Genomic DNA, 144,179 nt, shown 5'->3' on the forward strand with positions numbered 1-144,179 from the left:
TGCTCCTTGCTCCCCGATGAGGAGCTGCCGCTGATAGCGGGGCTCTGTCGGGCAGCCCCCGCCCCGCTCCGGGAGCTCTGCCCGGCGGAGGATGCGCTGCGCTCCCGGCGGCAGCATCAGCATCCCCCGGCATCAGCGGTTCTGTCCACAGCCCGACATCAGTGTCCCTTCTCTCACTCCGACATCAGTGTCCCTGCTCACAACCCTGGCATCAGTGCCCCTGCTCACACCCCTGGAATCAGTGTCCCTGCTCACACCCCTGGAATCAGTGTCCCTGCTCACACCCCTGGAATCAGTGTCCTTGCTCACACCTTCCGTCTGAACCCATCTTCCTCCTGCCTTCCAGACATCTGTAGTGTCCCCCCTCCTGCCCCTTGATTCCTCTCGCTGTTTCTTCTTATTGAGTTCTCCGAGTCTCTCTGCAACTTGTCAGAACCTGTAATAAAATGCCCTTTTCTCGGGAGTTAAAGTCCAGAGGGCATCAGATCCATTTCCAGCTGACAGCGGAGGAGCCGGGCAGGACAGCGGCGGGAGGATCGCTTTTGTGGGCCCCCAGGGCTTTAACTATTTCACAGCGAGGCACCCCGAGCGCAGCCGGTCCCCACCCTGCCCCCCGGGGTAGAACATTTCAGCCTGGTGTGGTCACCCAGCACCGCATTGGGACCAGACCTGGGGCTCCTGGGCAACCCCTGCCCTGGGGGAGCCTGCAGGTGCCTGCCAGGGAGGGCACAAAGCACCAGAACACCCTCACGGCCCAGCCCAGAGATGTGAATTATTCTTATTCTCATTGCCATTCTTTTTAATACTTACTCTTATTTTAATTATTTATTTTTACAGCTAATATCTCCAGAGTATATGGAAGAAGCATGACCACTATATGATACAGATATATATAGTATTATATTATATATATACTATTATATATTATTTAGAAGGCAGCATCAGACACATGCAATGAATATCTGTTCCTTTTATGTCCACATGCCTGTGCATTGAGAATAATGCACAACCATAAATATGAATATCTATAAGTTCTGTGCATTTATGCTTACATACATATGCACATTAATAAACATGCACTCTACATATGTGTTTGCACAGAGAGGTGCTGTATCTACACTGACACATAAATGCACGTTTTCCTTGTGCTGTACTGCACAGAAAAATGTCCATCCTGGCCAGTCAGCCCCCTCCTCTGCTCACAGAGTTGTGTGTAGGACCGGAAAAGCATGTCAGAGTATAAGGTGTGAGAGGCCAATAAGCCCTTAAGTGGTTACACGTGATTTATTTTCCTTTCAAGCCCAAGCAAACAAATCACAAAGAGGAGGTTGGTTAAAAAATACTCCCAGCAAGGTGCTCTGTAACCCCAGCACAGCCCAGCGTGTCCTGGCAAAGGGTCAGGCTGTGGGGCTGCTGCTGGGGCTGTGCCTCTGATCAAGTATTTATGGCCACTGCATCTTTGCATAACATTTACTTTGCTTTCTTTAATGGCTTTCTCCACTCCTTTCCCTGCTCCTGGCTGCAAACAGCCTCAGTCAGCCCCAGTGATGATATCAAGAAAGGTTTTTCTTTTTTTTTATGGTCCAGCCAAAGCGAGGTCATTCTAATAATACCCAAGGTCACTGGTGGGAGCCACCGAGTCTCCCAGTCATTTTTCATTTGCTTGCAACAGTTAATGACAGTCACAGGGATGGAGCTGGGAGCTGATGGCCATGTGATGTCACCAGCACATGCTAGGGGATTATAAGGGCAGGTACAGGGCAGGGTTGTGGATTAAAAATGATGGAAAAAAAGAAATCACTATTAACTGCTTCACTCCAGCAGCTTGGTGGAAAAAAAAATAAAAATGCTACAGACAAAGGAGGGGGATTTCTTCCTCCCACCCCCCTCCAAATCAGTCCTCTAAAATGCCAGCTCAACTGCTCCATTTTTTCCTGATTTAGTGACTCAGCTGGAAAAGATCTGTGCAGTGTGTGAAGGGAGGCGCTGCTTGCTGCACCAGCTGCTGGGCAAGAGGTTGCAAAAGCAACCTTGCAATTTCCTGGGGGCGTTCCTCTCCCTCCCACCCAAATCAGAGGCCTCATCCCTCTCCTCATTCTGCCAAGGGCAAAGCCTGTGGTGACACCAGCAGGAGTCAGACCTAGACAAGTTTTGGACCTCTGGAGGTGTTTTGGAGGAGTTTTTTGGTCGTTTTCACTCTTGTTTTTTATTCTAGCTGTCCACTTGGGAAGAAAAAAGAACAAAAAGGAAGCAGATCCCCTGGTTAGATCCCCCTGGTCAGGCTGCAGTGCTCTGTGGCTGGGGGAGCCCTGGGGAGGAGGGTATTGATTTAACCATGTGCACCAACTGTGAGGTTCATGCTGCAAAGTGCCCCTCACACAGCCGTGATCATCCTTGGAGCTGCCCTCGCCCCCAGGGAGTCACCCCAGGGCTCCCAGTCCTCATGTGTGGCCCAAGGTTCAAACCCATGGGCTGAAACATTACACCCTGGGAAGCCAGGAGAGTGCACCAGCCTGCAGGGGCCAGGGGAAGAAGCTCCACAAATCAGCTAGATACCAAATTTCTGAATAATTTAGTAAATATAATCATGTTCTGCTCCAAACAGTGCAGAAGTAAGAATTTTTTAACCTGTAAGATAGGGCAAACTGCTCTTTCTCACTGAGAAGCAAACCAAAAGGTAAATAACATAGTTATCTTCACTCAGCCTCTCATCATTGAACTATTTTGTCTTAGTTATCTCATCTTATTGTATTTATTTATAAAACATGACCTTCTCACAGCCTTTGTTTCTGCATTTTTATTCTTTTCTGACATATTAGCTGTATAGTGACCATCAGTTTAATAGTTTATTATTGTCAGCACATATATTTTTTTAAAAAATACAATGGAGAAAGTTGGATATCAGTTGAAATCTTCATCCAGTGATTTTTATTTATTCAATGTACGAGACAAAAACATGGCAAACCACAAGAAAACCATTATGACAGAAAACAAGTGACTGGTTTGTATGAACACCTAATTTCTAAAACTGTTTCACAGCCTCCAACCACTTATGAAAGTCTCACAGCTGAGGTCAGTGGGCTTTGGATGGACTCCTGTTTAAAGCAGGATGGATCAGGGGAGTGGAGAGATGAGTTCACACTGACGTCATTGTCCAAAATACCCCGAGATGCATAAACCCCACACTTTGTCTTTTCTGTGTTTGTTATCTCCTCTTAATGCTCATCCCTGCAAATAGCTTTTCCTTCAGATCCTGTGTCTCCTCTGGATGAGAAGGCAGAAACAGATGCAGCTGGAGGCTGAATCTTGGAGCCAGGCTCTGAGCAGTGGTGGCTGCAGTGAAGCCCTCTGAAGGATGCTGAGCCGTGGCAGTGCGATACCAGCTCGGGGATGTTTTGTTAAGGATCTCCAGGTGTTACCTGGTGCTTACTGTCAGAATCCAAGGCTGCTGCATTTATTTCTTTTCCCTGGGAGGACACACACCCGTGTGCTGCTCCTCAGATGAGAAGAACGTGGCAGATTCTTCCTCTCTGCCTGTTTTCCACAGAAATGCTCACGCCCCTGACTCGGTTTGTCGTGGTTAATAGGATTAGAGCATCAGCCTTTCTGGAGGAGATTGAAATGCAGGGGAACAGTGGCACCGAGTTGCTGGTGTCTTTCTTCTCCTCCTGTGATGGGCAGAAGGACACACCTCCAAGCAGAGGGGATTTGTCTGGTGGGAGCAGGCAGATTATCTGTATCGAGTGAAACAAGGTGTGCGTGGCAACCTTTGCCAAGGCTCAGAGCCAGAACCTACTCACTATAAAATAATTGTGTCACTACCTAACCAAGGCACTCTTCATGTTTCATTTATCTTTTGACTGTAATTGAATGGTTGAAAAGCAAAAAAAAATGTAGACAAATTCCAGCTGTATTGAGATCTGTTTCTTTCTCTGCTACCATGGCCCATCATTAGATAGTTTCACTCTCTGTACAGAAGGTCAGAGAGTATAAATATAAATTGCATTTTGCATTACTTCTAGATGAGTGAAGCTGTCAAAGCAATAATATAAGCTTTCAGTCCCACATTCTACCACTTCTTTCCCATTTTTTGGCCAGGAGGTCATGTGCAAATTGAACGTGACAGCCCAGACGACATGTCCAACAGACTTATATTGTTAGACATTTCTGCCATGGCACTCACCACAAATTAAACCCACGTCGGACTTGGAGCTCTTCAAGAGCTGCTAACAGCAGCTCAGGCTTCTTGCAAAAAAGTTTATGTCCACGTCAAGCCTGTGCAAGAATAACAGCAACTCTTTTGGAGGATCTTGTCAAAAAAGGGAAAACATGAGGGGAAAAAAAATCTGACAGGTAAATCTGAAAGAGCTGAGCACACTAATGCAGACTTTAACTTGTTTGAAAGGTGGGTAAATCTATGCTGTATATGTGTACTCTTCACTTCTGTCAAAACTCTCTCCTCCAATCTATCATTAAGAGGTAATATTTGATGTTTAGTGGATATTTTTGCAGTCATTATTCAAAAGAGAGGGAGCAAACTCCTAATTTTCCACCTCTTTATATACAAGCAAAGTTAACTCTGTGTCTGTTGGTAAAACACTGTGTAGAGCAGTTAAGACATTGCTGATGATTTGGAAATAACTGTATATTTATAGCATTGAAATCTGCATGGGCAGCTTCCACTAGCACCTATTTGAATGTTGTAGTCTAAATTAATTTGGGAAAATAGATGCTACTGAGTATTGTCTTTTATATTAACTCAGAGCACAGTTTTCTACAGAACACCAGAAGGATTAAAATTGAGGTTGTTGTCTTCAGCTGGAGTCAAATCAGGTGTCAAAGTAGCTTTAGAAAGTTCTTTGTGCTGTGTACAAAGATAATGCTGAATGACAGTGAAACAAGATCGCTCTGGGGACAGAAAACCAGATCTCCAGTCCTTCACCTTTAGGTGTCTCAAAATGCAGCACAGGCTCTGAACAAGTGAAAATTCTCAGCATCTGGCAGTGTCATGCTAAAGAGCTGGTGGTCTTGGTCCAAATCTTGGCAGAAAGGAGTTCACGTTATAAATTACATTATCTGGCAAATCTTTGCAGTAGTCTGAGCAGAGGGGCCAAGAACTCACTTGGCACAGAACCTCCTGCTTTCCTTCATGGCAGAAATGTTCTCCCTAGATAAGGGCTGAATATGGATCAAGAAAAGTCCCTGCCATTCTTGCTTTACCAGCTTCCCGTGAATGAACAAAGAACTTCATTTTCAAGGACTACCAGGGCTTTCTCTCTCAATTTTTTATTTTTTTCTCAGAAGGACTAAACTTAGAGTGAAGAGTTTGAGCCCCATCTGGTACAAATCGGTAGGGGCTTTGCAGGCTTCAGTGGAGCTACACTGATTTACACCAGATGATGCTATTAGAGGGCTGAACTATCCAACAATAATTATAAAAAATGTCTTTGATTATGCATGTGCAACAACTATTTATGTTTACATTGCAGAGATTTGCATGTAGCACAGTGGGGAGTATTTTATCTCTTGAAAACATTGCACCAGCATAAATAATCCACTGACATTCAAATGAGCAAAGAAATACCCGTGTTTTACCACAAGATGGACCAGAAAGGATGTTCTTCATGTGTCTTCTTCAAGCAGATTTGTCAATAATCCTCAACTGAGAAGTTTATTCTGAAGAAAGAAAGACGGAAGAAAAAGAAAAAGGTCAAAGTTATGTTCTGTTCCAGGTGGTTGCATTACAGATTGCTCTGAACTCTGGGTCTCGGTGCAACCAGGTGATCCTGCACTTGGGAAAGAGGATGGGGGAGCCAGGTGAAAGAAGGACATCAAAAATGCCCCACAAAAGTCAGTGCCATACCTTGTTTGGCAGCATTCAAAGCAGATTTTCAAAGAATGTCAACCAGTTCAAATCCAGAGTGAATTGGACACAAACCTCTCAAAGGCAGAGATGGAGACACCAATCATGTGAAAACTGGGAGATTCTGCTGAGGCACCAGCCTGGAACAGCACAACAGAAATTACCATTGGGGTAATTACACTGACATTTAAGCTTTCAAAACAGAAAATGCTTAAAATATGCAGTAGTATGTTGTATCTTTGACTCACAAGAGGAAAGGGAGATGAAAGCACAGGTAATATTCCTTTGATGTTTGAACTACATACTCAGGTCTCCTGCCTTGACTTCTGGGGTTTTTTTATTTGCTAATTGTGCTTTGGTAGTGCTTCCAAGGCATTAAATTTCTCAAATTAAGGCATGTTGCCCTACTCCAGATATAGCTTTCCTCTTGAGAGCCAGGGAGAAGAGCATTGCTGGCATTTTAAGTTCAAATGCCCAGCAGAGAATTGGAAGAGCCACAAGACATCATTTTCATGACCCTTTTTCACCTTTGCATCTTCCTGGTGAGGAAAACGAGGAGATTCTCCCTTTATACCCAGCAAAAGAAGATTTTGTCCCACATGGGAGACTGCAGAGCCCTGAACTCACCTGGGTGGTTTGGCAAAAACTCCACTCTGTTGTCCTAAAAACACCTTGCCTCAGTTTCCCTGTCAAAGGAGTGGTGATGTGATAATGATGATCTGCCTCTTGGGAGCACTGTGAACAGTAATTTCTGGTTTTATTAGCTCTTCCAGGATGAAATATGTCACACAAATGGTCAGAGTTATTAAACTGGGATTAATTAGCAAGGGCTTGACAAGAATTTCTATCATAAGAAGGTGTCTTGGAACACCTGAAGGAGTTGGTGGACTTGATGCTGCCCCAAGGCTTCCCTTTTGTGTGGCAGAGCAGCACAAGCTCAGGGTGGCAGAAGGGGAACCATCCCACCCATCCCACTTAAGATCTTAAATAAGAACCTAAGAGGAGAAAACAAGGTATATGCTCAGGATCAGGGTGAGACAGAAATCCCAATTAATTTCTGAAGTAAGCAGGGTGAAAATGAACTTCCCAAGAATCCTGGCTGCTCAGAACAGTGTGAGAACTAAAAAACCAGGTTCTAGCAGGGGAAGTGTGACAAGGGGAACACAGGCTTAGTTGGGAGCTTTGGAGCACCAGTCAGATGGGATAAATCTACTTTTGCATCTTTGTGGATTTGGTTTTCTCTAAAAGCAGAGCTCTATTTTCATGGCTGGTTTGAGGGAAAACTAAGCTACTGTCATTAAAACCCAAACTGTAATCCTAGCAAATTAGCCAAACCTCCAGGCTCTCTGCTCACCAGAATTTCCTTACCAGAGGAATCTGTCACTTTGTCACTACAAAATGAAGCCAAATTTTCAAAGATGTCTCTGCAATGAGACTCAGAGGTCTGGTACAGAGCCATCAGGAGGTTTGCATGCACAGTCTGGGTTTCCAACATGACAATAAGAAGTTTAACTCCAAACACAACTGTGTTGCACGAGTGCATTAAAAAAAAAAAAACAAAGTGAGAAAAAGCCTCTTTTCATTTTCTGGGACAAGCATGAGTAAACTAAAGTGACAACTGTGCTTTTGCTTTGCATTCAGGCTTCCTTTGATTTTTCGTGAGAGCTTGGACACCCAGAAGCTGCCTTCATAGCAGCTAATCAGGAAAATAAAAGAAGTTTTAAAAACTTCTCCTGTGTTGAAATCAATGGATGCTGAGCACTGAAGTCACCTAATGGTTATGAATACCACTCTCCTGATTTTTTTTCTGTTGATGACAGAACTGCCTCCAGATCCTTAGAGGGGATACAGATGTTCAAGATATTAGGGAGTACAGTGATGGTTTTAAACTGAAATAGGTTAGATTTAAATTAGATACTAGAAAGAAATTCTCTCCTGTGAGGGTGGTGAGGCCCTGGCACAGAGATGCTGTGGCTGCCCCATCCCTGGGAGTGTCCAAGGCCAGGTTGGATGGGGCTTGGATCTAGCTGGCCTGGTGAAAGGTGTCCCTGCCCGTGGCAAGGGGGTGCAAAGAGATGATCTTTATGGTCCCTCCCAACCCACACCACTCCAGGATTGTGTGGCTCCATGATTCTATGAGGATGAATCTGTTCTGAGGTCTGAGTGCAGTCCTCTCTGCCAGCAGGGACAGCAGGGGTGGAGCTGGGTCACTGCTCAGTCCCTGCTGGAGTGGAGGTGCTGAGACCCTGCAGGGCACCAATATCACATGTAGGTCTGAACAGGGCTGGGCAGTCTGGATGTGGTTACAGACATCTCTGCCTTAGTGGCACCAGCTCCTGCAGTCTGCCAGATATATCAAGTGTGCTTCTAAATCTGGTGTTTATTTTTCACTCCATTTTGCCCTCCATCAGGATTTAACCAGCTGGGCACGCAGTGCTTCTCTTTCCAATTTTATCACTAACAGGTTTTGCTATGGCTCAGTTTCCTCTGCATTTTATGCATGTTTAAATTGCTAGCTGCTTTAATGATATTTGCAGCTAATATGTCCCTCCCCTGAGCCACATCCACTGCACTTAGAGCATTCTATCAAATATCTGTGCCAGGGCTACAGTGTCACAGGGTTTCATCTCCTCACCCTGTCTGAAAGGGGAGTTTGGGCTGGGCCATCACAGGGGCTGCTGTCACACACTTCAGGTCACTCCTTTACATGTACTTCCCAAATTGTCACATCAGTGCAGCCCCAAGGCAGGGTGTGCAATCGGGCACTGACTGCTGTCCCAGTGTAAAGTGACACAGCTGGGCACTCCAGCCTGGTCTGGGATCAGTTTTTGAAACTGGGCTCTGCTTCCTACCAGTGCATTCTGTGTGTACACTTACCTGTGTGTTTAAAGATATTTCATATTTGTTTTTGTATTAATTCATTGCATATATTTTCATGTTATATTATAAAAATAAATTTAAAACACTTACAAATTTGTCAATCCAGAATCTTTTATATTCTTTTTTTTCTCCTCTTCTTTATTGAGTGACTAATAAATCAATGTTTAGGGAACCTGTTTATCATGCAGAGAAAACTTGTGTTCAAACCTTCTGTTTATTTTTCTGTTTCACTCTGCGGATATCTTCACTGTGGGTCAATTTGTTTTTCTTCTGGGAGGATTTCTGCCTCAAAGGTTTTGGCCAGAATGTCATCCCTAGGTTGGAGAAATCTTCTATAATTTAACAGAAATAGATGTCATTTTTAAAAGCATCTTTACTTTCCAGCAGAAGAAATACATGCACATATGGGATTAAAGCTAAAAGTCTCAGAGTCTCCTCTGCCAGAAGAGTTTGTTAGGGCTGAGGGTTGGAAGAGTCAACCACAACCTCTTCCCTCTCCCAGGAACAACAGCTGTGAGGAGGCAATGCCTGGGGTGACAGGAGGGACAGCCAGCCCTCCCCAGCCAGGGAGAACTGACCCTTTCACCAACCCACAGTCACCACTTGCTTCCCATGTCATCTCCTCTAATACAAAATTTTATACTGCCCTTATTACAAGTCTTGATTTTTGGCATGATTTTTGAATTGTTTATTTGTTTGTTTGTTGGGTTTGGTTTAGTCTGTTTTTTTCCTAGAAGAGCTGTGATCCTTGGCATTATTTTCTGCAGCTCTGAGTGAAAAAACACACATCACTTTCTTAGCCCAAAGCATTCACTCTGCAGATGCCCCTTACCAGATTTGCTGTAATAAACCAGTGCTGTTCTTGGGGAGGCTGAGGAATGAATAAAATAATCACTGAATAAAATAATATGTGAATAAAATAATCTCTGAATAAAATAATCTCTGAATAAAATAATCCCTGATGTACAGGTGAGCACGATCAGGAACAGCCAATACTTTCTCTTATCCAAACCCATTGCAAAAGCAACTCAAAACACCAGCCCAAATTTCAATTTCTGGGCAAAGGAAGTGCTGAGGAGATGGGGTTGAAGCCTCTGAGCACTGCTCAGAGTATCTGTTCCTTTGCAGACATTGTGCCAGCCAAGCTCTCACTCCCCTGCTTTGTCACCCATCTCGAGCGGCTGCTCTGGTGACAAAGCCTGACACAGCACAGCCAGCCAGAACCAAACGTGGCCATCCTGAATGTTCCCACCGTGGTTCCAAGGTGCTGAGGTGTCCCCTCCCAGGGCTGAGTGACAGGGCTGTGCCCAGGGCCAGGCTCACCTGGCTCTGCAGGGCTCCCCGAGCAGGGGACACCAGGTGGTGCAGAGGCACTGTGGTGGATCCGGTGCCATCTGCCCTCCTGGCCATGGGCACGGAGCCTCTTGGATGTGCCAGGGAGTCCTGGCTGCCAGAGCAATCCCTCGGTGCTGCTGACAGCTTGTAGGAGGGACAGGACTGTGTCCAGATGGCCCCAGATTTTGAGGAACTACACTGAGAGATGGAAGCTGAACTCACCCCTCCCGTGTCAGTGGTGGGGGATGAGAGTGCTTTCTTCTCCCATATTCCCCACTTCCTGCTCCTGTCATCTGCCATCCCTGACAGCACCAGCGCTGACAATGCCACCCCATCCCCAGGCAGGCTGGCAGCCATCCCCAGCTTCCCCAACCTGCACTGCCTGCCACCTTCCCCCACCTCCCTTCTGAGGGCCAGCCTGGTCTGCTGGGTGCCCCTTTCTGTGTCTCCTTCCTCACCACAGCCTCCTGTCTGTCTGCCCACCCCAAAAACCAAGTGACAAATCCCCTTTCCCACCATCCTGTGCCTATCCCCAGACAGCCTTTACACTGCTTTTTCTCCATCCTTCAGCAAGATCATACTTCTTACCCTCACTTCCCAGTGCCCATCTTCTTTCTTCTTTCACATATTTCATTCTTTCTTAATAGATCTCAGTTTCTTTTTCACCAGCTTGGATCATCTGTTTAGCCACAATTTGTACAACTGCCTCTTTTCCTCCATTCCCCCAATCCTCCCTTCATGGCATTAGAGTGGATAGTCCCTCTTTCCTGTCACTTAAGAAATGGTACTGAGGTGACAGCTTTTAAAAACATTGCCAAGGCCATTTTGACCTATGGATAGGTCAAATGTAGCAGAAAATCTGTCTCTTAAGTTGTCCCTTAATTTGAAATGGACACTGGGAGTTTTTCTTCATCTGAAATTCACCCTGTAAACATTTTTGGATCCAAGGAGCACTTGCAGTGATGAACATGGATACTGCTGAACAAGGCACATGTTTCCACTCAAAACAACCCCACAAAAGCAAACAAAACCCTCACTCAATTTACTCGGATTTGCTTTCATTTGTAATAGATTTACTTGTAGGACCAAGGAGATTGCATCCCTCTTCCCTCGCTAGCAAACAAGCCATGGATTCCCAAGAGGAAAACAGCACCCCCACCTCTGTAATGGTGCAGTTCAGGCCCATTTGTGAAGAAAACCTGCTCCTTGCTGCAAAACCAGCCCTCCTCTCCCAGTAACCTCTTTGCTCTGGAAAGTATTCTTTGTTTCTTCATGACTTTTCCCTTGTCTGCCTCTTACTTATCACCTCCTTCCTTTTCTCACCAGTCACTTTGTCACCAGTGACCACTGAGAATCACCCCAGGCAGCATCTTGAATTGTATGGCAAACTTCTGAGTCAACCTGGTGGGTTTTATTCCTAATTTATAATCCTATTATTTTACCTGGTGGAACCATGCAGCAGCTGATCATCAGCATGCCTTGATGCTCAAATTCCTTGAGCAGTGTTGGTTGGACCACAGAACTTTACCTGGTTTATTACTGGGAAGTTCATGAGAGCCCCTGTGATTGATACCCTGTGTCCATCACCTTTCTTGACCATAAATGCTGCTGAGCTGGGTAGGAGAGGAGAAATGCCCCCAAGGCAACACTGAGGCCACAGCCCTTCTCTGAGTGCTGGTTTTGCAGCAAAATCTACTCTGAAAAAGACAGAAAGAGGTCATAGAAATTTTCTAAATGCTGTAGAGGAAAGAGCTACCCTCCTTTTGCCAGCTTTGATTTCCAGAGAGGCACATACCTCCATTTTTCTGTGCACACACATGTATGCACACACACACCTATGCCCACGAGGAGAAATGTTCAGATCTCAAAGATTTAAAAACCAGACACAGTGATTTCTTACCAGGCTTTAAAGGTCTACAAAAATTTCAGAATCAATCAAATGACTGCTGAAGAAAACTTAAAAATGCTGGAGATAAGGGGCACCAAAGGAAATGTTAACACTTTAATATTTAAACCAACTCTTCTTATTGTATACAGGGCTCAATGCAAAGGAAAAATTTTAACAAGGTGAAACTGAGACTGCCAGGCAGAACAAAAATAAAATGCTGCTTGTGGCACATTGCTTGGTGTGTGTGTGAGCATCACACCAGGCCAGTGACCCTGAGAGAGGCTTGTTCTGCTCATTCACATTCCTCCAAGCAGCTGCTCTCAGCCTCTGGCTGGGGAAGACCTCGTGGTCCATGGGGCAACCTCCAAGTGACCGGGGGAGGCAGCACCAACTGGCAGCTCTGCAGTCAGCAGCAAGAGTGGCAGGGGCTGGAAAAGTGAAATGGATTGAAAAATCCTGCTGTATGGGGAGAAATTCATTTAACTCTTTAGTTCTAGTTCCATTGCCAGGCCAGGATAAAGCTATGGGACAAGCTGTTGAAATGACACCGAGAGAGAATTCTTCCAAAGGTATAAAAACACCCAGAGTGCAGCCTGAGTTTTAGAGATGAGGCATTCAGCTGGCAAATCTTTTATCAACTTAAATTTAATGCAATCAATCTGCCACAGTTAATAACTTGTGTGCTAGGCTTTGTGGGGCCCTCAGAGGAAAATCAGTTTGTGGGTCAGGAGTGGCTGCTTCAACCTCCTCCTCACTGGGAGCCTTGGGAAGATGGAGCCATTTGTGTGAGCTTGGATGTCTCTGTGTGGAGCAAAGAGAAAACAGTTCTGCAAAGGCACCTCCAAAGGAGGATCCCTTCTGCCCCATCCTCTTGGTCAGAAATGGGCTTAGAAAATGAAAGCAGAACTGATTTTGTTGCCGCAGGCTGGTTGGCTTGACAGTCCCTGATGAAACCAGTATGGACCAGAGTGATACCCAGGTGGGGTCTGCAAGTGACATCATTTAAACAGAATAGATGGGAAAGGGATTCATCTCTCCCTTTGCTTCAATTTCCACTTCCTTCTCTTTGTATGCACCTATTAAAAGTGAAAGATGTCTGATGGGGGTAAGTCTGGCATAAACCATCACAGGGTTTTTGAGAAACTTATGATAATCTCCAAGACCTGGCCATCCATCTCTTTGTGAAGCATTCAAGGCAATACCTCATACAAATCTTCTTTCTAATTTAATCCAGACTAGCTGAGGCTGGGCTGCATTCAGAGCAGTGCAAATCTGGTTGAATAGCCACCATCAAAGTCGAGCAACAAGGGGAGCAAATGACCAAATCAGCAAACCTGGGGCAGTGGTCCCCTGGAGAAAGGCTGGTGAGGTTCCCTTTAAAGGATTATTTTGTGCTCTCACCCTCCCAGAGTACCAGTTCTGTCACAGATTAATAGTCTCTTTCCATAGCAACACCTGACCCTTTCCTCCCCTTGCCTTGATTATATATACATATATACATATATATACATACAGACATATTCCCTGTCTAGGGAAAGAATGGACAGCTGACAATTTTCTGTGGCATCAGCACAATGTAATAAAAGGGAGGCTTAAAAAAAAACCAAACCAGAGAGAGCTGGAATGCTACTTCTAAAAAAAGAAATATGGGGAGTCACAGGATCTGCAGCCGTGTCAACAGCACAGCAAGGTGTTATCAGGAGCTTCAGACAGGATCCTGAAGCTTCCTGAAGAGCCTCTACTACATCAAGTATTGAATAAACGTGGGTGACAGCACTTTGGAAACTGGCCACTGCTGGGGCAGCTGCAAGGAGGTCCAGGAAAAGGCAGATGCCTACTTGGCCCCTCTCAGGCAATGCTGTAAAACTTGGTCTGCAAGTGCCTGGCTGAAATCCCAGCTGAGCTTGCATCATCTCTGGCCACAGCCCTTCAGATGAAAAGCACACACTTGGGGCTGGAAGCAGAGACATCTTTCATGGCTTCCTTCAGCCCGTGGTGTGCAGCATGGCTCGGGCAGGGCTTGGCCTCCTGCCACCTCTTCCAAAGAGGAAAGAGAAAATAAAAGCAAAAGCCCAGCACCTAGAATTACACAGTACATAGGAATGGAGTGAGCAGGAAATTCTTTCTGGAGGAGGCTCCATTACTAACATTGTATTTATAGGAAAATTAATTTTGCACAAAGAGCTGAAGGGTTCTGTTTGCAAAAACTGAATTTGTGCATGAAACCAGCACATGTCCAAAGAGGAAAAGGTGCTCAGGTCCAGGGATGTGCTGTAACACCATTCAGAGGCCACACAAAGCTGCTAATAAAAATCTCAAGGGGGTTTTATCAATCCCTTGATAAAGAAGCTGGCACAGGGAGTGTCCACCAGCACTGAGCTACGGACCAGTGCAGGGGGTGGGTGACACTGAGATGATCTCAGGGTGGCAAAGAACAGGTCCCTCGTGTCTCTTGACCACATTTAGAGGATATGGAAACACTTGGAGGAGGAAAAGGAAAAGGTTGGGGTAAAAGTAGATCCCCTGATCATGTTAACAGAGAAACAAAATGCTCTCGTAGAGCTGCTGAATAAAAAATAAAACTTGCACAGGAAGAGGAGATCATGTTTAAGAAATCCAGTATGGAATGGATCCACATCCCAGGGAGAAGGGAACGTGCAGGTAAATTGGAGGCTGGCAGTGACCCAAAACTGCGAAAGAGCACAATGCAAAGCATCGAGTGCCTGCTACTGATACTCCAGTGATCTGATGTGAAGAAAAGATATTGCCCAGGGGAAAAAAAAAAATCATTCCTAGAGGCCAATAGATTAGGTAGTGTTTGTTCCAGCTGTGAGGAGCAGGAGGCAGCCGATCAACATACCAAAATATCTTTGCATCTCTCATTAGAGCTGATGAATTTTTCCTTTTTTCCCCCTCTGATGAAACAGATGTCCAATTCCTCACATCTGAAACGTTTTGTTTCATCCCCAAAGATCTGGGCTCCTCACCCTGGGGCACTCCCCTGCTGAGGCTGTCCCTGTGAGCTCGGGGGCCTTGGGGCTGTGGGTCAGGAGGGATTCCTGGGTTCAAGGCCCCGCAGCAAAGCCAACAGGAGTGTTCCAGGGGAGGCTGAAACAAAGGGGGTTGAAATTCCCAATTTGTTAACCTTATGGACCCTCTGAGGCTGCTCACAGCCACAGGAGTTAAAAAGGATGGGGAGAGGTGAGGGAAAAAAGACAGTGCATTCCTTGCTTGATGTTATTATCCCAGGGCCATGGTGGGCTGGGGACCACTGGGACAGAACAAAGAGCTTCTGGAGACATCAGTGGGCTCAGATGGAGGGTCCCACCTGCTGAAGGAAGCACAGATTTTTGACTTTTTAATCCCAGGCTCAGTCAGAAGGTTATTAGACCCATGACCACTGGACCTAAACCAACAGCAGGCTCCTGACTGATAATTTCTAGAGATTATATTGATAAAATAGAGGATTTCTTTGGAGCCAATGCATGTTTCTGCTCTTGTCATACACAAACCATCCTGGAAAGCCACATCTGATGCATTCCCTGTGCATTCCTCTGGCATTCATGTGCATCTCCAATGAAATAAAGTCCACTAAAGTCAAAGCCAAGCTTTGTTCAGCTGTGTTGGAGAAATAAAAACACACTCACGTAATGTGTAAAAATCGATTCCAAATTAACTAAAACTAAAGAAGCTCACAGGTACCTTTGTACCTTCTATAAATATGATTGAAAGAGGTAAAACCTAGAAAGAAATTGTTAGCAGCAAAATCTGATGGAGTAAGACTCTGACCAAAGCATCCTTACTCTGTGTAAGCTCTCAGCCTTGCAGCTGAATTAAGGGTTTTCTTCTACAAAGATATCCAAACCTGATGTTCAAGACTGAAGTGAAAAATAAACTCACGGGCTCCTTCAAAATAACAGTTTGAAATATATTGTTCACCTTTAAAATCCTGATAATTATGACACTTTTAAGCCTGGGAACCCAGGAGAACAAATTATAGTCCTGATGTTGAGCTGCAATTCCAGTTCAGCATCTCCTCACTGTGAATCTCCTCACAGACACACCTACTCAGTCTCTGCTGGCCAGATATTTTAATTTTTTTTCTTCGTAGAAAGGTGGGAATCAGTAAATGTAGGCGTAAGTTATGATAATCACCTTAAAGGCTGAGTTGTTTTTTAATTTCTCGAAGGCTTTCTCCTTTTTATATCATTTATTGTGCCAAGAACAGGAAAGGTTTGCCCACCTGAGTGTCTGTAAACTTCCCTGGGGACTGTGTCAAGCTGATTTTTATATATTCCCTCTTGGAGAAGTCTCCTCTGCAGGGAACAGCAAGTTCAGGTTTACAGCAGGGAATACGAGTTCAAAATTAGAGTTCTCACGAGTGTAAAATAAGGATAAATCACCAGAATCGTCCTCGGCTCAGCCAAGCCAACAAAGTTTCAACCAGAAGGCAACTTTAATTTGGTTTATCAGTTCCCACCACACCCGTTGGGCAGAGTCATCCCAGTGCCCGACCCTGCAGGGAGGGAGGGAGGGATCGCTGCCCTGCAGCCCCTCCGCGCCCTCCCTCACCCCTTCCCCATCAGACCCGCGGGCTCAGCGCCGAGCGGGGCAGTCCCGGGGCTGGGAGGGCGCGGATGTTCCGCGGATGTTCCGCGGGTGCGGGACCCCCCAGCCGGGCGGTTGCGGCACGGCCTGAGAGTGCAATTAGCATTATCTTGCTGAATTTCTAGGCAGCGAGTCCTTGCTGTGCCTTTCAGAAGTCGCAGGGCACTCTGTCCCCATCTGTCCCTTTATGATTATTACTTTACTTTTTTCTTTTTTTTTCTTTTTTTTTTTTTTTTTAAATAGTAATCGTTGACCTGATATAGATGACTGGGGGAAAGGGGGGTGATGTGGCTCCTACAGCGTCAATCAAAAGTCTTTCTCCAACCCTCCCCACACGACCACTTTCTATCTCCCAGCTGTACTGGCAAGATGTTCTTAGCCAAATACATGATTCTATTAATGAGCACTTATATTTGCTAAGGAATGCAAATTCTTTCTCTCCATGTATTATTAGCTGTATCAGAATGTTTGTCCTTTCAGTCCTCTTTGAAGTTGAAGGAGGAAAGGCTGCTGTGTGGCACTGAGAAGGGAAAAAATATGAGAGAGAGGAAAAAACACTTCTAACTCCTCCGGGTTTTTATTTGTTCTCTTGCCAACACCGCCAAAGGTAGCAAAAGTTACAGAAATTATTTAAAATCTGTGGTCTTTTCCCTCCAAATTAGATAGATTTTTCCCAACTGATCATTCCCTTTTCATAATAATGGGATCTAATGAACAGCCTGGTTTGAATTTGCTTTATAAAATAATCTCTCAGATGCTCTAGAGAATCTATTACGTGTGGGATGGAAATAAATCCAATTGCCTCCCCGAACACGAGAACGGCTGTTTTCAGCGCTTTGGGCGATAAACGAGCACCCTCTCCCCCTGCTCTGCCAGTTTGCTGCTGATGGAGCCATCCACCCGGGCACCGCGGGGCTGAGCGCGGTGCCCGCTCCAGCCAGGAATTCCCGCAGGAGGGATGCTCAGGCCTGATTCCGGTGCCCGCTCCAGCCGGGAATTCCCGCGGGAGGGATGCGCAGGGCTGATTCCTGGGCCCGCTCTAGTCGGGAATTCCAGCGGGATGAGCAGTTTGCGCGGCCGAAGCGCCTCTGGCTGCGGGCGGGCAGCGGAGCGCGGCTGCGGGGGATCCGCAGAGGTTCTCACCCCCCCGAGGTCCTCACCCACCCGAGGTCCTCACCCCCCCCGAGGTCCTCACCCCCCCCGAGGTCCTCACCCCCCCGAGGTCCTCACCCACGAGTGGGGGCTCTCCGCAGTGAAGTTTTTGTTCCAGATAAGCCTGGGGGAGTTGGGGGGGGGGATGAAAGGGGGCCCCTGCGTCAGCTCAACTTTTGTCATGTATCACTTTTCCTCTTGAAAGGTGTTATAACAGCAATTCAATTACAATAAATAGTGTACATCATCCTCACAGCTGGAAAATTCTGTAACTAACTGTGACCAAACGTTGTAAAGGAATATAGCTTAACCAGTATTACTTTTTTTTTTTTTTTTTTTTTTGGTTGCTGACCACAGGTTAATTAATTTCAAGGAGCTTAGTATATCTAAACAGAAACACACTGTGATGCTGGCAAGAAATCATAAAATATAAAACGTGGAATTAGGAAGATCATGTGAAATCTCCACAGCAGTGTTTGGTGCTTGGGAATAATTCTGGCGGTGCCCCTCAGCCGGCCCCCTCCGTTCCCGGTCCCCCAGACCCAGCGGAGGCACGGAGCCCTCTGCAAACAGCTCGGGGCACACGCTGGCACCCTTCAGTGGCACATCCACCCGCGGCTGGGGCTGTGCGTGCCACCCGCTGGCACCTTCAGCCTGTCCGTGAGGAACACGCGCGGGGCATTATATACATTACAGGCCGTACCTATAGATTCTGGTTAAACACTCGCTGCCAGCCCGGGATTAACCCTGTGGAGGAGGCAATGAGCCTTTCGCCTCGGGGCTGCGAGGTGCTCACAGAAACAGGGGTGCGAGAGAAGCCCCAAATCCCCACCCGTGTAAAAAACCCCGCGAGCCGAGCGCAGCTCCGGTAACACCCGCTGCCATCTCCCGCCGCAATTGGGAAGATTTCAGGAGGATTTCTTCGACTCGAGGGTGTAGGAAAAGGTGTTGTGTGCCGTGGGAGGTGTGTGCAGCCCGACACGTGGAAGTGGGGTGGTTTCCACCTCGCCGTGCCCCGAGAGGGGGGACACGCGTGGGGGGCAACAAGCGGTACCCGCGGAGAGGAGCCGGGATGGGGCCCGGGAAGTCACAGCCAGCGCCCGGAGCCAGCTGGGAACTGATCCCGCTGCTCCCACCGGGCTGTCCTGCGTGGCCGTGGGGTAGCGGGAGGGGGAGGTTGGGTGGTGGAGGCGGAGCGGGGAGGAAGATGGGATGGGGCATCCTGGTTTGGGGAGTTCAAACTAACACACCTCCCATCCCCCAGCCCGAAATTACAGAGAGAGGATGAGAGGCAGGTGGATTTCCCTGAGGGAGGGAGACAGGATCGGGCCCGTCCGCCAGCTCCTGCCCCGATTTAGGGACGCTTTCACCAAGCTGGAGTCACCAGGAGAGTTCCCATTAATTTCTTAGAGAGCTGGTGGCCACGCTTCAAAACAAAAAGAAAAGCAGGGGGAAAAAAAATTTAAAAGAAAAAATAACCCCCCAAAATTCACTCTCGGTTTGTTAAAGGGGGAAAAAATTCCATCCACGGATCGTCCTGTTTTTCTTTAAAAAGGGAGAAAACACAAATCGCCACCTCCAAACTGCGATCGGCAGCCCAGAACAAAGGTCCGAAACCCCGCGTTTCGCAGTTGTCAGGACAATCTTGCCCATCTCTAGGGTGAAAGGAATACAAATTCCCCCCCTCCTCCCCCTCAGCCCGCAGGAGGAGGCATCACCACTTCAATCCTGCGCCCACCGCCCTCCCCGCAAGCCGGCTCGTTAATATTTCAGTTTTTCTCCTCTTCCCAAGTAAAACTTTGAGAGTTAAACTCCTGCCCCACGTCCTTGCCCAGAATGGCAACGATTTCCTCCTGCCAAGTTCGTTTGCTGCCTTTCCTCCCCTCCCTCCCCTCTGACCAGGTACGAACTCCCCGCAGCGGGACGGGACCTTTCCAGAGATTAAAAAATATCCAGGCGATGCGAGCACAAACGTGCTGGTTTACAGGGCAGCCCCATGGCAAAGTTAGGACTTCCGTAATATTTTTCGGCTTTTTTTTTTTTTTCCCTCCGAGAATTCAGTTTGTTCAGCTGAAAGAGGGAAATTCGGCAGAAGCTGGAATTTGTGTTGTACTTATGGAAAAATTCTCGGATTATTTTTCCCCAAGCAGGGAAATGATTCTTAAAAATTGGCTTTTTTCTGTTTCTCCACACTCCCCGTAGAATGCTTTTAATTTTGCGTCTTTCTAATTCTGTTTCTCTGATTTTTTTGTCTTTATTTCCCCATTTCTAAAGTTGCACCCAAAAGTCTGGATTGAAACACGTCACCATCCAGGTACAGGCAGAGGCGCACAAAAACCCCAATCCTCCTAATTGTAGTTTTTCTTTTCTGGGAGAAAAAACAAAAGCTCCCCCCAAAAGATATTTCTAATAATCCTTTGAAACAACTCATTTCTGTAGGTTCGAATTATTTTATTTTAAATTCTTTAGCCTTGTTTATTATCGTCAAAAAATTGCTTCCACTACCGCTTAAGTTTATTTTTGTGACATAACCCTGAAATATTCCCAGCAGAGGAAAATACACCCCAAACACATCCCTCAAAAGTTTGGGGTATTTTTTCTTCACACCTTCAAATTCGTTGTTAATTTTTCGTCTTAAAGTTCTCATCCTTCATTTAGAAAAAGTGGGGTCCACGAAAAATGAGGGGGTTATTTGTTAATTAACTGGTTGCTTCAGATGGCAAGGGGGAAAAAAAAAAAAAAAAAAAAAAGAATGTTTTGTTCATTATTAAGATGTCATTTGCCAGAGTTACCACTGTCACATTTGGGGAGGAGCGGGGAACGGGAAACTTTGGCGGCTTCAAACACAGACTTTCTTATCATAACTTTAACAATGTAAATATCATCATTTTAGGCATTTTGCAGAGGTTATTTTCTATTTCCCACCATGGCTAGGGCAGTTATGTTTCATTTCTGAAGTGGCTGTGAAACTTCGGTTACTCAGTGGAGTCCGAATCCTTTTTCATCCTTTCCAAGGACAAAAAAAAAAAAAAAAATTATCTTTCTTCTTAATTTTTTTTATTCATAAAGAAAAAAAAAAAAAATATATATATATATGTAAATGGTCAATTACCAAAAACACATTTTCGCTGCTTCCCTGTCCTCTCTTTACCTGAAGAACCACACACGGCACCACGGAAATTTATTTTAAAATATCAATCCCACAAAAATCCATGCAGGATGTGCAGTATCGGGCATTTTTTACTAATTCTTAGGACCTGTCTTGCAGAGCATCCAGGAGTAAAACTCAGAGAGGGAAACTTTCGGGCGGTTCGAGGTGCCAAGCACTCGCCTCGGAGCTAATTAGGAAAGAGCATCCCGGCAAGGTCCGATTTCCAAACCCAGCTCGTTTCCTTTGGAAAGTTACCCGCATCAGTTCTTTTAGAAACCACAATAATTAGACCTGAGCTAACTACTCTTCCTCCTGGTCAACAAATCAATAGCAATTAATTTGAAATAGCTGAGATGATAAAACACTTCCTATTGCACCTGACCTTGACAAAAGAGCTATAAATAGAATATACTGAATATATGTTTTAACTCAATTCCCGTTGCTCTAATCCTTCTTTTGCTACTCTTCGGCTCTTGAAACACTTCTATATTCTCTATTTCCTTCCTTTTTTATGACTTATTTTTTCAGACTTTAAACATATTTTGTTAGAACGATTTAATGTTTTTAATAAAACAGTAACGGTACGAGATGTTTGTAGCAAAAATCATGTAGTTACATTAAATTCAAGTAAAAAATGTATCTCGTGGAAGAATATAGGATGAATGATATAGTATTAGACACGAATATACATGTAGCTAGTATTTTATCACTTGCGCACACTGTTTTAGAGGACCTGGATTGATCTAAAATTGAAATTGTAGAGAAGAAGAAGGTGATGGGGTGGGAGGACTGCAAAGGGAAGAGATCAGAAACGTTTAGGTGTGGAATATTAATTATGAAACACACAACTCTCTTCACTTTTCTTTGCTCAGTAAGAAAGCCTCGTCTTCCCCCGCTCCCCCTCTTGCTCCTTCTCCCTCTCTTTTATTGGAAAGAGGATCCTAAATTCCTTTTGACTGATAGGAAGTTACAAGACAAGATGCTATTTTCCCTTTCTTTTCTGACAACTCTGTCATACCCGGGATCATAGTCATGTCAGAGTGTCTGTCTGGGAGAAGAAGAAGAAGAAGGAAAAAAAAAATCAGTGGAGCCTGTGGCCATCTTTGCATCAAAATTTTCCAGACCTCTATTTTTGATTGTGATCCCGCTGATCTGAGTTTGAAATGCGAACACAGCAAAGCCCCTAAGCCTTCAATCGTGTGAAATTTTCAAAAGATCTCTAGAAGCAATCTCAGGCTGTCTGACCCCTGACAGGCAGAGATCTCTTTATACCTCTCTCTGCCAGCACTTCATTTGTTGGAATATCTTTCAGATTTGCACCTCCAGATGACAACCTGAGTGTTTATTATGTGTATGAATCTGAAATCTTCACTGCAGTACAAAGGAGACGTCTTAAACATCATGTTTAATTTCAGATCATAATTACCTGCTCCTCTTTTGCTTCTAATTATCTATTCCTCCTTCCTCTCTGTGGCATGTTGATATTTTGTTGATTCTCCCTTTTAATCAGCCTTTCTTGCTTACTTTTTTTTTTTCTTTTTTTGTATTAGTTTAGTCCACGGGGGAATTAAACATGTCACAGTGGACACACATCATGCCTATGTGGAGAGAGAAAATTCTAGCCATGAGTGCCTGCTCCCTATGGCTCTCTGTATATATGCTCTGGAGAAATAATAACTATTCCTGCCATTATAATCCAGGTTGTTAGTATGCTTCATCTCCCATTAATCTTTATACATCAGTTGGAATTGGCAGCGGTGTTTATGTTTTGTCCCGTGACGTAGCAGCAATGTCATTTGATAGCAACCAAAGCAGCCGGAGCCCTTTAGCGTCCCTCCTTTCAGGAAAGCAGAAAGGGGGGGTCGGAGGAGGAATGGGAAAAATACAAATAACATATTACACAAAACAACCCCAAACACCTCTAACTTTCCCCCTTTTCTTTAAGGGGACGTTTCTGTCTCCTTCCTACCCTCCTGTTCACCTGTTTAAAGAAAGCCTGTGCTGTCCAGGCTCTTTGGAGAGGGAGATGGAGCTGGTGCTGCCGATCCCGGTTATTTTTATTGCATTTGACATTGCTGGCGTTCATGTCAGGTGGAACAGCCGTCCCTTGAAAGCATGGTAGGTGTCATCCCAAGTGCCCAGCAAGTTTTCACAGGCTTGCTAAGGTAGAACCCCGCCTTGCTCTGCAGCTAAAAAAGGGGGGAAATAAATGATTCCTGTGGCATGGCAAAAGCCCGCAGAGGTGGGAGGCTGCTGTGGGATCCCCGGCGTCCACCTCCTCCCCGGCGACCTCCCATCTCTTCCAAGGTGCTTAGGAGTTGAAGATAATTTTTTTTTTACCCTATGGGGATTTCACATCAGTTGTCCCCACCCTGATGCTGTAGACCTGTGGTGCTGCTCTGCTGAACTTATGAAAATATCTCCTCCTTGGTTTAGTTCGCCCCGAAAACGCTTTGCCCATGTGTTCAGCTGTTTCTGTGTTTATCCATTTTTCCCATAAAACTTGTATTAAAACAAAATGTTACTTTTCTTTCTCTCAGGAGCTGTGTATAGAGACCCTCCCTTTTTGAAATAGACCGCAGGGACTGTCATTAGATCAGATGGCAAGCCTTTATAGAAAGTGTTTTGCATAATTACATACCAAAGCCAGAATAGTCACCCTCACATTTTATGGGTCACAAACCATCAACAATTGGCACATTATTGTCCAAGAAACCCAGTCCATTCACTGATAGAGAAAACTAGACTGCCTAATCTAGAACTGAAGAAGATTGAAATTTCTTCTAACAAGAACCCAGAGAAGATTATTTTCAAACTGACAACGTGTTTACATATAGTTATAAAGTTCAGAGGACCGGTGGGGAGAGAGAAAGGGTATAAACCACTAAACATGATTAAGAATCGCACAGTGGCCTAATATAGATGGTTCATCAAAAAGGAACAGACTGAAAGCTCCCCCCAACCCCACCCGCCCCCCCCACCCCCCCCCCGCCAGCCCCTCTCCTTTTCAGATCTGTTCCCTTTTCTACCGTTGTGATTCAGTAATTAAGATATTCTTATTTGGACAGACAGCTCCTCTGGTAACTGAATAATATTAGTTCCCTTTGATGTCAAACTTTTGACAGTTATCACACTAGCATTGGGCAATTTAGCACAAATGCCCTCTTTTTTTTTTTTTTTTTTTTAAGGGGGGAAAAAAAAGTCTTTGAAGAAAAGTAATAAGTGTGATCGCTATCAGCAAATGATGTAAATCTCAGTGGACAGGCATCCCTGGGTATAAATTACATTTTGTTGTATATAATGAAGCGAGTTTTGTTTTTACCTCATTCCCTTATCAATGTCCAAAATTAAGGCAATAATCCCACTTCCTTCACACCAATTCACCACAGTCCCTCTCCCCCCTGATTATTTTCTTTTCTTTCACGGGAAAATTGGACGGTTTTCCAAGCCCTCCCTCCCTCTCTCCCTCCACCCCCCTGCCCCGCTTCCCACCCACCCGGCGCAGCGCGGAGCCACCGGCGCTGCCGTGCGGGGGAGCGGCGGCAGCTGCGGGCGGAGCGGGGCTGCGGCCCCGGCCCCGGCTCCGGCTTCACCTGAGCCCCTAAAGCCTTGCCCTGAAGCCCCTCCTTTTGCCACGGCCAAAAAAAAAAAAACCAGCAACCCAAACCCCACGGCCCTTCGTTTGTGGCGCCTGGCATTGGCAGGGTGGAGGAATAATAATAATAATAATAATAATAATAATAATAATAATAATAATAATAATAATAATAATAATAATAATAATAATAATAATAATAATAATAATAATAATAATAATAATAGTAATGTGCGTCCCCAGGCTGGATTTTGCGAGGGGCGTGGAGCCCGGCTGGCTGGGAATAGAACCGGTTCCTGCGAGGAGTGGAGAATTGGGGGGGGGGGGGTGGTGGATTGCAAACATTGCAAGATCCTGTTCGGGACTTTGGGAGAAGGGGATCTCCGGGGGGCTGTTCGCCTCCCTCCAGCATCCCCTGTCCCCGAGCAGGAGCTTTTCACTCCACTTTAGGGATGAGCCCCCCACTTGCCCCCGCTCTGGGCAAGAAGCCTCCCCGGTACCGGGTGAAGCCGAGGTGCGGGGACAGATTTATTCTGCTTTTTCCATCATAACTTTGCTGGAGGGGGGCGGGGATGGGGGGAGACGAAGCCAGCTCTCGCCAGGTTTGCCTTATCGCGAGATCTGGGCAATTAAAATAATATGAAATGGAATTTTTAAAAAATATAATAAACCCACCCTTCAGTTCTTAGTGGAGGCGCACGGAGGAAGGTGGGGGGGGGGGGGAAAGAGGGTGCAGCTCCCTGGCTGCAGTGTCCTCGCTAATCGCGCGGTGCCCGGGACAGCGGGGTGAAAGTGGAGTGTCCCCGTGTGCCGCCAAGCCCCATCCCCATCCTCCCCATCCTCCCCATCCCTCCGCTGCCGCACGCAGCGGCCGCTGGCACGGGCAGCGCCCCGAGCCGCCCCGCTGGGGGCCAAGCAGCGACCCCCGGTCCCTCCCCAGCGCTCACCCCCTGCCCGGGGGTGCCGCCCGTGGGCTCCTCCCGGCGCGGCACAGGCGGCCCCGGCCAGCCCTCCCTTCCCTCCCCGCCTAATTAGCAGCCGTGGGGAGCGCCCTGATTAATTTAAATGCTTTTTGTAACACTGTAAGGGTGAGAGCCGTGTCTGCGGCCGCAGACGGGTTATATTATTTTCGGGCTCGGGTTTCGGTGGCCCGGGAAGGGGGGAAGCGCGGCGGGATCGCTGAGGATGCGTTTGTGCTTCCCGGGCGATAACGTCGCCCCCAGCATCGTCGCTCGCCCCCAGGGAAGCGGCCAGGCTTTTCTGGACGCTTCGCTCCAAAAGGGTATCCTCGTGTTGTGTAACATTTTCCGAGGATTTTCATTACACGTTCAGCCAAAGGTAACACAATCAGAGAGGGGAAAGTTTCTTCCCGTGGCCTTTTTCCCGATGCCGGCACCCCGGGACTGGTCGGGCCGGGGACTCGCTCGCCCGAGGCGAGGCCAGCTCGGGGCCGGTGGCCCGAGGGGTGTGAGAGAAACTGGGCCCAGCTCGCCCCACAAACTCCTACCGTAAAAACAAATCTTCGCCTGCCGCTGCCTTCGCATCCTCCGTGCAAATAAACCTCGGGAAAACCTCCCTGGAGCTCCTGGGAAGTCCACGCAGGGTGTCGGGCGAGGGAAGCACGTCTCCCCAGCACGGCGGGGCAGGGGACACTGGGCTGGGCTGTGGGACAGACAGGGGACACTGAGCCCCGCACGACCCGGGGTCGGCACCCACGGACCCCCCCTGGCAAGCGCGGAACCGTTCCCACCGGACCCAGCGCTCCCCGCAGCCACCAGCTGCTGCTTCGAACTGGGGGGACGGGAAGTCACTGGGGCAATCCGCACTTGCAACAGGTATAGAAGGCATTTTCCTTCCTCCCGAGCTCTTCTCTAAACAGAGAGGCTATTTTATTTTTCCGAGAGAAGGGGGTCCCTACGGAGGATCTGTTGTTTTTCTTAGGGAAATAAAAAAAAATAAAAAGGAAGAAAAATGTATCTGCGTCTCCATATTTTTCAAGGATAAAGACTTGAGAAGTGCAATGTAAGAGACAGTTTCAGCTTCGGAGAGAGTGTAGTCAGACAAGGAACTTCAAATAAAGTCCTTGAGCGGTGAAAGAGAAAGTGCGGAAACTTTCCCAAAGGTCACCTTTAAAGCAGCAGCAGAGAAACTTCTCTCTCAAGTTCTCTGCTCTGACATTTCTCGGGGGGGTGAGGGCGCCAAGACTTGCCTAAAATCGATAACACTTTATAGAAAGAAGCCCGGGCAACATCTCAGACACCCCCCACCCCCAATTCCCAGCCCGTGGCCCGCTGCTGTGGCCGCTGGTCCCGAGGTCCGCACGCACCCACTGCCCGCGCCCGCGGAGCGCCGCGCTCGGGCGCGCACCTCTGCCCCTCGCCACCTCGGGGGGGGGGGGGGTGGGGGTGGAAATCCCAGGACTAGAAAAAAATCAAGGACAGTTAGCAGTGCTGGGAAAGGAAGAGCACCGCTTTGATTTATATTGTGTTCGGGAAAGAAAAAGGGGGGGAAAAGGCAATTTAAAAAAACCATTCCGGCCCTGAATCCCAAGCAAAGGTCTAGTCGTTTGTTTTTCTGTTCACAGCTTGTTTAAAAACTATTTTACTAACTAAAAAAAAGGAAAAGTTTATAAACCCCCTGGAGGTATTTCTATTTCCCAAGAGCAGAGGCAAAGCCTCCGCACCCCGTCCCGGGGCTGCATTCCGGAGCGAGGATTGGGAAGGGCGCAAGGAGAGCCTGCGGGAGCGAACCGTCCCCACATAAAACCAGTCATGGATGCATTCCTGGTCGTTCCTTAGACAGGAGTGTCAATTCCTTCCTTTGCAATACTTTTCGGGTTACACGCGAGGCCGGGAAGGGACGGGAGGAACGGGCGAAATCCCCCTCACGCTTGCACTTGTTTCGCCCACGAAAATTATCTTTTTCCCCCCGAAAAGAATCGACCTTTTCCTCTCCTGTTATTCCTCCAGATTGTCTTTTTTTCATTTATTTCCCTTTTTATTTTTTTTTCCCACGCTGTGCCGACAAGCTTGCAGGTAGTAAACGAATCAGGTAAAGGGGAGGAAATGGCCCATATTTATTTTGAAAACCTTCCTGGTGGACTTTGTGGGTTCGCTACAAGGATCAGTTTGGCCTTAAATACCAATAACGCGGCCAGACTTTTGCTCGAAAGGCCTCTAAAAAGGACAAGGGGAAAAAAAAAGGAAAAAAAAAGAGAAAATAGCTGATGCCTCCCTTTCCCAGCTGGATGTTGGGGATCGTTTAAATACCCCTTTTTCCCTTCGAGGGTCCATAATAAAAGCGGTGACAATGACACTGGTTTCCGCACAAGGAGGAATGTTTCGCTGCTTTAACATTGTTATTTTTGGCGGCGGGTGAGGCTCGGGGAAGGCGGCAGCACCCAACGCCGCTGCGCTCCCGCAGCTCCTACTGCGACACTGTATTAACTCCTAGTTAAGCCAGCAAATAATATTGTTCATTCATCTTTTTCCAAGTTGATTTATAGCAATCGACAGGTTAAAGCGTCATCTGACTTCATTACTTTTAAAAGCTGTCTATTTCAGAACTGTCACTTTTCATCACTTAAACCGAATAAACGGTTGAAGAAATGAATTGAGAGAGACTTGGAGATCGTGTTTATAATTCTTTGTCTCGACGTTAACATTCCTAATGACCTGACCTGCATGGGGAACCTGCGTGTCTAACGCCGAGATTAAAAACAATAATAAAAAGAAAATCAACATCAACCCACCAGCCTCCAAAAGTTACAGGGAAGGCAAAAAGTGGGAACAGAGGAAGAGCAGGAGCGAGATGCTGCACTGGCACGGAGGAAGCATCATGTATGATCACACATGTGCCCACGCACGGAGATGTGGAAGTTAGCTCTGGGTTAGCCCTAAATAATTCTCTTGTACCCGTTTCTTCCTCACACTCCTATGGCGGCTGTTTAATATATGGGGGGGGGGGACCGTGAAGGGGGAATAATAATAGTAATCATCATCATATTTTAAAAACCACTAAAGGAAAGGTTTAAAGGAAAGGTTCCGACTATCTCGGATCCTTTTAGCTCACGGAGTAATTTTCATACACTATCAATACATTTCTTTAAAAGCGACAAGCGATCATCTCTGAGAAGGTTGCAGGTATTGTAGGGAAAGATTAGACCCATAAAGGAATTTTTTTTTCCCCACGTTTTTAGAGACCTTAAAAGAGTAAACAAAAAAATCTAAATCGGAGAAATACACTCCTCAATGACAGCACGCGTCAAAGCTCTCAGGAGTTTCCCTGGCCACATAAGAACTGGCGGCTCTGTGTTTGCTCTCCATGCTGGGAATTCACCTTTGTGGGAGTTCTTCTCCCTGCGCGGCCAGGTTCCCGCAGCGTGTTTGGCTCTATAAAACTATTGCCAATAACCTGCGTTTATTAATAAATCCGCGCCAGAGATGCTTCCAGGGGGCAGAGCTGTGGGAGAGGGGGAATTATTTTAAACAAAGCAGACAGGTTGCTCCCTACCTTTGCTCTCTCTTAACGCCGGGAGCCTGAGCGCTAAAATAAGACTGACCACCCTAAAAACGCAGCAGAGGGGCCGGCAGAGCCGGACCCCGCTCCGCGGCCGCGCAGGAAGCGGGATGCCCGCAGGGGCGTGCGGAGAGCGCGGGTGCGGAAGGTGCGTGCTCCAGAGCCCTGCAAGGGGAATCGGGGGAGGGTGAGAGCTGCCACCGGGCGGGTTGGATTTTAATAAAAAACACGTATGATGGGTTAGGACGGTGTTTTTTTGGTGGGGTGACCCCGCTGCGCTCCCGCGGGGCTCCCGCGTCCCCCCGCGCCGCCTCCCGCCGCGCTCCCGAGCGCCACCTCGCTGCGCTGGGCGCTACTGCAGGCGCGCAGGGCGCGCACCTGCGGGGCCGCGCGCGGGGGCGGAGCGGGGACACGGAGCGAGCGGACAGAGCCGAGGGGACAGCGCCGAGGGGACAGCCCCCGCCGAGCTCCGGCCGCCAGGTCTCAAAAAGAACAGAAAGGGTTTTTTGGCTTTCTCTGCCTTTTTTTAAAATTTTTTTTTTAATTTTTTTTTTCCCCTGCACAGTGGTGCCTGGCCTCGCAGGGAGATTGAGCTCGGAAGTGTCCCGGAGCACAAACTGCTGCGATGGGATTGGACATTCGGGTAAAAAGAGCGAAATTAAAGGTGATCTCTCTCCCCCCGCTATGGCCCGGGCGCTCAGGCAGCAATTTCTGCACCAAAAAAAAAAAAAACAACCCACAAAAAAAAACCAAACCAACCCCCCCACCCCAAAAAAACCACCAAAACAAAAGAAAACAAAACAGAAAACACCCAAACCCCCACATTAACTACTATCACCTACTTTCTTTAAATTAAAATTGTACTTAGAAGGCAGAGTCATTTCCTTAAGGAGCACGTACCACTGCTATTTCTCAAGATAATTTAACATTTTTTAATCTGTTTGTTTTCCCCAGGAAAAAAAATAAATTAAATGGTAAAACCCCCAAACACCAGCATTAGCGCTGATATAGTTCGAAATTCCCACGTTGCTTAAGGGAATAATCATAATAATAATGAAATAGGAAGCAGTGAATAATGCAATGTAAAGAAGATGATGAAAACGTAAAGTCTCGAAATAGTTTCAGCACTTGGAGGACTCATTTGGGAAATTATTAAAAAGAAAAAGAACTGGAAAAAAAAAAAAAAAAAAAAAAAGAGGAAGGCCCCTGCAGGCTCACAATAGGGACAGTGTCACATGCGCATTTCAAAGCACCCCGCGGATCTCTCCGCGGGCCGGCTCGCAGGCAGGTGCTGCGCCGGGAGGCGGATTTGGGGGCTCCCTTTTCCGTCCTTCTGAGAAGGGAGCGGAGGCAGAGGCAGGGAGGAAAGGAAAGTCCCCATCTCCCGAGCTTTTGGTGGCTTTGGGTGACAACGGAGGGCAGACATCCCCCGGGTCCTCTTCGCCCTCCCGTTTGCAGAGAACTCCTGCCCACCAGCACACATGGCAGTTTTTTAGCATGAAACGTGCTATTAAGTATTGATCAAGAGCATCTACATGTTATTCCGAGAATGTAAAGAGCTATTAAGAGCCATTTGACTTTACCAGAAAGTAGCGAATATTAGTTAATGAGTAATGGAGAAAATAGAGAGGTGCGGGGCGGCGGGCCCCCGGCCAGCCCCGGCACAATTGGATTCTTTCAAAGAAAGCAGAAAAGAAGAGGAAAAATCGCTCTATTTTTTAATTCCAGCGAGAATTTCAACCGGGAACAATATAACCCAACAGCTGCGACAGGTGGAAGAGAGATAATTGAGCAAAGGCTGCTTTTGACAATTAATATTGTGGGGAGATAATGTCCCCGGTCGGGGTTTGTTAAGAGCCCGGGGATGCGAAGAGGCAGTGCAGGGGATGCAGCAATGCTCAGAAATGATGAAAAACACTCAGAATTGTGGAAAAGGGGAAAAAAACCCCAACAAAACAGAAGGGTGAAAAGATTGGGAAGAAATTCCTCCTGTCCAGTGCGGACAGTGGATCTCCCAGGATGAGAAGTTGCCCGTCCTAAGACCACCTTTTTTTTTTTTGTTTGTTTGATTTTTGGGTTTTTTATTGGTTTGGGTTTTTTGTTGTTGTTGCTGTTGTTGTTTTGTTTTTTGTTTTTGCTTTTGCTTTTTCTTTAGAAAAGAGTGTTTCAGGTAGACAACTTAATGCCCGGAGTCTTTTTTAAAAAATGCTTTTATTGCTATTGCACTTCCTACCACAAGATGCAGAGCAAGTCAGCGGAGTTTGTATTACAACTATGTCATAATGTTTCACTGATGCAAAACATGTAGCCAGAGGGGGTTGCTAATGATTCCTGGATTAGAGAGAGGGAGAGCGAGAAGTGAGAAAAAGAAAACCTGGTTTCTTTTTTTTTTTTTTTTTTCCTCTTCTAAAACTACGTAAAACCTGCCCATTAATAATCAGCCCTTGCGACATCTCAGTATCTCGCACAGACACGCAGACCTGCCATGAGCCTTTTAAACACCGCAAACGTTTTGCATATTCCACCTATTAATTATGTTTGCAGCCTATTAATTTCAGGAGGTTCTTTTCAAGAGAAGACAACTTCCAACTTTGTATCCGTGTGGGGGGCGGGATGCTCCAAGGGCTGAGGATTTCCTTTCTGGGTAAAGACCGCTTCCAAGTTACCCTGCCACTGCCCCCCAGGACCTCTCCCCTCTGCCCAGGGTGTGCAAAACCTCTGTCCCTGCTGCTTTGGGTGCGGACCGGCTCCTCTCGGGGCGTGCCGGGCCCCCGGGGGAGATGAGGAGAGGCGTGGGATGGGGAAATGTCGGGATTAAGGAGCGCCCTGCCGAGATGCCACCCGGCGCTGCGGGGCTTTCCTCGCCCTCCTCCTGTGCTGGGCTCTAGGCCCGGTGGCAAAGGCTCTCCCGGGCAGGGTGGGAGGTTTGGGGGGAGGGATGTGATCAAGAGCAGGGGGCAGAGCCTGCACGGTGGGCAGGGAGAGGTGGGGTTGGGCCGCCCGGAGCAGGGGCCGCGGAGCGGCCGGGCTCGGGGTGCCCGTTCCCGGCCTCATGGTCCTTGTTCCCCGCAGCCTCTCCAGCAAGGCTGCAGCTGGAAAAGATTTCCCCCATTTGAGAAGATAGTTTTCTTTTTAATGTCTCTCCTTTTTTTATTTTTTCTTTTTTTTATTTTTTTTTTTTCTCCTTAGAGTGAACCTCTGAAACATGTGCAGGGATCGACGGGCGTCCCGGGGAGCCGGGCAGTGCCCAGACAGCCCGGGACCCTAGCAGGGGTACAGCTGCCACCTCCCTTGCCCCGGCCACCACGGGCTGGAGCCATCTCCATCCTTCCCGCAGGCTCGGGGGTGATGCTGGCCGCCGTCCTACTCCTCCTGCCCCCGGGGCAGCCCCTCTGGTCTGTCCCTCTCCCCGGAGTGGCTCGTTGCCCGGTCCCATCCCTGTCCCCTCGGCCCAGCTTGGCATCACCCCTGCAAGCGAGGCCGGATCAGTGACCTGCGGGGCCAGGTGGGACCAAAGAGCCCGAGAGCTGTAGCATCCTCGGGAAAAGGCAGAGGCAAGGAAAGGGCTCGGGTCATGGTTGCAGCCCCTGAGATCTGCCGGGCAGGCGTGAGCTTTGCCCCTAAACCCCGCCTAAGCAGGACCGCGGGCAGCTGCCAGCCCTGGAGGCCGACCCCGACCCCACGGCTGCCACCAGCCCAGGGCACCCCGCCGGGACGGACAGCGGCAGGAGCTGTCCGGCCCTTTTATCTCCGGATTTCGCTCAGAAGAGATGAAAAATAAAAAGTTTCAAATGTGACCTACTTCCATCTCCCCCTCCCCCTTCCCTTCAGATATTCACGTCATCTATTAAGGGAGGGTGGGGGGGAGAAGGGAGAAGCTAAATTTACGAGGTCTGGTGGGTTCTGGAGTCTGGGTGCTGGGAAACAGGTGTTGGCAGTTCGCTAGAGTGTCAGTCAACTTTTGGAGATGAAGTCATTAGGGAGGTAGTCTCCTCGGAACAATCTGGTGGTTTCAGTCGGAGTTAATTTATACCGAAAAAAAAAAAAAAAAAAAAGAGAGAGAGAGATGGGAAAAAAAAAAAAAAAAAAAAAAAAAAGGAAAGAAAGGAAAAAATAAAAGAGCCTGTAGAAATACCGAAGGGGACAAACATAACGAGAACAGATTCACACTCCCACAGATTATGCCACTTGGAAGTCACATCCTGAGAAAAATAGCCGGCTCTCGCACAGCAGCGGCGCGGGGCGGGCGCGGGCTGCGCCGGGGGGCGCGCCGGGGCGGCGGGGCTGGGAGGGCACAGCCGGGGGCAGAAAAGGTCCTGTCTACTCCCCTGGCCGCCCCGCACCTCCACCGCCTCCGCTCCGGCTCCCAAGGCGACAACTGTCCGGGAGGCGACCGGCCAGGGTCACCTTCTGCCCGTGTCTCCCCCCACCCCGCCGGCAGCGGGGCTGGAAATTGCCGGTGACCCTGAACTGTTCCCGGCTGTCTGTGGAAAGGCCGGCGATCCGCGGGCCGAGACAAAAGGTTTCATGTGCACAAACACAATCTCCTTCAGGCCTGAGCACGGCGCTGCTCGGAGCCGGGGCTGGCGGCCGCTCCGTGCCGGTGAGCCGAGGGGCGGCGGGGGGCGGCGGGGAGGGGGGGCTCCGGCAGCGCCCGGCTGGGAGAGCCCGGCAAAGGCGTGGTGCGAGCTCTGCCTGCGAGGCATCATGGCATATCATGTGCTTCAAAAGATGGGGGGGGAGAGGAAAGGAATGATGCTCAGATCCCATCGCCCACCCCCCTTTGCAGTTGGGTGACAAATCACCTCCGTTGTATCAACCACTTGTTTCTTTTAGTATCGCGGGGAAAGATTTCATTAATGCTCCTCCAGCTCCCCTTTTTTCCCCCTCCCCTCCCTCCAAATCTATTTTCTTGCTCAGAGTGTGTCTTCTAATCATAATTAAAATCGTCTCATATACATCGGCGTCTCTTGTGTGCATATTGAATTGCAGGTGACTGGGCGGAATGTTATTTCACTCGTGTCTCTCATTTTTACATTTACACTCACACGAAAACCACAACAACAACAACAACAACAACAGCAACAACAACCAAAAGGGGAGGGGGGGAAGGAAAAAAGCAAAAAGCCCCCCAGCTCCCCGGCCGGAGACAAGGTGGGTCGTGAGCAGCGACAGGAAGGCGATAGTCACGATCGATGCTTTACCAGGCGGCCGGCACGCACCACGACCAACCCCACGGCCAGCCCGCTACTTCACTTAATATAATTAAGATTAAAACTGAAGTGCTGGCGGAGGCAGCGGGTGTCGCTGGGTCGCAAGGACAGCAGCGAGATCTGCTGCCCCCGTTCAGGCACGCAGGGGTCACTTCTATTTAGCGATTTCCACCTTATTTCCTATCTCCTGCTCTTTAGGTGCGGGCTGCGCCTGTGCGTGGCGGTGCGCGTAGGTTCCGCTCTGGCACTGGGCAGAAAGCTCACCCAGATGACCTTTTCCCTTTTTTTTCCCCCCTTAAAAAGCAGAGAAAGATGATCTCTGGGCCGTTATTTACAGCCTCGTAATTAAGTCAATATGATGGTTTCGAACCAGAGTCCCAGTCCCACTCGAGGTGGAGCGAGAGGGGCTGAAGCCAAGTTTATTGTCTGTCACTTCAGGGGATGGGGGGTTAATTTAAGCGCTATTGGTCTTATTTCTCTGCGTCCGAGGCCACAAGCAAAGCACAAACCGAAGTGCTGGGTGTTTATTCCAGGCGATGTGACAGTCTGGATGCAAGGCGAGGAGGGAGTGTGGGAGAGTTCAGACGAGGGCTGAACCAGCCCCGTAAGCAGGGCTGAAACAAGTGTCTTCTTTTTCTTCCAGGCTTACATGAGGGTTTATCATTCGTTTCTTTTTCTTTACTGATTTTTTTTTCTTTTTTTTTTTTTTTTTTAACCAAACAGATACGCTTTGCTCATTTAATTTCCCGACCCCGTATTCAGCCTCTGCACCTTAAAGTCCTTTGAGCGATAGGTCCGCGTTTATACCTCCTCTGGAGCAAGTGCAAAACACACTTCAGCTCAAGGGCTGGAGAAAATCCTTCTCCGCAAGCAGAAGCTCTGCTGAGCAGCCTGGTGCTGCTGATTATATAGTGCAACTTGAAATGATCTCAGCCGGTGGAATATTAATCAAATCAATCAGGGTTGACAAATGAGAAATATTTGAGGGAAGGTGGTAATTTACAACTTTGTTATTAGTTAAGAATCTCCCGCCTTGTAAGAGTAATTAATAACTCCTGGATGGGAACAATTTGGAGACGGCAAGAAGACGGCATCTTGAAATAAAGCAGGGTAAAGAGAGGGGTTGAGAAGTGAACTGCGCCTCCGTGGAAGAGAAATTGCAAATGATTTTTTAAAAGATGTCTACGGGGGCATTATATACATAATCTGTACATTATGTATACACAAGTATAAATATGGAATGATCAGGAGAGCGAGCGAGGGAGACTGGACAGGAGATAAATACTGAAAAAATAAATCAAAACATTGATTCTCGTGGTCACGTCTCCCGTCCAAAGATTAGATGAAACGCTGGGTTTCAAAGTACTTCAAAGAAATGATCCCCAAAAGGCAAAAGTGCAAGGCAGAAACCAAAGGAGTGAGTCCGGAGTGATTTGAGAAATGTATTTTTCCCCCTCTCTCTCGTTCACCCACACTCCCCCTCTTCCATGCCTGATAAATGTGAAGACCCCTTTTCTCCCCAACTCCCGCTCAGATGGGAAAACTCAATTGTCTGCAATGTTTATAGTGTTAACCCTACTTATCTACAGAACCCTCCCCTCCCCACCCCTCCCTTTTCACTTTCCATAGACACACATTGATTATTAGACTGTATGGACCCCCCTCCTTTTCCACAACCCCACCCTCAACAACTGACCAAAATAATGACTTGTTGGAAAACTATAAATCATTTTTGTGTTTGAATCCCTGAAGACTCTATTTAAGTAAATAGGCTTACTGTGAAACAATGCATAGATCCAAGTCCTTCTCCGGATTGCTTCCAAATGCTGCCATCTCCAAAACTTTTATTTACAAGAGAAGAAGAGGAAGAAGGAGGGGAAGGTTAAAAAAAAAAAAGGAGGGGGAAAAAAAAAAACAACCCAAACTTTGGCAAACTTTATCTCTTCTTTATTATAAGCTTCAGCCTCGCCTTGGTAAGCCCCAGCCTGTTCTACAAAAGGTGGCTAGAGATTGAGATTTATTGGTTTCCAAATGAAAAGATTCATTCGATATAAGAGGTTAACTCAAAGTTCCTTAAACCGTGACTAGCATTGGCAAGGAGCTTTGCCTAGTCAGCACAAAGGCAGTTCAAAGAAACCTTTAAAAATACACACAGATATACATACACACAAACACACTCTCACACTTTAGCCTCAACTGCAATTTTCTTTTCATTTTTGTTTCTTTCTGCCATTACAAAGCCCTGAGCCCCTTTGTAGGTAGCTGGAGGTTTTTTTTTTGTTTTTTTTTCTCCAAGCTGAACTTTGCCATTTTGGTGTTGACCAACCCCCTTTTCTTTTGCAACCAGTGAATGAAAAGACTCGATGAAGAAAAAAAAAAAAAAAGAAAAAAAAAAAAGAGAAAAGATTAAGAAGTAAACGGGGCGAACAAAAAAAAAATCCTTCTAATTTATAGCGAGCAGAACAACGTTTAAAAAATAATACAACCCCAAAGAAAACCCCAAATCCGTGCAAAGAGGGGGGGTCAGGCAAGGTGACACGGGAGAGAAAGGCAGCCCCGCGCTGCCGGGGGTGCTCGGAGCGGGCCGGGCGGGTTTGGGGTGCTGTCACCACACATGTCCCCGCGTCCGTCTGTCCGGCTGTGCGTCCGTGTGCGCGCCCCGAGCCGCACACAGCGGCTGCGGGCTGGAGGGCTCCGTCCTGTGTGTGGAGCCTGAGCTATGGAAATGGTAATGAGGGAAAATTAACCCGGCCGTTTGTTACATTGCAGAGAGATCAATGCCTGACCCGGGGCTGAAGGATAGCTTACTGCTGCAGGAAAGATATGAGATAATCGCTCTGAAACACACTGGTGGCGGGGACAAACAGGCACCCATTTGAATATCAGTAGTAATAATAATAATAATAATAATAATAATAATAATAATAATAATAATAATAATAATAATAATAATAATAATATCAACAACATCAAGGTCTCGCCAGAGCGTGCGAGGAGCTGGAGTGGGAAGGTGCTCAGAGCAGCGCTGGCGGTGCTGGGGCTGTCCCGGGGGACGCTGCGGACCCCGCAGCCCGACTCGCCCCGTGCCCCGGCCCCACCGCTCCCCGGGGCTGCCGCATCCCCGCAGCGGGACCCGAACGGGAGCACGGACGGAACCTCGGCTTGCGGGGATATTAGAGCTGGGAGAAGCTGACCTTTTTGGGATTTAATGGGTTTTTTTCAGTGAGACCTCGAAATAAAACATGAGAAGATGAGGGGGTTGGACAAATTCAGCTGGAGGAGAGAGACTGAGCTGCTGTCTAAAAAGCAGCCAGCGGAGGCTAATGAGACCTTTGGGGTAGGAAAAGTGTATTTTTTTTTTTTTTTCCCTTTACTAAGACATCAGTAAACCCACAAAATTGAAAATAGTGACAGTGCAAAATGAATCATCCTCCTATAAAGGGACTGGGAAACACAAAACACGAGCGGGGAGGGGGTGTCTATCAGGCGTGGAACATAATAAAAATATATTTTTTAAAGGCAGCTGAGGAAGGTGGCAGGGTTCTTCCCATGTTTCAGAAGACAATATGGGCAGTGTGATGTGCTCTGACCTGCCTCCTATTGTACAAGTTCGCCATTGGCTTCAGAAAGGGAAAGATCGAGTTTTATCTGAATAAAGTCCAGCAAACTTTGCTGGATGGCAGCCCTTCCTCTCACTGCTCCTTTGAGCCTCATGCGGTGTCAATGCAAAAACCAGTCTGGATGTCAACGTCTCATTTAAGGCTTTATCCTCAAGATATTTTGCATATGCTTCTGTCAGAGTTTATTATTATTAATGTTGTTGTTATTATTGTTTCTTTTAGTGAGCTTTTTTAAAAAAAAAAAAACCAACTTATTTTTAAAGCTAAGTGAAACTGTCTGCCGAGAGGATGAAATTTGAGGTCACTGTACAGCTAATTTCCAGGGGTCGTTCACTAATAACGACGCAGGAGTTAAGGCAGAAACTTGTTGGCTGAGATTAGATTCTGCAGGAAGGAAAACCTGCGAGTAGAATCCATTACATCTGCAGCGGGGGACGACTTTCTTGTCCAGAAAAATAAACATTGCAAAGAATAAGGACGGACAGTGATCTCCAAGGAAGAAACGGAAGGCGCTGGGATGGTTTGGGATGATTTGGGATGATTTGGGATGCCCGGAGCTGAGCCCCAGCCGCTGCGGCCCCAATGCCAGAGCCCTGCAGCGGGTGGGGAGCAGCCCCGCTCCCACCGCCAAGCTCAGGCAGCAGAAATGTGGTCTGAAAAAGGCTCTGGGGCAAGGGAAAAAATATTGGGGAAGGATGGAAAATCGCACTTAAGATGACTAAACAGTTTGTGATCAAGGGAAGAAAGCGGCTGGTGAAGCCGCTTTCAAAATTCGGATTATCTTTAAACCTGGGAATTAAGAGTGGCTGAATGTGGCTTCGCCTGCGGGGTGGGAGTTTGTGGGTAGCGAAGAATAAAGTTTGAACCCTAGTACCTGGCCAACAGAAATAATCACGGGAATGGTTAAAAAGACGCTGGGGAAGTATCAAACGGAAAAACAAACAAACAAACAAACAAACAAAAACAAATCGCGAAACTTCCCGGAAAGCTCGAAAGGGCACGAAAGAGGGGACTGGGAGGGGGAGGGGGGTGGAAAAAGGGAGAGAAAAATGATTCTGTGATGCCTGGATATTCCGACAGGAATGAATGAAAAATGAGAAATCGGAGAAGCGATTCTGTGCAGCTAAATGGCAGGGACTTAAAATTTACATCTGGAGCAGAGCTGTCCTCGGCAAGTCGTTCTTGCTCTTTGATATCATATATATTTATGTATTTATACACGTATTAGCAACAAGTATTCAAGGATAGAAACTAATTGATTCTGAAGTTTCTTGGAATTTGTCCAAAGAGCAATATAGTTTTAATTGTACATTGCTTAAAACTCCATTTCTCAAACAGTGTGAAACAAGTCATAAAAGTCATAAAGCGTATCACTGTTTTTTCCCCGCGCATAAATACTCATCCAGTACCCTCAATTCTCTCCTGATACTCCTAAGAGGTGTGAAAATAATTTCGAATACATGTAACTAAATCATTACAGAAACCTGGAAATTGGTAATGCATTTAAACTGATTTAGAAGGCACTTCTGATTTTAACTTTTAGTGGGAAAAGAAAATTAAAAAAATAAGATTAAGACACCTTCCCAACTGTTTCTACTTACCCACGAGCAAGAAAGGTTTTGAAATCTAATTTTAAACCTGAGCACTAATGTTCCAGTTGGGCTAATGAGGTAGAACTGGGTTACTGTGCAAAGTACTGGGGTGGAGATAAAAATGCCTGTAAAGTTTATATACATTTCTGTTTTGCTCATCCCGCCCTTGGAAACACAGCCAGCAGCATCCCCAGCTAATCAGCCAGAACCAACCTCAGAGAGCGAACTTTTGTTTTTCAATTAACGACACTATATTTTCAGCATTAGAGGCCATGGCTATAAATATCTGACTATTTCTCTTAAAGAAAAAAAAAAAAAAATTACGACAGAAGACTGACTGCCCCCTCCCCCCCCCTTTCCCTGCACACCCACACTTTTCGTGTCTAAAATTAGCAGGAAAACTATGCACTGGAGAGAAAGTGCGATGTAGCTAAAGGCAGGGAGGCTTCATTAGTTCCTGCAAAGGCTTGGGTTGGAGCTGGGGCCGGAGCGCCAGCCATCAAAGGAAGCCAACTGCATCTTTGCAGATCATTTTGGCGCTTCAGAGAGCGATTCAGGCTGGAAATCTGTAAAATCCACGCAAACCTTTCTCCTCTCGCTACTAGGCACCCTTTGACACAGTTGTATTGAAGTTGGGGCTGGAAGGTCCTTGGAGGTCTCCGAGTGTGACAGTACTTAGAATAGCGGGTAGATGGCACAATTTTCTAACATTTAGAGAGAAGAACCCACGCTGGGAGCAATAAGTCCATTTAAAAGCCCTTTATTTAAAAGGAACAAAGATAACTGACAAACAAAGTACAGAGACATCTCAATGAAATTTCTAGAGAAGAATAAAAAACTCTCTGCAAAGGAAAACACAAGTTCTCGGGTTTATTTATTGTTGTTTTAAGTACAATACTGAAATTAAATTAAATTAAAATGTAGATGTATCTAACAAGCTCCCAGAACTGAGGATGTTTAAATCAGGGGATCCAGGATAGTAAGATACGAGCAGCTATTTGAAAGGAAGGAAATTCAGAAAATAAGGGTAATGTTTCAGAGTGAATACAGCTCTCACATGCCCGTTGTTTAAAGAGCTCCATCACATCAGCACATGCAATTTTTTTTTCCAAGGCGAATCGGAGAAAGATGTGGTCAAGGGTGTGTGTGCATGGGGGGGGGAGGGGGGGGAATAAAACCAGGGAAGAAGGGGGAGGGGGAAGAAATCTGAGGTTAGGAGCTACTTTCTAGGAAAGGGAAATAATCTTACAGGCGCTATGTGGCTGCATTTCAGTAATTTTTTTTTTTTTTTTTTTTTGGACAGTGCTTGAATCCAGCAATGAATGGTGCTTCTTTCTGAGTTCATTCCTTTTGTACGCATGCAGGGTATTGAGTAGGGTTCAAAGCAAAGGCTAAGAAAAAGGAGAGAGAAATTTCAGCAGAGGTAGGCAGCATCTCTGCGAGGTGCTGTGCCTCCTGAGAGCCGCTCGCAAGCCTTTATGAAGCGACACGCAGATAATTCAGGGACAATTTCCCCCCCTTTTATTATTCATCTTGGACTTCGAAACTCGACGGGTTTTGATACCGAACACACGTATGTTCGATATTTTGGGACTGAAGGAAAAAAAAATATGTGAAAGTAGGGGGGAGAAGGGAGAGGGTGATGCCGAGAAATTAGACATTGATCCGGGTTTGATCGAGTCTGGGAGCTTCCACCAGCAATAAGCAGGCAAACACTCCCAAAACAGAGACAAACGCACGCTCCCATCTCCACTGATTGTGTTAAAAAGGAGGGAAATAAAAGGAGGACGGGTGAAAAAAGAAAAAAATAAAAGAAAAAGCGAAGGGGAAAAAAAGGCAATAAGCTGTATGTTCCCTCGAATCTGTGGTGCTGTAAAGAAATCAGTTTCCGTATAAATGATTGTATTTGGGTGGGTGCTTTTCCGACTTATTTGTTGAGTAAATCTCTCTCACCGCGCTGAAGGCGAATCCCTGTTGATAAATCCATCATTACCGTTTGGATACAGGGAGACAGCAGCGCCACTAAATTTATCTTACATTTGTAGCGCTTTAATAGACATTTATTAAATGCTTTCAGAGAGAGACATGGGGCGCCTGATTACATCCTAGTTATAGACAGAACATAAAGACACACGTTAACAGCAATTTACAAGAAGGAGGGAGGAAAAAAAAGAATAAAAAAAGGAAACAAAAGAAAAGGCAAAGTTTGGGAGTGAAGCTGCTGGGAAGCAGGCAGCGTGCGCTTCTCCGTATGGCCGCTAAATACCAGCTTTTTTCTCCTGCATTTCTGGGAATATTAATGGTGGCCTAGAGATGTGTGTGCATGTCTCCATATAGAGTACGAGCCACGCACTCGCACAGGCAGATGAGCGCGTATGGATCAAACAAGGCGACGCAGATTTCTGTTCCATTCCCCAGCACACAAGAATACAGGAGAGCATTTACAATAGATTCATCACCCTCTTCCACACTCGCCCTCCACCCCCTTACCCCTCTTACACCCCCTCCCAGCACACACCCCCCCCCTCGCCAGCTTTTAACTCTAATTTCAATCTTCTTCAACTGGAGAATCTCCAGGGACCTGGGCAAACTTGTGTAAAATAGTTAAACCAAGCGTGTTTCAAAGAGGATTGCTGAGTTCCTCTTCCTGCCTTAATAAACCGAAAGGCCCAGTTCAAAGAAAACACGCTGGAATCAAAATTCAAAATATCTCACAACTCGCACGGATGGAGCAGGCTGCGAGCGATGGATAAGGCTTCGTGCGTTGGTGGTCATGTAGTGACAAACATTTCACCCTCTTTTTTTTTTTTTTTTGTGTATGGAAACCCTTCTTTTGAGTTGTTTCTCCCTTTCTTAAATATACACGTATATTTTAAACCTTTCTATTTGCTTTCAAACCCCTTTCTTCCAGCGTCTCTCAGGTACAGGTTTAAAGCCACCTCTCGCTTTTATGAAGTTAAGCCGCTCCTGCAGAGATCTGATCAAATTCGGGTTCACGCCGCTCACTGCCCTCCACTCCACAGAGCGCCCGCACCGCGGAGCCTCTGCCTCAGGACCAAGGATTTACACGCACGTACATGGATACATTTTGTTTTAGGGCGTCTCGCAAGGCTCGCCTCCGCGTTACCTTCCCACCACCCGAGTCACTCCAAGGGCAGCATCGCCCGGATAACACATGGAGCTCGGAGCTTCTCCTCCTCTAACACCGCGTGGGTCGCCTTTCACCGGGGACAGGGACACACACACACACACAGGCACATCCACACAAGCACAGAGCTGATCCCTGCACCTCCAGGAAAATAAATAAATAAATAGCCACCGCGTGAAACCTTCCCTCCACCTCTGCCCTTCTGCGAGAACACTTCTTCTATCTAAAAGTTTCCTAAAGAAAATAAATACAAGTGACACAGTGGTGGGGGAAAGCTCATTAGTTCGTTGTCCAAGTCTAATAAAAGAACAGAAGTGCAAATTATAGAGTTCAGCTTCAACACACGCTCTGTCAACTAAAATCAACCGAGTGCAGCCTTGATTCAAATAGCTGCGAAGTTGGTCCGCAATTCAAAACCACCTTCCCCCTCCTCTCTTCCCCTTCCCACCTCCACCCTCCGCCCTGCCGCAGGGACATTTGGTTGGAAAAATATTGTTCCAAGGAAGGTAATGATAAAGCTTAACATTAGGAAGAGGAGTGCGCAAACTCATTTCCCCATCGGTAATCCCAATGAAAGGAGCGTGGTGCTTCGCTGGGAAGGGCTGGGACGGGGGCTGCGTGTGTGTGTGGATCGGGGGGAGGGAGGAGGGACAGGACTCCTGAAATAACATCTTCTTTCCAGCAAGGTAGAAGAAGAAACGGCCCCTTTGTTTTGATAATTAGCTAAGCCCAAACTAGGAAAGCAGATGTGTTTGCTTAGCTAATCATAAGACAAGTTTCTTTCAAAGAACTTCATTGAGCGATGGCAATTCCGAAGGAAGGAGAAGGATTTCATTTTCCTCTCTCCCTTGCCTCCCACCCCCCTCTATTTTTATTATTATGGGGTTTTTTTCCCCCCTATACTTCTAATATGATAGAAACGCTTCCGATTACCTAGATGGGAAGAAAGCAAACCCTCTTCATCATAGCACCGGGCTCGCCCCCGGAGCAGCGCAGCCACCTCGGGCTCTCCCTGCTGCACGTTACCAGCCAGATCTGTTGACATTTTACGTGGGGGGGGATGGGTAGAGAGAGGGGAGGAAAAAAAGAGAAGTGGGAAAAATAAAGTTTTAATGACATGTATGACATATTAAATTAGGCAGTTTTACAATTGGGTTTGAATGCGATGCTAACTGATTACAACTGTGTTATCAAAAGGGTGATAAGATTTATAACTTCGCGAGCACAAGCCTCTCCTCTTAATGACAATAGATGTTCAATAGCAGAAATCTGGTTTCTATTTCCCAAGAAGAGACGCTGTGTGTCTCCGTTGCCCCTTTATTACCGCAGGATTCAAGATCCTCTCTAAAACAGCTCGGCACTTGGAAATCCACAGGCCAGGAATACCTTTATGGTCCCTATTAACTACTGTGTTATTTACACTTTCGCTGGTGCTTCTCACTCAATACCCGTATCACATACGAGGGGATAAGACAGCCTCTCTCCTTGCCTTTCGCTGGCTGTTTTGGGTTTATATTTTGCATTTTTTTGCTCTACAAAAGGTGGGGGGGGGGGAAGGGGAGAAGGGGGAAATGAAAAAAAACAACCCCACAGCTCTGTCCCTTACACCCTTCTCCTCCCCAGCTCCCTAAACCAACACATTAAGCAAACTTTAAAAACTGGGTTCCTATTACAAAGCAGCGCCCAGGACTAACTGCTTTAAAATTACTGCATAATTAGATTTAGTTGAATTTCACCATTAATTAGGCAGCCGCACTGCGGGGAGCCTTTGAAATCTGAGAAAATGGGAAAAATCATCTGAAGCACGTTTTTTAAACCCAACTTCAATAAATCCTGACAAGGCCTGCATTTCTCCGTGTATCTCTTTCCATTCTACAAAGCAAAGCGAAGCGAGCGCGATCCCCAGGACCCACTAAAGTTTTAATTAAAAAAAAAAAAAAAAAAAAAAAAAAAAAAAAAAAAAGAGAGAGAGGAAGAAATAAAAATAAAACCCATCTCCATTCCCACATCCCGCTCGCTATCAGCGGCGGTTACGGAGCGCCTCGAAACACCCTTGCCTCTTCCTCGCTATCCCTCTTTCTCTCTCCCCCTTTTCTTTTCTTTTTTATTATTTTTTCCCTCTCCCCCCTTCCCTTTTCTGGCCCATCCCGAGGATGCCGCTCTCCCTGCGGGCGCAGACCCCGCTATCCCACCCGGGGTCGGTGTGACCCCGCTGCACCGCGCCGCGCTCGCACGGGGGAGATGCTTCCACAGGTCATTGACATGCGGATGGGATACGGGCTCCAGGGGAAGCGCCGCCCGCGGCCGCGGCCCCGGCCCCGGCCCCGGCCGAGCCCGGCCGCTGTCGGGCGGGCCGCGGGCGCTGCGCCGGGCGCGGAGCGGGGCCGCGGGGCCCCCCCCGGCTGCGCGGGGCGAGCGGCCCGGCCGGGGCCGCCATGTTGGCTGAGCTCACGGACCCGCCGCCGCGGACTTTCCCACGCGTCGCCCCCGCGGCCGCGCAGCCCCCCGCTCCTCCTCCAAACCTCCAAAAAAAAAAAAAAAAACCTCCGGAAAAAAAAAAAACCGCCCACCCCCAAAAATAAAACCACCTCCCACCGGGCCGGGCCGGCCGCCGGCGGCGCGGCCCCCGCGGCAGAGCCCCGCGCACGGCCCCGCGCCCGCGCACGGAGATACGCGCGCGGACGCGCTCGCATCTCCGCGCGGTTGCACACGCGTTCACGCACACGGACACACGGACACACGGACACGCTCACACGCGCGGGCTGGCACCGCCCGCCCGGCGCCTCCTCCGGCCCCAGCCCCCGCTTTTGTCTGAACTTGGGGAGCCGCCTCCTCCCGCGCCCCCTCCGCGCCCCGCGGGGCCGCCGCCCCCCCGGCGGGGCCGGGGGAGGTTTGGGAGAGCGGCGGCGGGGAGGGGAGAGCAGAGGAGAGGAGGAGGAGGAAGGGGAAGGGGGGGTGAAGAAGACCTTTCCCGAGCTGTGGGTTGCACCGCGGGCGGCTCCGCAGCTCTCGCTGTCGTTCCGGGTCGCCTTTGGGTCTTTCCCCGCCAGTCTCGGTGGCAGGGGTGGGGGGGGAAAGAAATACAGCGAGCTAAGATCAGATTAAAGCAGAAAATATAATAAAAGGGAGGGTTGGGAAGTGGGGGAACCGCAAGGAAAAAAAATAAATTAGACACTTAGAGGGAAAGAGTCGCCATGTTTAACAGCTTTTTTTTTTTTTCTTTTCTTAAAAAAAAAAAAAAAAAAAAAAAAAAAAAAGGATCTCCTCAATTCAACATAGAACAAGCTTCTCCATCCCAACCCTCCTCTTTTGTCCAATTCAATCTTTGGATAGATCTTTTGTTCTAACTCAGCATGAAAAGAAAAACTTTCTTTAAATGCTATAAACTTAAAACTAACTGAAGTCCCTAAACAAATCCTCCTCTGAGCATTCCAAACATATATACACGGGGCTTGTGTGTGTGCGTGTGTGTGTGTGTGTGTGTGTGTGTTTTTATTTAACCCTGGTGCATTTTCTGTTTACTATTATTCTCTGTGAACCAAAGCTCGCTGCAAGAAACTTATAAATACAGAGATAGCTTACAGGCTTTAAAACATAAAAAGCAGAGAATGTTTTGGATTTGAAAATCATAAATTATAATTTAATGCCAATAACAATTTACAACAAATGGTTGTTTACAATAAACTAACACAAAACAAACAAGTCAAGATCCTGTGTTCTTAGTAAGCATAAAAACTTCACACACACACACTCACATGGATAGCACTTGCAATAGAAAAAGCTAAATCTAGAGGTCAGCAATTCCCCTGCAATAATAGTATATTTATATATTTATATATATTTATATATTTATAGAAAAGGAGCCATGATTCAGATGTAAAACTCTGCTCAAATTCACAGTCATACGCCCCTCAGCCCCCAGTACAGATGTGTCTAACTGGAACACACTAAAGATCAGGGTTTAATCGACTTTACAGAATGATCTCTCTCCCTCCCTCTCTCTCTTTTTGTGAAACCACAACATGGTGTAGTTACGTGTGGTAAAAAGGGAGAGGGGGAAGCCTCAGACAAGAACAAAATTGCAAGCTTTCACATACAAAGCATCTGCTATAGACCAAGGGGAGGGCGGGCGGGGGGAGAGAGAAAGAAAAGAGAGGAAAAAAAAAAAAATGACACGCACACACACACGAAATAATGTATCAATCCCTTGCAAAAACCACATCATCTTGCCTTCCTTCAGGTTTGGGTTGGGTTATTTTGTGGTTTTGGGGTTTTTTTCTGCCTGCTCGGGATAGCACTCAATTGCCCAGTGGTGTGTCCGGTGCTATGCCACCCGCCCAGGCAGGTCCCAGCGCCGGTGGGAGCTGCGCCTGTGCCAGGGCTGCAGGAGAGGGCCCTGTGCCTCCACACACAGGGGACATCCAGGGACGCCCACGCGTGTCTGCGTGCCAGCATACACACAGACATATAGCCCATATGGAAAAGAGAGAGATGACCTGTGGTCATGCTTTCACAGTCTAAGGTTTAAAAAATAAAAAATAAAATAAAAATAATAATAATAAAAAAAGAAATCCACTTGAGAGTATATATACATTAAAAACCGACTCCTCAGTGCTAGAAGCTAAAGCCACTCCATTTGAAGACCTCTCAATGACAACGATAGATGGCAACTACGGAGTATTATAAAAAATCACACATACTTAAAGAAAACTCATTGCAAACAACTGACCTATATTTACAATACTGCTATTACCTTGCTTGAATGATCTTGTGCGCGTATGTCAGACATTTACAAAAGATTTTTCGCCCCATTCTGATCATAAAATAGATACTGATCTCCAGATTTCTAATACTTTTTCACAACAATACCTTTCCTACGCAGGCACTTAAGTGTGACAAAAATAAGGGCCTTTTCTTTTTTTTTTTTTTCCAGAAAATCCATTTTTAATTAACAGGAGGATTAGATGAATGGGGGTTGATGGTTTACCATTTCAGCATAGTACTTCCTAAAACCAGAGATAAACCATGAACTTAAGTCCTCCACCCCCATCCCGGAATTAAACAGGTAAATACACTACAATACATCTGCTACAAACTTACTGTGACAAGTAAACAAATCAATCGCCTATGGACTTAAATGACTGCAAACTATAGAGAAGTAATGTGGTTTCTGAAAGACATTTATGACAGCCAAACAAGTTTCAGATATCAAATAATATTTTAATTTCTGAATACTTTCAATTTTCCTTGGAATATAACACACAAAGACTCGACCAAACAGTTCAGTTATTATAACTTTTACAGTATACAGAAATGTTGCACTTAAAAAAAAAAAAACCTTCAGTTTTTTTAAACACAAAACTGTAAACTCTAAGATACTGAATCAATCACGTTATCTATAAGTGCCAACAGTGTTATTTTGTCATGCTGATTTCAATGGTATTTTTTAAAAAGGGAAAATATCAACAATTATTATAATACAAAGGGCTTGCAAATATACAAACAGATAGAGGAGTTTAATAACAATTCATGATGAACTATGTGGAACCCAATTCAAATTACAAAAGTTCACTTTGCTTGTTTGCTTGGTTTTTTTTTTTTTTTTTTTTTCCTTTTAAATCAAAACCGTAGTGTGTCTTGGACACAAAATCCTTCTACCTATAATAAATCCCCACAGTTCATTTTCTGTCCGAAATATCAAAAAAACCTAGATTTGGGGGGAGTTATATGACACGTGTGGTTCATTCGGGTCTATATAATTATAGATCTCTCAGCTTCAAGCTAGATTTTGGGTCACCACCTTAAGTGCGCTTCCATCATTGTGTTGTTGAGGGTTTTTTTTTTTTCTCTTTTCCTTTCTTCCTATGATACTTTCGTGGACTCAGTTTTAATTCTTTCAGAACATATATTTTAAGGATACACAGTTTATTTTTTTTTTTTTAAAGAAGCCAAGGTTATATCAAAAATTATTATAGAACCACAGAATAAACTGGTTTGAAACCAGAAAAATACAAAAAAGAACAGCTATAGGTACATAGACACATAGGACAATTAATAATTTGGAAAAAAAAGACTTACTTTCTTCCGTTCTGCTAATTTTCTCCAAATTTCCTTTAAATGCACTTTAAGCGAGATTTTTTAAAAAGTTTACCCCAAAAAAAGAAAAAAAAAGAAGAAAAAAGAAAAAAAGAAAAAGCCCACCATCGTTTCTTTTCTTCTTCTTTCTTTTTTTCTTTCCCTCTTTTTTATTTTTTACAAAAAAAATGATAAGTAGCAAGTTTTTTTCTGAACAACACGGGAGTTTTTAATGCATTCTGTAAAAGTTCATTTGACAGTCTCTTTTTTTAATTCACAGTCCATTAATTTTTTCCTGTCTTCTCTTAGCAAACTTGTAACATCCTTTTACATCCTTTCTTAGCAGAAGGAAATTTAAGAAACAACCAGAACCCAAATGTCATTTGCTTTCCTTTCACTCTCATCTCCCTTCTCAATTTTGAATTTTTATTATTTTTTTAAAATTTTTTGTCTCGGTGTTTGTTTGTTTGTTTTTTTTTTCCTTTTTTTCTCTCTCTCTCTTTCTCTCTTGGATGTTTTATTGAATGGACATGTAAGGCCAGTTAAAACTGCTGCCAGACAGTAACATATCCCTGATTAGGGTTTCTATGGGGGTTTTACCTACCAAACGGACGAAAAACAATTGCTCTATGACAGAAGAGGAGACAGTGCGAAGGGAGGGGAGACGTAGTAATAGCTTCCCGAATCGTGTTGGCTGGTTGGGATACTGGCTCCTAACATACTCTTCCAAAGCACACTGTGACTTCTCCTGTAAACTTTCAACATGGGCTACATCAGAGAGACCACAGGCATCTAGAAGAAAGTGTATTAAAAAAAAAAAAAAAAAAAAAAAAGAAAGAAAAGGAAAAAAAATAAAAGAAAGCAATCATCAGATTAAAAAGGTTTTGGTGGTTTGTGTTTTTTTTAATTTTTAATTTGATTTTTTTTTTTTTTAATGTCTAGGTTTAAGAGTCGATCGTGCGCCATCACCTCGCCCCCCAGAGTTTAAGTGGGTTTGACCAAAAGGGACAATCTCCCTGTGCAAGTGTGTGTGTCTGCATTTCTCTCTCTTCTAGAGGGTCTCCTTTAGGACTCAGCACAGCTCCTAGGGTCGAGATTTCTAATGGCATGACAGACCTGAGGGGTGGCAAGGAGGTGCTGGCCAAGCCCAATTGCATATCTCTGTGGTTTTTGGGGGAAAGGCTGGGGGGGCGGGGAAGGCTTGAGTCAAAAAGGGGGAAAGGGAGCCACTATTTCTCCACACCCCCCCTTCTTGGAAAATAATTGGGGGGAGCCTAACCCTGTGATGAGAAGGACTACTACTCACAGTGATAGAAATCATAATAATAATAAAAAACTGGCCCAGCCAAAGATAATGGCGCCCCGGATCCAGCAACAGATTCTCCCCCAAAGAAGACAACGCGTTTTTCTTCAGTCTTTGAAACTGATTTAAGTGGCCCTTTAAAACTGATCTTGTCAGTTTAGCCTATTCAGAGGCAGCCATGCAAACTGTGATCTCTCTGTTCATTTGAGCTGTTTCTTTTCCCCCCTCTTTTCTTTTCTCTTTCTTTCTTCCCCCCCCTCCACTCCCCCCTCTTTTTTTTTTTTTCCTCTTCTTCTTCTTTTTAAACCTAAAGGCCCTTACAAGAAGAAAACTCCCTGATAGGGTCTGGACATTTTTTTTTCTTTTTTTTTTCTTTTTTTTTCTTTTTTTTTTTCCCTGATACGCTAAAATACAATAAGTTCCCTTTAAATCAGAGACGTCTGTGCTGAAAGAGCACAGGTTGTGACCTGACCTCCCTGTGGCTTTCCTAGGCACAGGGCTAACACATGCATATTCTGCGAGTCATTAGAACCCAGATTTTTCCCCCCTCCCTCTTAAAAGAGGCTGCAGCAAACATTATATGCATCTATGTGTGTCTGCTTTACATCAGGGAGGGTTATTGGGGTGCTGCAGAAGCTGCAAGCATCACCCTATATTTTTTTGCATGCGGCTGTCTTCCCCAGAATCAGATAACAAGAAACGTTTATCTAGTTGGGAGGCAATTTACACGCCAGGCCTCCCATTTTGAAAATAGTCATAAATTAAACAGTTACGACAGGATCGGACGATTGTTTTCTCAGAAGGCTAAAAAAAAAAAAAAAAAAAGTAAAAAAAAAAAAAAAAAAAGTGATTTGGGAGAAAAGGCAGGATTGGAAATAAACTCCTTGGTGTGGGTGTGAGCTGGGCAGGGGCTGGGGAGGGATGTGAGCGTGTGTGGGATCCTCGCTGAGCGGCTGAGCGAGGGAGAGGAAAATGCATCCTAGAAAAACGATAGAAAAATAAAATAAGCACCCCACGGACACCCCTTCCCACTCGGGATCCCTGTCTCCCTGTGGCTAGATGCGCCCTGCTCATTGATCACCTCAGGATTTAGCACCAGTAATTGGGGGGGGGAGGAAAAAAAAGGAGAAGTTTTTTATGTGTAAAGCAATAATATATAAAAGGAAGTTTAGGTCACGACCCAGAACCTGGACAAAGTCCAGAAAATGACTTCGTTCCCCAGACCCCCTTTAACACAACAAGGAACGGATTGTGAGCCCTTCTTTTCCCACATAAACTACATTTTTTTCCTGTTTCCTGATATCAGGCTTTAAAAAACTCTGATGAGTAATTATTTTGCAGGTCCTGCTTCCATTCATATGTTTATCGCGTGGCCACTTTCCCAAGCGTCCGAATGAGTTACAGGCAAAATATATGTATTTTTAAATTTAATCCCCAAACTTCCAGGGCTCCAGCACACTGAGTTGCCAGTGCAGCCTCAAAGTTAGTGATCTGAGATAACGTATTGCACAAATTAGCCAGCAGATTTTTTTTTTCCCCTCAGAAGGAAAAAAAAAAAAAATTTAGCCTCCAGAGTTAATATCAGGATTATTACTCACCCAGGTTAAACTCTAGTGCAAGCTAATTAGATTTCACAACGCACTCAATTATTGCTTTATAACTCATGCACTATTTCTAGGCAGCAAAAGTTGACACATATTTCCCCCCCCCTCCCCTCTTTGATTATCTAAGAAACACCTCGAGGTCTTTTCCTCGGGAGAGTCATGCTTGTGCCACCCCGGAATTACACTGCAGAGCGGCAGCTTCAGCCTCCTCTTACTTTTCCATACTATCCCTGTCTACTTATGGTAATGATCTTTTCGCACCCGCTACTCGCTTTGGACTATGCAGTTCCTGCTGGGTACAAATGCAAACTTTTCCCCTTAGCTTAAATGACACAGAACTGCTCACTGCCACATTCTGTTTAAATCAGAGACAGCTCTTTGCAAAGTTGATTTATTTTATTTTATGGGATGGCAGGGAACATATTTTAAACTCAGATTTGCGCGTTTAACTTTTTTTTTTTTTTTTAATTCAGTTTTTAATCCTGCAGGGCTTTTTTCCCTTCCTGGCTGCCCATAAAATGATCCTCTTTTTAAAGTGGTTTCACTGATAGGACGACTTGTATTTAACAACATCAAACAGATTTTGCTGCTGTTCGGATGCGTGTCATTAAATGCAACAACCCAGAGCTATACTGTTAAATAAAATATTATTTTCAATGGGAAGAGCGCAGTCTCTCGTGGCGAATGGGTGCCTCTTCCCGGGCCCCTTCTCTCCCAGTCCCCAGCATTATTCAGCTAGGGTTGGGGTGTATTTTGGCTGTCTGCTTTTTTCTTAAAAAAAAATAAATAAATGGGCTGTGTGCATTTTATTTCTAGTTTATTATTTTTTTCTGATTTGCGCTCCCTAGAAGATGGGATGCTCGGATCCAAGGCCCTGCAGGGGAGAGCACAGGGCACCGCTTCCTAAAAGGAAAAGAGACCGCGCTGGTTCTCGGGGGGCAGGGAGCGGGCATGGGGTGCAGGCAATAACACTTTGCAAGAGCAAACACTTCTCAAGGGGGGCCCGGGGAAGGAGAGAAAAAAAGAAAAAAAAAAAAAAAAAAAAAGGAGCAAAGAAATGCCGCCTACCTGAGGTGAAGAGGACTATGGCCTTTAAACAGCTATATTCTGCAGAGTCGACATGCAATGCTTTCAGTTTTTCTACTTGCTCTTGGAAGATTCGTATGTGGTCCATAAAGGCGACCACTCGGTCAGCAGACATTGGCGAAGCGTGGAGGCCAGCAGCTGCCAGGAGAGGAGCTACGTGGAGGGGCATGGAGCACTGGGCAGCGTTGAGGACAAATAACTCGCTCCAGGTCAGCCTCAGGAGGGCCACCTGGTCTGTGATCTGGAGGTCTGGGAAGAAGGGGATATTCCTGGCCCACTCCACCGCGCTGAAGAGCATCCTAGCTGCCAGTTCACAAATGTTCTCGATGCCCATGATGTTGTTGGGTTGCATGCACTGACTGCCAAAGCGGGAGGTGGGGTAGGGCTCTGCTCTCAGAAGAAGGGAGATATATCCGGATAGGTAGGAATGGCAGTTGAGAGGGTCCCCATTTGTCAAGGCGAACTGACCATGAGTTGGCTGTGTGGGTGGCATTCTGCCCCTCTGGACCGCTGCAGTAAATAAAGAAGAAACTACAGCTATTAATATCTGAATTGCGACCATCGGTTCAAATACAGCCTGCTTTGTGTGCTTGTGCGTGCCTGTGTGACCCCGCACCCGGCCAGCTTCGGGGGGAACGTGCATTTTCCCAGCCAGAGTTCAGCCCCGGCCCCGCTCTAAGGCTCCGCAGTTCTCGGGTCAAGTCAAGCAACAACAAAAGCTGAGGGACGCTGTGGGCTCGGCCAGGGCTGCTGTGGGAGCCCAGCTCCTCACTTCCCAAAACACACCACAGTCCGGTTATTCCCCCCTCCCCTCCACCGCCACCCCCTCCTTCAAGAGATGCAGGATACGTCTTTGTGTGTTTTTTCTCCGTTACACCTAAACCAGCTCATTGATTTGAGGCTGGGGGAGCGGGATGGGGAGGGAGGAGGGGAGAAGGAAGAAACACTTCAGTTCGAAATCCCCGGCTCTGGTCCCACACGCGTTTCTCGCCCACTGAATACATTGTTGCTGCTGGTATTATACATCCCCCCCTCTCGTAAAAAATACCAAAGGAGGCGAAATCACCCCACGACATCCCCGGCAAGTCCCCTGGTGAGGCTGAGGGCATTATCCAAAGGCACCTTCCCCCGCTGCCCATGGAAAGTGGGCCTTTCATTTTGTTAATAAATTTACACGGTGACAGCGAGAGAAAAAGGAGAGAGAAAAAGGGCTCAGAGGCTGAGAGACGACAAGAAGGGAGAACGCCTAAAAATGTGCTTGATTTATATTTGTTATCGCCTGTATTCCAAGGTTAGTTACTCTTGCAGAAACACAAAGAGAGGAGCCCGGCGAGTCCCAAGCCCCCTCACCCTTAACCTACATAGCAGCGTCCAGACACAGAGCACGCACTGGAAAACTGCAGGCTCACATTTCCCGTCTAATTTTATATCACAAAGACTCCACTTGCAGAGATCCGAGCACCCCACACTTACTTCTGGACTGCTCCTTACACCCCCCACCCCATCCCTTCTACCCCTTCCTGCCTCTCCCGGAGGAACAAGAAAATGAGGAAGAAGAGAAAAGTGAGGTAATAACAACCAGGAAAGGCAGGCACACGGCAGTGTGTATATACACACACACACACACACACACACACACACACACACATACACGCGTGGAGATGTGTGTGTGCGCATATATATATTTTTAAAGGAGGAAAAATCCGGCTGGGAATCCACAGTGGAGTGCTGTAGAGCCTCGGTAGGGTGAGTCCCATTGTAATAGTAATTTGAACCGCCTGTGTAAAATTGCAATCTAAGGCAGGGTGCTGGAGGATATATATATATGTGTGTGTGTATGTGTATGCGTGTGTGTGCATCTCGGGAGGCTCCGTGTGTGTGTGTACACACACGCACAGACACACACACACACAGGGCTGCTCGGGGGACAGGGGCTAAGGCTGAGCATGCAGGAGGAAACACGAAGGAAAAGTAACCACACGTCAGAATCATCATCTCGCTCCTAAGCAGCGTGAAACTAAAAATCCACTTTCAATAAACCTCCATCAGCAAAATCAAAACAAACACAAATCAATTACGAGTGCAGGAGAAAGCATGCGAGAGCCCCTGCCTCCCTGCCCACCCTCCCCAACACCGCTTTCTTTCATTACGAGAAAGTTTCTGGCTGGTTTATTCGAGGGGGGTGGGTGGGGGGGAGGAAAGGTTCTGGTTGGGTTTGGGGTTTGGAGAGGAAGGTTAAAAATGCTAAGAGCAATTATATATATTATTTAAAAAAAATAAAAAAAGGAAAACCAAACAAACCCCAAAACGCAGCGAGTGAAAAAAAAATTGCAAAACAAATGAAATCCCAATACCTTCCCGTCTCATGCCAACTTTGAGGCATTTTTTGAGGCGGCAGTACTGACACTGATTGCGGTGGTGCTGGTCAATGGGACAGTTCCTGTTGGCACGACAAGTGTAGCTGAGATTCCTCCTTACACTCCGCTTGAAGAAACTCTTGCAACCCTCGCAGGTAAACTGGCCATAATGTTTGCCACTAGACTTGTCCCCACAAACCACACATTCAATGTGCTGCTGCTGCTGCTGCTTGTCTCCTTGGTTCTGCTGGCTCGGCGGGTTGGTCTGGGCTGGCGTACTGGGAGGGCCCCCGGGCCCCGGGGTCTGTGGGGTGTGCGGGGCCCCGGCCGGGGGTCCCTGCACCGGCGGGGCTTGCGAAGGCTGCGTTCCCTGAGCTCCGGGCACATCGTCCTGGGGGTCTCGCCACGCACCGACTACCATTGCCATATCTATTGGACACCGTTGCCAAACTTCCTGTTCCCCCTTTATTTTCAAAGTTTGTTTGCTTTGCTTTTCAGATCAGCTTTACAGCAGTCTTTTTATTTTTTTGTCCTCCCCTCTCTCTCTCTCTCTCTTTCTTTTCCTCTCTCTCTTTTGTTGTTTTGCCTTTTTTTTTTTTTTTTTTTTTCAGGAGGGTCGGGGTGGGGGGGCATCTCCCGGTACCGGCGAAGGTGCAGAAGCACGGGGCGATGGAGGTGTGTGTGCGGGGGGGCGAGGTGCGAGTCGATTGTCTGGGCTCCAGGAGAGCAAAGTAAAGGGGTGGTGGGGGTGGGGGAGAGAGGGGGAGAGAGAGAGAGAGAGAGAGAGGAGAAAAAAAAAAAATCTCTTCAAAGATCTCCCTCTCTCTCTCTTAGAGCTGATCTGCAGCAGAGTAGTTGAAGGAGGAGAGGCGGGTGTCTGGGGGCCAGGTCCAGGGAAGCTCGCAGTCAGCCATTCAGGAAAGCCATCAAAATAAGAATGAATAAAAGGTTAAAGATTACACACACAGCGGAAAAAAACACGCACAGCGGAGGAGACTCTTCTCGGCGCGGAGAGCGGTCGGTCTCGCCGTAGTTTTTGGAAGTCCAGCTTGCAGCAGCAACATCAACTGCGATCGCTTTGTTTTTGTGGGCTTTTTTTTTTCCTCCTCCTCCTCTTTCCTCCTCTCTCTCTGCTCTGTCTCTCCTCCCTCCTTCGCTCGCTTTAATTCTTCCTCTCCGCCGCTCCGCCCGGCCGCTGCGCTCTTGCTCTCTCTCGCTCCCTCTTTTGGGCTCGGGGGTGTGGGGGGGCTGTTGGCTTTTTTTTTTCCCTCCTCCTCCTCCTCGCTCTCTTTTTTTTTTTTTTGTTTTATAAAAGAATTCTTATTATCGTTACGATTACGATTATTATGAATTATTATTATGATTGTTTATTTGTTCCTCCTCCTCTCCGGCGCCGCCGCTCTGCTCCGCTCTGCCCCGTTCCGCCGGTTCGCCGCTCCCGCCGCGCCGCGTCCCCGCCGCTGCTCCCGCTCCCGCCGCCGCTCGGGTGCCGCTGCCGCCGCTCCCGCCGCCGCCGCTCCCGCCGCCGCTGCCGCCGCCGCCGCGCTGCCTTATGCTGCTTCTGCCGCCTCGCAAGTGGGCTCTCGCCTCCGCGCCGCCGGTGCTCACGGCGCGGGCAGGGGGAGGGGGGCCGCGGGGCGGGGGGGAGGGAAGGAGTCAACTCGCCAGCGCAGCAGCGCCCAGCCAGCCAGGATGATAAAAGAGGGGAGCGGGAGGAGGAGGAGGAGGAGGAGGAGGAGGAGAGGAGGAGGAGGAGGAGGAGGAGGAGGGAGAGGGAGAGAGAGAGAGAGGGAGAGAGAGAGAGAGAGAGAGGGAAGGATCATAACCCAGCGCGCAGCATCGCTCCTCAGCCGGGGAGGGAGGGAGGGAGGAGGGGAAAAAAATCACCACGGGGAGAGCGCGCCAGCGCTCCCCCCCCCCCGCCCCAAAATAAAAAGAAGCAGGGGCTCCCCCCCGCTCCCCTCCCCTGGCGGCGGCGGGGAGGGGCGGCGCGGGGCGGGGCGGGCGGGCGGTGCGGGCGGCGTGTGGGCCGAGGAGCGGCGAGCGCGCTCCCCGCCGGCCGCTCGCCCCGCTGGCGGGAGAGTGAACTTTGACACGGCTGCTGCAACTCAGCGCGCGTCGCCATGGCGACCGCGCGCCTTATAAGGCAACCGGGCCGGCGCCTGAGTGGCCAGGAGCGCGCGCCCCGCCCCCCGGCCCTCATTGGGCCGCGCCGCCCTTGCGCGGCCCGCCATGGCCGCCGCCGCCGCCCGCGCGGTCCTAGCGCCGCCCGCCGCCCCGCGCCCGCCGCCCCGCGCCCTCACGCCCCGCCGGGGCCAGGGGTTAGGGCGAGCCCGGCGTGCGGAGCGCGGCGCCGCCGCCGCCTCACCTGGGGCTGCCCGCCGGGGCACGGCCTCGGGGGTCGGAGGGGGCGGCCGGGTGCAAAGCGGAAAGCAGGCGCTAAACCGAGGTAAAACTCCACGGAATAAAGTAAAGCCGAGCCCCGGCGCTGCCGCCGCTGCTGCGGGGAAGGGGCGGCCGCGGGTTGTCCGAAAGCGCTCGGGGAGCGCAGTGCGGGCTGCCGCCCGCCGGGGGTCCTACAGCGGAGCCCCCCCGGCCCCGCTCCGGGCACCTGCACTCGCCGCGGCCGCCCCGTGTCCCGCCGCCCGCCCGAGCCATGCCCCGGCCGCCCGCGGAGCCGCGCCGAGCCCGGCCGGGCTGCGCTGAGCCGCGCCGAGCGGAGCGCGCCGAGCCCGGCGCTCCGGGAGCGGCCGCTCGCACAGCCCGGCTCCGGCGGGGCTCGGGGGCTCCGCCGCTCCGCCCGAGCGCTCCTGGTTCCCGCTCGCCCCGAAGCGAGGGGACCGCGGCTCCGCTGCAGACAGCTCCGAAGCCCGGCACGGCGCTCCGCCGAGCGTGACAGCCGTGCCTTTCGCACGGCATCGCCACGGCGTGGCTCGCCTCGACCCCTTTAACTTTATTTCGGGGTTTTGCGGGTTCGGGGGTCTCATGACCGTCCGTACCCCGACACTGTAACGCGACCTCCGTTCTGTACCACGAGCAGGTAACAGAGCTAAGCACGGGGACGTGTTTATTTCTCGCTGAATGGAGCTACCGGCCAGCGGAGCGGGGACTCGAGTCCGTCTCCTGGTGAAAATGGCCAAAAGACACTCGAACAAGCGAAGGGACGGAGAGATAAAATAGAAAACATGTTAACATAGACAGATAAATGCCCGGCCGGACCATTCCTCCTCTGCGAACACACGCGTCTGTGAGCGCTCACATCCCAGCCGGTCACCAAGCACGGCCGCGGGGACACAGACCTGGGCACAACTCTGTAAGGGATTAATTGCCCCTCACCTCCTCACACACACTGTTTCATGTTGCCACATGCCCACACACTTCTGCCGCAGAAATAATATATGTGGCTAAAGCCGCAGGTGCGGGGATGGTTGGAAAGTTGTAAAAAGCACCTCGACTTGAGAGTGTCCTGCCGGGAAACCTGGTGTGTTCAGAACCCCACGGGCGAAGAGGTTTTTGCTACTCAATTTCAAAGACAAGGCTGCAGCTTTCCCATTGATCCTCACGGAGCAAAAAATAACCTTTACCCGAAACAGTGGCCAGGAGGGACTGGGAAGACAGAAAGTGGGGAAGGAATCTTTCCTGGTTAAAATGTGGGGAACTGCCTTATGATTTCCAAACAAGCCAGAGTTGAGGAGGTGACCTTTCGGGGAGGGTAGGAGAAGGTGGGGGTTCAAAATGCAGAATAGCCACAGATTGTTGCTGATGTTGGATTTCCTGAGGAAAAAAATAAAAGCCAAAACCCAGACCACAACCCAACACCAACCTTTCCTGTCTCGAATCTGACAAAGTAAACAGGATTAATTCACCATATGAAAAAACATAAACGCCGTCCTAACAAATGCAGAAATCAGAAGAGAAAGCGGTTTTAACAGGACGCGCAATATTAATAGTTTGAACGTATGATCGTAAAAATGAAAAACCATTGATATACGCTTAAAAGCCACCGTATACGCTGATTGCTCAAGCATTAATGAAGAATGCCCCAGATTAACTATTTGCTCTTCGAGAGATGCAGCGATATAACTATCTATTAGCACCATTAGATGCTATGCTATTTATTTGAAAACACCCCTGCGAGTGGGTTGAGACAGAAGAGATGAATGTAAAAATGAACTGCAGCTAATTTCGCTAAATAATCCTAGAAACATGAGCGCTTCGCAAGGAAGGGGGAGATTCTCCACTGTCCTTCTCCGAGGCTAATGACAATAGAAATGCTCTGGTTTAAAAGTGAGACCGTGTTGGTTTTCCAAATAAACAAACGCATCCCTCCTGCCATTTTACTGCAGATGTAAATTTATTTTAATGAGAGGGAGTGGAAGGATTTATTTTGCTAAAATTGAGTTGGGTATAGAGCCGGTGTAAATCTTTAGGTTTCAAAAAGAGAGGAGGAAGAAGGGGGAAGCTGCTTTCCTGGCAGAAAGCTGCCTAACAGTCCTCTAATTCTTTCTAGATTAAATCGCAATATGAATACAGCATCGAACAAATACCGAGTTTCGCTCTGAACTCAGTGGAAAGCAGTTACGTCTAACAGAATTCAATGAATTCCTCTTCTCCCTCAATGTAGTATGTGTGTGTTTTTCTCTTCCACCACACTGAAGTTCCATGAATAGGGAAAGTGGCTCCTATTGTGTGCCTCTGAACTTCCAAGTCAATGCAATTTTTAACCACTGGCTTGTGGTACTTTGAAAATCACCAGGGGCTGTCAGAGTTGGGTCCTCTGAAAAATTTACAGTGCTAAATCAGAGCATATGCTGTGAGAGAGGAAAAAAAATTGCTTAAGATTGGAGCAAGTACAGTATCTGGCTGCCCCCTAGTGTAAGTCTCTTATCTGCCTAAAATTCAACTTTAAAAGAAAAGGATCTCTTAAAGGGAAACGACTTTTGGCTCACGTATGCATACGAGAATGAAACTTCTGTACATTTTAATCTGATTAATTCCTAAGGATTTAAAATTAATTGGCTTGGGCACTCCTAGACCGGACTATAAGATTTCTGCATCAGGGTTTCTGCGAGAGCTGTGCCGAATAGGTATTTTTAAGGGATAGTGGTAAGGGATTGGGGGGGGGGGGAGAGAGAGATCCTGTTTTGTGATTTTTTTTTTTAAGCGAGGATCCGAGCCTCGCTTGCTGTTCTCAGAGCAAAACACTTCTGCTGCTTAAAGTCAGATCTACGTCTTTTGCAATAATACTTAAAAAAAAAAAAGGATAAATAATTGCCTTAAAGCCTCAGCCGAACTGCCAACCACACCTTCGGATGGTGAGTATATTCCAGCTTCTTTCCATTGTACTTGCTTAGCCAGGGAAGCGACCGGAGGGGGAGAGGGGATCTCGGCGCTCTACCTTCACCACCGACCTTTTTTTTTTTTTTTTTTTTTTTTCTTTTTTTCTTCCCCCCACCCCAAATAAACGCTGCCAGCTTCACACAGCGACGCGATCGCGGGCAGTTTAATACCTATCACTTAAGTTAAGAGCCTCGTCCTGCCCTCCCACCCTCCGGAGCAGGTCGGTCCGCGCTCCGCCCGAGCAGCCCCGGCGCCGGGCAGGGGCGGCAGCGCCCGGGCGCTGCTCCCGGGGAAATGACTCGGAGGCGCTTTGCCTCGGACCTGGAAACCGGCTCCGCTCCTTGGGTTTGTTCGCTTGTTTGTTTGTTTGCTGCTTTGCTTTATTTAGCTAAAGGACGTGCTAACTGATGGTGCTGCAATTACACATACTTGGGTCTGCCCCCCTCCCCTCTTCCCCTCCTTAGAGCAACCCACGTAACCTTAGAAACGATCGTTTAAGACGCACGTTAGCTAACATTTGCTTTTTTGGATTTTTTGTTTTCCTTAAAAGAGAAACACAAGAATCACAACACATTGCCCGAAAAAAGTGTCAAAGAAGAAGAAAAAAAACTATAAGTAAACATACCAAAACCATATTTGCCTTGTTCAAGGTCCCAAATCGCTTGCATCTTCCTTTTTCTACCTCTCCTTTAGTTTGGCAGGTGAAACAAACAAATAAAAAAAAAAATCAGACCGCTGTTTGCCCCCCAGAAAGATGTGCGTTGGGTAATTAAAGAGAAGTCTCCTTCTTGGTGTTTATCTAAGCGATTGTGCAAACTGATTAAAAAAAAAAAAAAAGAGAGAGAGAAAAAAAAAAGTAAAGTTACAGCCTTCAGGGGGGGAAAAAAAGGAAGCAAGGTGAAGGGAATAGATTTCCCACAACCTAAAGGGAAGTGCTTTCGATGTATTATTAGCGATCAGCCTTGGGAGAGAGAGGAAAAAAAAAAACACCCTGAACACACTCTAACTTTACACAGACAAGATTTCAGGGGGGGCTTTGTACACAGCTGCTTAGGAATGTGCGCCTTGCCTTTAAGAAAAAATCCCCAAGCCCAAGGTAGGAGATGTCTTTGAGTGATCCTTGTCTCATTTCATTCCTTAGAAGGAAGAGCGTCTCGCTACACCTTGTTTGGAGCTGGAAAGGCGAGACTTAAAAAAAAAAAAAAAAAAAAAAAAAAGAAAAAAAAAAGGGGAAAAATATTCACAACCCACCCTTCCAATTGGGGAGAAAAAAAAATAAGAGAGGGAAATCTCCTAAGTTAATGACTGTGGGGGTAGGATGGATGCGATGGATTTCAGCCCCCCCCTCCCCCCCTTTCCCACCTCCCCCCTCCCCGGCAGGAAAAAAAAAAAAACGAAAAGGGAAAAAAAAGCCAACCGCAAACAACTACAGGCTGGACTATCAACACATGCACCGAAGGGGAAAAAATATATAGTGTCCTGTGTAGGGTCGGCAGGGAACGCAAGCACACGCTAAAGCAAGTTGGGAAAGAATCCGAGCTAATCAGCAATCTCTTTCTCTCTCTCTCCTTCTCTCCCTCTCCCCCTCTCTCTCTCTCTCTCACTGCCCCTGAGATCCCAGCTCGAAAGAGGTACTCCACATTTTTTCATTACCAAAAATCCGTTGCAATAATCATTTGTTGCTAATTGAAACCCTTGGAGACATTTTTCCCCACCCCCTTCACAAACATGGCAACTTTTAGTCATGGGAAGCACGTTTAGTTTTATTTTATTTAAATTAAAAAAAAATACGGTTAGGAAAAGGCTGAATCTTTCACCCACGAGAAATATCAGCGAGTCAGCCCCCTTCCTAGGGATGGGAGGGGGGAGTGGGGGGAACGGGACCCCGGTACAGTGAGGGCTTGGGAAAATTTGGAATACATTATACCGCCTTTGGCAGGAGAATACTCTCCAACTAATGGATTCCTGCTCCTTTTTGTGTGTGTGTGTGTATCAGTGTGGGGGGTTTCTGGAAAGAGGGGTGGTGGTCGTGGTGGTGGGGAGCCGAGCTTTTATTTTAAGAAACTGTTAGGGTAGGGAGTGTGTCATACTTGACAAATGGAACAAACGCTCTTCCATTTCTTGCTTGTCCTTGCCTTAAAACAGGAATTAAGTTAACCACAGTGCTGCATGTTAATTGCATGTTTACTGGGCTAATGAAAATTACAAAAGGGTTTTGCCACCTCGATCGGTGATGAAAAAGTATGAAGGCGATTGTCATTGCAGCCTTCGGGGAGGGCCCGGGGGGGGGGGGGGAAGGACCGGCCACGAACAATATTGATCAGAAGAAGGATAAATCTTTTAACTGCTTGTTAATACCATAAATATGGTCTACACAAGTTTCCACTCTTGTTAAGTCTAATCAGTACATGGAAGATGGAGACATAGCCCACTTGAATGAATTTTTATTATTGCCAGAGGGGTACTTGCATCTGTGGGCTCCCTCTCCCCCTCAGTTTGAGCACCCTCCCGCCCCCCCTTCCAAAATTCCCCCTTGCAGAGGAGGATCGTGAAGGTGTGTAGAAAGCACAGGACACAAATCCAAGCTTTTTGTCCTTTCTTCATTTTTCCAAATGCTCCTTTTTTTTCTTTTTTTTTCTCTTTTTTTTTTGGTGAAGCTGAAAGGGTCATGGCGGGGAAAGCCTAAAGGGGGGGACACCCTGCCCGACCACCCCCCCCCCCGACCCCCCTTTTATTCTTGAGATCTCTGGATGAAAGGCTGACCCAGTAATTCAGTTTGATGATAACCATTTTCATGCTTGAAAACAATCTGCCAAATTAAACCTAAATGGAAAGAGCAGTGGGAAAGGTAGTGAGAGCAGGGCGTTTTGAAATCCCCCCCACCTCTCCGAAAGGGATTATTTGGCCAAAGGAGGAGGGAAAGGCAATTAAATAGACTAAAGATGATTTAAATCCCAACCAAAAATAATTCCAGGGAGAAGTTTGCCCCCTCCGGTGTTGCCCAGCCCTGGATTTGAAAACTTTGGCCCAACTTGTGGCAATAGCTACAACTTTGCTCCGCAGGGGTCAGAGGTGAGGGCTATTTTAACCCTAAAAGCCTGCGAGTGACCAAGGTTGCGGCTGGGCTCGCAGCACTAATAGCCATAATTACCTCCTCCCCTTCCAGGGACATTCCTCGCAGCAGCAGTGTTAGACGCCGAATTGAAGAAAATCCTGGAGTTGAACATATCTTCGGGGGTAAATAACAGCAATATGAAGGAATTTCAGAGCTCTCCCTTTCGCTTGGGGGGATTGAAGCTTTTTTCCTTTTTTTTTTTTTCCCCCCCTCTTTTTTTTCCTTTTTTCCTCCTTCCCCCCCCCCTCCCCCCCCGCCTTGCCAGCATTCCCAAGGCGCTGGGTCTTTGTCTTAGAAGGAATGGAGTGTCTGAATGGTGTGAAAGGGACAGAGAGGGTTGCTTCAAATCGATTTTACTTGTCCTCTCTGTCTTTTCGGATCAACGCCCTTCAATGGACACATAGGTGCTCTTTCAACCAAAAACTTGTGCAACATTTTCTGCCTGTATTGGTGCTAAATACAATAAATGCTGGGCAGATTTTTTTTTTCTTTCTTTCCAAAGCAGAAAGCACCCTAATTAAATTGTTTTATATGGACAGTCAAGACAGACCAATTAAGTATGCATTAGTATAAAGATATATTCGAGAGATAAGCGCTCTATAGGAGCCCTGTCTAGGCAAGGTGTGGAAAGTGTCCTCTCGAAGAGAGGCTGGGAGCAGGGTTTCATATGGATTTTTCCCCTCCATTGCCTCCTATACTCGAGTAACGGGCTGAATAAGTTAGAGAAAAGCCATTAGTGAAAGTGGTTTCTAAACAAAGTTAACAGGTGGATGTAGCTGGTTTTACATTTGAATAACAGTCGCACATCTGTAATACACAGCCCTGGATTTATGCAGCCCCTGTGCAGGCAATGTCCATTTGCAGAGATAAACGCCTCCGACCTAGAGCTGAGGTGCAAACGCACACGCATGGGGATAAAATAAATATCTGGGCACCTCTGTGGGCTGCAGGGCATGATGTGAGTGAGCACACAGAGACGATGCAGATATCACTGGGTGGCCATTGTGTGGAGGCACCCAGCCTGCATCAGACAGGCACCCACGCAGCAGGCACTGCTGTGTCGGACATCTCGGCGGGCACAGCACACTCCTGGGGTGATTGCGATGGGAGGCATTGGCTTTCCCAGGAGTGAAAGAGCAGAGCAGGATAAAGCACACACATACACACGCGAACTTCTCTTGCTGCCCATTTTATCACTCTGGGAAAGCTCTCGTTATGGTTAACCACAGGAAACGGGCTTTAAAGCTCTTCTCCATAGCCATTATTATTGTTATTATTTTCCTTCACTGCAGCTTTTCCACGTCTTTCAAAAAAAAACACCCCAAACCAAAAAAACCCAGACAAACAAACAAACAAACCGCTGAGCCCCCAGCAGCCCTGCCTCAGCCTGGTCCTGGGGCAGGCAGAGCGGCGGGATGCGATGAGGAGGAGGCGGGAGGCGGGCTGGAAGTTTCTGGGGCACCCTCCATCCCTGGGCACATCGTTGGCACCGGCTGAGGCTGAGCTGTGCCCGAGGGTGCTGCAGGGTGGGTGCGAGCGGGGAATCGCCCTTTCAGCGCCGTGGCACCGCAGCGCAGAGAGCGGCCGGGGTTTTACTGCAGGGGAACAGGGGCTCCAGGGGTTCGGGGGTGCAGGGCAGCGCTGCGGGGGCTGCCCGCTCGGATCCCCATTTTCCAGCAGCGCCCTGCGTGTGTCAGCCCATGGCAGGGATGTGGGAGACGGGGATGAATAAGCCATTCCTCGCTTAGGTGCTTTAATGGCACGGTAAACAGGTTAGAAACAGACGTTTTTAAAGACTCGGTTTTTCTTTATTGGTCACCTTCGAGGATAAATCATAACAGACAGTATGGGGGGCAAAGAATTCATCTAAAGGAGATCTCAGCAAGTCGCTACCCGGACAATAGTCCACCTCCTGTTGGGTTGCGTATTGATCAGGAGAGGAGCTGAGGATGTCGCCACACTAAATATTTACTGATCACACACAAATAGCCGCGACTTGAACGATTTTCTCCTGTGAGGAGAGCAGAGAGAGAAGGGTAAATCATTTTATTAGTGTGTATAAAGCAAAGAGCACACTCTGGCTTGGAGTGTTTTAAAATGTGTCTTCAGCTGGATGAAAAGAGTTAGGGAAATCGATATGGAGTGATTAGACGAACCAGTCGTGTCAAAGAGAGAGGCTGTGAATTTCATGGATTTGGTTATACCGGGAGGGGGAAAATATACCGAGAGATTAAAGGGAGGAACCCATTGTAGCAGAGCCAATGAAAAAATAATATCTAATCAGAGCCGGCAAAGGTAGGGACGGGATAAGACCCACATTTCTAAAGAATCACATCAGCTGGAGAGGGATCAGGGACACAGATGAAAGAGGCAAACGGGGGGAGAGCTGGAGAGTAGGAGCCCTGAAATGCTACAGAGCAAATCCAGGAGAGGCAGAGAAAAGTCGCCTCTGTGGAGCAAAGCTGAGATACCACGAAAATGGGGACAAAAGGCTCAGGAGAGAGGGAGAGGGCTGGAGTGATCGGGCGCCTGCCTTGGAGGTGAAGTTGAGGGGTCCCCAGCCCGTGAACCCAGCAGGCAGAGAGGGCTCTGACAGCACATCCAGCTCCCATCCGAGGGGTTTAAATTCTTCTCCTACAAGTTTGTCCTCCCCTCTCCTTCCCGCCCCCCTCCCTCCCCACAAGCAAGTGTGGTGAGTAAAATGGATTTTAGCGTTTAACCACCTCATTTTATCCACGTAATGACAAGGCTCGTAATATGTAATCTACAGATTACTGCCATTCGAGGGTGACCACAAGTGGCATAGAAAAAAAATCTAAAAAAATAAAAATTTCAGCATTTCTGCAAATGACAAAATGGCTAAAACCAGTCCTTGCTTTAAGTCTTGAAGCTGGGGAGTTGCTGCTGCAGGATTTTATCGGTTGTAGGGAGCAATTTAGCGGTGGCTCAGGTACAGCCCTGGGGTGTCTCGGCGGATTAAAGAAAACTTTGCTGGAGACAAGCAAATATCTGAGTGCCAAAGGGCAGAAAGCTGGGACTAGGGCAAGGCTCTGCCATGCGACATTGAAATACGTTCTGTGGGGATGCTCGGGATTATGATTATTGGTTTTTTGCCTCGAATCCATGATGTTTGGCCCGTGTTCACATGCTACCTTCTCTCCGCGTATTTTTCTTTAGCAGAAAATAGGATGCGACTGCAGAGAACTAAGTCACAGCAGCGAGAGAAAGTTTGTACCGCACTTTAAATGATGCTGATTGCTGGGAGGGAGGAAAGGCATCTCAAGCTAGGAACCGAGGAGTAAAACTGATGTGAAAACAGCTTTTCACTTCTCCTCCAAGTGCTAATTTTGCTACTGTAAACAAACACTGAAGTTAGAAACAGCTGCAAATAGCCTGCCGGGCACCCAGGGCTCAGGGACCGGAGGGGATTGACTTTTGTTCATCTCTCGGACCGAATTTCCCCCCAGCTTTGCCTTTTTTTAACCCCGAAATCACGGGCTGAGGCTGATTTCAGCAGTGGAGAAGGGACAGAAAGTTAGGCACACTAAGAGCATTTCATGCGAGCCTATGGAGCGCAGGCAGCTCGGCTGGATCTCTAATGCAACAGGAAACCTCGGGACAGACCCAGCCTAATTAACAGTTTTCCATAGCTGAAGCGATTTTTAAGAATCCCAGTGGATTAGCCCAATATGTTCAGGTGTGAGGCTACGAGGGCCTATAACTCCTTTCACTATAATCTTATAACCTCCTTACCTAATTCCTTAGATTGCAGATAGGAAGAGTCTGACCCTGGAGGTCGTAAAGAGCTGGGTTTCATTAACCCTTCCCTGCCCGGCGCCGCTCCAAGGTTAACTGCGCCGGGCTGTGTGCTCGGGGGAGCGAGGGAGGGCGGCCAGGAGAAAGGGATTTGCAAGAGGGGTCGATCCGCCGGGAGGGCAAAGCTTAAAATGATTTCTTCTCCCTTCATTCCCTCCCTTCAGCCAAAGGAAATATGGAAATGGGGAACTTTTCTCTTTCCTATGCATCCGGAGGTGTATAAATGTACGGATGTTTGTGAGGCAATTCATCCCCTTCACCCCATTTCTATATTATTTATTATTTTAAATATTTTTTTTCTCCCTAAACGTGGAGGAAATGAAACATTCTAGAACCATCAGCAAAAAGCAAAGCAATCTCCATCTTTAGGACCAGCACCAATCTCTTGAGCTTCTTGTCCACAGTAGAGCTGTAATCTTTAAAGAAAAAAAAAATCTAGAGAAGCTTCTCAGACTGTATTTGCCTGGGAACACACCTGGTTTATATTTTAATAGGTAGTTACATTGTATTGATTCAGGGTACATCATTGATGTTGAAAGTTAATAACTCTCAAATTATATCTATCTGCCTACATACATAATTGCATACACAGTGTTACACTGGAGGAATTTGCATTTTGCAGCACATTCTTTGTTCTTAAATCTTTTAACACACTGAGTTGTTCCTTTGAAGAAAATGTTATTGAACCACATGTTTAAGGAAAAGATGCTTCTAAACTATATGTTTAAGCAATGAAATTGTTGAGTGAAATACAGATTTCTTTGTATCTCACACAAACCTTGCCACACGCCAATCTTAACCTACACATCGAACTGCCTTTTTTTCTTTTTTTCTTTTTTTCTTTTTTTCTTTTTTTCTTTTTTTCTTTTTTTCCCCCTCCCAGTTAGAAGGCAGAAATATGTGAACTGCTGAGAGAGGTGGGTACTTTTTGGTAAGTATGTTTAGATATGATCTTCAGATACATTTATTGTACTTTCAAATTCTTGGGATACTAATTGAGCTAGCAAACAATATCCCAGCTGAATGTCTCAGCTTCTTCCCTATTTAACAGGCTTTAATGTAGAAGTATATTGTAGCCATCCTTCTACTAAACAATGTAGCTGAGGAGTCAGCAAAAAATGAAAAAAACATGTTAAAACCAAATTATAATTGCTGCCTTATATCTGACTCTTCTTCCTTTCCGCAGTCCTAATGAACTCTTTAAAGTTTTATTTATTTATTTTTTTATTTCTGAGTGACAGATCAAAAATAATTAGCAGAATCAGAAGCAGCCGGGAAGCTTGAAATAATGTGTCTAAATATTTCATATTGCTACTTATAATACCAGCCCTTCAGCTGTAAAAAGGAACCATTCCCTATTTATTCTGTGGTGGTTTATAAATACAGAAGGATAGATTCTTTTTTTTTCCCAGGGCCTGTCTCAACGATGCCATAAATAGAGATTGAGCTATCAGGAGGGAAAAAAAATAAGAGAGAAAGAATAAAATAAAAACAAAACCCTGGATAGGAAGAGAGACAGACAGATAAATATATAACTGCATCTGAACAATGTTACGGAGCGCATTAGGAGTTGGTAAAAAAAAATTAAATCTATCGCATATTTATAACCTCATAATTAAAATACATTCTTATCTCTCTCCTCTGAAAGGTTGCAGCTTTCTTGGAAGTATTTTGAGTGCATATTTTAAACTCCATGTCTCCAACTGAATTAAGATGAGCTGTTTTGCCCAAGAGTAAAACCTTTGTTTACAATTTAATATTTAACTTTCAGCTGCCTACCCATCGCCATATCATTTTCTTTAGGTTTCACCTCCTTACATTTGCAGGCTTTATTTAAAATGATGTTAGCTGATATCAAATCCTAATTTCTTATCATAAGAAGTGAGTCTGTATAATCCTAAACAGTCCCCCTGGTCTGATCGAGGTAAATTGGATGAGAATTTCACATTCAAAGGGTTAAAGCTAAACTGAAAACTTTAAAGCAAAGAGATACCAGCAAACAGTGAAATATTGTACATCTGCTCTCTCTTGACAAGCTTGCATTATATCACATGTAAGGAAGCCCAAATTTTTGAATCTAAGACCAGTTTTAGTTTTTAATAGGAAATAATTACATGGAACTTTATTTCCAGAGAGAATGTCCCTTCCAGCTACAGTGTTTTGCTTTGATCTAAGTATTAACTGGTAATAAAATAACCATATTTTGGATCCTAAGCATATTGATGCTTAGAGGAATGTTATGCTTTCAATCAAATTTTAACTTCAGATTATCCGAAGGTATTCATCCTTCTTTTGTCAGAAAGCAATTTGCTCTCTTACTCCTACAGCTACTCACATGTGGTTTGGTACACTTTGTTATTTTATAGTGGAATTTGCACTATTGAGGTGGAAAACTTTTAGATGGAATGAGATCATGTTCCAGCCTGGCAATTTGGGCTGTTTTTCACCCAGGTCCCCAGCCCAGCCCCTCTTTACACTTGTTGTGCACCACCACCATCGCTCACCTCCAAGAGTGACCACCGCGTCGGGAGTTTGGTTCAAATATTCAGATTTTTAAAAAAATTAATTAATTTTTTTTTTTTTTAACCTGGAGAATCAATCATCTGGACCCATCCTGAACAATTAACCTCCCTTTTATATTAGAGCCCCAAGTGCAGTACTTCATAAAGACATGAAAAGGACATCCCAGTCAGCAGGACCCGAGCCCAGGCTTGTCACAGAGTATAAAAGGAGAGAGGAGGGGAGTTTTTATCTCTTTGCCCCGCCAATTCTTAATAGTTCTAAGTTTCAGTGTGACAATAAAACAGTTTTGATAACATAGCTCATGGGTTTCTCTGCCACATAAAGTTTTCTTAATAATAAAAAAGAAGAAACTTTATCCCTGCTAAATTAAAATAGGGCAGATGTTGGATATGGTTCATATTAGCCAGCCTTTCACCCCTTTGCCCCTGGCACTAAAGTTCTGACTTTTTCTTTCTACTATGTCTGTTTCTAACTGAAAGGTATTATTCCTGCCCTGGCTCTCTTCTTCTATTTATTTTTTCAGTGTCTAAAATTAAACCTATTCATTTAGTAATATACATTCTATTTCACATTGCTAAACCTGGCCAGAGAGGGGAAACGCTTTCCAAAAAAGTGATGCACCACTGACCTTAAAAGAAAACATGAAGCAGGGAAAGCTGTTCTTAAAAGGTTTATTTCTAGAGAATTTTGTAGCTCTGTTGACATTATAGGGATAATGGCTGTATTGCAATAGGCTTTCAAGGCCCAAGAGGTTTATGTTTTCTTCTGACCGTAAGTCTAATAAAATTTTAAAGGTGCACAAAGTCTCATCACTTTAGATATTTAAAACTAGTTTGAAAAATCTCTTGGGAAACATATATTATGGTGGATAGCCCCACTGAGAAAGCAGGGGATAGACAAAAAAATACCCAGAGTCCAAACCCAAATAACCCCCCCCAGCTTTTTTCATGCTAGCTCTATGAAAATCCTGGCTATTAAACTCCCAAGGATAGTACAGCTATTTTCTGCAGGGCTCTGCAGATAGAATTTATTGTCCATTTGGAATGATCAAGTTTAGGCTAATAAAAGGCCCTCTGTAAGCAGAAATGCCCAAGTTGATGTTTGGCAGAGTTTTCAATGGTGGAGTTTATACAGGACGGGGGCTCTGCACTATTTGAAATAACTCCTATCCCAGCAGCTGAAGATGATCTGACACACAAGTAAACGTTAGCAGGCAGTGACTGAAGGTTAATCAGCGCTGCTTTCTGAGCTGGCTGCTTGAAAGCAGGAAAAAGTGAAAGCTGCTTTCTCCAGCCCTTCCCTATGCTAAGGTGCTGCTAACTTTTATGATTTTTCCCCCCCTTCCTCTTTTACTATCTGTCTTTGTGCCTGAGGGCCAGTGAAAGAACACTGCAGATTCTAGATTGCTTTCAGAGTTTCCCTTTGCTGATGATGGATTACCATGTCAATTTAAACGGCATAGGATTAATTTGTTTCAATGATTTCTCTTTAGGCTGAATGCCAGTCTTTTTTTCTATCTCTCTCCTTGCTCTTCAGAAAAAAATAATAACAATAATAATAATAAATCCCTAAACCCCCCCAAACACTTTTGAGATCCCATGTTAAAAAGACAATAATAGAAATAGACAAGTTAGGTGTAATGTTGCAACACAGTTGTAGGTTTGAGTGTTTTTATCTCGTTCTGAGGGGCTGCAGCATACAGTCAGTCACATTAAAATGAAATTGGATCCAACGTTTATTCAATAAATACTTGTCTTGTAGGTAATCCAGAACAGAGTGCTTTTGACACATAAGGACTTAATTTGTCTTGGATAACAAGTTATTAATATGGCACATTTAAACTTGCCACCTACAATAAGGTCATTTAGATCTATAATACGACTCACGAGAGAACTTCATAAAGCCAGAAACAAAGTTTGAGGCTGCCTCTGAGGCGCGGAGCAGACGCACGGCTCACGGTTTGCTCTTTTCAGAAGAAAGTTCAGAGCAAGTAGGAGCCACCCAAACCCAAATGGTGTGCATCTGCTCCTCTTTGAAAGGCAAAACGTAAATGGAGTAAGGAGGGGAGAGAAGAAAAAAAAAAAAAAAAAAAAAAGGAACCCAAACACACATTTTTGAATGAGTAAGCTTTAAAGCTGTGCTGCGTCTGCTCGCAAACTCATCGCAGCTTTGAAAGTGAAAAAACAACATTTGGTTCAGAGTGGAAACTCGCCTGCATTTGCACCCTACCTCTTCCATGTGCTTCACAATTTACTCGCTTTTAATAATAAGTGAGGAAGTTGGAACATAATCCACCCATAAATGTTATTGCTGTAATTTGACTGCTCTGTGTTTGTTCATGCATTAGTTGTATATGTAAAGCGAAGTGGGGATGGATGGTGGGGATCCCCCTGCAGCACGAACAAACAGAGCTCTTTGGGTTTTCAACACCCAAACATCCTGCAATTGTTTTCAGTTTTAGTTTCAGACCTGTCCTAATCCTGTGGTGGTGGCAAGAGGTGCATCAGGAGGGGAATATTGAGGGAATGCTGCTCGGGACGTGTTTGGTGAGTGGCAATTCGGTCTCCACGCTGTGCTCCTGAACTTTGTTATTCTGTTTTTCTGTACTAAGCTCTTGGTTGCTCTTGCCCTGGCAGATTCTGTCTCTTTAAGTAACTAAATCTCATTTTTTAAGCTATTCCTGGGAAAAGGATGTTACACATGAGTAGAAAAATGCAGGCAAGAAAGGCTAATTGAATGAAAAGAGAGAATTAGGTTAAAAATAGAGTACAATCTAGTATCACATTTTCACTAGTGTAACCTGAAATGAAGGTGTCTCCAAGTCCCCAGTGATGCCAGAGTGTTTAGATGTTGGGCACAGATGGAGACACCTATTGAAATGTGTCTGAAGAAGATTAATAGGACTTGTCAGTGTTGGGAAAGCACTGCTTTGCTGTAAATTTCTACTAGCACAAGATGAATTACCGATGAATGCTCAGTTATCAACCCCATCACTATCATTGGACACTAAATCAAATTGAGCAGTTATCTACAATCAGAAAATTTCTTTTAAAAGTAGGCATACACCTTTAGGCTTAAACTCTTTAATAAGACAATATCCTCGATGGCATGTGTGTGTTCACAAAAAGATATGATTAAAAGTTTCTATACTAAAAGCTTCTGCTCAGAAATGAACTCCAAGTTCAGTGTGAAATCAGGGCTGTCAAACAATAGAAGATACTCAGAGAATGCTGGTTATATAATACAGAGTTCTGATGGGGGTCTGATCCAAAGTGGATTTTCATGCGTGTCATTAGATTTTGGATCCATCCCTATTTATGAGGTTTTTTACAATCTCTGCTCTCCCCTTATTTATGGTGATGATAAACACACCCCTTCTCTCTACCTTAAAGACTGAGCATCCAAATCATACATTAATGCAAAATAGCCATCATGACTCAGGATATATGCATAATAATATTACCACCCCCAACATATTTAGGAAATAACAACTTAATATAATGAACTATGTGATGAAAGAGTCAATGAATAATATTTTAGCTGAGACTATTTCTTTCTCTCCTTTATAAAAGGGGAAACTGTCACAAGCAAAACTACCACAAGCATTTAGCAGCCCACTCCTGAAGAATATTACCTGCATTTACCATCTGATGCTGCTGATGACAACAATATTAAATAAGCATTACATACTTTTAGTTTCTAGGATTTCTTTCCCTCTCACCCAGAGACTGCATACTATATCCAAGGAGATTTATCATGGTGTGTTTTCCAAAGTCAATTTTTCCCCTTTTTTAGAGACAAGGTCAGTCATTTGTGTTTAGGGAGGGAGACAGGTACAGAGCCTTTATCTGATCTGCGTCCCCAGCCACCAACACCTCCTTAATCGACGGCAGATCCCCACTCTGGAGGATCTGGCCCTGTCTGGGTTACTTCTTAGCCAAGGAATGTTCCCTTCATCTCCTCATGTCTCACCTGTGATGCATGTTGCCTTTTGAGGAGGGAATAACACGCTGTTTACCACACAGCCCAGTTTCAAAGCCTTTGTGTGTTTCTCATCTCCAGCCAAAGCTTATTATTTACCACCCTAAAAATTCACCAGGGTAAGGGACAGCAGAAGTTATTTTCTTCCTTTTTACACCCCAATTTTCACACGGCAAATGCCCTGCATTAGGACCAGATCCCACTCAGATGGAAGTTATTAACTTTCAGCAGAATGGGGCTGATTTCAGCCAGCCACAGCCTGTGCCCTTCGAACACGGTCGCTTTGCAGCATCCCTGTGTTTATTTTTTTTCTTTGGAGGGCATGATTCTTTAAACATATTTGTTTTACACAGAGCAGCAGTTGAATCCTAACTTTTTCTTTTCCCCCCACAAACACGTAAAGAGAATATTAATAGGGAATATTAACAAAGGTGAGTGCAGCATGAAGCTAGTTAGGTTGTAGTAGCTGAGAAATATGAACTAGAGAACATAATCCATAAACTCCATTTGGTTACTATAATACTCCAATCTGTATTTATTACAACCCCACTCTGATGCTTATACAACTGCAATTGCTAGATTTATACACTCTAATGATTTCACAATAGGAAAAACCTGTGTCTTTATCTTTCTTTTCCTGTCCAAAATAACCCCTTCCACATATACTTCAGGCTTCTCCGGACCTTGTCTGGGTTTAATCACAGGCTTTGGGACAAAATGTGCATTATTAAGAAGTATAAATATTTTCAGAAGCAATCAAAGGGTTGAAAGATTGATTCGGCATGTAGATTGGATTTAATTCGAAGCAGCTTTGTTCTAATGAGGACTACTGGGATACAAAGACGGCAGCCGCTTATGGCCACCAGTTGGGAACTTCCACTGGCTGCAGCAACCTGTCAAGAATTCCAAGAAACTGCCAGGTATTGAGCAGAGAAGTGCTGGGGAGGACGCTGGTCTCCTTCTGAGGCTGGGTTAAGATTTCATAAGTCCCTATTTAACCAAAATGACAATTCAGCTTCTTGCTGCCCACAGGGATAAATCCTGCAGTCCCTCGCTAAGGGAAAACCCCTGTGGACTTTGTGGGTGGCTTTGCCTTGAGGGAAAGGTGGCAAAGCTTGGCTGAGCCTCAACTCCAGCCAGTTTGGGAGCTGTGTAGCAATTTGTCCTGCTCCCAGACCTGCTTGCTTTCGCAGTGATTTGTTCCATTCGGTTTTGCTATCTGCACTTCTAGATGTGATGGGACCTTTTTGCACAGGGAGGTGTTTATCCCGGGGGAGAATGACAGCTCTGTGAGGGCTTGGAACCTCCTGTCCTTGTTGAGTGACCCAGCAGAACTGCTGGACCCGTCCTGTTTCCTACCTGCAACATCCAACAAAACATTCTTGGGATGATGCTGAACCAGAGGGGACCTTTGACTGCTTTCCCCTCAGAGTTAAAAAACCCCAACAGGAAGATGTGACTGTGGCCCTGGGGGGTGTCACGTCACAGGTACTTGGTTTCCTAAACGCCGAGCGTACAGTCAGAATCACAGGAGATACAGGATCAAACACGGACCAGTTTCTCTCTCCCCTTAGCCCCCCCTTGCCTACTTTTGTCCATAAAAGCAATAGAAAGAGAGAAAGCTTGAATTTTCTGAACTGTTTCACCCATCCACAGCTGGAATTCCAAAGCGAAATGAAAATGCCTTTAAAATCAACCCTACATGGGAGCCTGAGAGAACAAGTTTTCCTTTGTTGTAGGGTATAGTATTATTTGCTGTAGGTTTTTGATATACATTCTAAATTAGGCCTGCAAAGGAATGCTTCATCTTTAATTCATCACTCTCAGCTGAAAGAGATTAGCAATGTCTAGCACGCACCCTTCGTATGGTGCTGACCTCATCAAGTATGGCCTGAAATTAATTAGCCTCATTCATTCCAAATGGAAAAGGATAATGGAGCTGCATTTTAGAGATGACCATCACAAATTGTATGCAGCATATTTAAAATCTTTCCCCCCTCGCTCCCCTCCCCATTTAAAAAAAACTATGTAGATTAAAATTCTTTCCAGAACTTGCAATATGTCGGAGTTATCGAGGTATTAGGAGCAGAAACCATTCCGTTTTTATTTGTGGAACTGGGAGCCACATTTTGTATGTGCGGCTGTAAAAGCAGCAAGCCTGTCTTAATGGCAGAACACCTGGAATTAATTTGATATTTCCAGGTGCTCTGGCAAACTGGGACATCAAGCACTTGATGTTTAAACATTCTTCCACTGGCTTGCTTAAATCAATATGAAAGTGGTGTCCCTTTGTCATTCATACATGCAAAGTGCTAGCACAAACTCCAGCTTGGCTTCAGAGTCCTACATCACTCATAATCTAATTAGAAATCAGAGCAGAGCTGAAGCAGCATTCTTTGTGGATTCTTGGGCAGCAAATAGGGATACTTGTCTTTTGTTTCCCTCCTCGATTGCATCGTTCACAAGCTTTCACACCACATCTCTAAAGGTGGTTAGGTGCCTCAAGATGTTGACAGGCATGAAGGACAAGATTATTTAGGTGCCTAACCCGGGTGATTTCAAATGGAATTAAGCAACTGGATGTTACTGGGCTGGGAGGGGGGATGGTGGTGGTGTGGGGATGGGGGGGGTGAAAAAAAAAAAGCGGCCAGTGCATATTAAAAGCTCTAATTTGTTGTCCTAAACTCTAGCAATGTGGGTGATGTTTTTGCAGGGTAAAATTGCCTGCAGGGTCCGTTTGCTGAAGCCTGCTAATTCCTCCTGAGGTCAGTGGGTACCGGGTGCTGGGCAGCACAGCCTCTCCTGGCCGGGCACAGTGGGCTCCGGCTGCTTCCCAAGAGACAGGGACAGTCATGAAGAACGTGGGATTTCCCACAGGAATTTGGAAGATGCCCATGTCTAAGATAATGGTGAGGGTTGGGCCCAAATCCAGATCCAGCCTTGATTCCTTCATCCAAGTAACCCTGTGCTGACCCACGGCTGCTGAGGGATCGCAGCGGCGTGGACCTTCCTCCCTCCCTCCTCGCTGCCCTGCATCAGATCACCAGGAGGACCTGAGAGTACTGTGAGTAAGAGATACATTTTTTTCTCACACAAACAATTCATTGCAAAACTTCAGATTTTGAAATGACAAGGTCAAAATGCCTCATATCTGCAATGCTGGGGCTTGGGGAACATTCCTGCAGTTCTTATACCCAGGGCTGGAAACACAGGGAAAACATTTTGTGATATGTGCTATAATCACCTCATACCCAGAAAAATGGAGAATTAATTATTTCTCTTTTCACACAAACAAACATTTATCTTCCAAAGACTCCATTCATTAAGAACTGCCATTGAATCCAAGATTGAACCTATTGTTATTAATCCTAAATGAATTCAAGTTTGTATACCATGAACAAAGCTGCTCGCCATCTGATAATCCAAATTTGCTCAGGAAGAAAGAATGAGCAAATGTTAGAAGCAGCAGGTGAAATCATACCACAGTTATTAAGCCTTCTTTCAGGGGAAGCACAGGATAGATTAAATTGTTATGTTAGGCCATGTTGTGAGTCCACGTCAATTTTGTCTGAGATCTTATCTTAGCTCAGAACTGTTTCCTCCTAAATTAAACAATGTTGAAGACATGAGAAGCATATTGACCCAAAGATTCAAAACTTTGGATTCAGCAGACTTCTGATCTTTTGTCCGCAGAGTATCTAGTTGTAAAGCTGTGGAATATTAAATAATCATGATTATCTTCAACTTGCCCAAGTTCATTTGTCATGCTGGGACACTGGCACAGATTTTCCTTGCTTTCCTTGTTTTTTTTTACAGAACCAGGCATTGATTTTGCTGCTAGCTGGTATCATTTGCCACTGACCTTATAGACCGTGGTCCTATCCTAATATTAAGTCTCATGCACCAACTCTGGGCTGTAATTCCATCTCTGGTGCTCTTCACCTCTCTTTTGCAAACACCATTGTCCAATAAAGCAGCAAAGAAAAATCTTACAATCAAAACAACTGAATTATGCTGGTACTTCGATCAGCTGTTATCAGGCACAGGCAGTTCTTGAGATTCAGAAATGCACTGTAATTCACCTGGGATAAGAAATCAAATTTAAAAATGAGCTGAACAGACATTTTTAGGAATACGTAAATTTCTAAATAAACCAGCTTTTTAATTCCACCTTTTTTATATTAGAACAAATCAATAATGTCTGCACTCAGAGATGAGTTTCAACTGTCATAATTAAATATCATCCTGCTTCTTGCAGCACAGCCAAATAAGGACTTTTACTCTTGAGACTAGAGTTTCCTCAAGTAGGGACAACTCACTTATTACAGCAATGATTTAAGATCCACATGGTTCCATCATGTTTTAGAAAACAAATCTCTACCAAAACACACAGCACGATTCATCCCTGGTGTCAGAGCGCTGAAGAGATGGAGTAATAGAAGAAATAATATATTTGGAATGCTTTTTAAATACAAACATAATGATGATACATTAAATAATGTGATCTACCCAGCCGGACTTCTAATTATCTACGTGCAAACCTCATGTTCATTCATCACTTCATTCTCTTCAGCTGCAATATTGGTTTTTGGTAGACACTAACACAGAGCCATAAGTTTGAATGGGGAGGGAAGCAAGGATGATGCAAGGCTGTATATTAGCTTAGACAAGTAGGATGTCATTGCCAGCCTGAATTTGTTGATGAAACCAGGCATTAAGCAAGGAAATCTTCAGCCACTGAAGCATGAGTTTGCTGACTTTAAGTAATGACATCCAAGAGGTGACACAGTGGATTTACACCAGCAAGTTCCTATGGACAAATAATGGCCACTTAGCCCTGACAAAACAACAAGTCAAAATGGAGATTCACCTCTCCCCTGAAAAGAAGGATTTTGTTTTTCCTTATTCTAGTCTCATTTCAAATGTTCAAGAATCTGGGTTTGATCTTTGAGGATGGGGAAGGACTTTTGTCTCTGAAGAGCTCATGGAGTTGCTTGGTCAATTCCCATTGGCACCCAGCAAAGACCATGGAGATGTTCAGTGGTACAAAAAGATATCAGCTCTCAATCTGGGGGACTGAGGTTTGTGTCCATTTGTACCAGATATTGGTGATTTATAGTGGTTGCACCTAAATCCCTGGAAACTGCAGGTCCACATGCACGTGGTGATTTCATGTGCTGAAAACACAAGTGTGACCAGGAGCCATCATGGTTCTTTGTCCCAGCTAAACTATTTAGCTCCCCTTCTGCAATGTTTTCTTTCCATACATCCTAATTCTCCCATCCCTTTCCCCTAATAACAACATAAATGAGTACTCCACAGGTGTAATTACGGTAATAGTTCTTTTACTGCAAATCCTGGAAGCCTGTAACCTGTAATTCACTTTTTCTGATAGTCTCCTATTCCAACACTAGACATGTTATTTTAAAATGTCTAGGACCTGAAAGCTAAATTTATAGTGATAGATAATAGTAATGGAAACCAAGCATCCCCTTTAGTTCAGATCTTAGAGCTGTGCTGTATCTCTTGGCCAATTGTTGTCTTGTTCACCTAGAAATATCATACCCACCTCTCCCACAGTGATTCAAACATCAGAGTTAAACAGAAGTAAGTAAAATACATCTCAATTTGTTTATTTTAAAGTATAAACCTATAAAAACTCAAGACATACCAACACACGCCATGCCTTTTTTTGAATTATTCCACAGCAAATCCTGGGGCAATTATTGCTTCTCCACAGTGAATCTGCCATATTTCTGATAAGCTACCCTTCTTTTCTAGGGATGGACCATCACAAGACAGTGATTGGAAAGCATGGGGACCAAGCCCTCAGGGAGGTGGCTGATGCAGCTGGTTCCCTGGCCCTGGGCTGTGGCTCAGCTCTTGGTGATGGCACAAGTACCAGAGGCCAGAGGTAGGGACTGTTTCTGTCTTGGCTACTCCTCATCAGTGCTTTGAGCTGCACGAAGCCCTGAGAACCAAGGAAACCTGAGTGAACCACCAGGGATTTTCTCCTCTCTATACCTGAAGCACAGCAGGAAGTTCCACCCTTTGCTTCTGCAGGTAGGAGCTCAATCTAATTTGCAGACTTAGTTTTAGTTTAGAAGCAAGGCAATAATCCTAAAATAACTCATGCAAATGGTCACCCTCTTATAGAACTGACATTGTTTCTTCATTTTCTCTCCATTTTCTGGGTGAAGCAGCCAGCGTGAGGAGGGAATGCTGGCACATACCCCAGTTGATAGCTGAGAAGAACAAACTGACAAATATTTTTAATATGCTGCAGCTTACCAACATCCCAGTGAATAAAGGGCAAATGAGATTTTCCACCGGTTATTCATAGATCTACATGGAGATGCTGATAATCTGCCATTTAGTCCAGAGACTGGACAGAAATAAATCACCAGATAAAATACAATATTCCTAGTGAAATCCTTCATGGAATGTGTTCTTGCCCCAAACCCCTCCTGGAATAGGCACAGCAATGCTCCCTGAGACCTGGCAGCCCTTCTAAGTGAGCATATGGTCTGCTCAGCTCTCTCAGTGCTGGTGCACGGCGAGTAAACACGCTGAACTGTCAGAGCAAACAGGGGGCTCTTTAATGGCACAAAATTCTGTGCCTGCTTCAAACTCCATCACTACTCCAGAAATGGATTTCCCTTCTCTGCTGGAGCATGCCCTGTTTGCAGGAGGGACGGGAAAAAAAGTGAGAGAGTCTCCTTGGATGGTGTCTGTGACCACTTCCCATAAAGCTGTAATGCTGTGGAAGGGTCTTGGTGTGACAGAAGTTGCATTTTCTGGTGATGCTACGTCGCCTTCTCTGTTCTTTTGAGATGTCCCCTGATGCATTATAACTTGCTCAGTCACTGGGAGAGAAAGAGGGCCCTGAAGGTAAAAATCCCAGTGTTAATCAAGGCTGGCAAAGGGCAGAACATTAGCTGCAGTAATTGTTTTTCTGAGGGAGCCAACAAAGCCGGGCTCGTCGGCGCTAGCAAACAGATCCGGTCCTGCCTCTGTGCTCCTCACACTGGCAGAACATTGCCCTGAAATCACTGGAGCAGGGACCGGGCCAGGAATGAGCAGCTAAGTTGCAAAGCAAATTAATTCCTGCCAAAAAAGTTCAGCTATGCTCAGAAGTATGTAAAGTGTCTGATTTGAGAAGTGTCAAGTAGCATTTGTGACCAATTATCCAAGATGAAGGGGGCAGAGCTATGTTTACATGTACTAATCTTCAGCCAAAGTTTGAAAACTCTAATTCATGGACACGCATCAAATTTCCTTTCCAGGCTTGGCATTTGCCTGTACGCACGCATGCACATTGCTCGGGGATGACAGGAAAACATGATTATGACTTGCAAATAATACAAATAAAAAAAAAAAAAAGAAAAAGAAAAAGCAAGAAGAGCTGCCATGCAGCAGCAGCGTGGTAATTAAACCTGTACTGTGATATGCAAAAAGAATCATGGACCACTGTATGAGTAAAATAGCTTTATCAGCTGTGCTGAAATATGATGTGTGGTGTGTCTGTATTGTATAGCTATTTTTCCACAACCTGTGAAGCCCTGGGAAATGATCTACACAAAAGAACAAGAAGTAAAAGCTGCCTCTGCCATCTTCTGTTTAATTAACATAGGTATACCAATTTAATGCAATTAATCAAGATAGGAGGGATTAAAGAGTAACTCAGTTGACAATGACAGAGTTAGCATTGCTGTGGCACGAGAAGGGCTGCAAAATGAGAGTGGTGACTGGGAGCGCTGTGAGGAGGAACAAGCTGGCTGCAGTTTTGGGAGGTTTATGCAGATGTATTGAAATTTAGGGGCAGCTGATTTTTCATGTGGCCAAGTGTTTATCTGCCCCTGCCCTTTCCTTTACCCTCTCAGACCTTCCAGGGTAATCCCCAGAGTGGCAACAACTTTTAAAGCGATTCCTCTTTCTTCTAACAGATTCCTGATGCTAAAGGTCTGACCTTAAAATGAGCAGTGCATAGGGCAAGAGTGGGTACTGCAGTGAGCTCCTGGCCTTCAACCCTTCCAAATACAGCTATTTTGGTAACCAGAACACTATATTCACCATGGGTGAGGGAACAGAGCCTTTCAGTGCAGGGCTTCTCAGCACATTAACTCTGTCAGTGCTGGATTCTGTGTCCCTGTGCAAGTTGCCTGTGCTTATTTAAGACTATAAATGCAGATTTGCAGAAGTCTGCAGCATTCTGTAACTTCGTGGTTGTGCTTTTGTGCCCGATGCACCCAAAAACTGGACTGAGTCCTGTGGATTTCCACGTGGGTCTGGGAAGGACTGTAACCACATGCAGCTGAGAGTAGCTCAGACTTGGATTTCTGGTTGGCAGGAGAGGCACAGCCTGGTTTGCTACAATGCAACTGTCCTCATTAATGTTCTTCAAGCCCTGATGGACTGGGACCGCCATGGTTGGGTCAGAAGATGGCTGAGTTTTCCAGGCTCATTCTCTTGTCTTCAGAATGTTAAATTGGGTGATAATGAGTAGTAACTGTGTCCTTTTTTATGGTGAAGTTGACACTTGCCTTCTAGTAAACAGACACAGAGATGACCCTCCTCATTTCGCACAGGTCACCAAACAGCCCTGGAATGGTAGGGGTTATTGGCCATTTACCAAACTCTGTTTGACTTGGGTTCATGGGTGAGAGATGAAAGGCTCTATATTGCATTACCAATCCCTGGGGCCAGCCAGTCTCCCTAAAGAAGCATTTCATTTAGCAAGGCAACTGCTGGCCCATGGGAATCGGAGACTTGGGAAAAAGAGGACACAGTTTCAATTGCAAATGTTTCCTCGGGGCAGATGTCTTAAAGCCACACAGAAACTCACTGCTTCAGTGTCACAATAGTTGCTCCAGGACACTTAATGACCAGCAGATTTTCCCCTTTAATTAATCTCCCCTTTTTCCCAAGAAAACATCCGTTAGGTTCCTTGTGGTGTTTCTGCCTCTGCCCTGCTGTTTTGTCCATCTCCCTGGGGCAAGACCATTGCAGCAATTGTGAACTGTTACCTTTTCCAAGAGCTTCAAAATTGAAACAGATGAAGCAAGGAGCCCTGGTAACACACTTAGAGGTTTTGGGCTCTTGGGAGGAGAAATGAGTACTCCTGAAGTGTCCAGATATTTTCCTTACCCTAGAGCAAAGATGCTGACTGATTTTCTGGGTTATAGTAGAGTGGTCATTGCTGTTGGGGTAGTGTAAGTGCTGCCTTTTTTACAGATAATGGATGTAGTGATTGATGGCTACAGGAAGAAGAATATTTGATTCAGAACAAGAATTCAACCCAGGCTTGTCCTGATTTTCCTATGATCTGAAAATCCAGTGTTCCAAATTCATTAATTCTCTTTCAGTTTCCCCCCTTACTGTTTGTGATGTGAGTCATGAGACCTTCAGAAGTTGCATTTGTTGTTTGATAGTTTTACATCGTGGTTGTAATAGTGCATCTGCCAAGTCAGCAGGTTCTTTTCTGTGTTTGTTTGTTTGTTTACCACTCCATTTCCAGCAAGTTCTTGTTACCCAATTCCTGCTGACAGCAGAGGAAGAGGCACAAGTCAGCTCAGAAAATGAACGACTAGAAGGTAAGTGAAAAGAATAGTAAACACAGGCCATTCATGTAACAGGATCCCATTCATTTTTATGCCAGGGAGATTTTCTAAATGGGACTTCTCCCAGTGGAGAGCTCACAATGCTCAAGGCCCGTTTCACTACAAAGACAATATATAATTATTCTGGGCTTATTATTATTTTTTATCACTTTTTCCAGTTGTAGGGAGTGAGGGAGAGATGAGATCAGGACCCTGTGGAGGCAGGTAAATTCAGCCAGGCTGAAGGTTCAGGACACAGGTCTGAGATGGGAGAATCCACCAACAGCAAAAACGGGGACTCAGCCTCCTGAGCTCCTCAGTCCTGGCTCCTGCTGCTTGTTGCTTTCAGCATCTTTTCCTTTCACACTTATTTTGAATCACCGAAATGATGAATTGAAAAAATGTCATGTCATTTGAAGCACTCATTTATAGGAAACAGATAATCTGTTCTCTCAGGATAGTGGAAACTGAGTATGATGAGCTCATCTGGAGAAAATGTATGTTGGGTGTGACAGAGAAACTTGTGTTTTACACGCAGTGACATCTTAATTTCTGGTTTTGGTATGACAGACTCAGTGATACTGAACCATCCTGGCTCCTGCTTTCAGGCTGGGGTCACAAGTTGGACTTGGAAGAAGAAACTTCCATGCAGAGATGTGACTGCAGTGTGAACACTGTGCCAGGGTAAGAGAAATTTTGTTCAATTTGGGGTGTATCCAATATGTAAAGTCCATACAAAGTCTGTTGTTCATCCCAGCCTAGTTAAACTGCATTTGACCACTACTTGTTCAACACAGTAAGGTGTAACTGGGGACCACAGCAACACCTGCTCTATTTGTATATTAAGGTTATTTTGCCAGGTCAGCCTGGATTTAGCATTTAATTCATAGGATTCTATAACACATGCCCAGTTGTGCTCTCTCTCTACTTCCTGATGATTTGGGTGATTTTCTCTAACCAATTTATATTTTAATTAGTTGTAACATTTCTTTACTTTGTAATTTGAACAACTGAGACTTAAAAAAAAAAAAGCTAAAAAATAACTCTCAAAGTCTGAATGGATGATCATTATAATTTTCTGTTGGGTACTTGCAGGTCCTGGTTTACCTTAGGTGACATTTTCATGTGGACTGCTCTGTGTTAGTTCTGCTCAGACAGAAGGCAGTGACAGTGGATCATGTCTTATAGATTTCTTTACAGATGAAACCTGGAGTGTCCTAAAATCCAGCAACCACTCAATACCAGCAACTCCCACACCCCTCTGTGCTCCTGCCATTGCTTTGAACCAGTTTATTTATTCATTTGGGCTTTAAGCACTCAGATGCATTCCTTCTTGCTGCAGCAGCAGGGGTACAGGAAGGGGTGTTTGAAACCACGCAGTCAATTCCACCCTGGATTTCAGGAGGAGTTATTCTTGTCTCAGAGATGACGCATTCAAATATCCCTCTACGGATTCCAGGTGAGTTAGTCACATTGAGATGCTTCCAAGTAATACACAGAAAGGTGGTGAGAAAATGATGAGTCTCTGCCTAGTCACAAAAAGAAAAAAGCTCAGGAAAGTAGATCTGAGCAAATTATACGTACTAGCCCTCAAAATATTCTAAACAGATCTGGGGCCAAAGGGCTTTTGCCTTAAAAACAGTAGGGATGCACAGTATTTACTTTACTGACTGACCCATCAGCTGCTCTCCGTCCCCAGAAACAGTTCAGGAAATAACTGGAAGTATCTGAAGACATAAAAAGGATAATTAAGTTTCATTGTGGAAATAAGAGGGTAATCTGTCCAGACAAATCTAGGACCTAGTACTGAAAGCTGTAGTATCTGAATTTAAAAAATGAGTAATTTTGAAAAAAGATGTCTATCAGGACTGTAAATTCAGAGAGTAAAAAAGTAGCTTTGCTTAATAGACCATCTCTCTCTCCATCTCCCTCTAACTCATTTTCTTATTCTCTTTCTTCCTTCTGTGTTATTGCAAAAAAAAAAAAAAAAAAAAAAAAAAAAAAAAAAAAAAAAAGTGTGCAAAATCTGATATTGAGAATGCTTTAGCTTCATTTCCATCTTCTATTCTCAAAATGTTTTGTTCCACTGGGAAGATTTCCCCTGGGAGATAACCTCAGCCAGGACTGCACGAGGCTTGTGGGGTGACTGATTTGCAAGGGAACAGCTGCATTTTGAGGTGACTCTGAGGCAGCCACGTCCCCACTCTTCTGAGGCTCTTAAAGATATTTGTGAGCTGGCATGAGGAATCACCTGGGACTCAGAGCAGACCACAAGTGCTTAGGACAGTGTTTTCTCTGCACCTTTTCTTGCTGAGCAGAACTGCAGCACTATAAACCAGTGTGAGTTTTGCCTCATTCTGAGGTGCTGTGAGTTATGAAAGCCCACTCCAGATGTAATGAATGTATAGATCATTTTGACCAGATCATAATCTATTAGTAAATAATGCTCTCTGAAAATGTATAGGTGAAATAAAGAACTTCTTGCTACTATTGCTGTATTGGTACCAAGGATTACTGTGGAGGCCAACATGATCCTCAGGCTTTGTGCTACTGACATTTAAATACAATGCAGAATTAACTACAGGGTTTGGTTAGTAAATTCCCCTCTGGATTAGGATATTCAGGGTGTACACTGCTGTAAACAGAACCCAAAACTATACAAGGCTTACCTGTGCCTGGGCTTCAGCTCACTGACACCCTCACTCATGTTTACAGAATTTTTCCATTAGATTCCTAATTTTGGTGGGAATATTACACAATACTTTTCAGAATGAGTAGATAGAGAAAACCCCTATAATACCTATGACTTTTCTTTGCTATCCCTGGAGGAAGCCCAAGGGTACCAGACTAAGACCTAAGGCAAATTGTCAGCACAGTCTATAGGCCATGGGAAGGTTAGGTTTAAAGAAGATGTCACTTTGGGGACATCTGTGTGACACATGCTGCAGTGTCCAGACATTGGAGACTATGTTTTTGCTCTAAATCTAGAGAGGAAGTCAATAGGAAAAAAAAAAAGGGAAAGAAGCACAGGGGAATAAAAGTACTTTTGAAAGAGAAGAAATCTACATTTCAATGAAAATCCTTTCAAGGCATTTCAAATAAGAGTCTGAGAGAAATAATTACAAAGTTTGGAGAGAAAGAACGTTAGCTTTGATATCTTTTTCTTCTATGAAGCAATTAAAATAAGCAATTTTTCAAATACTAAGCAGAAAATTACTAATGGCTGAACCCAAAAGCTTTCATTTCCTTCTTGGGGCCTTTATTCTTCTAAAAAAAGACAAAAAAAATGTGAAGGTGGTTTTCCAGATAGATTAATGCATAAAGCAGTCGCTAGTTGGATGTCATAAAAACTACAGCAGCATAGAATAGCTGAGATTAAGAGCTAGATTTAAATCATGCAACAGTCCAGTTAATATCAATGTCTAATTAAGAAATGCATAAGAAGTCTGTAATGTTGATTTGATGGAGAAAAACTCTAATAGGGTTTCTTTTGGAATTTTCCATTTCAATTGCTGTGTAGACTTTTAATGGATGTCCTATCCAGTCTTTGGTATTAGCAGGAATCATCCTCAAATTAAAACCAAGGCCTGAAATGGAACACAGGTAGACAAATTAGCTGGTCTGGGAAGCAGCCTGGGTAAAATGACAATGTGAGCTGGAGCTGAAATTTGAGTACAAATAAAAGAGAGCAAACGTCTCAAATCTGGCGTGGAAACCCTCCCTGCTTCTCGTTTGAAACAATCTAAAACCCTGTAATTTGAAACAATGCCATGTTAACCCATTTCCCCACCTCCCTGAGCCTGCAGAAATCCCTGACAATTCATACTTAGACACCTAGACCACTCAGCATTATTAATTAGTCTTTTTTATTTAAAAGGCTCTCCATAGTTATGCATATTAGTAGTGTGTAGAGGTGGATTCTTCTCTGCTTGTGATGGGATTTAGAGCACACAGGTCCCTGTCACCATCAACCAGCACCATTAATCTCCCACTCCTCTCTGGGTCTCAAATGTTTCAATCCCCTGGAGCAAAACTAAGCCTCTTCAGTGTCCCATGGATCATCCAAGACATTTGGTCTCTAGATATGAAAGGGGAACTGGTTTTGAGCACATGACTAATGCCCTGAAGTTGCTAAAAGAGGAGCAGTGCAACTCCTGGTATGCACAAATCCATTTAGCAAAGAGGGGGAAAGCACAGTGCTGGGTTAGAGCAGCACTGTGTTTGTTATCACCACTCTGTTGTTGATCCAACAGATCCAGAGAGAATGATCTCAAGGATCCAGGAAGATGACACACTCAGAAGAACCTCTCTGGCCAATGCATGCTGGGGAACAATTTTAAAGTTCATTAGAACATATTGAAAAATAAAACATTGTCCATGGCAAAGCAAGGCACGTGATTCCATCTGCCCACGTGTCTCCTTCCAGTACTAAATCCATACAGAGACCTTTCAGAATTATATCATGAAGTCTTGTCATGTCCACAAGGAGTGGAAAAGACTGGAGGTGAAAATCAGAGTAACAGTGAAATTTTGGCACTTTTATTTTTGGGTCATTGCGTGAAATGTCACGGTCCAAATTCATGCCTGACATTGCTCATTGACCCATGAGGCACAAATATGTCATATTAAAGAGGGATTCCATGGCCCTGGGGCATGCCCCAAGGACTTTTCTCCTTGAGAAGGGAACAAGGATGCTCTCAGTGAGGCATCTGCCTTCTCAATGGTACAGAAGGTCTGATGTGAGGACACTCAGGCCATCAGAGGAGTCTGGGTTTTTTACCCTGCTCTTGACTGTAAGGCTGGGAGGTGCCATGGGTTGGGATGATGCTAGATGATTTTTAGGGTGCTTTGTCTGCAACCTTTATTAGATTTATGCAATACTTAGGGAAAAAACAAGAGTATGAAGCAGGCTGTCCTTTGCAAACACACACAACAGAAAAAACCCCCAAACCTCAACTTGTCCAACACACTGAGGGCCACAAATTCTGTTACAGTTTTGTTAAATGAGAGGAATATTCCTCCCCTCCTCTATAAAACCATCCTTTTAGACATTACTGCAGTCATGACCTCACTGCAGTTCCTGGATTCCTTTTGAAAAGATTAAAATGAACTAATACACAAATGATCTCATCACAGCATAAAGGACACCTTACACAGGGGGGAAAAACTAATCAGGAGAACTTCAGTGCTGCATTTGTAGTAGCAGTAGAAAAAGAACTGTAACACCACTGTGGGAAAACAAACTAAAGGTTCAATGCCAGAGAGGCATTTTTCCATCTTATGAACCATTTGGATTTGTCCTACCTCATCCTGCCTGTCACACCTGTCATCCTCTTAGCTATCTCCACATCTATCATCCTTCCCTCTTTCCTGCCTTTATCTACAATTTCCTTTGTCTAATCTGTGCCCTTCCCAACTGTTTTAATATTCCTGGTAACTTTGAATTGCAGGCAACACTATTCTCAGCTACACCCAAAATGCATTTTACAGAGTAAATTCATACAATCACCTTACACAAAAGTATTCACACATACTTCATCTGTAGTTTATGCCATTCTGCATTAAGAACACCTTTTCTATGTTTTCATACAGTTCTCAGCCCAAGAGGTCATGGATGGTGAGAGCTCTCATCTACTTTGGAGCTGTTCTATCTTCTAAGAGAAATCAGGAAGATGAGTTGGGAGAGATGCTTTACTTTCCTTGGTAGGACAATCTATAAATTAACATTTATGTAAGTGAGACTCTCACCACATTTTTAATGTTGTATCACATTTCGAGGCTGGAAAATAGAATGTCTTGGAACTAGGTGATCTTGAAGGTCTTTTCCAACCCAGGCTTTCCTATGATTCCATGATCTTCAGAACAAGATGAATACAGTGTTACTAATGCAACCTTATCTCTGGTGCCCATAGGTGCCCCTCAGCTCTGCCTTGAGGTGACACCGTTAAGCAAGAGGTGACAAATCGGTTTCCTTTCCCAAGGAAATGTCACCTAACTGCCCAGGGGACTGTTCTGGTGGGGGTTGCACCCTGATTTTCAAGGAGAGATGTGTTGATGTGGCCCCTTCCCACCCTGGCAGGAGGAGCTGAGGCTGCTCATTCACAGCTGTGACATCTCTCAGGCAGGAAGAAAGGCAGAAGGCATCAGGCTGTAGGGAGGGATCAGGGCAGCCACCTTTAGATACTGCCAAAGAAACCTACAGAACTCACCCAGAGGAGATGAGCTCCCAGGGCTGGACCATGCTGGTACAAAGGATGGTGGTACCTTTCCATCCATCCAACAAGATTTGCTACTCCTAAATGGGGAGCAAATACATCCAACTCCAAATGCTCTGCAGGTTACAGACCTGCTTCAGTGAGGAGAGCCCTGAGCAGAGATGAGTGTTGTAGGATATGTGCTGCAGCATTGGGAAAGCCCAAACAGCTCAAGGAGCAGTGCAGATCATCTGTCACCAACAAGAAAATAGCATGTGAAAAGCTGTTGTAATTCCTAACTGGAGGAACAGACTTCCCAAGGCTTGGAGGTCTTGGAGAACTCAGGCTCCTCAGTGAGATCTCTCCCCAAAGGCTGCAGATTTACCAGGTCAGCTCAGTCCAGGCCAAAGTTGCCAGGAAAGGTCCTTGGCCGTGCTCCAAGTTCAGTGCTCTATTGATTGGAGAGGTATTTATTGTAGGTCAGGGTCTTGAGCCAAGACAGCTGAAGCTGCAAGGACTAAATTGTCTATTCCTGACCCACAGATAAAACAAATGGCCATTTTTAGCCTAATCATCACTTCTGCCTGAGGAAAGAGCAACTCTTTGAGGTAAGTTCCCTTGGATATAATTCTTTCTTTCTAGAAAGAAGGGCTGCAGCTAATACATATCCCGAGTCATAATGTGGATTTGCACCTTTCCTGTTAAATATAGCTGGTTTATGTCCAAAGGATCCCTTCTGTCCCTAATGCTCACTCATATTGTTACAACTTCTACATTAGTTGCAGGTGTGAAATGCCAACTGATCCACACTTGTGGTGCTGTCAGCAGGGGAGTAATGTGAGTCAAAGGCCTGCCTCTCAGAGGGGAGGTCACCCGGATCTCCATTTGCACATCTGCTTTGCTAAACACAAAACTCTGGAGGTTTGAAAAGCTCCAACGTGCACAAAGTGGGGTGTGATCACATGCACAGAAGGAACTGCTTGTGCCTGTCATTGATTATGCAGGACACAGAATTTTCCTTGTGTACAAAATTCATCCTGCATTACAACAGGTGATGTTTTACTCATCAGTTCTATATTGATAAGGAGAAAACCCACACTTCTCTGCATTCCACGAGCAGACAGGATACCAAGAGGTTTAAAAAGAGCCCCACACACATTAAGCAGCTTCAGAAAGATGCTAATATTCAGCATGTCCCTGCTTGGAGTGTGCAGACATAAAGATCAGGAAAAGTGCCTGATCAGAGCTCTGGAGAGACCGTGCTGCTGGAGCCTGCCTTGCACAGAGGCATCCTGGTTTGGTTCTGAGGGCTTCCAGAGGAGCCTTCAAACGTTTCTATTTCCTGCTGTTAGTGGATTTTTTTCATACCTTGGAATAAGCCTTCCCCTGGTAATGTGTTTGCAGTTGATGCTGAGATAACAGTTCTTGCTCAGGGGACCTCTAATACACAGTATTTTATGGTTTCTACATTTTATGTGAGATCAAAAACTCCTCCTATGTATACATATATGCCTAATTCTTTCTTGATTCCTGCTAGAATCTAGAATGTCCCTCAGTATCTGCCGTAAGGATGCCCACAAGTAATCTATACTGAATATTTTTTGGTCTGAATATGTTTGGCCTTTTAATGTCATATTTATGACACCGTGATTCTGGTTACTCTGCACTTACAGGACATTTTTAACACAAGCATCCAAGCATCATTCATCACTATGCATTGCATTTTTTCCTCTCTCAGTTGGCTACTTCCAATTTTTTTCAGGGACAGTGAAACCAATGCTGACCTTTTTATCCAAAATGAGAAAACAGGGACTTGGTCATCAGCTGTATGCTGATGTTCCATGGATGTTACATCAGGTTCCATGGAATTTAGACCTTGTGTCCTCACATTAACTTAGCCAGAATTAAAGAAAAGTGATTTCTAAAGCCCAAAGCATACTGAGGAGAGCCATGAGCTGAACACATAGGTCAGAGCATGTTTCATGAACACCTGAAATTCCAGCCCTGAGCCTCTGCTGCTCATCATGGACATCTCCTTAAGGGAGCTGCTGAAAATAATTTCCATGAGAATCAGAAGAAAATAATTTTCACAAGAATCACTTTTGATACTGAGGAAGGAGAGCACTTGCATTTTAAAGAAAAGTTTGATTCTGGAAAGTCTCTGTTGGTGAGTTAGAGGAGCTGTAGAAGACAGAGTGGCTGTTTGACTCTTGATGGAAGCCTCTGTTGAATTCAGGCCTTTGCCCTGAAATTCACCCCAGAAATTCAGAAGTTTCATCTTTGATCAGAACAGTAATAGGAATGACATTGGTTTCCCTGGGCTGTACATTATAGACATGACAGAACCATGAAAAGAAATGGAGAAAGGGGTACTCATTTTCTTGGAATGAAATATAAGCTTGGAAAACATTTGAGTATAATATGCTGAAAGTTAAAAGAAACATTTTTAAAGAAACATTTTCAAAGAGCATGCCTGTTAGTTTTATCCTAATTTTTGCCATGTATAATTATGAGAAACACAGACAACTCATAAGATTTTTTAGTTTCTGTTGAGAATTGTCTTTTCCAAGATAATTCTGTACACTATTACTTCAGCCCACTGGGTATCATGTAGGGAAGGTGCAAGATTATGCACATGAATATTTCTGTCTACCACTTAGGCGTGCTGAGACAATATCAGCTTATACTTGCTCCTGTCATTGGTCCTTATTCCATGGAGGATATTCTTAATTATCAGCAAGACAGTTTGGTAATATCATGTAAAGTGTAACAGCATAATTTCTGTGATGATTTACACCTGCTAAGGATCTGAATACTGAATTTTAAAACATAGTTTAAGTTCAGAAGGAAGAGTATATTTTCTACAAGACACTATTTCTATTTTTAATAGAAATAATCTCATTTATTTAATTTATTGGCACTTTTCTTCTAAATGAAATGGAGCTTTTGAATGTGAAGATACCATTTTTACACATTTTCACTGCCCTGACAAATTTAGAGCACACTTCTGTACTGGATTAAATCAACTTGAGTCGAAATGCCTAAACACTATTTTTGACAACTGTGCATGAGGGACGTGCCTGTACAGGGATTCTAAAGAATAAAAAACCTAAAAATATCTCAGTTGCAAAGAAAATTCCCCGTATTCCTTCTTACACTTTGTAATAGTGGCTATATATATGTATATATATCTTTTTTAACCCTCACAGGTTTATCTCTAATTCTGTTGGAAATGATTGAAATAATTCCATTGACTTTAGCAAACTCTCTTTCCTGCTGGATTAAAGGCAATATTTGTGCAGCAGATTTGCTGGTGGTGCCCCACTAATGAAACAGGTAATTTTATAAACATGTCAGGGAGGGTAAGTGCCCAATAAAAAGATTTCAGAGAGATGCACAAATTACAGTTTATTTGTAATGGAAATAAAACCAGGAATTCTAACTGTGAGTCATTAATTTCTTTATAATCGCTTCCACACTTGGGGAAACTTTTCCCTAGGTTGTCTACAGAAACCCTGCAATTCTTGGGGCTTCTGATGGCACTTATGATCACAACAACACATCTAATTTCTGATAAAAATTACTTATTTTGGGAAGGATTGTTTTTTTCTCAAATTGCTCTTCTGAGTCTTTATCTGCAACTGTTTTCTTATCCTCCTCCTCATTTTCTATTTCTAATATAAAACCAGGAATCCTTATCAATTTAGAAGAGCAATAAAACTAAAGAAGATTCAGGCAGAAGTGTAAAGCACAGTCTATTTTAAAGTTCCAACTCAGATAATAAGACTCTGGTTTGTGCTGCACCTCACTCATGGACTCAGTTTTCCATAGTGCATTCAGTGTTGTAATAATGCAAATCAAATACAATTTTAATAACTCCTTCCATTAATGTTTTAAGACTGCAACACTTATGAGCATGATTCTAATTGCATGATTTTGCTACAGGCAAGTTTTATAGATCTGTCTGATCTTTGGATATTTGCACCGTTTGGATCATTTTAAATAATTAATTTTTGGAAGAATTTCAGTCTCAGTAACAACAGTTGGGTTTGATAGTGGCTGTCTTGTCAGTAATTGTATGTATCTGCTTCCATGCCAGGATAAACTAGATAATTTTAGAACTCTTTGGGAGGAGGGGGCTGAGATTTATTCCATGGCAAATGTTATGGAGAGTGTTCTTAGGAGGGGAATATTTATAGACTATGTTAATACAAGGAGCAAAAGAGGTTTAAAGTGAATAAAATTTTGTCATGCAGTACAATTAGTTAATTAAATTGCAGGACTTTCTGCCAAAAGAATACCAAAAATATAATCAACTTAAAATACCATTAAACATTCTTGTTTTATGCAACTTCTTTTGCCAGTCTGTAATGCACTGCGTGATAGGAACAAGGAAAATACCTCATGAGAAGAATTAGTTTGACTTCTGACATTTTTCTGCATATCTGCTGGGAGTTTCTGCCACAGGGGCCACAGAATCATGGAATCATTAAGGTGGGAAAAGACCTCTGAGATCATCAGTTCAACCATTAACCCAACACTGCTAGGTCCAGCACTAAACCATGTTCCTAAGCACCATTTCCACACATTTTTGAGCACCTGCAGGTACACTGACTGGACTTCTTCTCTGGGCAGCTTGTTCCAATGCTTGACCACCCTCTCAGTGATTAAATTTTCCCTAATATCCAACATAAAACCTCCCCTGGTGCAACCTGAGTCTTCTTCCTCTTGCCCCTGTGGATTGTTACCTGGGGGAGAGACTGGCCCACACCTGGCTGCACCCTCCTGTCAGGGAGCTGTGGAGAGGGACAAGGTTCTCCCTGAGCCTCCTTTCCTCCAGGCTGAACACCCCAAGCTCCCTCAGCTGCTCCTCAGAGGAGATGGTGAGGGGCTTGCAGGACCTCTGGTGTAACCCAGCTGCTATTTTTAGGACAGGTAAGCAGTTTGAAAGCTGGCTCCTGGCTCCAGAAACCTGTGTAAAACCTCAGGCTTCCCTGTCACTGTGCAAAATGGGATGAGGGAAATGACAGGACATGGGAAGAAGGTGAGTGGGGCAGCAAAAGTCACAAGGAAAGCATTTGCTGAGTGGCTGGTGAGGGCCCTTACCTTGGTGCTGTCCCCAGGGTTTCTCTCTAGTGGCAGGCACTTGGCTCTCCTCCTTGTACGTGCTGTTCTTCCCCTCGAGCATCACTTGAGAGCTGCAGCAGGAGGTTCTCTCCTTCAAGGTGAACAGAAACACCAACACAGTCTTGCCCACTCTTGATTCCACATTTCTCCTGTAGAGAATTTGCTCCAAATTTTGCTCGTGACAAATGCCTACACGAGGCTGGGACAAACAAGCATTAAAAGCAGCAGTGGGGATTTTATTTTGGGGGTAAAAGAATAGCTATGAATCAAAAGTTGCTAGCTGTACCTTGAGAGGTGAATTTTTGCCTGCAAAAAATAACATGCTCTTCAGTGAATATGGCTTTACCCACCCCAACAGTGCAGGTTTTCCTGTCTGGTGAATTCTGTGTCTGGCATCACAGAGAAGAACATCTAATCTGAAACACCCTGAGTGCATTTTCCTTGCAGGAAAAAGTTCTAACAGTCTTGCTGCAGAGTTCCCACACTGACAGAGAAACAGTGCTCAGGTTGTGCAAAACCCATGATAAACTTTTACTTCGATAAAAGAACTTTTAATCAATCCTGGAAGGGGCCACAGGTATATAGACCTTAGAGAAATGTAAGTTTTCCATGAATGGATACTCAGAAGTATGGGTAATTACAGCAGTATTTGAGAATTTCACTGCTGGATCAACCCAGCATGAAGTTCTCAATTATTCTTTCCCAGAAGTCATCCCAAACAAGAACACCCTGATACACTGAATTAATGATAAAAGTGGATTGTGGCTAGGGTTTTCCATGAGAACTTTGTTCTGGAAAATGCCAAACAAGCAAAAAGGTTTGGATTGAATAACGAAGTTTTCACGAGGCCTCTCCACTGAAAAAAAGATGTTAAAGACTTTTCAAAATCATTGCAAGTATCCCAATACTTATTATTCTAAGTGGACATTTATTTGCTCTGAAATATATTTTGATTTTAATTTTTAATTTATAAGTGAAATTAAAAAAAATGAAATATTTTGAAACCACTGAAGCAAATGGCTCAGTTAGATTTTTCACTTTTTAGCAGCTTATTGGTTAGTCACAGAATTAGCTGAAAAAAAATGAAATCCTGAAAACTCCCAAAGGACAAAAGAAAGCATTTCCCTGTCAGCTATAAAATGAGTGAAAATTATAATGACATTTTTATTTAGCAGAGAGATTTACTAAAACACCCACATTTTTACAGAAGTTGCAAAGACTTGAACTCGGACACACTTTTGGTTTCTCCCCAGGTGTGATGCTTAATGGTAATGTTTTTACTAGACCTGGTCACACACCCTCTCAGATACAGAGCTGGAGGTATTCCAGCCTCTACAGGGGTGATAATCTCTGCTTCATTTGCTAGCACAAGAAGGAGGGCAGGAAGCACCAGCAGGAAATTTCATAGTTTTATTTCAAACTAATGCATTTAAACAGGAAATGATAATTAAATAATTCAGAAGTGAGCTATCCGAGGATAAAGAGCCCCAGATGCCGTGAAGGGTTAAGCTTTGTCGGGCAGAGAGGGAAGGCCTGTGCAGCTTCACTGTGCTAATGGTGTGGGGAAAGAACTTCTGAGATACCTGCTCAATTTGTCAGGATTTTATCTTCTGAACTATTACCTCCAGCTTTCCCCAGAACACCCTTCCCAGCCCTTTTATCTGCCAGCTATCTTCAAGTTAACTGTCTGCCTATTGCCTTGGCTGAACCACACTAATAGTCAGCTAATTACACATGAACACCCTAATTTGCTTTGTCTTCCTCAAAAAGCTCACGCGTGTGCAGGCACGCACGCGAGTGTGCCTGCCCGTGCCGTGAAACTGCACCAGCTGGATTGGGATAAAATTGGTTCCATTGGTTTTTTGCCCCCTCTGATGCTTCCCCCCCACCAGGCCACCACCAACGCTTGTCATTCCTGATTTGCAACATCACCTGTTGCTCCAACACCGGGCTCCTGTAGAGCAGAAACTGGAGCAAAGAAGAGAAATACGTGTTTGTCATTGAACTGAGCTGAGAAGAAGGAAGAGGAGAATGATAAGATCATAGCCTGCAGCACTTTGTTTATGAGAACATCCTTCCAGTGATATATGTCTGCACCAGGTGAAAGTATTGTGTCACCCCTAACATATTTTAAATGCCAGGGCTGTCATGCAAGAAGACAATGATGAACAAGTTTAAACAGAATATGGTTTTGTAGCCATGTACAGAGTTACCCTTTGAAGGTTTGCACTGGTAGTGCTTCCTAGCAAAATGTTTCCAAGCTCTGTAATATTCCCCTTCAGAACCCTTCTCACACAGAATTTAAACTAAATGGAGACATTTCTGTTGCAGGCAAACTGATGGAGTTGTACTTAAAGCAGTGCATTTCCTCAGGCAGGATTTTCAGGCCATTTCACACATCCTCCCCACCATACTACCCAAGTTTGTCATAACTCCTTGGATAGGAGCCCTGCTGCACCCAGCAAATAGGCAAAGAAATCTCTGTCTACACCATGCTCTGAGCAGCAGGGACTGGCCCCAGGTCGCTGCATGGTAGAGGTTTACTCAGACTAACTCTAGCATGCTCCTGTGGACTGAATTCCCATCAGCTGCAGCAGCTCCCACATCACATCACCTGCTTTAATTCCACACTGAAGAATTCCGTTTGCGTGCTCCCAGGCTGCCTGGCCAGGTGGGACAGGGTAAGCAGGGCTATATTTAGGGGATTCTCTTCAAAAGTGCACCCCTGGGCCAAAGTGAAAGGCTAATTCAGGAGCACCTTTCCTCAGCAGGCAGATGTGCCCAGAGCTATCATCACATGGCAGTTTTCCTCCCAGATATTTATCTGGAGCTCGACTGCACGCACACCATCCCCGCGTTCTAACGCTGTTGCACAACACCACTCCTTGGCTCAGGCTGACAGCTCAAATTGAGCCTTGGGAAAGGCAACATCCAACACACAGCATTGAGAATGGGCATGACCACATCCACCTTGGATTCAGGTGAAAGAGCTTTAGCCGTGTGTGTCACGTGGAAATGAAGGCAACCGTGACACCGTGGAGGAAGAGTAAGGTCAGAGCCACTCCATGACCCATCCATGACAGCATTAATAACTTCACAAGAGGGAGGAAAGGGAGCCTCTGATTGCCTGAAAAAACCTTCTAGGAGGTAGGATTTCTTAAGTGCCTACTAAGGTCCTGTGTGGGCTTGTGTAACGCGCTCAGCATCTGCCCCTCGGTTTTCCTTTCTGTAAAATGGGCATACCTTGTTTTCCACAAGTTATTAGGAGGATTTTCCAATTAAGGTTCATCATAAATGAAAGTGTCTTGCAAGCAGTATTTAATCACCTGGCCAAAAATGGTCTCCAACTATTTTGGGCAGAATGTGAGTTTTTTAGGGACTGGTCACAGTGTCCAGAAGGCTATGGGATCACGGACTGCATCTTTGAGACAGAGTTTACTCCTGAATCAGTAAATGTACTAGACAAAGCAGCCATTATTTATGCATTCCTGCATACATGGCAAGGTGAAAATAATAGAATAAACATCATATACTTCATTATGATATCGGTTTACACTTCCAGGGTACACAAAAAGAGGCCATTTCATCAAGCTAATTGCCTGAAAGTAAAAGAGAGAGAACTTTAGCTATTAGTCTATTATGGGGCTTTTTTCTTAATCACAAATAGGGGCCGTGTGTCCCCAGGGGGATGTGTATTCTAATTTACAATTGAACTACAGATCAGAGCAATCAATCTTGTGCAGCACTTTTACAGTGTAATTGCTGCAACATAACAAATAAAAAAAAAAAAAAAAAAAAGAAAAAAAAAAAGCAGCCTAAGTCGAGTTTCAGCTTGAGGTGGAGATATTTACCAGGCATTGGTTCGGGGTGGGAGGGAGGCAGAGAGAGGAGAGAGGCGCCAAAGCCATGAATATGCAATGAGGGCTCATTAGTGCCCCAGTGTTGCCATGACGAATGGCATTATCCCCAGACTGGTGCAGCCTAAACATGAATTTTATAACGACCCATTTATCATGACTTGTCATGGGTTTCTTTACTGTACTTTCTACTGACTCTCACACCTTCCACCATTAGCACCTCAGAATCCCTTCCTTTTGTTCTTTTATCTTATTCCATCTGAGTTTTTGGCCGTGATTCTCAGGCGATGAGGAGAGGAGGGCTGCAAACGCTGGTGTTCAAGAGTTCAGAGCTTCCCAAGCTGAAGACCCACCGCCAAAACGTGTTGGTGGTCTTCAGTCCACTTACTAGTGGATAAGTGTCCTCCTTGTCACAAGTATCTGCAATCTTGTCAGTTGACTCAGCAGAAAGGTCTCGGGTTGACCGAGCATCCAGACAACTATCTTTCCACTCTGGCAGATGTGATGGATGAATCTGTTTTGTTGACCTAGGCCTGTCTCCTCCTCAGCCCACTCCATCTATGTGCACGGTGTAACAATCCACCCCTCATCCTCGCGTTGAAAAAGGCGCAAAATCAGATAAATAAACAAAAACTGCTTTCTCCTCAGTTTCACTTAAACGAAAAAAAAACTTCCTAGGTCTAAAACCCAACTGATAGGGAAAGCATTTACTTTCCAGGAGCAAGCAATATCAGTCAACTCTACAGGAAAACCAAATTACTGCGAAGTAATTAGTGTCTGGCTTTAGCTCATTTTTGGTCGCTGCACGTTGTCTCTGTTTTACTGCTGTCCCTTTGGCCTGCCCGATCCCACATTTAATATACCACTGCTTATAAAGAAATCCCTGTGGCTCAGAAGGCTGAATTGCCACTGCTGGGCTAGGCCCTGCTCTCTACTATATAGAGGCTTTCATTTCCCAAGTTATGAATCTGACATCCCATGGCCAAATCCATGCCAGTTTATTTCTGAGAAGTCTGTCCTCATTATTTACCCCAAATAGTTTCACTGTCAGTCTGCCCTTTTTTTTTTCTTCCTTTCCCCACTGTGAAGTGGCTGGAGTATCTGAAAGTATCAAGCCCTTCTTTGTTGGATTTTACACTTTTGCTATTACAAGAATTTGTCTTTAGGGATAGAAAAATCAAGCAACTTATTTCCAGCTATTACTCGGATAGGACTTCATGTTCTTAAACAAGTTCTGAGCTCCCATGATCTCTGAAAACAACTCTCCCGAGGTCTTACATCAGGGTAGTCCTACAGTCCTTTCATTACTCTACTGGATGTTTGAAAATATTAAAAGGCATCTAACATCCCAGGCCAGCAATTTATAGACTCAAAGTCTGGCTCTGAGGCCCTCAAAACCTCTATTTCTTCCCCAAAATCTGCACTTTGCTATTATTGTTGCCAAGACAGAGCACGTGTTTCACCAGGAGTAGTTTGTCAAAGCAACAGTCCATTATCCAAAGATTCATGGCATGTTCCCACTCTGGTACACGATGGAAGAGAGGCTGGATGTCAGAAAGGGAGGAGAAAGGAAAGATTCCTCTCAGAAAGGTGCATTTGGGAAATGACACACCTTGATTAATCAGGGCATAGCTGATTAGGCCAGCAAATGTTTGCCTTTTTTTTTTTTTTTTTTTTTCTTTTTTAAACCCATCTGTGCTCCTTTGGAGAATATAGATATACAAAAATATATGTATGTGCAGTTTTTTAAAGCCCCTGACAGAATCTTCCACAAGTCTGTGACCTGTGATGGAGAACTCCAGCTCCCACCACAATACAAACAATGTTCTGTTAATTATCAGGAGACAAAAGAAGAATAGAAATCACTCTTAAAGAAGCAAACCAGAAATGACATCTAATATTGGAGAAAATGTCCACTGTCTTCAACAAGGACTCAGGACACAGCAAATATTATCATTATTCCTGAGAATAAATGTTTGCCCTATGACCCAGGTGATCTGATCACCTATTGAGTGGAGAGAATGGAGAGTTGTCACAAACAATGTGGTTTAATTAAATTATTTTAATTTAGCTCCTATTAGGAGTACTAAAACTGACTGTACTCAGTCTGTGAGATCAGATTGATACGTCTGATCCATTATCTGCAGTTTATGTGATGGAATGAGCAGATCCCTGTTTGAGTTGGTTGCAGGAACTCACAGGTCCAATCTGTGGAGGTTATTCCATTATTTTATACCAATACTTGCAGCTCCCTTTGAGAAACAGGCTCATCTTTATTCCACTCAGCTCATGGAGCAGAAAGACACGGAAACAAGGAATATTAAGGGACAGCCAACGGAGATGACACCGAGCTCTGTGTCACTTTAGCACCCAGGAATCACAGAATCACATCAGAGTGTTCTAGGCTGAGATCAACAACCATATGGAGGGCAGCTGCCCAGGAAAGGAAAACATTCACTATTCCTCAGTCAACCCACAAATGGCAATCATTAAAATAAAATAATTGCCATCTTTAAATATGAAGTCCTTGGTTCTAAACTGACAGGACTCCAATTATAGGAAATGCACAAATTTCAGGAGAAAAAGGCTACTTTCATTGTCATATGAATCCAGCTTCCAATAAAGTATCAGATTTGAGATTGTTTCAGAAATTAAGAAATATAAGCAATATTTTGAGGTGGAAGAAAAATCTATAAGGTAGGACTAAGTGTTTATCCTGAATTTATGGTAATTTTTCTGACTGAGTGCTGTAGGATCAGAGATAGCCTATCAACAGACTCACATGAAAATTCTTCTTTAAATACATATATCTGAATGCAATAAAATTCTGACCATATAGCAAAAATCTGGAAAATTATACATGCAGTAGTTTCCTACATTTACAGATAGAATTCATAAACTTAGGACAAAATAAACCCCACAAACCTGAGAAAAACTTCAGGTGTGATTACTATTTAATGATTTTCAATGTCCTTTCAACTGACATGTATGCAAGAAAATTAAAAAACCCCCGTAAACCCAGACACTATTTCTCTTTGTAAAGTGATGCTCTTTTAAAGACATGATAAAATCCTAAGCCTGAGCACAAAACTCCTTCTGACTGAATACTGAAGTGTTTGAGGACCCAGGCAGTGCCAGGGACATATCCTTACGTGGTTGTAAGGGCTCCTGATTGTGCAAAATAAACCTGACCAGCCTTTTTTTGCTGTCTTTGTAGAGAAATTCATCCCTCCCTTTTTAGTTCTGTTTCAAATATGACCTAATATATTTTTTGCTCTGTTCAAAGCTTGGCTTTAGTCATCCTAATGAACTAATGATCTTTTCCATTGGATATGCTTCAGCTTTGTCCTGAAGGTTCCTCACCTTTCTCCAAGTGGAGCCAATGGCTTGCTGCTCCCCACTTTTAAACAAACAAACACAATGTCCTTCTTCCCCCTCCTCCCCACTTTCTTTAATGACATCTTCAGTCATTAATGAGTTAATAAAAATCTCAAAGTCATCTGGGAATAGATAAGGGGGAAGAAAGAAGAGTATTGTACACATAATGACAGGCTCCCTGCTGGCCCTAAGATGTCATGGGTCAGCCATGTCAAGAATGTGTGTGCCCAATCATCTGCTGATTTTTATCAGCAAGGCCTGAAGCAGAATCTGACACGGCCAGTTTGGGAGTTACAATGAATAAACAATGACTTCTTGGATTGTTGGCTGCTGTGTGATAGAGTGAGAGGGTTTATATATACTAAAACATGATGACATTAGCAATCAATATACCAATTACTGGACAAGTTATTGGACGAAGAATGCACATGTCCTGAGCTTTGTGCACTTTGAACATGCTGCCAGCAAAGGAGACCACAGAAATAATGTTAATTAACCCATTCCAAGCTTGATATGCTAATACCTGATGATGCCTTGAAGTTTCTGAGAGCATGAGGTAGGAAAAAACCTTGCACTGATATAGCCCATTAAACATTTGAAATATAAAACACAAGCCTGACAAATTTATTTTTCATCAGGACTTGAGGAAGAAAGGAATAAATTTTTTCAGGTGAGCAGCTGAGATTCTAACAGACTTAAATTGTTCTCTATAAAATTTCACCTCAACACCCTCAGCATGCTACACAAACTTCATCACTGAGAAGTTAGAACATGTCTCTTATAGCTTGGTTAAGGAAATATCCCAACAACTCTCATCTGCCTATTTTTAAGTAAATAAAATAATATAAAACCCTAACACACTTTTTTATTTCTGTGTGACTGGAAATGCATTTCTGCATCTGATCAATCCCTTACATTCTTTAGTGTGCTCAAAATATTCAGTGTTTATGAGTTTGTCTTCTCTTATTCTGGAAGTGATTGTGAAGATAAAATGACAATATTTTAATTGAAGCCAGAATAGAATGGGATTATATAAATTACCTAATTCCAAGTGCAATATAGAAGAGAACTAAAGTGGAGATCAACGTTGCAGACAGACCTAGATTGGAGTTCAATGGTGTCAGCTCTCCTTTAAGATGGACAAGTCCATGATCTAATGGAAAGCTCATGGGTTTTGCCCTGAGATGCATTGTTAAAATGATATAGAAAAAAAAGACAGGTTTTATGATGGTTCTCCATCCTTTTCTGTGTAGTCTCTGAATGACAATTTTACTGCCATCTGGGAGCAGCAATGCCATGGACCCTTTGACTTCTGCTCAGGTGGGAGCAAACAAGGCAGGGTGTAAATATAAAATTTAGCTCTGCCTGCCAGGGCATCAACCAATGCAGCAGAAATTGTGCAGAAGGAGGGAGGAGAAGAGTTCAGCCATCAGAGGGGTCCTGTGTACTTGCTGTGTGTCAGGGGCTGGATAAAATCTGCAGATACATCTCTTACAGATCACTTTTGTGATGTTGCTCTAAATTACAATCAATTCTGCTCCTGCTCCTAGAGCACTAAGCACTTCTCAGAGTTGTGTTGGATGGTGATGGCAGAGGGACCAGCCTCAGACAAAAGGGGGGGAAAATAGATGAGGCTCCATCTGGTTTTAACTGCAGTGGTTAGGAAGTGTTCATCTGGATCCTTCCAAATGGCTCTTCCCTTCCCATTGAGTGAGTTCTTGAAAAGTTTAAAAGTGAATTTGTCCAGCATGTGCAATATGAATAACAATTTGCTTTTAGATGTAAATGTTTCATAAAATAGCAGCATTACCATACATTGCAGTGAATACAGTTAAAAAACCCAACTCAATAATCCCTCCTCTGTAATTTACAATTAACTTTTTGCCTCAAGGTAACAGCTACATTCACAAAAATAATGGTAATAGATTGACCTTGTTATGAATGGATAACAAGCTGGAAACAATATAGTTTGTCACAGAGCATTAACTGTTACTGTTGAAATTGTAAATAATGTGTATAGAACTTACAATGTAAATGGCTCCCCTTAAAAATATTAATTATGTCAATTAAACACTTGATGCATAATGGATTATTCTGAAACCTATTTAAGTCCATGTCAGACTGAGTACACCATTTTCTAAGATCCCATTCCCAGACTACTGGAAAAATCTATGGCTGTGCTTTGACTGCTCAAGGTGGACAAAGGAATATTCCCTTAAATTAAAGATACGTGGCTGCCTCTTTTGTTGACAGTTCTCACTGCTTTTTCTCATCAGAAGATGAGACTGTTTACAGACACAAGGCCCTTCTGAAGTCCTTTCAGGCTGCTTTGGAACTGTTGAAAAGCAACTCTCATCCAGCAGTGCTGGCCAGCCCCTGGAGGATGTCCATGGGATACAGAGAACTCTGCTGGCTTTTGTGCCACTTTGGAATCACTGGATAGAGAAGGATAGATCAGATCTTACACCTGACTGGTTTCTCTGACCAGGGTGACCTAACTCAGCATTCTCAAGCCAGTGAAAGCTGAGGGTGATGCTGTTCAAACCTCCTCCTTGTGCATCCTTTGGAGCCTGTGCTCATCCAGGAGAGGAGTTTGCTATCACATGGCTTTATGGAGTGATCCAAAGCTGATATATAACACATGGCTTGGAAAAAATTCATTTTCTCCCAGTGTCTGTTGACTACCAATTCATGAACAAGACCCTGAAATGTACTTTTTGTGCTTCCCAGCCACAGCTCCTCAGGCTGTAGCTCAAGACTGAAGTTTACAGCACAATGCTTAAGTGTTCTGGCCAATTACCACGTTGCCTTATAAAAGAAGGATTCCCACTAGATTATCCACATAGAGAAAGTGATACTAAAATGACAAGCCACCAAGAGGTCAAATAACCAGTTGCCAGAAGTTAAAATAACTAGACTGTGGAGCAGCAATATCTGAGGAGCTGGCATGTGTCCCAGGACTGGTTGTCATACAAAAGAAAGAAAAGACAGCTGGAATCTTTTTGGATTGACTGTTATTTTCTGTGAATATAATGTAAATCTACCACTCTGGTTTTTCAACCAGATGCCTGAACTGGGAGTTTAGAAACTGATTCAGTAAAATATAAGGTCTCTTTATATCTCATTTTTCCATGTGTGAGTTTCATCTACTTTGTTTAGCTATATCCTTTGGGATCAAGGACTGTTCAGACTGTCTGAGCACAAAGAGTCTGATTACAGTTTGGGCTCTCCAGTAACCCAAGCAAATACATTACATCCTCTCTTGCCAAAATGTGTGTTCTCCCACCTGGGCAGCAACAAAGTCTCCACAAATGTCTAACTGAGCAGGCACCTCTACCCACCATGGAGCCAAAATCCCAGCCAGGCTGGGTAAGCTCTCCATCCAATAATTTTCCCTGGCCAGCTCCTGTTTCACCATCACTTAAAGTTTGCTATGCATTCGGTGCCATCTCTTTAAAGATGTATATCTGAGTGGGCAAGAAAGTTAGGGATTAGCAATGGGCAGAGGTCAAGTCTGTCAAGACTTTAAGCATGTTGCTGGTTGTAAAAAAGATTACATTACTGGCAGCCCTTTGCCAGATCAGTACTTCGATGCCAAATGTTAATCCTTGCTGGGGACAAGATGGCTTGTAAATGTTATGGGAGAACACAGCTTTTCCTGTAGAAAACAGGCATTTATGGTTAAAACATGGATTGTTTTCTCATGCTTGTGTTTGCATTTCATGCCAATTCACTCTTGCTTGCTATGAGCTTCGCTTCAGTACTTACATTTAATCACTTAAGGTCTTTATTTGTATAGTTGAGGACAGAATGGTTGAGTTCTTGAAGCACTGGGAAGTAAAAGAGCCAGAGCTCAGCCTCAAGTTTTGCCAAAGGAGTTGCACCACTGTGAAACTGGGCAAAAGCAATGTGCCCACTGAACTTTACTCTTTGCATCTGTACAATGGAGCTCCATGTAAAAAGGATCCTGTAAATTTTTATTTGTGACTGTCAGAAGTTCAGTGTTTATTGGATCTATAAAGCAATCTGGCTATTTCAGTGTGGCTAACTATATATCTGTAACTTTCTAAGTAATGTCCTTTCCTACAGTCATGGAATCACAGAATGATTCAGGCTGAAACCTTCAGGATCCTCCTGTTCCAACTGCCCTGCTGTGGGCAGGGAAATTTCCACTATACCAGGTGGCTCCAAGCTTTGTCTAACCTGACACTGGGCACTGCCAGGGATGGGACATCCACAATTAGACACTTTGGGAGGGCTTAGGTTTCCAGGTCAGGTGCTTACACAAGGGCAGCCAAGGCACAATCCAACACAAGATTTTAAAATAACAGAAGACTCAGATGTCCCAAAGTTTGTTCTGCTGTGGACTGAGAGCACAACTGGGTGTGAGCAGCAGCTGCTGTCAAATGTGTGCAGAACACTGCACATGGCTGAGCACAGTCAGGAAATTAATGTTGTACCAGTGGATCTCAGCAGCTGACAATGCTCACAGAGCATTGCACAAACTCTAGGAAGTCCTGTGGCTGTCTCACGTGAAAGGAAAACAAGCAGGTCTGGGTGCAAACTACACTCACACCTGTTTGTGGCATCTAAAGATCCTCAGGGCCTCTGTGGCTCAGTTTTTCACCCTATTTTGGGAGGCAATGAAACTCTATGCTAAGGCAAGAATCAATAAAGCTTCACTTTAAAGGGCTGATGAGGTCGAGATAACACCAGTGCCTGATGCACATGGGTTCAGGAGTAGAGGGGACCATGCAAGTTCCCAGGTAGATTTGATAACAGAATTCATAAAATAAGAAAAGCAAATTCAGTCTGGGGAAACCTGAGCTTCTAGGTTTTATGCTATGTACATTTAGTAGCTATAAAATTAGAATGCTTTGGTACAAGGGGATTCAACATTTTTTCTGGCAAGAAGTGAAAAATGATGTGCAGCATCCTAAGTACTAAATTCTGTTAGTTCAGTTTTGTTATGCAGATGGATTTTTTTTCCTTGTCCTCTACTCTTTAAAATGTTTTGAATTAAAATAGCTTACTCAAGGTCACCAAAGGCATATGGTCCTGCTCAAAACTTTAAACAAAACATTAGTTTTTACAACCTTTTGTAATTTGGTATTGTATACAACATGGTTATAGACGGAATTTCTGTAATCTTTGCAGTGGGTGACAGAAATATGAGAGCCAAATTTATAAGCCATTTAGTGAAGCATTTAATCAATTTCATGCATAGGAAATAACTCCGATTGCTTTGCTTTATCAATCTTGCTTTCTCAGAGACCTGCAGTCACCCCAACCTCAAAACACTTCAGAGCACGAGGGGGGAACCATATGCAAAATTCTAATGCTGCACACAGTGTCAGGGACTTCTGAGGGCTGTTTAAACTTGCCAGCATCAATAATCCCTCTTGAGGCTGTTAATATATTTCAGAAGGAAGGCAGAAAGCCTAATATTTATAGGAAGTTGCAAGGCCTCTTTTTACAGAGATTTTCCTTAAACATCCTTTGTCTGGAACGAGTCTTTGACACTGTGTAGAGTTATGCAGATTGAGCTTGCCTCTAATACTGAAGTGTTTCTGAATGCTGCCTTTAATCACTTACAAACACTTGAGCACCCTCCCTGCATCGTGGCCCTGTTTCCATAAACTATGGCTGGCACAGCATTTGTCAAACTCAGAGACTCTGCTTGAGATGACACTGCTCACTGAGGCCACAGCAGGACAGACAGCACCAGCTCTGGGCTGCCTCACATGTAAGAGTCAAAAATCACATTGGACTGGGACTGGGGGATTTATGGCAGACTGAGCTGAAGGATTACAAAAGTTCCTCTTCTGGCCTTCAGCTCTGGATGGACCACCTGACTTTTGGCAGTGGGCAAGAAGTTGGGAAGAGCTCTCCTCACCCCTCCCACAGGACAGCTGGAAGTTCCTGAGCTCTGTACTGTCTCCAGCTGTGTCTGTGCTCATAAGGAGCTGGGAAAGCTCTGGTCTATTGGTACATGGCAGCATGAGGAGCTGCTCTTCCTGCAGAAGGGAAAGGAAAACCTTGGCCAAACCAACCTCATCCCTTTCTCCTGTATTTAAAATCTCCACCTGGAATAAGAGATAAGGCTTAAAAGACGATTTCAGAGCACACTTTCTTCTCCTGTACTACAACAGCTTGTACAATACCCTGAGCAGAGTACTACACAGTGATTTTTTTTCCTGAGTGAAAAATTCCTGAAGGAGCAAAAAGCCAATCTCTCTGATAATCATCAGCTGCTCAACTATATTAAATTTAGACAAGGCTACAATAGTGCCAGAGTTGTCCCCTGCCCTCTAAAATTAGAACTGAAAGAATGGTGGGCATAGTGCTAAATATATAACTCATTTAAAAATAATGTGCTCTCAGGCTTTCCTAATGCTTGAAAAACTGATCACCATAAATCCCTAAAGATCTGTTTGCACAGCCAGCCTGCTTCCATCAGCCCCAAACATGTTTCAGTAGGGTCTGTCCTTTCCTGAACATCCACTTTTCCCTCACAGTTTACAGGGAAAAAAAAAAGCAGGAAAGGTTTGCTGTTAAATGATAGTTAAACAATAAACCTCCTAGTTATCTGCCTGGATAGAAGCTTCACCTGGCCTCTGCTTTCTGTTTGGAAGCAAAAAAGGAAAGAAGAAAGGGTTAATATTAACTATCCCTCGTAAGCACTAGTCCTGGAAGAGGTGATAGGGACAATCCATCTGAAATGATCACGACTGTGAGGTTTAGCTCTTCAAGCTGTAGAAAACCATAACAATCCTCTACACAATAAAAAAAAAAAACACCAAAAAACTCAAGAAACCTAATTCTTCTCCTGTTTCTCAGCTCCAGCAAAACCCAGTGCTAACACTTTCAGAATCAATAAAATCAGCAGGATGGATTAAGAGCAGTTTTGCATAAAAACAGGGGCATGGAAAACCTACATCTTTCCTTCCTTCAAGGTTAGAAAAACTTCTACCTAGAAGCAAACCTCTTCTTTCCTTCCCATTTCCCTTCTAACAATGCACAGGACCCCACAGGGGAAAAAGTTGCATTAAACAAATTTAGAGAGTTGAGGCCTGGGTGTAAATTGGACTAAAGGAATTCTGGGTCCTTGCAGGACTTAAAAATCTCCATCATGAGACAGCATGGTGTCTTGGAAAAGTTAGGCTTTTATTTGCCAGCTGTTTTCCTTTTTCTGTTATTTTGACTGTCAGAAAATCTATGACAGACATGGTTGAGGAGAGTGGAGAGAGGAGAGGGGAAATAATTGTTTGGGAGGGTTTCTTGGGAGCAGTAAGAAATCACTCTGCTGTCGGGTGTGGTTCTTCCTTGGGGTGGGCAAACAAACCTGGGGTCTATGGGAACCCAGAAGCCACTTGGCTGGAACAGTTAGAGATGGAATCTGTGTGAACTTGGGGGCTGTGGATAAAAGAGAGAATGCTGCTTCACCACAAAATTTGGTTAAAAAGGAGTGGTGTGGGGTTTTTCCTTCTACTTCATGGGATGCTGCAGGGGGCTCAGGTCTGTGCTCTCCTGAAGGGCTCTGAGAGGTGCCTGGGCCACAAGAGGTGGGTCTGGACTTGATCTGCTGCACATAGAAATGCTTGTTAGGGAAGCAAACAGGTCATATTACACTATTCTTGTACCTTAAATAAATCAAGAAAGGTGTAAATGTGCTAGTCATGAACTTATTTCTCCCTTGGGCTACTTCCATGAGATGTTTCTTTCTCTTCCTGCCCCCCTCCTCATTCTACTTTTGCTCTTTTGGATGCCATCAGCTGATTGGAGGGCTCTGCTGAAAATAGAAATATTAAAAAGGCATGTTTTCTGTTGGCTCGTCTGGAACATTCTGGGGAGGATTAACTCTTTGACTTCTTCACCCCATAAATTTGGGGTTTCCACTCTAGTTTTGCCTTGCAGAAATGCTAAGGCAAGAGAAGCATCAGTAAAAGAAACTGAACAGTTTTTCCTACATAGATATACTTCTGCAACCTTAATGAGCAGGTGATCTCCCTTTCTTCTCTCTTTTTAAACAGTACCTAAGATAAAAATTCCATGTTTTTCTGCTGGGGGAAGCCTAGAAAAGTTTATCAGAATATGAATGCAGATTTTTGGGAGGGGAAAAATAGTATTGGAAGTCAAGGTTAAATTTTTATTTTTGTTTTTTAAAGTGATACAGTGATTAACAAACATGTTGCAATGGACTGTTTCTGGTGAAACTGGTGTTTTTAATGACCTCACTGTAAAATGAACACTTTGCCACACCTAGGAGCTGTTTGTTACTCTGTAGAATTCTCTGGACATAGTCTAGAGCTGCTCAATTTTTACTAATGAAGGTAAATGAGAATTAAAAAAAGTCCTTCTACCTGCTCACTCACCAAAGCTGGTTTTCTTGAAGTAGAAAAGACACAATTTAAAAAAATCCTCAATCAAGTTTCTTACTCTTTGAAGAACACAGTATTTTATGGATGCAATTTATAAGCAGAAAAGAAGAGGGCTATTCCCAATATTATCTTTATCTTCTAGACATAAATAACAAACAACTCTGGTAATCAAAATTTACTGCAATTGTAATAGGTTTTGGCATCGTTTATGTATCACAGGGAATGTTAACGTAATGTTGACTTTCAGGACTGAGGCCAATTTATTTTATTTTATTTTTTTGGGCTGGATTCATTGTGTATATATTTATATACATATATATGGAAAACCTCCCTTCCCCCCAGTATATTTGTGACTTTTATGGCATTCGAGAGATTAATTCTCGTAAATAACACTGTTTATATCTCCTAATCAGAAAGTTGAAATTATCTGTGACAATGTGAACACTAAAAAGTTGTATACTATGAAAATATTTCAATAATTAATGCATGCACTATCTAGAGCAATTGACAGTGAGGTCATAAACATAATGGGCCATCTGTGTTTGATTTGTATCTGAAAATGCTTAAAGGGAAAGGCAGGTAATTCAGGCTTCTCTTACAAATGTAAACAGGCAAGATTTTTCACCTTCTCAGAAGGTTGTTGAACCATTTCATTACTTTAAAGAAGAAGGAAAAAAAAGGGTTTTTCCAGGCTAGAACCTTTTACCACACTTGCATTTTGCTCCCGAATTCTCTGACAAGCAGCACACAGCAGTGAGGCTTTTAGTCTTCTTTTAGAGGGTTGTCATTCTCCTTTATTTACTTTATATTGTTTGCTCTATAAAAAAATGCCACTTCAGGCTCCTGAGCAATCCCACCAGCTCACTTTGCATTCTGGGACCTGGGTTTAAATAGTTTCCTTTGGACCTTTCCAAGTTCAGATCTGCACCGGGCTGTTGAAAGACAGCAAAAGGTTTGTGCAGGGATCTGGCTGGTTGTGCCTTTATGACCCTTCTCTGGATTTGTCCCAACTTGTCTCCTGAACCTTTTCTGCCTTGTGAAAGTCGAGATTCAGGTTACCTGCATATCTGGGGTTGGATTTAATTTAGCCCCGGGTTTCTGCGCTGCGATGGGGAGAAATGGATTGTCCTGCTATCGTCAGGAATAACTTTTTATCTCTGGCCTTATATGCACTGGCACAAAGCCAATATCAGGCTGGAATGACTCAATAAATAAACAACCATACAGCCCTCTTGTTTTCACTGGCTGATCTGATGACAGTCGGGCTCCTGCTCTTGGCACACACCGAGGCTCTACTGAAGGAAATGCCATTATCTTTCCCGTGCCAGGCAGAGATTAATACATTCTTAGAAATTGAATCCAGACAGGGCTTCTAAATGATTTCATGTGACCTCCTGTATATCAGGGCTATTAAATACTACAAATTACCTATGATAAGAGCAGAGATTGCAACCTATTTAAAACTCTGTGCATTTCCCCCCCCGCCCGCTCTGCCCTTTCTTGTTCCTCAAATATTAAGTGTAGGCAGAGAATGGGTCATAGCAAGGCAATATTAAAGTCCAGAGAGAGTGGCTGAAATATATCTGGGGATTCTTGCCCAGTAAGAATTCTTTCACTGTCCCTGATTATCTGATCTGGGCTAATTTCACTCTCAGGTCTGAAACTGGTGATCAGTGCAATCCTGAACATGACAAGAGCAGGTACCAGTTACCACCTGTGAGACCTCTTCACAGCCCCCCAGACTCTGATCACCTCTTCAGCATTTCATGTCTAGCATTGCAAAATCTTGGGTGTAGCCAAGGGAATACCAGCATAAAGCAAGACCAGAAGCTGAGTTATACACCAAGGTGTGAGAATTATTCTTGACATTGCAAGTACCCATCTAATGCTTGGGACTCTGAGGCATAAATATTTTCCTAATGTTGGACCACAAGGATAATAAAAGGGGAGAAGGCAAAGGCCCAGATTCACAGACTGGTAAAGAGAAAGAGTCTGCTTTATGGAGGTTGAGCATCTGCATTTTTCTCACTTGCATAAGAATCCTCCTCCTTTCCCCATATCCTCTCAAGAAGGAGGATGTACAAACTGCTGGGTGTTCCAAGTCAGAGGAGGGAGAAGATAAATTCTACATTGTCCAAGCCCAATGGTCTCAAAATATAGCAGTTTGCAGCAGTGGGAAACTGCATCTTACTTCAAAGCTGAGTTTCTCTAACTCCTGTTTCCATTTTTGCATCTTGTCATGTTGTTGGCAGCAAGGTCAAATGCCCCATGTTATCCAATATTCTCCCTGTGCACAGGTCCCACTGCTTAGAAATCAAGTCCTCTTCCTCCTTTCTTGTTCAGCTGAGAAATTTGAGTTTATATGTTGCACAGCAGCGCTTGTTTCTAATATCTAGATTATTTTATTCTCCTATAGTCTTACTTTGGTAGGTCTCCCTTTTGAAAGTAAAGTCAGACCCAGATGTCTAATGATTTGAATTACCAGTTTTTGTCAGAGCAGATAATTTCCTTGTTTCTACTTGAATCTGTCTCCTTTATTTTTTTCCATTCTGGCTCTGGACTCCAGAGAGTTTTGGCCTTGTTATGCTGAGTAGAGGTGGAGATTAAATATTTCAGCTTCAAATGTTTTGAGAAAGTTTCCCACTCTATAAAACTGGCCTCGTTCCCTGATTTTTGCATTGTTTAGCTACATTGCAGCAAATACAGCATAACAGAGTGCCCTGAATCAGAACCTCATCCTCTCCCATCACTTGCTAAAATAATTCTTCCTGTCATCTAGAGATTTTATTGGCACAATTTTATGTGCTATGTGAAAATTTCATAATAAAGTTCATGATACTATAAACTTCAAGTTGTGTCAAACCAAAGTAAAACCTGGCCCAGCCATAGTCTGTGACAGATTAGGGAAAGATTATTGGAAGGAGAGCTCTGTACCTTCCTGATTTCAAAATCTGCTGTTAAAAGACATCCAAAGCTGATGTTTAATATTACTCAGTGTGGTGTCATGGTTTTTAAAATCCATCTATACTTTTGTTCTCTCCAACATCTTTGAAAATGAGTTCCATCATTGAATTCATGCTGAGGAGAAAAATACTTTCTTGCAGCAAGTGCCCTATATTGTATTATGAAAAAGAGTGAATAATCATTCCCTACTTACCTTCTCTATTGCAGATTTTATAGGCCAGATATTGTGCTCCCTTTTTCTTTTTCAGATATTCTTTACTTAAAAGAAGCAGGAAGGTGTTGTAATTTTCTGCATCTATTTTGAGTCAGAGTGACCAGAACTGCAGTGGATTTATACATGGCATGAGGATATTTTCTGCATTTTCCTTCTCCGCTCATAATCTTGTATCTTATTTTCCCTTTTGTGGGGCACTGAATTGATGCTTTACAGTGAATTATTCACAGTCACTGAGATCTTTCTGGCACAGATGCATCTACAGCCTCTGTGTGTGTCTGTATTGCACTTTTATTACTCCCCACCCAGTGACACTGAATTTCTCCTGTTTTTCTAATACTCTGGCACTTAGTACACTGAGACATTTCAGCTTGGAGAGTGTTGGATAATTTTCTCTCATTTATCCATATATGATCAGCATAGCTGGTGACAGATTCCTGGGGGGCCCCTGCTCAGTAGCTGCCCCCACTCTGAAAACTGGGTATTTATTCTTGCAACCATCACATTTTAGGACAGCTCAGTTTAAAGCAATGAAACCTTAAAAATCTGGGTGCCCTTGCTGGGCATGCACGTGAAGTTACTGATTCCTTTGGCAGAACCTCACTGAAAGGAATTTGTGCAGAGCAAGGGATGGTTCTGGACATCCCCTGGCATTAAAAGCCACGGTGGTTTTGCTTGGTTAAATTTAAAATCATTTCAAAAGGAGAAGGTATTTTTTTGCTTAAGGCTGTGATCTGGCATTTGGGATATGCAGGTTGTACTCCTTCTCTGCCAAAAATCTGTCTTACTGAGGAAGTGGTTTCCTCTTCCTGCAGTGCAGTTGCTCAGAGGGGCAATCATTACTTATTTCTTCCATCTCCTCTCTTCAGCTTCTAAGTTTTCCACGATAGGGGCAGCACCTTTACCTCTAGATTTTTCTTTTAACCATTTTGCATGGTAACTCTGGATGATGTCATCATCCAAGCTGATAATGCATTTGTTAAGGTCAAATAGCCTGATAAGGGCATTAGGTCACTGGTTTTAATCAAGCTCCATTCCACTCTTTCAGTTTATGTATGTATTTTTTAAGACATTGTGATACATTGTCTCAGTGAGAATATTTGTTTTGGCCATTAAATCAACCAGTAGGACATAATAAAAAAATTCTGTGTTATTTCAAGTAAAATTAATTTGCTTTTATTCTGCTGTTTTAAAGAAACTGGTTGGACTCTAGCAGTGATAATATCAGTAAAGAAAAAGCCAAGGGCCTTTTTCATGAGATTTCATTAAGGTGTGATAATTAAGAAATGAGAAGAGGACAAAGAATCACAGTGCCTCTGCACTGAAGATGCTGTGCCTTAAGAGTGTGAGTAGTAACTGTTGGGTCAGAGACTATAAACCAGCCCTGTAAATGCAGAATATAAGACCTGAACAGGGCATTTCCTCACAGTGATTATGCCAGCAGCTAATGGCCACATCCAGTGGGTCACACTCCTCCCTCCCTCCCCTTTTAAAGTGACACCATCCCTGTTTTCACTCTGTATCTGTCATAAAGACACATTGATTTCCTTTTGGAGGAAAACACATATTTCTTCCCTCCTGCTAAGAAGATAAATCTGACAGTTTTTAATCAAATGTAGTTGTTCACAACTATAGAAATGTTTCCAGTGGCACAGATGAAAACCTTTTTTTTTTTTTCCCTGTTTTTTTTTTAAAGGGGGTTTCTGGAAGTCAAGTTTATTTGGAGAGTGCACCTGTGCTAAAAATTTTACTGTATGCACCAGCAGTTAACATTTGGGAATGCCCTATGGGCAGGTTTAACTTTACTGCCCTCCAACATAATGCCTGTCTTGTAGTGGTAACCATGAATACTGCCATAGTTAAGGGTCTGTCAGTGGTTCTGTCATAAACTCCCCTGTTTCCAGGGTTTTTATAACTCAGCCATAAAAACTCTCTCCAAGCTAAAGCTTAGCTTACCAAGGCAGACCTGATTCTGATCTTGGCAAGGCAGATGATACATATCCCTCTGTCTCTCCTGAAATTAGCTATGATCCCCCAGGAAGGGCTCTCACAAACCATGGGTGCAATACATGTCCAGCAATATGTGATAGATGAAGGGGGAATAGGGTCTTAGAAAGGCTTTCATCCTCTTCAAATGGCAAATAAATTGGCCTTTTTACTTTGAAGCAAGAGAAGTCAAACAACACTGTGCTTTCCAATTTAAATTGCATTTTTACTTTAGTCTTTTATTTCTTAGAGTAACTTTAGGAGTTCATTACTGCTTAGCCTGGGCCATAGGAAAATATCTGATAGCATTTAGAAATGTGGAAAATCACTCACTATTTAAGTATTACTTTGGATTTAAATCTGTGGGAATGAATGTGGAAATGGAAATCCTGAAGAAAAAGATCACTCAAATCTGAGTAGAGCCAGTGTTCAGCAACACAGAAACCATGGCTACTGTGACCTTGAAAGAAAGGGAGTGGTGTTTAAAATGTAAAATGGCAATTTATATTTCTGCTAATTTGTCTGTAGACTTAACCCAGCTTGTAGGCAAGGCTGGCTGCAACAAGCTCCAGAAGCAGAGCAAATACTGGTGCATAATAATAATTTTCTATAATGGCTGCTGGTATAGATTTGGAAATAGGTTGTACATTCCTCAGTAAAATTAGAATGGAATAGATGGATGCTAGCTGAACTATGGCTTGGATGTTGTGTTAATGCCCACTAATTAAAAAAGTAGTAAACTACTATTGGATATATTTGGGTTGTGGAGGTTTTTTCTTTTCTGGGAGCAGGAAGAATTGTTCAACTCTGCCAAGATATCCATGGGTCTTTCATTCTAGGCTGAATTCTATGCTTTCCATTATCTCCTGATGGTTGAGGTGCTCCAGTCCTCCTAATTCCCTTCCTGAATACCACAAAGCTGAACACTCACCAAATATTTTTAATTTGAACCCACAGGTACTTCTGGAAAATAGTGAAGAGAAAATAAAGGAAATACTTTCATTGTGCTACAAGTGCTGCACCTTCACATGTTTGTTCCTAATGCTGCCTTTCATCTCCAGTATTTGGCATTTTTGCAATGACTTCTGTCTGCTTCATGCTTCAACCCAGTGGGGCAAAGGAGAGGGGGGCACTACCAATCCATCTATTCCAAAGAGCATTTTATAAGTCTAAGGAAAAACTATGGAAAATGAAAACAAATTAAGTAGGAAGGTAAAAAAGTGCCTTTTATTTGCTATTTCTACACTGATAAGGGAACAGTAATTTTAAGGATCCTTTTTGGAAATGAGTCAGAGGTAAGCCGTGGTCAAACTTCTCTTTCTCTTAAACACTATTTCTGCTTCTGTGTAATGAGGAACTTTCATGGTTTGTGCCCTGAATTGGATAATTCAGGCCTTACTCCTGTTTAGATCTACACCAACGAGGTGATATTTTGGTGAGCAAGGTTTCCCCTAACATTTGTGCCTTTATGAATGTTTCCTCTTCAAGGTATGAAGGAAGTTTTTCCTTTTAAGGAGTCTGGTCTCCCAGTAACCTTGGGGTGGATTTACACATTTAAGTCACATCAAATGCTAATAGGAATTCCTTGGTCAAATCCTCCGCCCTGTCCCTCTTCATGCCTCACTGGGAGAAAAGAGCCATTAGTGTGTTTAAAAGTAAATTTCAAGGTTTCCTTTTTGTGTGTTCCAATGGCTGAGGTTTATTCCTCTCGTCCTTTTTATTTTATTGTGAGGCACCTTGAGTTATTTGCATGATAAGACACCCTGTAAATGGATTATATTGTAACGCATTGTGTAGGTTTAATGCTGACAACAGCTTGGTTTGGAAGTAAGATAGCAACTTAGATTTTTAGTTTCTGATGTGCCATGCAGAGAAATGCCTTTTGAGAAGCACAAGGCGAGGCAGGAGGGATGAGGAGGAGGCAGCTGGAGTTAAGTTGTATGAATAACGCGAGGCAAGGCTGGCGTTCAAGATGAGCTGAATGCATTAACTTCTCAGCCCCCAAACTGGAGAGAATCAGCAGCACAAATGCCACTGGCTCCCCCTTCTCTGCTCTAACACTTAATCTGGTTTTCCCCTTCATTTTTTCCCAAGGATACCAAAGAGGTGGCAATGTTTTTTAGCTACAGCCTTTCGCACGGGATGGGTGTACCTTTGCAGACACTGTGCCTGGAATATTATGTCATTACATACTACCTACTTAGGAGCTGAAGCTGGTCCCCTGGAGAAGCTCTATATTTCAGAGAAAAATGGTGAAATGAGCAAAAAGTCTGTTTTTTTGGGAGAAGCAGATTGCCCTTAACTCTCCCTGGACCATGTAATGAGTGCTGGTGCAGGAGGTTTGGCAGTCTGAGCATGGAAAACTTACACTTCCCAGGAAGAGGGTGTTTAAATCCTGGCAGAAAGAACTTGGCTTTTCCTCCCAAGGTAAGTATGGAGTTTGCATTGAGTGGCTATTTCAGATAACACCACAAAAAATATGAACTTGCTCTGGAGACTAAAGTGCTTTTCATCTCTGCTGAAGCTCTGCACAAGGCTGCATTTCATGCTACATGCTTGAGATACCCTGTGCAAGTGGCAGAAATATTCCTCTTTCTCCCTTTCAGTTGCAATAATAAAGCTCTCCAGTTTTTAAAACTTTGCTCCATATAACTCAGAGCTTGAATAAAATGATAACAATTAAATCAAAGGTGATGACTCTGTTTCACTTGTATCTTCTTGCCTTAATTCTTCATGGTACCCAGCACCCTTGCCCTCGGCATTTTAAAGTTCTTGGGCATCTCTTCAGCTTTTGGTGTGTACATGGCATCATTTCACACTGATAGAACTATTTGCATATTCCACATATTTTAAATAACTTTATTATCTATAGTGGTTGAATGGAGGGAGCTGAGCAGTCGTGCAAAATTTATGCATCCCTTAAATTAAAATGAAATGCTGCTTGGAATCACTTTAGGTTTCATTTTTTAGCTGAAAGTCGTCATGAATAGCATTTTGAAAAGCACTTTGATCATTGTGCTGTTAAAAAAAAAAACAACAGAGGAGAGAGGGGAGTATCTTTTGGGGAGAAGCCTTTGAAATCATAAAGTGTAACTAAACTTAGTCAGCGTACTGTGACCTGTCAGGAAAGAGCTGATCCTATTTAAGCTCCGCTGCATGCGGCCAAAACACTTTAAAGAGAATTCTGTAGATTTCTGTGTTTCCTGACGTCAACGTGGCACAAGAGGAAGATTGGCTGCTATTTTTTTTTTTTTTTAGAGAAAAAGAAATGCTTAAAAGTGCCACCAAAGTGTTCCTGACTTGGGTCACTGTGCTGGTGATGCTGCAGTTTCTAGGACATATTGTCACTTGATCCAGGCCTGAGTCTGTGACTGAAAAAGGGACATTTTGGTTTACCAATCCACTCTTTTCAATCAAAATACATAGAGGGTCTTGTCTTCCCTGCTGCTCCATGGTTATGAGGAAAGAATTAGGCAGTAGCCATCCCTTACGGATGAGTGGCGTGTAAATCTGGATTAATTCTGGCAAGCTGAGGGAAGCAATGCAAGGATCTGTCTCACTCCAGTGCCTGGTCTTTATACCATTGAATTCCTGCACTGATAGAGAGATGCTGTACAGTTGTACATCCAACACCACACTCAGGGCAAGAAACCTTTAATAATAGTTTAAATTAAAACAACTGGTGCTTTTAAAGAGAGGAAGAGGTTCTTTGTGAAGTCCACATAAATTCTCCAACTCTCTCTGTGAAGACGTCACTAACAACTCATTTAAACTCTTGTAAAGAGAGTGTTTGTGTTCTAACAAGAAGTTTTGCAATCTGGAACAAAATGTTACTGATTGGGGAATTTGGATCTCAGCTGCTCCTGAAGGACTCCAGATTGAATTCCATTCATGATGGTGCTATTATTCCAGACTTGCACGAGGGCAATAGACCTTACATTAGGGAAATCAGTGTTGCTGAATTGTTATTTGATTAAAAAAAAGGAAGAACTTTCAGTTGTCACTAGAAGCAGTACTTGGATGGTTTTTTGCTTTTTTGAAAATTTCTGAAGCAGTGAAAAACAAAGCTGTGCAAATGGTATTGCTTTCCATAAAAATATGCAACATGGGGACTGTCCTTTCCTTTTGTGGGAACACCTGTTTGCGTGGTTTCTGCACTGTGGGGTGAGAGCATTGGATCCAAGACACCCCAGGATGCAGCAGAATATTGCAAAATAAATCAGCCTGCCTTTGAAATCTGAAAGAAATTTTGCTTTGTATACAGGGATGCAAAGTCTGATACACCACTGCTGTTATCTGCAAGCAAAAAAGAGTGATCAAAATTGGTAATAATTCTTCCATTAAGTGGGAGATAGATAAAACTTTAATTAAGACAGCCTACTGGAAACTCAGGATGCTTCAAGTGTGACTAATACTGACTGGCAAAAATATTAATTTTAACAAACATTAATTAGTGAGTTTTGCTCTGTGGCTGAGAAGACAGTGCTTGCATGCAAGTGTCCCGACAGGGGTGTGTGTGTATGTGCACTTTGGAGAGTGTGACATGTCCCCCAGTTCCCAATACAAGGGTTTGGTGTCTGAGCAATGTGTCTAAAGACTTGGAGACATGAATTTCTCACTGTAATGGACACACATCAACACCAACAGTAGCCAGCACTGGCTGTTTGTACACAAGGCTGCACCAGCACCTTCCAGTGTGTCACCAGGTGGGCTCTGAGTTGGGATTTCTCCATTTTTGTGTGCCAGGGTGAACTCTTGTGAGACTCCACCCTCCACCTGGAGCTCTGCATCCAGCCCTGAGACACCCAGAACAAGAAGGATTTTGGAGTGAGTCCAGAGGAAGCCACGAAGATGATCCAAGAGCTGGAACCCCTCTGCTATGGAGACTGAGAGGCTGAGAGACATGGGGTTGTTCAGCCTAGAGAGGAGAAGTCTCTGGGGAGGTCTCACAGCACCTTTCAGTGCCTAAAGGGGCTCCAAGAGAGCTGAAAGGGATTTTTGACCGGAGCATCGAGTGACAGGATGAAGGGTAATGGCCTCAAACTGAAAGAGAGCAGGGTTAGATTAGATATTTGGAAGAAATTCTCTACTGTGAGGCTGGAACAGGTCCCTCAAACTGTCCAAGGCCAGGTTGGACAGGACTTTGAGCAACCTGGTCTCATGGAAAGTGTCCCTGCCCATGGCAGAGGGTGGAACAAGATGATCCTTAAGGGTCCTTCCAACCCAAACAATTCTGTGATTTTCCAAAAACCTGGCCCCACCACTTCAGGCTCCTGGCAGCTGCAGGGAGAGGTTATAGCTCTGACTTTCCCCTTCAGCTGAGGCATCTGGGGCTGCTTTCCTCTTCCAGAGCCCTGGAGTTTCCCCATGGCTCATAGCTCAAGGGACTGCACAGCTGCTTGTCCTAGAGCCAGATCAGACTGGGGTCAATGGCATAACTCGCCCTCCAATTTTTGGGGACTAAGGTTACACTGCTGATGTTACAGGAGAAGTGCTAAATGGCAGAATCAGCTGGATGGAGTGGCTACTTTGGAGTATTTTAGCTGAGTGGCTTGAGCATTTGGGTTATATTTTAGCAAGTGAGATGACCATTCTTTACAGATATTAAGAATGCAGAGCCTTGTGAATAGCGGAAAATCTAACATTTCATGGATATCAAAACTCATGCTCTTTTTTCCACAATACGAGTGTGTTGTAATTCTTTTTTTGCCCTCTATTATCCTTTTACACTGCCACAGAATGTACTTTCATCTTTTGGAAATGACCCTTTAATGCAGTGGCTAAAATTTAATTTAGGATCTTTTGTTTTAAAAGGTGTATGCTTTGTTGTACAGGAATAACAATGGGGCTTCCATGGTCTTCATTGGGACTTAGAGCAAAAATGCATTTTTGAAAGATATTTATGATAGTTTTTTCCCTGTCTGCTCAGTCTGCAAACTCTGCTCAACCTTGGAGACCAGTCTGTGTTCCTTCTGAGCTGTGAGCTCTTGTTACCAACCCTAATTCTTCCAGTGGTGGCTTTGTTGCCTCCTTCATGCTAAAACACACATAGAGTAACTAAAACTTCATTTTCTTTGCAAGATATGGAAAGAAAGATGATTTTAAAGCCCTTGGACAATCCGTTTGAGAACCAAACTGCTTTTTTGAAAAGAATTGTTTCTTTTTCCCCAGTGTAAAACGGAACTTTGAATGAATTTTGAATCTCAATTACCATCCTGTGTGGGCCCTAACATGAAAGTTGTTACCACTCTCAAACCATGTTTAGCTGGAACATCAGAGACAGTCCCTTCGGATGGTTAGAATAATTCCAGTTCCAAATATCTTCATGAAGAAATGCAAGAGCAGATGTTTGTATCTTTTTATTGTCTCAGTGCCTAATTCACTCAACTGCAGTAGCTACAGAGGACTTTTGCCTCTATTACTATAACTTTTAAAAATTTTTCTCTCTGGTTATAGAACTTTTCTTCCATTCCTGCTACTGATTTTATTGCCTAATGCTGGCAGTACTCTGTTATCTTTATCTCATCTTGATCTATGCTTTTTATTTGAGTTGCAAAAGACCACAGCCACAATTCAGCCTAAGAAGATAAACTCAAGTAATTCAAGCCCAGTGAATGGTTTTATTCTCTTGTGTTCATACTTTCATAACTTACTGCTCCTCTGATCCACTTTCAGCTGTAATGTACATATAATCAACTTTTTCAGACTCCTCACAAGAAAAGCTTTTGTTCACTGGGCAGTAATCAGTATTAAAAGCCTTTAAAATGGTGAAAGTCAATGACACTGCTGCATTGTCCAGATGCATTGTTGTTGATGAAGAGAACTGATATTTCTGTGAAAGACCAATTTCATCTCAAAGTTTCTTCATCTCCTGTGATCACAACATTTTTTCACATATTCTTCACAATCACATAAGTTGGTGCCCACCTCTGATATTTCATTCTGGCTTGGGTAATGTTTTCCCCCCCAGAATAAGTACAGAATGATTTGATGGCTTGGAATAAAGCACTGAATAGTCTCAGTCCATTAATGGAGCCTCTACAGACACCATTATATATGAACTATATATATCACAGCATTTGGATCAGTGAAGAAAAAAACCTTACAGCAAGAAGACACTTGATCACAAATATAGTTGTGTCACTTGAAGGTTTTAAAAGTAAAAGAGCATCACTTTAAAAAAGAATAAGAAGAGTGAAACAGTCAATTTTTTTTCTAGGGGAACACAAACCTAAGACTGGTTCCAGAGATTTCAAATCCTTTAACATTAAGCTTGTGGTTAGATGCCTTGATATTTGCCATTGTTGGGGAGACACACATGTATCCTTCTCCCAGTGTTCAGATGTTTATTTTTGACTCATTCCAAACCAGATTTCTCTGTGAGGTGTCTGGTGGAAACAAGATCCCCTGAGTTTTACAGTCTGCAGTTAAATGCTGTGGTCTCCACTGCTTTACAGCCTGTTAACTCCAGTGACATTTGGACCTAACCCAGGGGTGGGGAGCACCCTCGTGTCACCCAGAACTGTCCCATGGAGGAAGAAAACACTAACTAACACTGGAATTTCTGGCTCTGATTGCTTTCTCTTTGCCTCAGGGTGCCCAGCTGCTGAAGTTCAAGCTTTTATTAGTTTTACAGCTCCGTGAAGCAGCTTTGAAGGGAGTTGATTTTGGGACACCTTGACTGGGCTACCAAGTGGAAATCCTTTCCAGAGCTGGCCTCCAAAATTAATTGTACCAGACACAGATTTATCCCTTGATACTGTCCTAAATCATATTTAGATGCAAACATTGCTACTTTTTAAACTAAGTCAAAGGCTGCTAGGTGCAATGGCCTTTGTTAGGTCCCATAGTAAAGCTGGAAAAGCAACTTTTGGGCATTGGAAGCTTTCATTATGTCTGAAACAAGGCAGCAGACTTGGCTAAATACAGCTGAAAATAGTTGCCACATGTTCACTGTATAAGTCAATTACACAGTTGCTGACAGGAAAATGGTTGGCATCCACAAGAAAAGACTAAAACAAAAGCTTCTTTTCATATTTTCCCATTTCTTTTGTTTGAAACAAATATTGAACACCTATTTCCCATTTTTTACTTTTTTTCCCTGTAAGAGAATAAGTAGTAGTATGGATTTTTTCCCCTTATTTTTCTTTCCCCCTCCTTTTGTACTCCTCATCCTTGTTCTCCTTACTTTTCCTCTTTTCAGACTAATTCTTGAAAATTGTTAATTCTGGAGAGCTTACAGAGAAAAACAAAGGAAAACTGAAACTCTCTAAAGTGGTTAAAGTAGTTTCATTTTTCTTTCTGCTATTATAGCTTTTCCAAACCAAACTGAAATTTTGGATATTGTTCACTTATTCAACTAAAGCAACAAAAAGGAAAAATGAAGGGAAATGGACAGGCAGCAAAAATAATTCCAGTGCTTACAAAAAATACCATGTAAACAGTAGGAAAAAAATACTACATTTTGTACCTTGTCAAGGGGAAAACAATGGAATTTTGAAATTTTTAATGAAAAAGTTCTTCCATTTTTCAGCTGTCCTGAGAAATCCAAAGACCTCAGCTGTTTTCATCACTAGTGTTACTGCATCTCCACTTGTCTTGGATCTTGCTTTTACAAGATGCTATCACAGCTATGCTGTGTCTCTTCTGAATTAACTGAGCTTTTCAGCTGCATATTTTAAAGTCTACATGAGTCAAACATTCATTGGACTCATCAGTCATCAGCCCCATATATCACTAATGCCAACTTTGATACTAAGATGACTCAGATCTTAATTATTTTGAATAACAAGTGTGCTCTTGTGGTAGGACAATATGATTTTGCTTGCTACAAAATGGATCAGCAGAAAGTCACCACATAATTCAGGTTAGCAAAGCTATCATGAAAATGCATGTTGGTACAAAATTGCTCATTCTTCATTATTTTCACAAGGATGATTTCCCCCCTCCCCCCACTAATGAGTCCATTAAGCAATTCCTGGCTTTGGAGATAACAGGTAGCTGAAAGTTTAAACATGACAATAAAGTCCATTATTTTAAGTTAATTTTATGTTGTAAAATTATTTCACCTGCAGAGAAGTATGAAAAACACCTAGGCAAACGATCCACCAGAGAGGCTGTGGCTATGCCATTTTTTGGTGATTATAATTTCCTTTTTGATCGTTTGACATCTGTAATTCAATAGAACACTGGCAGTGCTGCTTTGTGTGGCTGCTGGGCTATGCTGGGCTGTTGAGACTGTGGCATAGACCAATGAGAGGAATGAAATGTTTGGACTGCAACTGCCTCTCCTGTCCCAGATTTATGTAACACCTGAATGGTTCAACACCCCAAGAATTTGCCAGGAAATAGCTGGTGCTGATATTTCAAATAGCCTCCTACCCATACCTGAGCAAGCTGCTTTGGAGTCTCTCTGAAGTCTTTATCTCTGCTTACATCAAACACAGCAAGCCATCTCTTATTTGCAATCTTCAGATGTTATCACAGTGGTTGCTAAGGTACAATGTCTTTCAGGTCCATGTGACCAGGAAGGCCATTGTGCAGTTGCTGTCCCCACCTCTTATGTCCTGTAGCTACACGTTACTCAGTGGAATTATTCAGCAGTTTTACAGCTGCTTTTGCCATCAATTACATTGCTACTTCAGTGAGCAAAGTTTCACTTCCGAGTTAGAGTCTTTGGAAGTTTTTCTTTCCTTTTCTGAGATGTGAAGTTGTCCAGACTATCTGTGTTGTAGGCTGGAAACTGCAAAATGCTTGGCAAAGTTGTGTCCCAAATCCCCCTCAGAGGAAAAGAAATTGTTTCTTAGATGAAATTGCCTCCTTCAGCTCAGATGGAAAGCTGGAGAAGGTAAAACATAGAGGAGCATGTGGACCACACAAAAAGTAAACAGCCACCTGATCTTTGGCCTGATCCAAACAAATGCTGTTGAAATAATTGAAAATATGCCAGTTGACTTCTGTGGGATTTGCAGCAGGTTCTAAGCTGGCAACTACCCTTCCTAGCGAACAAATCCTGTCTACTTTTACATCTCAGGCTTATAGTTAATCAGGTTACTGAGACAGAAATGTCTTTGGCATGAACATGTTGCTCTGTTTCTCTTCCCTGCAACTAATAATGTTTCTTCAGGAATCGCTTCCAAAAAACTCCAAGGCCAGTATTTAGATAAGCAATATCAAAATGCTTCAGCTTTAAGCTGTGGTAAGTATTTCCTCCTGTTTGTTGTAAGAAAGAAGGTTTTACACAAGCCGCGTAGTCTTAACTTTCACCAAGTTGAATAAAGGTTTAGTAAAAGGATTTTGTGCCCTTTTAACCCCCAATAACCAGAGTGCATCCTGTGTGACCATTCATTACATATGAAATGGCTGTAATTCATACCAAATGGGGTAGGTGAATTCAAACAGAGAGATACCATCGATGATAAAAAGATAACACTTCTCTGCAACAGATGCTTCATTTTATGATGGAAATGGGGAAGCTGAATGCTGCAGGTGCTGGGCTGACACTAGGCCTGTGGAGAATCATTAGAGCCTCCTCAGAGATCTAGGTTTACTCTGTGTTTAATCAGCCACAGTCAGAAGAAATGGCTTCATTTCAGCTTGATGAGAGCCAGATTACAAAAGGAAGATAGATGGCCAATAAGGTTCATCACTATAAGCATATTGTCTTAATTTGAAGAAACAAGCTGGCATTCTGTGCTGAGGAAAAGTGAAGTGCAATATGGCTAGTATCAAACCCTAGTTATTTCAAGTCTCTGCGCTCACCACAATGAAAGTATTCTGGCTGCTCTTCCTTTGACTAAAATACTGAAAAAAAATACTGCAGAAACTGCAAATGACCACATTTACTCATGAGATATCTCTGCTTTGGGCTCCAGAACGCTGAAACCTCTTGAAGTAGTTTTGCTCATCTCAACAATTCTCCAGCCACTTATTTATACATACATATATCATAAACATAAATGTATCTGTGTGTCTCCACGAGTGGCAGGGTTCAAAATGACTATTGATCAAAAAAAGGTCTCTGAGCATAACATGAGCAAGCACCTCCTAAAAGGGTCGGGGTGCCACCATCTATCATGACTTCCCAGGACAGCCATGGGGACAATGAGGCTGTCAGCTGGGGCCTGCTGGGGGATGGGGCTTTCAAAAAAGATAGGGACCCAGACCAGGGAACTCGTGCACACAAAAGATAAACAAAACTGGAGCTCTCTGCTTCCCCAATGAAACGAGTGATTCATTGCTGTTGCTTAGCTTAGCCTTGGTGCTGGGCTTTTCCCCCTTGTGCACAAACAGACTTTGTGTATAATCTATTTCTTCAGTGCCCTCCAGAAGAAAGAGAGAGCCTGGGAGCTCTCAGGGTAAGAGTATGGGAGCCTAACATTGTGATGGGGACAGCACAGCTTTTACTGTATGTTTTGTGGTAGAATCCAGATGGTTTTATTAAAGTCAGAACCTTTTAGTACCGGGAAATCTACAAATATCTAAACTGTGATTTTCAAAACTGTGAATCCACAGCATTTTTGTCCTCTGTGGCAGGTTTAAACACTCTAACAATCAGGCTTACATATATAAATTGCCTCCCATGGATCTCTAAAAAGATATTCTCTGCCTCAAGACTAAGCGAAAAATTTGTGCAGAACTTGAGGTGCAAAGCTGCTCAGTCTAAGGTAAATTTGGAATGGTAGAATGGGAATCCCTGCCCCAAAAGGAATTGTTGATTTGTGGACTTTGAGAAATGCTGAGACTGCAAATACCTGGGGGAGAAGTGTACAGTCAGGTTTGATTTTTTGGGGGACAAAAAGAGCTGAGAAGAATGTTATGGAGGATTTAACTTGTAAATATCTTTGAATAAAAGAAGAATCTTGTGCCTTAATTCAGTGGATGAGGAGGAGGCACTGATGGAAAATATGAAGCAAAGGCCTAATAAAGTCAGAACTGGGCTTGAAGTTGGTTGAAAATAGCATTTTAACCAAGTCCCAGAAGATATTATGCTTTGTGTGAGGCATGCACAGCCCAGAAAGGGTCACCACAGCAGAGGAAATGGAACAAAGATGAGCAGAGGACTTCTCAGAAGCCAGGGTCTGAAAAAGTATTATGAGATAAAAGTATGTTATGAAGAATGTAGTTTGCTTTTGTCTTTGTCCTTGCACCACGAACATTGCTTGTTCTTTTGGTTTTCCTTAAACTCACTTTATAAAAACCACCTTGTTTATTTTTTTCCACCTTCCTTTGTTCTAACTTCACCCCTCTTTGCATGTTAAGATGAAAGCGAAGCAACTCCCACTGACTTTACAGGTCTGAAGGGAATTAGGAATTTGACTCAACAAAATTATCCCTCATCCCACGCTTTTTCCCCCCCTGAAACACTGAAGGAACACGCTCTCTTGTTCCTCACACATTTTCCTAATGTCTGTTTGGACCCAAAGCAGAGAGCTCACAAGGAGGGAGGCACTTCTGAGGAGCTCAGCCCCAGCACATCTGTGTTTCTGCAGGACCTGCTACGCTGGCAGCCCGGGACAGCTCGAGCAGCCCCCTGGTTTTATGGCTGCACTGACACAATCCTGCAGTGAACCATGCGACCCCTGAAGTGTTTAGAAAGGTGCATTTGTGTAAGGGAGACTTTTTTCCCCTCTGGAGTGAATCCGAGCCTCCGAGATAATCTGCACAAACGCGTTATTGACTCGTCCCTCTCCCTGGGCAAGGAGAGCTGGGTTTTTCAGAAACCCAGCCTCAGAAGCATTTGCGAAGTGGAGACTTAGGAAGCTTAACAATGGGTAGAAATATTATCATCAACTATCAGGGTAACATTATCCAGCCATTCCCACCCACAGATACACACACACACATGCTGGATTTCAGCTCGGAAAGCCCTGCAAATAACACACTGTAGGTGTGTGGTCCTCAAAGTGTTTAAATGTTTGAAGATGAAGTGAGCAGGAACATCTTGTGTGCACCAGCTGAAAGAGGGTTGGGAGGAGTGGGGGGTGGATTTCCCTGGACAGATGATAATTCTCCATCCTTCTATGTGCTGCCAAATTACCTCAACTGGTGGGGGTTTATAAACTTTTTTTTTCCTGGTCTCTGAAGAGCAGCTTTTCTAGTGTTTTTTGGAACACATCAAATGCAGTACAATTAAACAGGAGAAAAAAAAATATTCCCAGGACCCTTCATTCCCTTCCTTTCCCCTGTCAAGATATTACTTAATTTAAATGCTGCCAAAGTTAATAATGAAAGACGACATCCTCTGGTGTGTCAGAGCTCAGTGCCCAGGAAGAGAAGCAAGAGTGCCTTTCTGCACTCCTATCTGCTGAAAAAAACTGGAGCAGGTTCAGGGGTACTGTAATTAGCAGGATTTAAAATGATCTCTGCAGGTCACTTTTCTTGGCCCAGAATTGCCCAAGAACTCGACACCTGAACCGAATATCTGAGGTGCCTGTGCCATCACATGGTGCCTACAGAGGAAGGCTGGAGGTGCCACCAAGGCAGCTAACCCAGGTATGTGCCACCCACAGGTACTCCAGGAAAGCAAACTGCCTTGGAGCTGCAGCTTTCCCTTAAAAGTGATGGAAAGTGGGCAGGGCACAGTTCAAAGATTCCTACCAGGATTTTGTGAGTAAAACCACAGGGCTTTTTGAGGGGGAGGAAGGAAGGGAGTCGGTGCTTGGTGAGGACCTGGGAGGTTTTGGGATGAAGGAGGTGACAGGAGTGAAGGGACTCTTCACATTTTCCCCCTCCTCCACATTGCCACAAACCCAATCCACTGCTGAGGTGCTGAACAGAGCAGATGAGCAGTGCCAGGCCTCACTTCATTGCTTTTTCCTAAACCCCCCTCCCCGAAACCTTTTTCCCTTTTCTAAAAATAATTTGTATGTGAATCAAAGGGGGAAAAGAAAGGTAATGCACAAAGATGCAGAGCAGCTTATTAATTAGTGTGAGGTGCTCTCAGTGCTCCTGCACATATGGAAGGGCTTAAAACATAAAATACTGGGGTGACATTTTAGCAGCTGCTGGGCATGTGGAGGGTTACTGTGATGTGCAGAGCATCCTTACTTGGGTAACTCACTCCCAGTGTCATCCCAGCTGGGGTCTTACAAAAACCTGCACAAAAAGATTTGAGATTTTGACACTGAAGCTGGGGATTGGGGTTTGTGCTAGATTTGTACAAGGAGGAATATTCTCCCACAACTTACCCAGTGTGTGCATGTGATATTTGGTGGGTTTGAACTCCCCTGTCCTCAGCAACAGCAGCCTGGCTCTAACACAGCAAGCTGTGGAGCATTAGTGGTACAAAATGAATTTCCTTCCCAGGTAGGACCTCCCCAGGGTGCTCCTGGTCCTCTCTGGTCTCTAGCAAGGCGATCACAGTCCCTACTCCAGAGAGCACAGGAGGAGGGCTGCACACCATGGCATTCACCTGCCAAAGGTGAAGGGCAGAGCCTGCCTGGCTGCAGCCCAGCACACCTCAATCACAGCAGCTAATGGCCTTGTTCTGCAGCTGGTGGAGCAGAACATCATGTGATGTCTGTCACCACTTCCCAGTTCCACCCACAGCTCTGGGCTGCCCTCAAAGCAAAGCTTGTGCTCCTCTCTCTGGGCCTGCAGGAAGATGTTGTAACCACCTTGACCTTGTGACTCCAACACAAAAACGTGGAGCAAGGGGGAGCCCCTGGTACCCTAAATGAGGAGGTGGGGATTCACTGAAGCAACCCCAAAAGAGAAATACAGCAGTGTTTGAACCCAGTGACTGTTCTGCAGCAGATACTGTTTGTGGGAAAGGCTTTGCCTCTCTTCCATCACTGCCTGGAATCTCTCTTCATTCACCTTTAGCTGGGTGAGCTTGCAGTTTAAAAGAAAAAGAGCAGAATAACAACCCAATGCCTAAGTTGATAATGAAATCATCTGGGGGACACCTCATATATGTGAGGAAACAGAAAAGTTGTCTTTGTCTTGCAGAGCAAGTGCCAAGAACAGGTTAAATTTTTCTCCTCAATGCAGTCAATGACAATATACTGAGAATAGTTCAGCTTTTATCTGTCTGTAACCATTCCTCTCTAAATAACTGCTGTTTTTCAGCTACAAATTTTAGGGAGTTTGTGGCTGGTTGGTTTGATGAGAGATCAGGACCTGTATGATTCCTAAAGCACCAAAATAAAGGGAACTTTACGACTAGTTTTGAATGATTTCTGAAACTATTTGCTTGCTTAAACATATTTATATTGTGTAGATCTTCTAGGAAATAGTGAAAGGCCATGCCTGGATCCATTGCCCAACTTCCTGTACCTGTTTTCCTGCTGTATGTCCCATTGTTTCCTTGCTAGGTAGTGGGTAGAAAAAAGGCTGGTAATTTATGACTCCTGTTAATACTGTAGGCTGGATGTGTTGACAATATATCAATAATTATTTCTGGTGAGACCTGAACAGTGCAGCATGGGCCTCTGTAGGATGACTCATTTTACCAGAAGACAGATATGTGTGACCTGAGTTTTATGACAGATGTCAAATATATCGAAATGTGGTGTGAGGGAGATCATCTTATTGGCAAAGTAATGAGAAGCTGGTGGGAAGATTAATGTTAAAACTGAATTGTGTGGTGCCTCCTTCACTCTGTGTTTTTGATAAGTGGTGCTGGGGCAGCAGGGAAGGGGTTATCCTCAGCCTTGTGTGGGCCAAAAGTGGGAAAATTTGGAGGAACAATAATATTAACCAATGTGATAACTTTGATGAGGAGATCAAAACCAAATATCTCTCTGAACAGGAAGGAATTGTTGGGGGGGTGTTGGTAAATGTGGCAGAGTGAGGGGAACAACCAACTAACCAGTGTGGCCTAAATCCTTCAAGGTGACTGCTGTCTTGACAACTTACATGGGTCTGATTTTCAGCCAGTGTCAAGTCTCCCACCTTCTGAAAACCAAGCCCTCGTGTTTCGAGCAGAGATCAGCTGCCACCTTGGGAAGCAAAGTTCTCCTCCTGCAGAGCCACCACAGGGAGGATTCCTCTGCAGGGCTGGGCTCTTTGCTGCTGGAAGGCAGTTCCCTGTCCCAGGCTCCCCCATCAGTGCAGCACCCTGGCATCTTTGGGGCCTGGCGTGGGCCAGCAGGGTCTTTAGGTGCCATCAGAGCCGCGGTCAGAAAACAGCCACCATCACACTGTTCTGCTGGGGAGCTCTCCCTCCACATCCCTGGGCTCCTGCTGGTCCTCAAGATAAAGGAGCTCCAATGGAATGTCAGAGAAGAGCTCTGGGTGACAGCCTTGCCCTGCTTTGCTGTTGCAAAGACCACCTCTTATCCAGAGAAGTCCAAAGGATTAATAATCATAAAATCACTGAGTCAAAGACTGGTTTGGGTTGGAAAGAACCTTAAAGATCATCTTGCTCCACCCTCTGCTCTGGACAGAGATGCCACTTACTATCCCAGGTTGCTCCAAGCCCCATCCAGCCTGTCCTTGAACACTTCCAGGGGCATCCACAGCTTCTCTAGACAACCTGTGCCAGGGGATCAACATCCTCACAGAAAGGAATTCCTTCCTAATATCCAATCTAGGTTTTCCCTTTTTCAGCTTAAAACCATTTCCCCTTGTTCTATAAAATTATTATCTCTCCATCCTTGATGGAAAGATGGTAAAGAGCTGCCTCCTCTGGCAATAAGGGAGAAAGTCTGATTTGTGGAGGCAGGAAAAGAGACCCACTCTGTTTCTTGAGCATGTTTGTGTAAAAACACTGCTAACACTCCATGGGGAGGGTTTCCTGTTATCCAAAACTGCAACATTATCCATGGAGCAAAATTTTGGGGAAAGCCTGCAATATTATTTGAGGAGCAAGGTTTTGGGAAAAGCCTGCATTGCAATGCATAGATATTTTTCCTTGTTTGTGCAAGAAGGGCGCCTTTCAAGTGACACAGGTGCTTCAATGTAATAACAAGGTCAAGCTTGAAAAAAAAAGATTATATACTTTGAATAATTGAGCTGTATTTTTAGCCCTCATTTTGTGATCTGTGTCACATATATATATGTGTGTGTGGCTCATTTCCCTGTTCACTAGAGACACTTTTGCCATATTCAGGTTTGCTACCTAGAGAAGAGGCACATGGGCACTTGGTGAGCTAAAGGCACCTTTTGACTTCTTTCAGCACAAAAAGAGTTGCAGGATTTTTCTTGCTTTCTTTTTTTCTTGGAAAGATTATGATTATAATTTCCCTACAAATAGGACAATTTTCTTTCATTCAGCTCTAATAGTGGCACAAATTTAACTATATTGTGCTAGCAGGCACTGATATATTAATTAAAATATAGACTAATTATTTACCCTAGTTAGTTCATACAAATCTCAGTAGTGTAATCAGTGGACTCCCTTAAGGATTTTTGTCATATTCAGCAATTGAAATGGTTTCTCTTTTTTTCTCTATTCAGGATCAGAGTTAGTTTGGGATTTTCACTTTCAGGTTGGTGCTTTAGTGGCCTCCACAACCCTGGTCTGTGCAGGGGGATTGTGCTGCCACAGCCACACTGACTGGTGCTAATAGGTGAATAAAACCTACAAAAAAGTTATCCTAGTAACTGTGGCATTGTGGTGAAGTGACTCTTCCCAGCCTCAACTTTGAGGAAATTCCTGACCTCGTGCTGGTTCCTCTGTGGTACATTTGGTCACACATAGCCAGAATGGTTTCTGGGAAGTGGTGCTCTGATGTTCTTCAGCATGAACAGATGTGGAACAATGTTTACATGGGGAAAATGTTCAGCCTGTTTCGTAAGGGAGGGAAAGGAATGCCTCCTGGCAGAACAGAGGCAGAGCACTAGGAGGATGTGGAGCTGAGCCTTTATTAAAAGGACAAGAACATCTGAGGTCCAGAGCTGCAGCACAACTTGGGATGCCCAGCTTGTGTATACTTAGGGCTTGTTTGATGCCAGGTGCTCATTTTAAACACAGGTGGTGTGAAAGTTGCAGGTGACTTCGTTGAAAGGGAAGAAAAAATGTTCAAAGGAAAGGGTGAAGGAGAGGAAGGATAAGGTGAGTCTGAGTAGGATGGAGACTGACCCAATGTGCATCTTGTAACCCTGGCAAACTCAAAAACACCTTTTGTTCCTCCAGCATACAGCCATCAGTCCTGAAACCCTGTCTCCAGAGCATGGAAAATTGAAAAGAGCAGATCAGGGTTTCCTAGTTTTTCTTCCTTTGTGCTTTTCTTTCAGTGCCAATCCCTACTTTCTCATCTTCCCTCCACTTTTCTTATTTTCTCATCAAGAAGACCAAAGAAGAACTGAAGAGAAGAAAGTGCATCATCTAACTGCTGGAAAAGACAGTGATGGAACTCTGTGCAGCACTTCATATGGACAGTGCAATTGAAAGTTGTGTCTTTCCCCCTACTGAAGAGAGGGGCTTGACAAAACAATTTGGGGTATGGAGTACTGAACCCAAACTGGTATCAGTAGTGTGGGTGGCACCTGTGAACCAAGCTCTCTATAACCATAGGAGGTATAGCCTTCTTTAAATATAAACTTCCTGCAAAAAAGCACTAAAAAGATCAAACAGAAATTAACACACAGGCTGAGATTGAGACTTTCCCAGTGAGACAGTGTAAGACTAAAAACCTGCCCTAAACAGCAGAGTCACCAGCGTTCCTGGTAGTGCAGCTGTGTATCTTTGAAAATCAGGCACCCTTTAAGCATATTTTCATCATAATATAACCAATATACATTTTATTGTATCTCCTTTCCCTGTTCTACTTGTGGTTTAACCAAGTGTGAACCAAGCTAACATGATTAGACACCTTGTTTTTCACCAGTCATTTCTGTTTGCAGTCTTCCATAAAGTGCTTCAAGTGAATTTTAATATGTTGATGGTACTTACTGGAGAGATTAATATTCATAATAAATACCCCTTAGAAATAATCTTCAGCAAATCCTTTTGACAGAGGAGTCAGGGCTGCTAACGACAATAACTACTACAAAATGCAATTTGGTCAATTACTTTAATTAAATTTCACTCTGTAATGTCTTCTCATTTATATAGTAAACTAATAGGGAAAAAGTACATCATCCTTATTTGCTTTCACTTAAATGCCCCAAACTGTTTCCTTATGTTTTGCTTTACCATTTGCAGCTCTCTCAGCTTCTCGGAACATTTGAGATAATTATGGGTTTTACAAATAAAGCTTATTCTTCACCAAGAAAGGTTGAGACTTTCTTTGGAGTACGCTTTCCTAGAGTAAAAACCTTGACTACACAGATCCTAATCTGGTATTTACAGACTGGCTGATTTTGGAGGGTGCCAGCATTCCAGTGTAAATGGTAAAAGTGTCTACATTTCATCAAATGCTTTTTTAATTATATTGTTTGAAATTGGAGTAAAAAGGAACACAGCTGTCTGGAGATTTTCGTAGCATACAGGTTATAATGAACTCATGAGAAATAACATAGCAGTCTCCTTAATGCACTTTACTGCACTGATCAAGGAATTTTACACTGTGGGCTACATTCTCAGCTGGGGTAAATTGCCATGTCTCTGATTTCCTCACTGTACAACAGCCTGGTTCTGAGCCCCTTGCTTAAAAAAACCAGCAACTCTCATTTTCTGCAGTTCATAACAGGAGAGGATTTGGCCTGGGTTTATTATGGTGCAATTGTGTGTAAATATTAAGGTCATCTGTTATCTGGAAAAATGCATGAATTAAGTTAAAATCGGTAACTGTGAGCCCACTGTATCAGTAAAATCAATAAAGCTGTTTCCATGAGCACTGTGAATATTCATGTCAACAATCATAAGACATATGGGAATGTGAAGCATGCACGTATGACAATTTAGTGATAATTTTAGGGCAGGCATTGTTTTGGGGAGCTGGTGCTGTAATTCCTCTGCTGCAGCACTAGCAGCAAGTAAAGCTTCAAGAGGGAGAAACAATTCATTTTTATTATGGGGCGAGCTGGGGAGGGGCCGCGGAGGGAACCCATCTTAGACGCTGAAGTAGAAACCACAATATTTCCCCCCATGATTTCACAGAACTCCTGTAAACTGCAGTTTCTTCAGCTGGCTTCCAATTTCTCTGCCAGTGCTATAAATTTTGTTGGGAAGATGAAGTCCTACAGTGCAATTAACTCCAAAAGTGGTACAAAGCAACGGCGCGCAGATACCGGGCTGCAGTACTTAGCACTTAACTCTGAAATTCTGATAAGCCCTATCAACTCAGGGTTGTGTTTAATGTTCACTCCTGCTTATATACTGAAGATACAACCTAGCGGTCACAGTGTTAACACTCCCCAATATCTATTACAATTAGTTTTTGATTAAGAAGCCTAGCATGGCTTTTGAAGCCTTTTATGTTGTGTCAAATGGCTAGTGATGGAGTGAGATGCACAGACACCTCCCAGTAACAAAGCATCTTGTAAAAGGTTTCAAGTGAACTATTTTATCATCCTAATGGAAACCAGATGACTCTAACTCCCCCTTTAATTTCAACTATTTACTGAAGAGTCCTTGTTTTGAATTACTTAAAGATTTATTCCAAACCACTATCTCATGCATTAAGAATCACTAATAACAAAGCCATTCTGAGCAGAGCGAAGCTTTTAAAAGAATGTGACTATGCCATTGCATTATTCTTAAGCTTAAACCACGTTTTTTAATGGCTTTCACATTTTTATTTCTCAGTTCATTTTATTGGTGTGTTTTATTTTTATTTTTTTCCCCTTGAAATCCCAAACACATTTTTATACAGCCATTTCCAGCTCACTCTTCTTTTTCCTGCCCTACTGATGGGCACCGCAGGCTGGAGCTTGGATGGTGGAGCAGAACCTGTCTGTGTGCTCCTTCCTCCCATCCTACAGACAGCCTCTATTTTGGATCTCCTCAGTGGGTTTAGCGCAGGAAGGGCTGCCAAATTAGGGCCTTGGGGACAATTGCGTCCACCATGCACAGCTTCGTTGTTTCTGCTGAGCAGTAAAATTTTCAGGGGACGAAAGTGTCGCTTCGTGTTAGCCATTGTGGCCTGATGGCTGGAGAGTCCCCGGAACAACGGGAGCACCAGGGGGAATCTGCTGCTTTGCCCTTGCCCACTATCTCTTTCAGGCTCATCCCTCCCTCCCAGACACATCTCTCCCTGCATTGCTGCAGAGGGAACCCTGAAATCACCGGGATTAACTGGATTAGCGGTGCAGAGCGAGCCTCCTCTCTCTGCCGCGGCAGGATCTGCTGCCTGGGGTGCAGACCTCCCCATTTCCGTGGAGCCTTGCAGAGACACAGAAATTGCTCTTAATGAGCACAACCATGAACTGGTTTTCATCCCAAAATGTGACACTGTTATTTACATCTGTCAGTATTTTACTGAGCTCCCCTGCTCCCTGTGGACGCTATCTTCTAAGATGTGTCAGGCAATGCAGCTGCAGTATTCTTTTGCCAAAATGCCCTTTTGACTCAAAAGTTCTTCAGTATACATTTTAGTAGCAGGAAGTTAATTATAGATAGATTTTTTTAAAGGTAAATTTATGAGGAAAAGGTACTTGTAAAGGAACAAGAAGGTGGAAAAATATGGCTGTCCAAGGATACGACTAGGTTGTATATTAAAGTGTAGCCATTAAGAGTCTTCAAGAACCTTAGGTGTATTGAATAAGGAATTTGAACAAACAGAAGATGGTCTGCTTCTAAAAACATTAAACAGAATTTTGTTGCAATGAACATCAATACCTATTGACCTTTTGGTATCATGAGTCTCCTGAGCCACTGAGACAAGCAGTTAACAAATCAGACACCCACACCAAATGGACAGATCTTCATCCTTCACAGAGATTTCTACTGTGTGAAGCTGCATTTTCCAATCCAGATCAAGTCTGGAGGTCTTTAGTAACTCTAGGCCTGAACTGGTCTTTGGACAGAGCTAGAGTTCATGGGATGAGGGGAGGGAGGGAGTGAAGTGTTTTAGGTGGGATTGAACCTCAGGTCATACAAGGGCAGTGATAGGACAAAGGGGAATGGCTTTAAACTCAAAGAGGGCTGGCTTAGATTAGATATTAGGAAAAAAATTCTTCACTAGGAGACTAGGGAAGCACTAGCACAGGCTGCCCAGAGGAACTGTGAATGCCCACCCCTGAAATGTTCCTGGCCAGCCTGGATGGGGCTCTGAATAAGCTGCTCTAGTGGAAGATGTCCCTGCCCATGGCAGAGGGTTGGAACCAGATGATTTCTGTGGTTTCCCTTCCACCAAACCAGTCTGTGTTTCTGTGATACCAAACAGGATGCCAAAAGGCTAGGCATGTTAAAAACATCAAAGGTAAAACATCTACAGCTGCCCTCCTCTTACTCTGCTGTAACAAGAAATATTTTAAAAAATATTTTCAATATTTTATTTTATTTGGTGGGTAAAAAAAAGTTATAATATCTATCATTAACTAGTTTTCAGAATCATGAGTTAGATTTCATTTGACAAACAGGGAACAGGAACCACAAAATAAAATGGTCACATGTTCATGAGAAGATAGAAGTATTAATTCTCAGTTCTTCAGCCAAGCTATTAGTCTGAGTTGCATTTTTAGCCCGAGACTGCCTATAAAATATATCAAACATAAATACTTCTGCACATGCTGGCACACAGAGAGGGTGACTTCTGTATATCATTAAGGAAACTTTAATAACTTGCATTTTCATAGAAGTCAGGGAGAAAGGTTCTTCTGCCAGTGTAGCATGAATTGTGTGTTATATCCACAGGCCCAGAAACCCTTTCAGTTGCACCAAAAAATATTCCTTTAGTTTTCTTTTGGTGTGCCTTAAATGCTCTCTGCTTTTTGACTGTACATTTTAGATGATCTTAGATGCTTCTCCAAATTTACTCAGTTTTCAGATAGCAGTGCTTTGCTTAATATTCAAACTCAGGATTTTTTTGAACACTAGAAAAGTGTAATATTTATGCACAGAAATACTTTCCCATAGTGTGAGAACCATGATGATCACTGTTGCAAAACTGGAAATTCCACTGCCTTCTGACATAAAGTTCTATATGTTTTGTATAATTTTTAGTTAAAATAATAATTAAAGGTAAAATCCAACTGATTCATGTCCACTGAAGTTTGCACAATGAAAACATGGCAGGAGAGGTGTAATTAGTCTCAGACTTGGCTGCCTTTATTTCCCAACCTGAACAACCAGGGACCTATTTAGAGCCAAGTCAACTAGGACTAACTGTGGGACTAAGAGTGAGGCTTCATGGTGAGTTTGATATTCAACTGGAAAAAACAGATAGGACTGCACAGCAAAACTGCTGCTGAGCTGATAAGTCAAAAGGAATTGAGAAAAAAAAAATCTCAGTTTTTAGGATGTGGGGGAGACATGCTGAGAATTTATATTTCAGGGAAAAAAAAAGGTGTTGGTAAAACTTTTACCATTGGCAATTTAAATTATAGTTAGAATATATTTAGAATTAATAAGCAGCTCTAGTAATTGCTGGTGGAATATTAAATCCAAATATTCATATATTTTAATATCTTTCTTGTAATGAACAAAGGGACTAGCGATATGTTTGGGGATGGAACCAATTCTTTAAATATTTTATATGCTGCAGGGTTGTCAACAGGACAGCATCAGTCTGAGAATCAATTGCAGAACGAACAGCTGTGCAGGACTTTTTTCAGTGATTCAAATAAATTTGCTCTCCATGAATTAAAAAATAATTTGTTCATGAGATGAGAGAGATTAGAAAAAATGAGAAATGAATGTCTTACAACTCAGTCTCCTCTAGGTTTGATTTTCTGATGCTTTTAAAATATTGGTCCTTGCCCTTTCCAAAGTTATTTCTATTAGCTATTTTCCTAAGCTTGCTGTAAACTGCCAGTTTTCCTCTCTGTTAATTATTAATATGACCTGTTTATGTACCAGTTATCCAGCTAACCATTAATGTCTGTTTACTCATTGATGACCTTTGCAACTACATGCCAGGCACATGGCCAGTAAATGTCAACATTTTTTAATAACCTAAAAAATATTCTCCATAGCTTATCTATCTAAAGTTTTTCTGATGTGAAAAACAAAATTTAAATACTACTTATAATTCACATACATCTGTATAAGGGTTTTGCAGTCAAATGGTACAGTGACAGTAAAGGATAAAAAAAATCTTTACCTAAATTCCTTACTTATGGTTTTGTTTTAAAAGACATTACAACAGGAAAAATATAGGTCCAGCATGCAGGCATAATAAAATGCTTCACTAAAAGAGTTATTGTCGGTAAATCTTTGTGCTTTTTCCATCATAATTTCAGTATTAATCTGAACACAAAGAAAATGTCTCTTCCACGTGTTCTACTATCAGCTAAAGGCTACACGAGGGATGAAATTAGATTAAACCTTAAAGTGATGACACTAATTTTTACCCATGATAGCAAACCCTATGTATATTTTTGCTAACTAAATGTGCCTAATTTAAAAAGACAAGCAGCAGCCCAAGATGAAAAAGAATACAAGGGCACTTCCCACCCAAATTGATGTAGGTGTGGGATGGCCTCATCCAATCTGCTACGGAGACAAGAGAAACAGGCAGGTTTCTTTTTCCTTGGTCCACTAACATCCTTTCCTAAGAAAAGCCTTGAAATATTGTCTTTGTGATTACAATTTGCAGGTTGGAAAATGGCTTCCTATTGAAATATTTTCAAATATTAGCATCATCCCAGCCATAAGTAATGGTGATGGCATTTACAGAGATTGCAGCTTTGATATATACACATTGGTATAAGTTCACATTTTCTCGTTCATTGGAGTTCTAACTCCAGTAAAAATTAGGTTTCTTTTTTTTTTTTTAGTTACAGCCTTGAACACTTGCTGTGACTGTCACTTTATGTTGAATTTATCGTACAGCGTGTGAGTTGTAAGGCTGAGGAGCAGTCTGTCATAAGCCATTGTATCAATAATCTCTGAAAGGGTTTGTTTTGGTCCTGGCTGGGAGGTAAGCTTTCTAGATTTGTACCCTCAGTTACAGAGACAATTTGGGCTCAATGGTATTGTTTCAAAGGGGTTTGTCTGTGCTGTAACACATTTACTTAAGCCCTGTGCTTCTGTACAGGGTGGTTATACAGTACTTCAAGCATATAAATGCCTTTCAGGTTTTCTGTATTGAATGATAACTCACCTTGTCTTTCTCGGTGAGGTGGGTAATAAATAGAAATCTGGACTGTAACTGAGACATTCTGACTTAGTTAGATCTTCTGGTGTCCTGAAAAAGACAAGTAGACTCAATTACCATGCCAGCAACTACATGAAGATTGTCAAATTAAATCCAAAAACCTATGTTTAAATAATGGTATAACAAAACCTGAAAAAAGGCAAGAATATCAAGCTCTTCTGACATTTTGACCTGGAGTTACAGCACTTTAGAAACAAAGAAAAATATTCTTTAAAATGTGCATTATTAGCGTGAAGAACTGAGGGGCAGGACTTGGTCAAATCCATCTTAGCCCGGAGACAGGGACAAGTGGTAATGCAGCCATTAATCCACCCTGTGTTCCTGCTTTTTGTTGTGATAACCACGTGGTTTATTTGTTCAATGTGTGAATATATTACTAAAAGGAGGGAAAAGCATACTACACTTTCTTGAGGCTGTTTTCAACCAGCACCTTAATTAAGTCACCAAAAGCCTCGTGAGTTGGATGAGCGTTACACGGAATTAGCGTCACCCACGGCTGGTAGGGAGCTATCCCCAGGTTCAAACACAACAGCTGTCTAATGGGGTACAGTGACACTGCACACCAGGGGAGGATGTGAGGAAGCATTCCACATCCGATTGGAACCGCAGGGAGACCTGAGTGGGAATTTAATTATTTCTGCTGGAACTTCTTCAGAACATTGGCTGCGGCACCCCGGCCTCGCAAAGCGCGCCGCGGAAACTTTAATGAGCTGCAGTTGTGCAGGGGAGGCTTTTCTTTTAGACATCACTGAAAGACAACAGCTCAGCACACCTCAGCATTGTCAGGACAGAAAAGGAATCCAGTGCTGACTCAGAGGACAGTGCATGAACTGGAATTGTCAGCACCATCCTTTGCAATAGCCAAAGCAGGCGTCTCATCTAAGAGTGACCTAACTCGACGCATCTCAGCTTGTGAGACAGGGGACAAGGATCAAATACAATATTCTGTGGGAAGGGGTGTTCTCTACTCATCTGCTTTTATGTGCAAAGCAATGACATATTTAATCAGGGTTTCCACCTCCCCCCCTCCAGTGCTATTATTTATAGGGAGCTGTTTAAGTTTTCCAGATAAATATGGATTCAGGGTCTTTCCAGCCATATAATGTGCTCTATAGATCAGAGCAACTCCATTTAAAATTGTTTTTTAAAAACACAAGGTATAATTTGATAGACGAGAGCAGCTCTATTGGTTTCATAGATAGCTGGGCATTTATTTTCCACTGTAAAGATCATAATATTTACCCAATGGACCAGAACAGCTCCTTCTTAGCCTTTACTCCCTCTATTATGCCACAATTATTAAAATACAGATTCTGCTTGCATTACTTATTTTGTACCCAGGTGGATGGGGATCACCTGGGTGAGTGAGTAAAAGGGGCAAGGGTTGTCTCATGCAGCCCATCATCTTCTGGAAGTCTGGCTGCAGATGTAGAGATAATAGGGAGAGATTAAGAACTGACTGCTTCCATGACTATTTTTATTTATAATGTATCGCTCATTTCTCCCTCCAGTTCAGTGTGAGAGCAGGTTATTCAGCCATGTGTTCTGTGCAGTGCAGGTGGGAGATATTTTAAATGCCTGTGTGCTGACAAGGTGAGTGGTTAGGGCATGATTTTGTTATACTCATGCATGGATGTGTGTGTATATAAGAAAGCACAAGAATAATTTCCATGTGATTATTACTTTCCTGCTTTATTTTTGTGTGGCCTCAGAAGGCAGGAGCATAAATCCATACTGCAGGGATAGGCACTGGTTTGTTATTTATTTTTGGAGAGCCAGCAGAGTGCTTGATACCATAAAGACTGCTGCAGAGCAGATACATGTTCAGAAGCACTTACCAATGGTATATTTCAAAGTACTTCCTAGTGATATAAAGGACATGTTTCTGCTGCAGTGCTTTCCTCATGTGTGGGTATTGCTGCCTTAGACTTTCAAAAATCCTGGGTTTGATCCACCCAGCAAGGAAAATGAGCAACTTAAACTACCAGAGTAACCAGTGGGCATGGTTTTGGGGCTCCATGATACTAAATGATGGCATTTACACACATTTTATATATCTTAATTCATATTCTTAATTCCCATATTTAAAAAAAACCTTTTTATCTGCATCATATTTCCTTATTTTTGATCAGGCCTTATTCTTCCTCTCATTTCTTTTAATAATTTGGTTTTATTATCAATTAATACAGAGAGTCAAACATAGTCACTACAGAACTAAGTACAAAACCTGTCCAAACCACTTTCTCTTGTGCTGAAAGATATGATCCATCAGGAAATACCTTTCTCTAACTTATTTTTCCAGACTTTGTGTCTCCCTTAGCCAGTATGTCAATATGTAGCCACAGAAGAAGAGGTGGGCACCACATTTGGTGGATATGAGTCTCTTCATTTAAGAGGTTACCCAAAGATGCTGCATGGTGTGATTGCATTTTTCACCTACACGTGCTGATGGCTGAGCTGCATGGTGACTAAACTGTTGAATTTCTTTTTTCCACATTGTGCATTTCATCCGGCTCTGTGACTCCTTTCTCTCACAGCCCCTTCCTTCAAAGAAACTGCCCTGTCAGCAAGTTCTCAGTCCTGTGTCACGTTCTGCTCATGCCTCCCCATAGTCAGCTGGTTCAGCTCCAGCTCTACTACAGGCTTCTGAAAACACAAAATATTTTCTTTCTTCCAGAAACCTAATTCTGATTTATATCCCGGATGAGCAATCCAAAAAGCATTTGAACAGTGAAAAGTAGTTTGAGGTTTGGAGTTATACTGAGTTACAAGAACTGAAATCTCCTGAAGTTCTGGAACTGTCTAGTGTGGGCTTTTGGCCAAAGGTATTCCCTGAACACAACTACCTTAAGAAATTTTCTTCCTGATTGACAAAAGGGATGGATGAATATCAAGCTGCAGAGATGTGCAGACAGTCACAGGAGTGGTCAATTTAGCCACAGGTTGCTGATAGAAGGCAGTTCTGGCCTTAGCTGCACACTCCTGCAGTTTGATTCACATCTACACCCAATATCTGGCCAGGTTAGCCTGACTGGGAGCTGCTGGCTCTTTGAGCCCTCACTAAGGGTGGTTTTCAGGCTGTTCCATGCCCTGACCTGGCTGGCTGTGCATTCACACATCTGCCATGCAATGGACACCTCAGGGACGTGCAGCCCATGGTGAAGATGAAGATGAGGTTGGCAGCAGCTTGGGCACCAGCAAAAATCCTCTGTTGGGTCTGTTTTGACCAGGACAGCACTTTCAGACATGGATGTTAGGCCCATCCATTAATGTCTGGCTAAACAGGGTCACTGCAGGGTCTCTTGGAGGGGTCTAATTAGAGGTCTGTTTTTCCTTTAAAAGTCCTTGCCTAGAATTTCCCTTACTTTTCCAAACACCCTAAAGTAGACAATACATCACAATGAGGTCAAAGCAGAGGAAAGGGGAAGAAAAAAAAAAGATTCCCAACAGCTTCAGAACAATGACAGTTTTCATTTATCATCTAGAAGTCATGTGAGTTTTAAAGTCACCAATCATCATCAAGAGAAGAATGGAGATGCATGCTTGACAAGGAAGATGCTGTCTG

The 144,179-nt window shown here is 44.0% G+C and overlaps 1 protein-coding gene and 1 long non-coding RNA gene across 8 annotated transcripts; one reads left to right on the forward strand and one right to left on the reverse strand.

The window, feature by feature from the left end:
• Positions 1 to 47,762: 47,762 nt before the first annotated feature.
• Positions 47,763 to 61,364, reverse strand: NR2F2 (nuclear receptor subfamily 2 group F member 2). 2 transcript variants are annotated; one of them, XM_009090028.4, is made up of 3 exons: positions 60,954 to 61,364; positions 52,614 to 53,141; positions 47,763 to 49,430 (listed from the first exon to the last, which is right to left on the reverse strand). In XM_009090028.4, exons 1-3 carry the CDS (start codon positions 60,994 to 60,996, stop codon positions 49,156 to 49,158), a joined length of 846 nt encoding a protein of 281 aa, XP_009088276.1. In that variant the 5' UTR covers positions 60,997 to 61,364; the 3' UTR covers positions 47,763 to 49,155. The 2 variants fall into 2 exon arrangements, with proteins under 2 accessions (XP_009088276.1, XP_009088275.1); XM_009090027.4 differs by lacking the exon at positions 60,954 to 61,364 and adding an exon at positions 54,986 to 56,457.
• LOC103816090 (uncharacterized) lies at positions 59,699 to 94,044 on the forward strand. Of its 6 annotated transcripts, none has more exons than XR_007778408.1 (11): positions 59,699 to 60,303; positions 68,143 to 68,176; positions 72,238 to 72,328; positions 74,514 to 74,683; positions 76,477 to 76,827; positions 79,545 to 83,356; positions 83,933 to 84,046; positions 84,551 to 84,821; positions 88,955 to 89,065; positions 90,100 to 90,164; positions 90,336 to 94,044. It is a non-coding gene; the product is annotated as an uncharacterized LOC103816090 (long non-coding RNA). The 6 variants fall into 6 exon arrangements; XR_007778410.1 differs by having other exon boundaries at positions 76,477 to 76,528; positions 76,641 to 76,827; positions 90,100 to 94,044; XR_007778406.1 differs by having other exon boundaries at positions 90,100 to 94,044.
• The last annotated feature ends 50,135 nt before the right edge of the window (positions 94,045 to 144,179 follow it).

This window comes from Serinus canaria, chromosome 10, assembly GCF_022539315.1.
Source record: "Serinus canaria isolate serCan28SL12 chromosome 10, serCan2020, whole genome shotgun sequence".
NCBI lineage: Eukaryota > Metazoa > Chordata > Aves > Passeriformes > Fringillidae > Serinus > Serinus canaria.

Bases quoted from the DNA above. Each gene is read 5' to 3' on its own strand.
- NR2F2 (XM_009090027.4), bottom strand. From the start codon at position 55,415: ATGGCAATGGTAGTCGGTGCGTGGCGAGACCCCCAGGACGATGTGCCC. The intron at 53,142-54,985 runs GTATTGGGATTT...TATTTACTGCAG, and splicing joins AGTTGGCATGAGACGGGAAG to CGGTCCAGAGGGGCAGAATG. The intron at 49,431-52,613 runs GTAGGCGGCATT...ACTTTCTTCTAG, and splicing joins CATAGTCCTCTTCACCTCAG to ATGCCTGTGGTCTCTCTGAT.